At 37.4% G+C, this 126,556-nt stretch overlaps 1 protein-coding gene across 8 annotated transcripts; it reads left to right on the forward strand.

Annotated features, from left to right (window-relative positions):
- The first annotated feature begins 953 nt into the window (after positions 1–953).
- RAD54B (RAD54 homolog B) lies at positions 954–114,730 on the forward strand. Of its 8 annotated transcripts, XM_082363281.1 has the most exons (17): positions 955–3,205; positions 15,255–15,410; positions 15,744–15,894; positions 26,795–26,963; positions 67,138–67,332; positions 70,471–70,752; positions 74,133–74,295; positions 77,410–77,635; positions 77,902–78,109; positions 83,914–84,053; positions 87,973–88,263; positions 91,293–91,468; positions 99,015–99,276; positions 100,779–100,845; positions 101,034–101,231; positions 104,378–104,617; positions 107,720–114,730. In XM_082363281.1, coding segments are annotated over exons 2-16 (2,748 nt in total). In that variant the 5' UTR covers positions 955–3,205; positions 15,255–15,408; the 3' UTR covers positions 104,596–104,617; positions 107,720–114,730. The 8 variants fall into 8 exon arrangements, with proteins under 8 accessions (XP_082219410.1, XP_082219407.1, XP_082219406.1 ...); XM_082363284.1 differs by having other exon boundaries at positions 954–3,205; positions 99,186–99,276; positions 104,378–114,730; XM_082363280.1 differs by having other exon boundaries at positions 104,378–114,730.
- The last annotated feature ends 11,826 nt before the right edge of the window (positions 114,731–126,556 follow it).

The raw sequence follows: 126,556 nt of genomic DNA on the forward strand, positions 1-126,556 counted from the left end.
CCACGGCAGTGAAAGCGCCAAGTCCTAAACACTGGACCACCAGGGAATTCCCTAAGGGTTTTAAATGGAATAATGTTTTGTGGTATTAATTTGGAAAAATATAATGCTGAATTGCAAGGAGAAGACTAAAATAGCAAAGCAAAGACTAAAGCAAAGGAGAAGACTAAAATAGCCAAAGAAAATTCTTAAAATTTTTTCAAGTTAGTAAATCTTTTTTTTTTTAATATTTATTTATTTATTTTTTTGGCTGTGCTGGGTCTTAGTTGTGGCACATAGGATCTTCAGTTGTGGCATGGGAATTCTCAGTTGTGGCATGTGAACTTTTAGTTGCAGCATGTGGGATCTAGTTCCACCTGCATTGGGAGCGTGGAGTCTTAGGCACTGGACCACCAGGGAAGTCCTTCAAGTTAATAAATCTTAAAAAATGATTTGTGTTGACAAACTGTATATTATTCCTCAGTGAAGTTCTCTTTGTTTGCTAAAGAGAGGCTCTGGGAGTATTTTGGTAAAGGTTTGAACTAAAGCAGGCCTAATGGACCCCCTTAAGTCTGCAGCTGCTTTAAGTTGTTTAGGGATGAAGCTTTTCAATGTTCTGGTAAACCTGGAACAGTACAATTGCTACTTACTCTGACTAAACATTTCACCTGGCTCTGCTAGAACAATTTAGGGTCCTCTGGAATCATTGTTTTCTTTAAGTTAAATAAGGAATCAGAAAGAATTCACTTGTAAGCCAAAGTCATGTAAAACAAATATCCAAAGCTGCTCCATAAGCATGTGAAATTTTAAAAAGCTGTTCAATAACTGTATCTCCAAAACTCATTTTGATGAAAAAGCATAAAAATTAGGAATGAAAAAGGCTAGGCACTAGTCCTGACTTTCCTATTCATTAACTTGCTATGTGATATGAACAAATTAAATTATCAGTGGGCCTCTGTTTTCTCATATATTCTTAAGTATAAAATAGGATTCAGGTGATAAACCATAATGGAAAATAATATGAAAAAGAATGTATATATGTGATATAACTGGGTCACTTCGCTGTACAGCAGTAATTAACACATAGTTGTAATTCAACTATACTTCAGTAAAAAATAAATTTAAAAAATAGGATTCAGAATGTGTGTACTGTAGAGTATGAATCATAAGAGATGTTGTTACAGATATTTATTGAACAGTTGAAGTAAAAAGTAGCAGTCCAAAATTGATGAAATGTAGTGGCTAAGAGACAAGTGGAATAAACACAACTGAAAAAAGAAGGGTAATCTCACGAAAAGGAGGAATTCAAATTCTTTTTCTCCTCTCCATTCCCCCTAGGAGAAACATTCAGCTCTGATGTTGGTGTTGGTTAATCAATTAGCCAACATTATCAAAACCCAATTAACAAATGTTAATTCAAAATTTAAAGTTACAGAAACTTTTACTTTCAGTAGTTCTAAAGTTAACTGAACCTGAGGACACAGTATAATGTCCTTATAAAAAGTATTTAATTGTGATAACACTTTAGTATTTAATTAATGATTAAAGGAAAGGAACTAAAGTTTACCAAAATGTTTTTTTTCCAAAGATATCTGTATCCATAGAATTGCCTAGATGAAGATTTTTTATTTTTTATTTATTTTTGGCTGCGCCTCATGGCTTGAGGTATCTTAGTTTCCCGAACAGGGTTTGAACCCAGGACACTGCAGTGAACGCGCTGAGTCCTAACCACTGGACCGCTAGGGAATTCCCCAGGATGATTTTTTTTTTTTTTTTTAAACTATATTCACTATCTTGTTCTCATTCAGAGTCATGGCTTTATTTTATTTGTCTGTTTTTAAAATTTTTTGTTCTTGGGGTCATGGCTTTAAATAGCACCTCTACATGCTGATTCCTCTAAATTTCCAACCTAGACCTCTCCTGTGATGCCCCAGATTTGCATCTTGACATCTCCACCATTGCCTAGTAAGCACCTCAAATTTGATGTACCCACATTGAGCTCTAGATATTCCCTTCATGGTAACTACTCCTCTGCTATTTTCTTTTTCTCAATAAATGGCAACTCCATGGTTCTAGTTTCTCAGGCCAAAAACCTTAGTCATTCTTATCTGCTCTTTTTCTCTCACACTCTACCTCTGATCTGGCTTCTACCTTCAAAACATATCTTGACTCCAAATGTTACCGCCTCTGCTGCAGCCACCCGGGCTAAGCCACTATTGTTTCTCGTCTCAATTATGTAAACAGTCTCCTAACAGCTCAAAACCCTCCCATTTCAGAATAAAAGCCACAAGTTTCTACATGATTTTCCCCCTCCTTGTTATCTCTTTGACCTCATCTACTACTCTCTGAACTCACTCTGCTTCAGCTACCACTTCCTCACTGATTTTACCAAAATAAAGTCCAAAAAATTATAACAATTTATTATATAAAAAAGCTACTCTACTACAATTTGGTAAGATTTAATACTATAATTCTTCACGTATTTTTAGAGTTAATGGCTTTTGAAAATCATGCTAAATGATGAAAATTATTGTATTCACACGTTTTTAAGTGTTTTGTTCAAACCGGAATATTTTTCTACATATTAACAGACGGTGACCTGGTTTGGGGATACTTTTACATTAAAGGGCCCACGACCTATGTATTTCTAACTAGTCACCATATTAAAAGGTGTTGGACCAATTTTAAAACGTCAGTTCACTTATTTCGGCTGGGTACCTAAAAGGTACATATTAACAAAGTCGTTGAAATTACCTCATTCTTAAAATGCGGCATAATTTAGGAGCTATATGGTAAAAATCCATTATATTTTTATATTTTTACAATGCAGACGGACCATCAAACTGCACAAACATATCCATGTAGATGTTCTCAGATTTAAGAAATATGCCTCATCTGTCCTAGGATGTGGTCTGTAGCCTCAGCATGAACATCATGTCTGACCGTAGGCAGCAAATAAATATTTTTCGAATTGAACCATAATCCCGAAGCAAACTTGGAAGAGCTCAAAGAGAAACGCAAAAGCACTTGCGCAGTGATTCGATAAGGTCGTCCAATCAGAGTCGAGCTGGACGGGGATCTGCGGAAGGAAGGTAGTGCGCACGCGCGATGAGCTCGTCCGCAATTGGCAGCGCTGAGGCGGGAACCTTGAGTTTGTCTGGCGTTGAGGGAGCGCTGTCTCCCCCGGTTCCTCCTGGCTGGTGGCGCAGCTTCCTTCGGAACCTCTCTGGTGCGTCCCTGGAGGGGGAGGCTTGTGAGGCTGCGACAGCCTGTAGACTTGTGTGGGGCAAAGAGGGGAGAGGCGCGGGAGCAGGCCTCCGACGGAGGAAGGAAGGAAGGCGGCGGAGCTCCTGTGGCCGCCTCCTGCGGGTCTGGGAGCGCGGAGGGGTCTCAAGTGTGAGGGGCGCCTTCGCTGCTGGCCGTGGGGTGGCTGGTGGCGGAGGGCGCGCCGCGGGGGTGTGTTTGTGGTGGGGAGGCCGACGCGAGAGGCGACTCCGGGCGGTGGTGCTTCCGCGCCCGCACTGCGGTCAGCCCGCTCGGCTTCTGTGGCGCTTGGGTTTCTTTCCCCAGGACTAATCTCCACTCTCCTGCACGGTATTAATTAATAGTAAGTAACGGAAGATTTTTGTAGGCCGGTTTAGCGGGGCCACAAAATCAAAGGAGCGACCTAAGCCACGAAGCGAAATAACTACTTCCTAATGTAGTTGGAAGGCGAAAAGCAGAAACAGCAGGGGGAGGTGCGTAGCTGGTTCTTGACTGTTTTATTTGCATTCTTGCATCCTAGAGATTTTTTTTTTTTCATCCTAGAGGTTTGATGGTTGCACCCCATCCCCCCTTCAAAGCCAAAGCGAATCCACAGATTATGGTCATAATCCCCTTTGTCGAACTTCATCCTTTGCTATCCCCCCTCGCGGAAACTCTGCTCTCATAGGACCTTATGTATTAAACATCTAATAATGATTATCATAGATAGTAATATTACAGGTAACATTGAGTGCTTACTGTGTGTCAAATTTTGTTCTAAGTACTTTAAGTATTTCATTTAATCCTCCCAACAATCTTATGAGTAATTATTGTTGTACCGCCTGTCATAGATGAGGAAAGGGAGACACAAAGAGGTTATGTAAACTGTGCAAGATCACATGCTTGGAAGTGTCAGTCCAGATTTATATTCAGGCATTTGCCTCCAAAACTGTCTTCTTAATTATTACACAGTACAGTGTATTAAATTGCCAAGTGCTGTAGGCCTTCTGATGTGTCATCAGCCTGGATTTGCCATTTTACTTGGGAGAACAGAAGCAGTAGGTGTTAAGAGTGTAACAGATGTTGGAGCATCACAGTAGGGCTGCCAGATGGGCGTTATTTTTAGGGCCTGGGAAGAGGGCTCAAATAGCACTAATTTAAGAAGTAATAAGGATCCAGAAGCATTTAGGGGGAAATATACTGATGTCTGCAGTTTACTTTGAAATGCATCAACAAGTTAAATGGCTTGATGGATGCCTAAGGTCATACATAAATGGCAGAGCTAGAAATCGAGACAAGGCAGGCTGGCTCCAGAGTGCCCTGTGCTGCTTCTCACACGCCTGCATACTCAAGTTCATTATTATTTTCTTTAGTTTACAGGTTAAATAGAAGGGTCGAAAAATTAGACATTGTGTATTAGATGTAGAAAAGTTTAAGGGTTTAAGGTAGTGATTCTTAGAATTTAGTGTTGAAAGAAGTTTTAGCAGCTAGTCTGTTCTCTTTATTTTATAAATGAGGAAGTTGATATACAGAGCGTTTAAATAGCTTGCCCAAAGTTTCTAGTTACTGTATTTTTCTAGTGTTCCTTTTAAAAAGGTGTCAGTCTGCAGGTGGGTCTGACTAAATGTAGAGAATGGAACCTATTACATTTCATGATGTGGACATCATTTTTTTTTTTTAATTTTAATTAATATATTTTTATTTTTGGCTGTGTTGGGTCTTTGTTGCTGCGCGTGTTGCTAGGCACGCGGGCTTCAGTAGTTGTGGCACGCAGACTCAGTAGTTGTGGCTCGCGGGCTCTAGAGCACAGGCTCAGTAGTTGTGGTGCACGGGTATAGTTGCTCCGCAGCATGTGGGATCTTCCCGGACCAGGGCTTGAACCTGTGTACCCTGCATTGGCAGGCAGATTCTTAACCACTGCGCCACCAGGGAAATCCCTGGACATCATTTTTATTAATGATATCTAGAATTTATTACGTTAAGTGGACTCATCATTATTTTATTTCAGTTGAGCTGTGGTTGTCTAAAAGCCTTGAGTTTTTCATCTGAACTTCCCATTGTTCTGTTTCATTTGACTGAGTAACTGAGTCTAAATGCAAGGCCTAACATTTACCTGTTTTTAAGTCATCTTGTTGCAGTTAGCTTTTGTCAATTTCAAATTTATTTCAGTTACATTTCTAGAGACATGTAATATTCTGCTGACCTATTATAAAAAGGAAATGAGTTTGATGAGGTTATTCTGGCATGACTTGTTTGGAAAGAATCTGTGCTGACTATTGCTACTAGTAAATACTGCTTCTAAAGTAAACAAATAATCACGAACAATCTATATAATAATTTGATGTAAGATTGTGCTAATAGAGATCTGTTTTGCCCTTTGTTGACCTTAAACAAATAGACTGCAAGTTAATTCTCTAGCAAAAATGGGTTTATTCAGGATAAGCAAAGAACTGTAATTCAGAGTCTGCAACGACGGTGAGCCACATGCAAGTCCTGCACAACAGAGAGAGAAGACTTCTTTTATAGCGGGGAAAGGAAATTTATTTATTTATTTATTTATTTATTTTCTATTTATTTGTTTATTTATTGGCTGCTTTGGGTCTTTGTTGCTGCGCGCGGACTTTCTCTAGTTGCGGCGAGTGGGAGCTACACTTCGTTGCGGTGCGTGGGCTTCTCATTGTGGTGGCTTCTCTTGTTGCAGAGCACGAGCCCTAGAGCGTGCGGGCTTCAGTTGTTGCAGCACACGGGCTCAGTGGTTGTGGCTCACGGGCTCTACAGCACAGGCTCAGTAGTTGTGGCACACGGGCTTAGTTGCCCCATGGCATGTGGGATCTTCCCAGACCAGGGCTCGAACCCGTGTCCCTTGTATTGGCAGGCAGATTCTTAACCACTGTGCCACCAGGGAAGCCCAGGGAAAGGAAATTTAAAGGGCTATGGTAAACAAAGAGTTCAATGGAGGAATTGAGAATTTGAAGTATCATGGCTTTTTATTGGCTGAGCTCTTGCCAAGCAAGAAGAGGAGCTCTTTCTTCTTCCTGTTGGGCTCTGTTGTCTCATAGGGCATGAGAGCTCGCTCTTCTTGCCTCCTAACTCTGTTATAATTGAGGTTTCTGTTTATTAATTTTTACATTTTCCCCTTTTGATCAAGGTCTTTCTCTGAATGCATCACTGATCAAGAGTCAGGTTTTCCAGTTTCAGCAGCTTTCTGTCCCTTAATGCCAGGAAGGGCCTTTCCTGGGTGAAGTGTCCCTTGTTGGAGGGGAAAATGCACAGATTGGAAAACTATTGAGGTCACATTTGAGTAACAAGGAGGAGTAGGAGAAAGAACTCTCAGGCACTTTTTATCTAAAGTCCATATGTCATCAAGATTTTAGACATTGAAGATCATCTGAAGTGTTATGTCATCAACAAAGGTGTGGCAGACAAATTTCCAACACGCCTGGTTTGGATATCCTTGGAAAGCTGTCTCATCAGATGTCATCTGCTTCAGTTCTGGGAAATCTTTACTTTTGGGTCACCAGATGATGTGCTGTCCAGTCAGGGTTTGGTGCTTTCTTTGGATATGTCACGTGAATCCAAGTGTCCCCTGGAGTTTGGCGGCACATTGGTTGGGTAGTATTACCTGATAGGGGGCTTTCTATTGAGGTTGAAGAGAGTTCTTCTGGAGGCGTATTTTCTAATAGATGAAATCTCCAGGTCACAAAGTGTGATGGTTAAGGTCTTCACTTCCTGAGAGTGCACTGTGGAAAGATTGCTCTACCAAAACATTGTTATTTTTAATAGAAGCAATTTGGCCTTTGCATTATTGGACTATCTCTTCTTTTATTAGTTGTGTTCAGAAGAGCCAAGTGCCTTGAGAGTCCTGTGACTCTCAAAGGGTGAGAGTTTATGAGTTCCAAAAGGGGTAGATGTGAGATTTAGAAGGACCAATGGCAATGCTTTTGGCCAAGGTATTTGGAGGGCCTCTACAAATTTTGTCAATTGAGTCTTAATAATGCCGTTAGTGTGTTCGACTAAACGAGAGCATTGAGGGTGGTAAGTGCAATGAAAGTGCTGTAGAACTGGCCAGACAGTGCAGACTTGTTGAAGTGCCTGATGAGTAAAATGGGTTGCTCAAATATTTTGAAGTTTGAGGTTGGGGCAATCTTTTCCAAAAAGGCTTTAGCCACAGAAGAGGTGGTAACTTATCTGTAAGGGAAGACTTCAGTCTGGTGTGAAAATGTACAGACCATGACTAGAACATGTTCATATCCTTGAGATGAAGGAAGTTGTGTGAGATCCATTTGCCAGACCTCAAATGGTCCAGTGGCCAGTTTAAAATATCTGCGAGCAGTACCAACAGGTTCCCTGGGTTGTATTTTGGACAAGTGGGACAAGTGAGGTAGGCACTTTTTTGCAGCCTTGTTAATATTTCCCCACAAATATCGATTCATGAATGCCATCGTTTTGTCAGTAGACCAGTGGTTTAATGCATGTACAGTGGTTAGGAGTGGGAATTTTAGAGTCTCCAGTAGTCTGGGTTGTTATCTGGTCTAAACCAGAGCTTTCTCTTTTTATCAAGCCGTCAATTGTTGAATTTCCAATCTTGTTTTTCCTTTTCTGAGGCCCATTGTTGGGCTTGTCTAGCCAGTTTTTCTAAGTTGCCATTTGGGAGAATATCCGTTTGGACCATGAGAAACGTTTGGCTGCCATTGGTTCCTTTAAGGGCAGCATTCCTTGTGGAAATGTCAGCTGGGTGATTTCCCTTAGCTTCCAGAGAGTCAGGTTTAACAGAATCTTAATAATGGCTAATGTGGCAGGTAAAAATAATGCATCCAATAACTCCTGAACATAGGAGCCATTTAAAATTTTATTTCTGCTGGAAGTAAGGAAGCCACATTGCTTTCACAGCGTTCCAAAATCATGAGCTACTCTGAAAGCATATTGACTATCAGTATAAATATTTACAGTTTTCCCCTTGGCTAAAGTACAAGCCCATGTAAGAGTATATAATTCAGCTTGTTGGGCTGAAGTAGTAAAGGTGCTGCCCCAGCACTGTCAAAAGGAGTTGCAATATTGTCACTCTCTCAACCATCAGTGAACCGTAAGATGTCAGTGTTACCCAAAGGAATTTCCTGCAGATCATTCACAAGGATTCAGGAGATGATCCCTCATCCTTAAGCAGTCATGAGGGACTTTGCTGACAGAGGGGAGAAGGGTAACGTGTGTCAGGTTATTACACTGTAAAAGTGTTATGTAAGGAGTGGTTAACAAAAGGAGGTGAGGCAGCTGACTGAGAAATGTTGAATGTGATGAGACTTTAGGAGGATTTCTACTGCATGAGGTACAAAAATGGTTAAAGGGGATCCCACAACTTTTTTCTTTGTGGTCCTAATCAAAAGGGCAGTGGCAGTAATGGCTGTAATACCCTATGGGTTGATGGTGGTCCCTGTGTTTTTGGATGAGTACTGCAAGGGCATTTCCTTCCTTTTCATATACAGAAAGGAAAAGAGGAATCTGATAATTGGGATGCCCAAGGGCAGGTGGGTTCATCAAACCCTTGTTTAAGACCTTAAAGACTCTCTTGTCTGGTTCTTCCCATGACATTGGTTCCGGGTTGTTCTTTAGTAAAACATACAGAGGATTGGCCATAAGAGAGAAATTTAGAGTGTTATCAGAGTGATAACCAACTAGCTTGAGAAAACCTCACAGTTGACACTTAGTTTTGGGTTTTGGGAAACTTTGGATGCTGTGAAGGCTATCTGGATCTATGTGGAGCCCTTGTTCTGATATCAGATGCCCTAAATTTTGAACCTGGGTTTGGGCAAGCTGCGATTTTTCCTTGGTGATCTTATGTCCCTTTAAGGCTAAAAGCTTTAGCAAGTGGTTGCTTTCTTCCAGTGAGGTGGCTTGAGAAGGAGAGCAAAGAAGCAAATCATTCACATATTACAGCAAAGTAGAACCTGTAGGGAACTTTATATCATCCAGATCAGACCTTAGGATTTATGAGGAATAAGGAGGACTCTCAGTAAAACCCTGAGTTGTTGATTTCACCAGAAGCTAGCTATTTATTTATTTATTTATTTATTGCTGTGTTGGGTCTTCGTTGCTGCGCGCAGGCTTTCTCTACTTGCGGCGAGCGGGAGCTACTGTTCATTGCAGTGCACGGGCTTCTCATTGCTGTGGCTTCTCTTGTCGTGGAGCACAGGCTCTAGGCGCGTGAGCTTCAGTAGTTGTGGCATGCGGGCTCAGTAGTTGTGGCTCGTGGGCTCTAGAGCGCAGGCTCAGTAGTTGTGGCACACGGGCTTAGTTGCTCTGTAGCCTGTGGGATCTTCCCAGACCAGGGCTTGAACCAGTGTCCTCTGCATTGGCAGGGGGATTCTTAACCACTATGCCACCAGGGAAGTCCTTTATGATGTTGATGTTGTTGCTTTTATCAGTGGCTCAGCCATGCAGGAGCCAAGCCAAAGGCAGCTCAGCAAAGCTCTAGTGAAACAGCCTAGTTCTGCAGGAATGAGCCCGAAGGTTTAACAGTGCAGTTCCACCAGAACAGCCCATTTCAAAAGGAATCTGGCCAAAGGCTGAACCGGCACATTTCCAGTGAAACAGCCCCTGTTCCACAAGGAATCAGGCCGAAGGCTAGTGCAGTTATAGTTGAAACAGCCTGATTTTTAAAGGTGTCAGGCCAAGTGCCAAATGAGTACTCACAGACAGAACAAGGCCTTAAATAGAAAGAATGGGCCCTTAAAATAGATCCCGAATAAAACCTAGAGAGCTTCAAAACACAAAGAGGGTGGAAGCTCAGATCCAGGAGAAAGACTTACTCTTGAATCTCAGGGTTAGGAAGAAAAGCAGTGGGCATCAATGGACTCTGTGTGGGTACTGCATTTGTTTGCTCACCAGCCTTGAAGTCATCAGGGGTCTTCTCTGGATCCCAGTCTGGGCCACCAAAATGTTGACTTTAAGCAAATAGACTGCCAGTTATTTCTCCAGCAAAAATGGGTTTACTCGGGATGGGCAAAAAATTGCAATTTGCGGTCTGGAACCATGGTGAGCCAAGTGCAAATCCTGCACAACAAGGAGAGGAGAGCACTTTTATAGAGGGGGGAAAAGGAAGTTAAGAGGGCTATTGTAAACAGAGTCCATTGGAGGAATTGAGAGTTTGAGGTATAGTGACTTTTCTTTTTTGGGGGGAGGTGGGGTCACACCGTGCCCCCTGCAGTGGAAGTGGACCACCAGTGGACCACCGGGGAAGTCCCAGTAGTGGCTTTTCATTGGCTGAGTTGTGACAGTCTTATTGGCTGAGCTCTTGCAGGCAAGAAGAGGACTCTTTCTTCTTCCTGTTGGGTCTCTGCTATCATCATATAGCGTGAGAGCGTCCCTGTCTGGCCTCTGGTCTGTATTTTTTTTTTTAATTAATTAATTAATTTTATTTATTTTAATTTATTTTATTTTATTTTTTTTGGCTGTGTTGGGTCTTCATTTCTGTGTGAGGGCTTTCTCTAGTTGTGGCAAGCAGGGGCCACTGTTCATCACGATGCACGGGCCTCTCACTATTGTGGCCTCTCTTGTTGTGGAGCACAGGCTCCAGACGCGCAGGCTCAGTAGTTGTGGCTCACGGGCTCAGTTGCTCTGCGGCATGTGGGATCTTCCCAGACCAGGGCACGAACCCGTGTCCCCTGCATTGGCAGGCAGATTCTCAACCACTGCGCCACCAGGGAAGCCCTAATTATATTTATTTTTATTTTTGGCTGTGTTGGGTCTTTGTTGCTGAGTGCGGGCTTTCTCTAGTTGCGGCCAGCAAGGGCTACTTTTCATTGTGGTGTGTGGGGTTCTTATTATGGTGGCTTCTCTTGTTGCAGAGCGCAGGCTCTAGGCGCGTGGGCTTCAGTAGTTGTGGCACATGGGCTCAGTAGTTGTGGCACATGGGCTTAGTTGCTCCATGGCATGTGGGATCTTCCCTGACTAGGGCTTGGACCTGTGTCCTCTGCATTGGCAGGCGGATTCTTAACCACTGCGGCACCAGGGAAGCCCTCTGGTCTGTATTTTAAGTGAGGTTTCTGTTTATTAATTCTTACACCACTACTAATCCCTCAAACTATATAAAGCCTGGTTATTTATCGAATACTCATGTATGTCATCATTTTTAAGTTGCTGTAATTGGGAAATGTCTAACCATCAGTGATGGCGTGTCACAGCTTAATTGGCTGCAGTTCTTTTTTTTTTTTTGTAGAAAATTGGAAATACATAGGAAAGAACTCAGAAGAAATTTAAAAATTACTGGTAATTCTAACATCTAGACATAGTCAGTGTTAATGTTGTGGCATGTGTTTTTCTAGTCTTAAAAATCTTTATAGATGTGTAATTTACAGTTTATAATTCAATGCGTATACTTAGATGAGTTTTGACAAACTTGTAATCACACTACAATCTGATGCAGGTTATCTCAGTCACCCCGAAAAGTTCCTCATGCCCCCTTGCTTTCTAGACTTTTAAAAAGTACAAACACACATACTATTTTTTTGTTTTATAAAATTGGAATGATGCTGAACATGTTTGGTAGCCATTTGTGAAATTAAAACATTATTTTTAGAGCAGTTTTAGGTTTACAGCAGAGTTGAGGGGAAGGTGGAGATTTCCCATATACCCCTGCCTTCCCTCATTATCAGCATCCCTCACCAGAATGGTACATTCGTTACAGTTGACACACATAAGCACCCAAAGTCCATAGTTTACAATAGTATCCATTCTTGGCATTCTACATTCTGTGGATTTGGACAAATATATAATGACATGTATCCATCATTAGGGCATTATACAGAATATTTTCATTGCCTTAAAAAATTCTGTGCTCTGCCTTTGCATCCCTGCCCCTCCCCTAACCCTTGGCAACCACTGATCTTTTTACTGTCTCCATGGTTTTGCCTCCATAGTTTTTCAGGATGTCACATTGTTGGAATCATACAGTATGTAGCCTTTTCAGATTGCTTCTTTCATTTAGTAATATGCATTTTTGGTTCCTCCATGTCTTTTCATGGCTTGACAGCTTTTTTTTTTTTTGAAGTGTGGAATAACATTCCATGGTCTGGATATACCACAGTTTATTTATCCATTCACCTACTGAATGCTTGGTTGCTTTCAAGTTTGGCAATTATGAATAAAGTTGCTATAAACATTTGTATGCAAGTTTTTGTGTGGACATAAATTTTTAACTCTTTGTTGAAAGGAGTTATCCTATGTTAAAAGTATGTTCAGTTTTGCAAGAAAGTGCTAAAGTGTTTTCCAAAGTGGCTGTACCGTTTTGCATTCCCACCAGCAATGAACAAAAATTCCTACTGCTCCACATCCTCAACAGCATTTGGTGTTGTCAGTGTTCTGGATTTTCTTCATTCTTGGTGACATATGATGTGGAGCATCTTTCCATGTGCTTATTTGCTATCTGTATATCTTTTGTGATATGTCTTTTAAGGTCTTTGGCCCACTTTTTAACTGGGTTGTTTTCTTATTGTTGAGTTTTAAAATTTCTTTGTACGTTTTGGATAATAGTCCTTTATCAGATGCACCTTTTGCAGATATTTTTTCCCAGTCTGTGGCTTGTCTTTTCATTCCCTTGACATTGCCTTTTTTCAGAGCAGAAGTGTTTAATTTTAATGAAGTCCAGCTTATCAATTATCATCTTTCATGGATTGTGCCTTTGGTGTTGTAGTTAAAAAGTCATCACCATACCCAAGATCATCTGGATTTTCTTCTATATTATCTTCTAGGAGTTTTATAGCTTTGCGTTTTACATGTAAGCCTCTGATTCATTTTGAGTTAATTTTTGTGAAGGGTGTAAAGTCTGTTTCTAGATTCATTTTCTTTGATGTGAATGTCCAGTTGTCTCAGCACCATTTGTGGAAGACACTGTCTTTGCTCCATCGTATTGCCTTTGCTCCTTTGTCAGAGACTGTCTTTATGTGGGTCTGTTTCTGGCTCTCTGTTCTATTCTATTGATTCATTTGTCTATTTCACCAATACCACACTGTCTTGATTACTGTAGCTGTATGTTAAGTCTTAAAGTCAGGTAGTGTCAGTTCTCTTTGTTCTCTTCTTTCCATATTGTGTTGGCTATTCTGGGTCATTTGCCTCTCCATATAAACTTTAGAATCAGTGTGTTGATATCCACAAAATAACTTGCTGGGATTTTAGTTGGGATGGTATTGAATCTATAAAGTTGAGAAAAACTGACATCTTAACAATATTTAGTCTTTCTATCCATGAACATGGAATATCTCTCCATTTATTTAGTTCTTTGATTTTGCTCAGCGAAATCAGATTTCACAGCCAAAATCTTTTGATTTTTCCCCATATAGATCTTATACATGTTTTGTTAGATTACACTTAAGTGTTTCATTTTTATGAGGTGCTGATGTAAATGGTATTGTGTTTTTAATTTCAGATTCCACTTATTCATTGCTGGTATGTTGGAAGACAGTTGACTTTTGGATATTAACCTGGTATCTTGCAACCTTGCTAAAATAGCTTTTTGTAGCCATTTTTTATTTGATATATAAAAAACATTTCTCATTAAACATTCTTTTTTTTTTAATTTAAGGACTTATTTTTTATTATTAACTTGGAAGTATTTTTGATACCAGTTTTTAATTATTATTATTATTATTTTTTTAAATTAATAGCTACTTTATTTATTCATTTATTTTATTTATTTTTGGCTGTGTTGGGTCTTCGTTTCATGTGAGGGCTTTCTCTAGTTGTGGCAAGCAGGGGCCACTCTTCATCGCGGTGCGTGGGCCTTTCACTATCGCGGCCCCTCCCGTTGCTGGGCACAGGCTCCAGACGCGCAGGCTCAGCAGCTGTGGCTCACGGGCTCAGTTGCTCCGCGGCATGTGGGATCTTCCCAGACCAGGGCTCGAACCCGTGTCCCCTGCATTGGCAGGCAGATTCTCAACCACTGCGCCACCAGGGAAGCCCTAATTATTTTTTTAATGTTTATTTATTTATTTGGTTGCACTGGGTCTTAGTTGCAGCAGGTGGGCTCCTAAGTTGTGGCATGCAAACTCTTAGTTGCAGCATGCATTTGGGATCTAGTTACCTGACCATTGATCAAACCTGGGCCCCCTGCATTGGGAGCGCAGAGTCTTATCCACTGTGCCACCAGGGAAGTCCCTAAACATTCTTTTAAAATGTGATATTTTCCCCATTAATGGCTGTAGAATTATTTATATAACAAATACTGAATGCCTTCTTGTGTTGGTACTGGCAATATAGTGATGAATGGAATGTAAGACTTCATGCCTGATCCAGGAGTTTACAGCTTGGGGGAATTAATAGGTAGTTTCATTACAGTGTGAAAAGTGCTTGGGTAGTGCACACATAGGAAGGGTCTCTAATCCAGTCTTTGAGCAGAGATAAAGAGGGCTCATAGTTAAGAGTCCTAAAGGATAAATTGGAATTAATCAGGCAAAGGAAAATGCATAAAGGCATTCCCAGCACTGTAGAGGGGAAAGTTTGTTCAAAGGCCTAGAGGAAAAGAGAACATGGCTTGCTTGGGAAACTGCAGTACTACTCACCATTTTAGTGGTGTATGAAGAGAGTGTGTTCCATTTTGTGGATGTGACATAACTTATTTATCTAGTACCTTCTTATGGATATTCAAATTTCCTTTTTTTCTCTTACTATAAGTAATATTGGCATGATTACCTTTATACATAATTCTTTGAGTATATCTTTGGTAATTCCTTAGGGTAAATTCCCAGAAGTGGAATTTCTGGATTAAACAAATAATATTGGTAGCCATGTACATCGTTGTTGATGCCATATCTTGTGTAGTGTTTTGTGAGATTACTTTGAATAAGAGTGCTTACTGCCATCCATTGCAGAAGCATGATGTGTGCATGTAATGTTCTTGCCTTTTTTATCTGTCTCACCTGTTCCTGGTGGAAATAATATTGAGCAAAAGTTTGGAAACCTGGTTCTAGTCTCATGATTTATATATTTAAAATATCCCACTGTTTTAAAAGGAAACTGAACTGTAAATGTGTTCTTTTAATTGCCAGGATTTTATTCATTCATTCAAAAATATTCTTTAGTGATTATAATGTATCTGGCTTTGTGGTCGAAGCTGCTTACAGAGTGGTGAAGAAAACAAGAATGATTGCTACCCTCATGCTGTTTATGGATTAATGGAATAGAAAAAAAGCAACATGCTCGATGTATGTCTGTGAATAATTATGTTTCTTTTGATTTTGAAACTACTATCTAAATTGAGTTTAAGGCTTTATAATCATTATCTAATCTATAGTTTTATCAAAATTGATACAATATATGCTCAGGTTTACACCATGTAATTTAAATCTTAAATATTTTTCAGAAGCCTTTTGTGATGGAAAACAAAATGTTACCAGCTGTTGAATTTGTTTCCTAAGGCTTTTTACAGGCTTATTCTCTTATATTTTTAAAGATGTCGTGATTGTAGTGATGATATACTTGGAGGTGATTCTAATCTGACTTATGATTAAATCATTTTTGTTTTGGGTATTTTTCAGGTTAATACTGCTGAATATGAGACGATCGGCAGCACCAAGTCAGTTTCAAGGGAATCCCTTCAAAAAGCTAAAATTTATACCGCCAGCAAGAAGTAATCCAAGTCCTAATGAAGAGGTTACAAAGCTGAATTCAGATATAAAATTATTTGAGGTAAAAAAACAAAACAAAACAAAACAGTAAAGGAAGTATAATCTAGAGAAGCATGTATTTTTTTTAAAAAGTGCCATTTAAACAGGTAATAATACTTAATGCCTATAGGAATTTTCAGTATCTCTGATAAATTCTTCTAAAAACCTTAGAAATAATGACTAAATATATATATTTTAAAGGAACGACATAAAATAAACTTGGGTTAGGTCTGTAAAATAAACTTTTGGTAACAGTGAAAAATACCTCTGCAAGGGAAGGAGTGGAGATTCTTGTTAAAAAAAAAGTTGTTCTGATCAGTGTTCTTTTTAAAGGTACCACATAAATAAGTGAAAACTTTACATAAGGCAATTTAAAGGGAAAACATATAAATAATGCTATATATCACTGTTCTGGACACTTCCTTTCATTTATACTTGTAAAAAGTAAGTGCTTGAAACAGTCTTTTTTTTTTTTAACAAATCTACGTTATTTATTTGTTTGTTTATTTATTTGGCTGCGTCAGGTCCTAATTGCGGCACGTGGGATCTTCTTTGTGGCCCGTGGGGTCCTTTGCTGGGGCGAGCAGGCGTCTCTCTAGTTGTGGCGTGAGGGCTCCAGGGTGCGCAGGCCCAGTAGTTGCGGCACGTGGGCCCAGTTACCCCGCGGCATGTGGGATCCCAGTTCCGCAACCAGGGATCGAACCCACGCCCCCTGCATTGGAAGGCAGACTCCCAGCCACTGGACCACCAGGGAAGTCCCGAAGCAGTCTTTTTTTTTTTTTAATTTTATTATTTTTTATAAATTTGTTTATTTTTGACCGCGCTGGGTCTTCGTTGCTGCGTGCAGGCTTTCTCTAGTTGTGGCGAGCAGGGACTACTCTTCATTGTGGTGTGCAGTCTTCTCATTGTGGTGGCTTCTCTCGTTGTGGAGTGCGGACTGTAGGCACACAGGCTTCAGTAGTTGTGGCTCATGGGCTCTAGAGCGCAGGCTCAGTAGTTGTGGCGCATGGGCTTAGTTGCTCCACAGCATGTGGGATCTTCCCAGACCAGGGATCGAACCTGTGTCCTCTGCATTGGTAGGTGGATTCTTAACCACTCTGCCACCAGGGAAGCCCCCGAAGCAGTCTTAATATATATTCTTTACTACTAGGATGAAGGATTGTTTTAGTCTTAGGTATATGGAAGTTATATAAAGGTTATATAGAGCATATATAAAATGGGCAATCCACACTTCTGCTACTCTACAGTTCTCTGATTCATTTATGTTATGGAGATTAAAGTCTACTAATATTCTATTTTTTTTATTATTGTAAGATATATATATAACATAAAATTTGCCATTTTACCATTTTTAAGCATGCAGGTAAGTGGCATTAATTTCATTCACACTATTGTGCAAAAATCACCACTGTGTTCAAAACTTTTTCATTACTCTAAACAGAAACTTTGTAACCATTAGGCAATAATTCCCTATTCTCCCCTTCGGTCATCACTATTCTACTTTCTGTCTCCATGGATTTGATTACCCTAGGTACCTCATATAAATGGAATCATAAATATTTGCCCTGCTGTCTCTGGCTTATTTCATTTAGCCTGACGTTTTCAGGATCATTCATGTTGTAGCAGGTATCAGAACATCAGTGCTTTGTATGGTTAAGTAATATTCAGTTGTATGTATATACCATATTTTGTTTATTCACTCATTTATTGATAGATACTTGAGTTGTTTCCACTTTTTGGCTATTATGAATAATGCTCATGTGAACACTGGCATACAAGTTTCTGTTTGGGTACCTGTTTTCAGTGCTCTTGTGTATATACTTAGGAGTGGAATTGCTAGATCATATGGTGATTCTGTGTTTAGTTTTTGAGGAACTACCAAATTGTTTCCATAGCTACTGAACCATTTTACATTCCCACCAACAATATATGAGGGTTCCAGTTTCTCCACATCCTCAGCAACACTGGTTATTTTCTGTTTTCATTTCTGTTGTTTTGTTTTGTTTTTTTTTGATTATGGCCATTCTTGTTGGTGTGAAGTGGTATTTCATTGTGGTCTTGATTTGCATTTTCCTAACGACTAGTAATGCTGAGCATCTTTTCATGTGCTTATTGACCATTTGCTTATCTTCTTTGGAGAAATATCTGTTCACGTCCTTGGCTTTTAACTGGTGTTTTGTCTTTTTGTTGTTGAAAACGTCTATTGATTTTTGACTCTGTGTTTTTTGGCCTGCATCTGTTTATTTTATCCTACACTCCTTTAGAATTCTGGCCACAATGTAAGGAGAAAACTATGTAAGCATAGTTTTTAATTTTAAATAAGGTTTCTTTTTGTACAAGCAACTTTATTTAAATACAGTTCACATACCTGTAATCTACCTACTACAATTCAGTTGTCTTTATTATGTTCAGAGTTGTGCAGTGCTCACCAAAACCAATTTTAGAACATTTTTATCATTCCAGAAAGAGACCTCATACACATCAGCCCATCCAAATCCCCCAGCCCTTAGCAACCACTAATCTACTTTCTGTTTCTATATATTTACCTATTGTGAACATTCCATGTAAATGGAATCACACATGTGGCCTTCTGTGACTCACTTTTTTCAGTTAGCAGTGTTTTTCAAAAGGCTCATCCACATTGTAGCATGTATCAGTAATTCATTTCTTTTTATTGCTGAATGTATTAGTTTTCTATTGCTGCTGTAACAGATTACCAGAAATTTAGTGACTTAAAACAATGCAGGGCTTCCCTGGTGGCGCAGTGGTTGAGAATCTGCCTGCCAATGCAGGGGACACGGGTTCGAGCCCTGGTCTGGGAAGATCCCACATGCCGCGGAGCAACTGGGCCCGTGAGCCACAACTACTGAGCCTGCGCGTCTGGAGCCTGTGCTCCGCAACAAGAGAGGCCGCGACAGTGAGAGGCCCGTGCACCGCGAAGAAGAGTGGCCCCCACTTGCCGCAACTAGAGAAAGCCCTCGCACAGAAACGAAGACCCAACACAGCCATAAATAAATTAAAAAAAAAAAAAAAAAAAAAAAAAAAAAAAATTAAAAAAAAAAAAAAAACAATGCAAATGTGGGACTTCCCTGGTGGTTCAGTGGTTAAGAATCTGCCTTCCAATGCAAGAGATGTGGGTTCGACCCCTGGTCAGGGAACTGAGATCCCACATGCTGCGGGGCAACTAAGCTCACACACCACAACTACTGAGCCCGTGCTCTCTTGAACCCACGCACCACAACTAGAGAGAAGCCCACGTGCTGCAACGAAGAGCCTGTGCACCACAACGAAAGATTCCGTGTGCCGCAACTAAGAACCGATGCAGCCAAATAAATAAATATTAAAAAAAAGGAAAACAATGCAAATGTATTATCTTACAAATCTGTAGGTCAGAAGCCCAACGTGGGTCTCACTGGGCTAAGATCAAGGTGTTGGCAGGGTTGCATTTATTTCTGGAGGTTTTAAGAATGTTTCCTTTGCCTTTTCTAGGTTCTACAGACCACCTACATTCCTTTGCTCATGGTCACCTTCCTATGTTTTCAAAATTGGCAATGGCAGTTTGAGTTCTTATATTGCCATCTTTTTTTTTCTTTTTTTAATCAGTCATCAATTTTATACACATCACTGTATACGTGTCAATCCCAATCGCCCAATTCAGCACACCACCATCCCCACCCCACTGCAGTTTTCCCCCCTTGGTGTCCATACGTTTGTTCTCTACATCTGTGTCTCAACTTCTGCCCTGCAACCTGGTTCATCTGTACCATTTTTCTAGGTTCCACATACATGCGTTAATATACGATATTTGTTTTTCTCTTTCTGACTTACTTCACTCTGTATGACAGTCTCTAGATCCATCCACGTCTCAACAAATGACTCAATTTTGTTCCTTTTTATGACTGAGTAATATTCCATTGTATATATGTACCATATCTTCTTTATCCATTCGTCTGTCGATGGGCATTTAGGTTGCTTCCATGACCTGGCTATTGTAAATAGTGCTGCAATGAACATTGGGGTGCATGTGTCTTTTTGAATTACAGTTTTCTCTGGGTACATGCCCAGTAGTGGGATTGCTGGATCATGGTAATTCTATTTTTAGTTTTTTAAGGAACCTCCATACTGTTCTCCATAGTGGCTGTATCAATTTACATTCCCACCAACAGTGCAAGAGGGTTCCCTTTTCTCCACACCCTCTCCAGCATTTGTTGTTTGTAGATTTTCTGATGACGCCCATTCTAACTGGTGTGAGGTGATACCTCATTGTAGTTTTGATTTGCATTTCTCTAATAATTAGTGATGTTGAGCATCTTTTCATGTGCTTCTTGGCCATCTGTATGTCTTCTTTGGAGAAATGTCTATTTAGGTCTTCTGCCCATTTTTGGATTGGGTTGTTTGTTTCTTTAATATTTAGCTACATGAGCTGTTTATATGTTTTGGAGATTAATCCTTTGTCCATTGACTCGTTTGCAAATATTTTCTCCCATTCTGAGGGTAGTCTTTTCGTCTTGTTTATGGTTTCCTTTGCTGTGCAAAAGCTTTGAAGTTTCATTAGGTCCCATTGGTTTATTTTTGTTTTTATTTCCATTACTCTAGGAGGTGGATCAAAAAAGATCTTGCTGTGATTTATGTCAGAGTGTTCTTCCTATGTTTTCCTCTAAGAGTTTTATAGTGTCCAGTCTTACATTTAGGTCTCTAATCCATTTTGAGTTTATTTTTGTGTATGGTGTTAGGGAGTATTCTAATTTCATTCTTTTACATGTAGCTGTCCAGTTTTCCCAGCACCACTTATTGAAGAGGCTGTCTTTTCTCCATTGTATGTTCTTGCATCCTTCGTCATAAATTAGGTGCCCATATGTACCTGGGTTTATCTCTGGGCAGTCTATCCTGTACCATTGATCTATATTTCTGCTTTTTGCCACTACCATACTGACTTGATTACTGTAGCTTTGTGGTATAGTTTGAAGTTGGGGAGCCTGATTCCTCCAACTCCATTTTTCTTTCTCAAGATTGCTTTGGCTATTTGGGGTCTTTTGTGTTTCCATACAAATTGTAAGATTTTTTGTTCTAATTCTGTGAAGAATGCCGTTGGTAGTTTGATAGGGATTGCACTGAATCTGTAGCTTGCTTTGGGTAGGATAGTTATTTTCACAATATTGATTCTTCCAATCCAAGAACATGGTATATTTCTCCACCTGTTTATGTCATCTTTGAGTTCTTTCATCAATGTTTTATAGTTTTCTGAGTACAAGTCTTTCGCCTCCTTAGGCAGGTCTAGTCCTAGGTATTTTATTCTTTTTGTTGCAATGGTAAATGGGATTGTTTCCTTAATTTCTTTTTCTGATTTTTCGTTGTTGATGTATAGGAATGCAAGAGATTTCTGTGCATTAATTTGGTATCCTGCAACCTTACCAAATTCATTGATTAGTTCTAGTAGTTTTCTGGTCACATCTTTAGGATTTTCTATGTATAGTGTCATGTCATCTGCGAACAGTGACAGTTTTACTTTTTCCTTTCCAATTTGGATTCCTTTTATTTCTTTTTCTTTTTAGATTGCTGTGGCTAGGACTTCCAAGCTATGTTGAATAATAGTGGCGAGAGTGGACATACTGGTCTTCTTTCTGATCTGAGAGGAAATGCTTTCAGTTTTTTACCATTGAGAATGATGTTAGCTGTGGGTTTGTTGTATGTATATGGCCTTTATTATGTTGAGGTATGTTCCCTCTATGGCCACTCTCTGGAGAGTTTTTATAAATGGGTGTTGAATTTTGTCAAAAGCTTTTTCTGCATCTATTGAGATGATCATATGGTTTTTATTCTTCAGTTTGTTAATGTGGTGTATCACATTGATTGATTTGCGTATATTGAAGAATCCTTGCATCCCTGGGATAAATCCCACTTGATCATGGTGTATGATCCTTTTAATGTGCTGTTGGATTCTGTTTGCTAGTATTTTGTTGAGGATTTTTGCATCTATGTTCATCAGTGATATTGGCCTGTAGTTTTCTCTTTTTTGTGGCATCTTTGTCTGGTTTTGGTATCAGGGTGATGGTGGCTTCGTAGAATGAATTTGGGAGTTTCTCCCTCTGCAGTTTTTTGGAAGAGTTTAAGGAGGATGGGTGTTAGCTCTTCTCTAAATGTTTGATAGAATTTGCCTGTGAAGCCATCTGGTCCTGGACTTCTGTTTGTTGGAAGATTTTTAACACAGTTTAAATTTCATTACTTGTGATGGATCTGTTTATATTTTCTAATTTTTCTTGGTTCAGTCTTGGAAAATTGTACCTTTCCAAGAATTTGTCCATTTCTTCTTGATTGTCCATTTTACTGGCATATAGTTGTTTGTAGTAGTCTCTTATAATCCTTTGTATTTCTGCAGTGTCAGTTGTGATTTCTCCTTTTTCATTTCTAATTGTATTGATTTGCATTCTCTCCCTTTTTTTCTTGATGAGTCTGGCTAAAGGTTTATCAATTTTATCTTCTCAAAGAATCAACTTTTAGTTTTATTGATCTTTGCTATTGTTTTCTTCGTTTCTATTTCATTTATTTCTGTCTGATCTTTATGATTTCTTTCCTTCTACTGTCTTCAGGTGTTCTTTGTTCTTCCTTCTGTAGTTGCTTTAGGTGTAAGGTTACATTGTTTATTTGAGATATTTCTTGTTTCTTGAGGTGAGATTGAATTGCTATAATCTTCCCTCTTAGAACTGCTTTGGCTGCGTCCCATAGGTTTTGGGTCGTCGTGTTTTTGTTGTCATTTGTTTCTATGTATTTTTGATTTCCTCTTTGATTTCTTCAGTTATCTCTTGGTTATTTAGTAGCGCACTGTTTAGCCTCCATGTATTTGTGTTTTTTACAGTTTTTTCCCTGTAATTGATTTCTAACCTCATAGCATTGTGGTCAGAAAAGATGCTTAATACGATTTCAATTTTCTTAAATTTTCTGAGGCTTGATTTGTGACCCAAGATGTGATCTATCCTGGAGAATGTTCCATGTACACTTGAGAGGAAAGTGTATTCTGCCACTTTTGGGTGGAATGTTCTATAATTATCTATTAGATCTATCTGGTCTATTGTGTCATTTAAAGCTCTGTTTCCTTATTTATTTTCTGTTTGGATGATTTGTCCATTGGTGTATGTGGGGTGTTAATGTCCCCTACTATTATTGTGTTACTGTCAGTTTCTCCTTTCATGGTTGTTAGTATTTGCCTTATGTATTAAAGTGCTCCTACGTTGGGTGCATAAACATTTATAATTGTTATATCTTCTTCTTAGATTGATCCTTTGATCATTATGTAGGGTCCCTGCTTATCTCCTGTAACAGTCTTTATTTTAAGGTCTATTTTATCTGATATGAGTATTGCTACTCCAGCTTGCTTTTGATTCTATTTGCATGGAATATCATTTTCCATCCCTTCAGTTTCAGTCTGTATGTGTCCCTAGGTCTGAAGTGGGTCTCTTGTAGACAGCATATATATGGGTCTTGTTTTTGTATCCATTCAGCCAGTCTGTGTCTTTTGGTTGGGGCATTTAATCCATTTACCTTCAGGGTTATTATTGATATATATGTTGCTATTACCATTTTCTTAATTGTTTTGGATTTGTTTTTGTGGGTGTTTTTCTTCTTTTGTGTTTCCCACTTAGAAAAGTTTCTTTAGTGTTTGTTTTAAAGCTGGTTTGGTGGTGCTGAATTCTCTTTGCTTTTGTTTGTCTGAAAAACTTTTGACTTCTCCATCGAATCTGAATGAGATCTTTGCTGGGGAGAGTAATCTTGGTTGTAGATTTTTCTCTTTCATCACTTTAAGTATATCCTGCCATTCCCTTCTGGCCTGCAGAGTTTCCACTGAAAAATTAGCTGGTAACCTTTTGGGAATTCCTTTGTATGTTATTTTTTGGTTTTTTCCTTGCTACTTTTAATATTTTTTCTTTGAATTTAATTTTTGTTAGTTTGATTAATATGTCTCTTGGTGTGTTTTTAGTAAGGTTTATCCTGTATGGGACTCTTTGTGCTTCCTGGACTCAGGTGACTATTTCCTTTCCCACATTAGGGAAGTTTTCGACTATAATCTCTTCAAATATTTTCTCAGACCCTTTCTTTTTCTCTTCTTCTTCTGGGACCCCTATAATTTTAAATGTTGGTGCATTTAGTGTTGTCTGAGAGGTTTCTGAGATTGTCTTCAATTCTTTTCATTCTTTTTCTTTATTCTGCTCCTTGGCAGTTATTTCCACCAGTTTGTCTTCCCGCTCACTTATTTGTTCTTCTGCCTCCATTATTCTGTTATTGCTTCCTTCTAGTGTATTTTTTATTTCGGTTATTGTGTTGTTCATCTCTCTTTGTTTGTTCTTTCGTTCTTCTAGATCTTTGTTAAACATTTCTTGTATTTTCTCAATCCATGCTTCCGTTCTATTTCTGAGATTCTGGATCACCTTTACTATCATTACTCTGAATTCTTTTTCAGGTAGATGGCCTATTTCCTCTTCATTTATTTGGTCTTGTAGGTTTTTACCTTGCTCCTTCATCTGTGACATACTTTTTTGCCATCTCTTTTTTTTTTTTTTTAATGAGTGGGATTGTGTTCCTGTTTTACTCGTTGTTTGGCCTGAGGCTTCCAACACTGGAGTTTGTAGGCTGTTGGGTGGAGCTGGGTATTGGTGCTGAGATGAGGAACTCTGTGAGACCTCACTCCAATGAATATTCCCTGGGGTCAGAGGTTCTCTGTTAGTCCAGTGGTTCAGACTCAGAGCTCCCACCGCAGGAGCTTCCTGCAACCCCAGGCTCATGAATCAAGATCCCGCAATCCGTGTGTGGTGGCAAAAAAAAAAAAAAAAAGAGAAAAATAACAAAGTAGAAAATAAAATTAGACTAGGAGACTAACAGATATGTTAGAAACAATATAAAAATAAAAATATAGATGAATCAACAAGTAGAAGGTACATCAGTACCACAATAGTAAAAAAGAGGAGGAGGGAAAGGAAAAAAAAAGGGGGTGGGGGAGGCCTTGGCTGTGGAGAGCAGGGCCTAAGCAAGGGCGAAGTTTGGGTGGTGGGCCTGGCCAATGATCAGGACCGACAGGGCTGGAAAAGGCCCTGGGGGTGCGGATTAGGCTCAAGGAACAGAAGGGGCCCAGTTGTGCCCCCCACCCCGGTCTCAGAGGGCAGGGAACCTCACCTGGGAGCCCAGCAGGCTTCCTGGGGTTGAGTGGGTGGGGCAAACGCCCTCCTCTCCCCTCCTGCTCCTCTGGTCTGTGGTCTGGGAGGGCCCTTCCTGCCTGCCTCTCCTGATCTCCCTAGTCTTCCTCCTATGCCCCAGGACCAATGCGGCCAGTGGGGGGGGGGGGAGGAGGGGAGAGGGGGGGCCTTGGAGGGCAGGGGACCGGCCTGGGAGCTCAGCAGGCTCCCCTGCCCAAGAGGGCCAGACGATCGCCCTCTGCTCCTCACCCGCTCTTCCCGGAGAGTCCCTCCTACCTGCCTCTCCTGATCTCCCTGGCCTCAGAGGCGCTGATCTTGTCTGGCCTCCACTTCTCCCCCCTCGGTACCCCTCCGTCCTACCAGTTCACCTTGGGATTCCTCCCGTCTCCTTGGGAGTCAGAATTCCCCACCAGCGGCCGTCAGGCGCCCTAGTTGTGGGGAGACGCTAACTCCGCATCTTCCCACACCGCCATCTTGACTCCTCCCTCACCTGACTTACTTTAGAATCTTATCAGATAGGTTTTTGAATGTCTCTGAAATTTATTATAATGAATATTTGTAGAGGTATGACGACTGTGTCTGTTATTGTGAGTTGTTATTTAAAAAACATTTCAAACATACTGTGGTAGGCAGAAAAATGGCCTTCCAAAAATGTCCATGTCCTAATCCCTGGAACCTGTGAATATGTTACCTCACGTGGCAAAAGGGACTTTGACTAAGTGATTAATGTTAAGGACCTTGAGATGGGGTGGGGGGTGGTCATCCTGGCTTATCCAGATGTGCCCAATATAATCACAGAGGTCCTTAAAAGTAGAAGAGGGAGACAGATGAGAGGGTTAGAGAAAGAGATGTGATTAAGGAAGCAGGGGCAGAGAGATGCAGAGGAACTGTCTTTGAAGTAGAAGAATGGGGCCACAAGCCAAGGAATCTGGGTAGCTTTTAGAAGTTTGAAAAGTCAAGGAAATGTTTTCTCCCTTAGAACCTCCTGAAAGAAATGCTGCCCTGCTGATTACCTTGATTTTAGCCCGTTAAGAGCCAAGTGAGAGTTCAACTTACAAAATTATAAAATAAATTTGTGTTGTTTTAAGCCACTAAGTTTGTCGTAATTTGTTACAGCAGCAACAGAAAGCTAATATGTATACAAAAATAGAGAAAAGAGTATATGAAGAACCCCCGTGTACCCATCACCCAGCTTGAACAATTGTCAGTTTATGACCCATCTTGCTTCATTTTTACCTCTCCCGCTCCCTCCCCCCTTCTTCCCCTCTCATTATTTTGATTCAGATTCCAGGAATATCTTTTCATTTGTAAATATTTTAGTATTTGCCTTTAAAACATAAGGTACTGTTAAAACAACAACAGCAATACAGTGCAGGTATCATTATCACACTTAAATTAACAATATTTAAGTGTTTCTTTTAATATTGAGAAATTTAGCAAGAAAAAAAGCAGTTGACTGAGAATGGCATATTGTGACTTATTTAAAACCTCATTTGATATGTTGCTTAAAATACACTATAATTGTAAGCATAATTTTCATTCTGTGATGTCTTTCAGCTTTTATAATGTAATAAAACTAGCTTAAAAAACAAACAATAAAAATTATAATTTTTATTTTTAAATATTACCCATTTAGGTATGAGAAACTAGTAGCTCACATTTTAAATTAGGAATCTATTATGTAAAAATAGGGGAAATTATGTTTAATATCAGCATAAAATACATATTTTGTTCTTTTAGGTTGCTGCAAATAAGAATACTTTTCTGCAGTCACAAAATGATCCCAGAATATGCAGTTTTAATCTACCTACTGAAGAAAGTTCTAGAGGAATTAATCATGAGGATAATTACAGGGGAAAATATTGCTTGGAAGCATCTGCAAAGACAACATCAGACCCACATCATACAGGTAAGACTGTTCAGGTTTATACTTGACCAGTCTTATTACAGTATTATTTAAATTGATTATTTACAAGAATGAATATGTTATATTTGAAAATAGTTGATGTAATACCACTAGATCGCTGGCAATTCAGATTTTTTGTTGTCGTAATTTATCTTTAATGATGGAGTAATAACCACATCATTCAAATCTTGCATTTTGTAATAGGCATATGTCTAAGGTTATTCATTATAAACTTATTGGTCAAATAATGGTCTTTACCTCAAGTACCAAAATAAATTGTGTTTAAAGATTTTTTTTTAAATTTACTTACTTTGACTTATTTATTTTTGGCTGTGTTGGGTCTTCGTTGCTGCGTGCGGGCTTTCTCTAGTTGCGGTGAGTGGGGGCTACTGTTTGTTGCGGTGTACAGGCTTCTCATTGCGGGGGCTTCTCTTGTTGCGGAGCACGGGCTCTAGGCCTGTGGGCTTCAGTAGTTGTGGCACGTGGGCTCAGTAGTTGTGGCACATGGGCTTAATTGCTCCGTGGCATGTGAGATCTTCCTGGACCAGGGCTTGAACCCATGCCCCCTGTATTGGCAGGTGGATTCTTAACCACTGAGCCACAAGGGAAGTCCTAAGGATTTGATTTTTAAAAAAGTTTTAAAATGCATTAACAGCACTAAAAGGAGAGGTGAACTTTAAATGAGTAAAACTGTTGATTCATTTTAGTCCATTGGAGTAACTTCAAATCAGTTAGATTTGAATTATGAAAGTATATAATTGCAGGAAGACCAAGCATTTAACAAGTTGAATTGAGTTAAAATAATGACTGTGGTTCTTTTTGCATCTGTAAGAGATTAATATTTTTCAGGTAATTAAAAAAATTATCTAGGATGTTCATGGATGTTTATTTGGCCTGTGAAAGGCACCATTAAGACTACATTTTTCTAAATAACATTTTATTTTTTGGTTGAATAAAGAGTGTCAGGGAGAGAGCCTCATTTGCTGGTCTATAGAATATAGCTACTATTTTAAGATACCAGTGCAAATCAACAAAGTGCCTTAAGTGCTTAACCCTTTTGAAGGAAGTTTTTGAGCTTTGTGATAATTAATAAATTTTACATATAAATGGGTTCATTTCTTGTTGGGCAGAAGGGACTTCTGATTTTTCCCAACTGGCCAGTATCCTTAGTACCATTTACGTGCTCTCAAATTTGTAACAAATGTCAGGATGAAGTTGACAAGGACTTCTGGTGGTATCAATTTAGGGAGATCCCTAGAGACAGCTCTGGGTTTGGCAGTTTAGCTTCTGCCCTGTTTCACTGATTTGCTCTCTCTTTATTACTTTCCTCCTTACCTTCCTCCTTTTCTCTTTTCTTCCTTCCATCTTCGTTAGGTGAATATCCTATTTTCCCAGGCTTTCTTCTCTACTGTCAAGCCTGTGATGGATAATGATCCATGTATGCCTGTTTCTTTTCTATCTTGGTAGCTAATCTCTTCACCAGAGAATGATATTTAGACTCTAGAATATAATACATTTCATGTTACTGATTTGGGGCTTTTTTTGCATTCTACTATAGTTTCTCATTCTGTTCCCTGTTAAATATGAGAAGGGAGTTAAGAGTTAAAATAAATTGAAGAGGGAATTAATTTACTCAACCTTTAATCCCTTAATCCCTTCCCTTTTTTAGTACATTCACTGGACTGGGGAACGTGTGCCAACTTCCTGATACCCTCCTGCCTCTCATTTAGAGAGAGAGGTTAACTGGGGAAAAGAGCGTTGTGAGAAACATCTTGCTTTCTATGGTGATTGCTGGAGAGGAATGTTGTGTATAGAAAAGTATGGAGATGAAAGACCTGTATAGTATATATTCACCTTTTGACATTCTTTTAATTCCAGGTCTAATCCACCTTGAAGTCAGGTCCAAGCCTGCATGTCCCAGTTAAAATATGTCCTCATTTCCTGTTACCTTTTTATTTTGAAAAATTTCCTACATATAGAGAGGTTGAAAGAATAATCCAGTTATCATCATAAATTCAATAGTTGTTAACATTCTGCCTCATTTGTCCCTCCCCACCCAGCCCCGCCCTGTGTATGCAATTTTTTTTTCTGGACCATTTGAAACTAAGTTGCAGATATCATGCCACTTCACCTCTAAATACTTCAGCATGTATATCTTAAAATAAATGTTTTCTCCTATATAACCACATTATTACACCAAACAAGATTAACAGTAATTCATAATATTTAATATCTTGTTCATCAGGAAAACCATTTTTACTTAAGCTAGTTTAAGTTTGGTTTCTTAACAACCAAAAGAGCCCTAATAAGTACATTTTCACTCTATTGAACTTTACTGCGCACTTCAAGTCTCATCAAGTCTGTTGAGGTCATACTGGATTAGGGTGGACCCTAAATCTGCTGCAGGAAGGGGGACCCCTTCCAAGGGCCCGAGAGTGGGCTCTTGTCTAACACTCGGAAATGAAATGTCCGAGGAGACACACGTGCTGACAAAGCAAGAGACTTTAGTGGGAAGGGGCACGGGCATGGAGAGCAGGAGGGAAAGGGAACCCAGGAGGACTGCTGTGCCACCGTGGCTCACACTCCTGGGTTTTATGGTGATGAGATTAATTTCTGGGTTAGTCTCTGGCCAATCATTCTGACTCCGGGTCCTTCCTGGTGGTGCACGCATGGCTCAGCCAAGAAGGAGTCCAGCGAGGAGGATTCTGGGAGGTTGGTAGGCCATATGGTCTGGCATCTCCTTTTGACTTTTCCCGAATTCTTCCGGTTGGTGGTGGCTTGTTAGTTCCATGTTCCTTACCAGGACCTCCTTTTGTAAAACAGCTCATGCAGATGGTTACTGTGGTGCCTGGCCAGGGTGGGCAGTTTCGGTCAGTGGTTCCTCTAACAAATCCAGGGGCTGGTTATGAGGAGAGAGACATAGAAATACAGAGGGAAAAAGGCCTTGTGACAGTGGAGACAGAGATCAGAGTAATCCAGCTGCAAGCCTAGGAGCACCAAGGATTGCTGGCAACCACCAGAAGCTAGAAAGAGGCACGGAAGGATTCTCCCACAGATCCTTCAGAGAGAGCATGGCCCTGCTGACGTCTTGATTTTGAACTTCTGGTCTCCAGATTGTGAGACAATAAATTCTGTTGTTTTAAGTGTTTGCGGTACTTTGTTATAGCAGTCCTTGGAAATTAATAAAGGGAGCCCTAGACCTTCTGATACTCACGGCTATACTTACATTCTTTAGAGAAACAAAGAAATTTTTTCATTCTTTCTGATTCCTTTTCATTGTGATGAAGTGTAAGATGAGACCATTAATTCTCCCTCAGGCTGTTCAGCTATACTCTTTATATTTTATCTATTTACCTGAGTCTCCTTCACTAAACTGTGGCATACAAAGGCAGGAACTTTCTCTTGTTTGGGTTTTAAGTCAAACAGTATGAATTCAAAAACATTTTATGACTGATTGAAGGGATCTTGAAAAACTTGTAGTTGAGTCCCTTGGCTAAGCCCTTTGGCTCTGAAGTACTTCAGGTAAGTCAAGAAGTTAAGAAGGAGCTGCTGGAACATTATAGTGTGCAAGTATTGGTAATACTTAAAAGAGAATAGTTTCTGAAAGTGTTTGGAACAAAAGCCATATTGTAATGGATATGTGATGAGTGGAGAGAGGAAAATGGAGTCAGTGAATGTAAATAAATAATGTATGTAAATCAATAAAGAAATTTGGTTTTGAAGGGAAGGAGTAGTATCTTGAGGGATAGCAGGGAACCACAGAGGTTTTTTGGTTGTTGTTTTTAAAGCTAGTATGTTGTGGGTTGAGAAGAAAGAGGTATTGAAGAGGGGAAGATTAAAGGTATAAAAAGGGAGTGATAAAATCTCTGTTGGAGAGAGAAGTGTTTTTCTAATGATTTTTAGGTCCCTGGAGATGTTTGGACATATTTTCAGGGGTTTATAAATTCTCAGAGAAGCTTAGAATTCTGTGTTTTCTTTTAAATAATATGAATAAAAGTATATAAGCCTATGTTGGATCTTTCGGATGGCCACCATATAATTGAGTTTTTTTTTTTTAAGTGCTACTTGACTTTTTTTTTTTTTTAATAAATTTATTTATTTATTTTTGGCTGTGTTGGGTCTTCGTTGCTGCACACGGGCTTTCTTTAGTTGCGGTAAGCGGGGGCTACTCCACGTTGTGGTGTGCAGGCTTCTCATTGTGGTTTCTCTTGTTGCGGAGCAGGGGCTCTAGGCATGCGGGCTTCAGTAGTTGTGGCACATGGGCTCAGTAGTTGTGGCTTGTGGGCTCGAGAGCGCAGGCTCAGTAGTTGTGGCACAAGGGCTTAGCTGCTCTGCGGCACATGGGATCTTCGTGGACCAGGGCTTGAACCCGTGTCCCCTGCATTGGCAGGTGGATTCTTAACCACTGCACCACCAGGGAAGCCCTATAATTGAGTATTATTACAAGATTTCATGTCTGCACATGAGAACAGAGGTAGACAGAATGGGGTATACTCCTACCAAATGAAGGTTTCGTATATTCAGATTAAGGATGGTCAAAAAAGAATTGAGCCCTCATATGCCGTATTGGAGAAGAAGCTTGTTGGACACAAAAGGACTTGTATGTGCCAAATCTTTTGGTGCCATACTTATATTGTGATTAGCAGTTTAATTTCAGTAAAATAACACTGTCATTAAATTAATGTGATTTTTGAATTTTATTGGTTTATAATTAATTTATAGATGTTTGATTTATCTTTGAAATCTTTTTTCAGTACATTTAGAACTCCTGCATTCTTTTTTTTTTCTTTCTCTTTCTTTTTTTTTTTTGGCCCCGCCGCATGGCTTGCGGGATCTCATAGTTCCGTGACCAGGGATTGAACCTAGGCCATGGCAGTGAAAGCCCGAAATTCTAACCACTAGGCCACCAGGGAACTCCCCTACCTCATTCTTTTTAAAAGCTACATAATATTCCATTGTGTGGATTTGCCAAATGTACTTAACCAGTGCCATATTAATGGATATTTAGGTTGCTTGGTATCTTTTCTTATTACAAACAAAGCTACAATGAATATCTGTATATTATAATCATATGTGAGAATGTATTCATAGGACACCTTAGGGTATCAAAGGTCTCAGGGTATGTGCATTTACCTAAGTGTCCATCGACAGATGAATGGGTAAAGAAGATGTGGCACATATATACAATGGAATATTACTCAGCCATAAAAAGAAATGAAATTGAATTATTTGTATTGAGGTGGATGGACCTAGAGTCTGTCATACAGAGTGAAGTAAGTCAGAAAGAGAAAAACAAATACCATATGCTAACACATATATATGAAATCTAAAAAAAAAATGGTTCTGATGAACCTAGGGGCAGGACAGGAATAAAGACGCAGACGTAGAGAATGGACTTGAGGACATGGGAGAGGGAAGTGTAAGCTGGGATGAAGTGAGAGAGTAGCACTGACATATATACAGTACCAAATGTAAAATAGATAGCTAGTGAGAAGCAACTGCATAGCACAGGGAGATCAGCTCGGTGCTTTGTGACCACCTAGAGGCGTGGGATAGGGAGGGTGGGAGGGAGATGCAAGAGGGAGGGAATATGGGCATATATGTATACATACAGCGGATTCACTTTGTTATATAGCAGAAACTAACACAACATTGTAAAGCAATTATGCTCCAATAAAGATGTTAAAAAAAATAAAATAAAAACAAAATGTGCAGAAGTGGTGATTTAAGCAAGATAAAATGGGCAAACAGGATAAGCACAATGGAAAGAAAGGAAAAAAATTTTTTAATATCAGTTAATATGCTTTTGGTTCAAGTATTGTTAAAAATACTGGATTATAAAATTGAATTTTATTAGCATGTGTATCTGGAAATTGCAGGCTTTAGGATTGACTGATGTAGCAGTTTAAAGGATGTCATTATGATCCCAATTTCTGTCTACTTCTGTCATCCACAAGATTGGCTTCATTCTTAGACTGGTTCCCCTCATGTTAAATGATAGATACCAGCAACCATTGGGACCACATACTTCCTTTTTCTCGTCAATCTGATGATATGTAGATGGTAAGGTTTCTTAACTTTGTGCTGATATTGAGTTACTTTCCTGTGTCCAGAGGGATTCCTAACTTTAGACCTATTGTACCGCAGTGAAGAAGAAGCCTAAAGTGCCTCTGAGAATCATCAGATACACACTCTCCATCCCTTCCTTGGACGTGGGAGCTATCTCACCAAAATTTCCTTGCTGCTACATGCTGGGGGAACACCCATGTTAACTATACTGAAAAATGATTAAGTGAAAAAAATAGTTAAAATAAAGATGAGTAGCTTTAGCAACATTTTTAGTATACAAAATTTAACAAAAGGCTAGTTTCCTTTAGCTTACAATGTTTTTACCCCAAAGATAAGGCTTGGTTAAACTGAGTTCCTTAATAGGTGGCTGGGAGCTATTTAAAGAAAATGTATGTAAATTTAGATTGTATAGAGTAGGTCTGTGAGTCACATAGCATGGCTGGAGTAAGTTTTCATAATTTGACTCTGTGAGATAATAGAAAATGTCTGTATTGGTCTCTACCCCCAGTTCCTGGCACAGAGGGCCTAAAACCCTTGTAATTTCCTCAGTGATAAGAGCTTTAGGAGCATCTTTTTTTCTTCTAATATTTGGTCTTTGACCTTAGTTCCTTACACAGAGTTCCTAAATCCCTTGGAATTTCCTGGGTGATAGAAATGTCTTTTTTTCTAATGAGGTGAGTCTGGGTGGGCTCCTGGTTGAGGGCTGGTCACCAGAAAGACTAAGCCGTCATTAGAAGCTTGAAATTTTCAGCCCCATTCCCATTCTCCAGGGAGGGGAGATGAGCTGGAAATGGAGTTGATGGTTGATCATGCCAATGTGATGAAACCTCCATAAAAATCCCAAAAGTACGGGGTTTGGAGACCTCCGCGTTGGTGAACATATGGAGGTGCTGAGGGAGTGGTGGTGCCCAGAGAGGGCATAGACACTCCGAGCCTTTTACCTGTGCCTTGCCTATGCATCTCTTCCGTCTGAATGTTCATCTTTTATCATATACTTTTTTTTTTTTTTTGAATTTTATTTAATTTATTTTTTTATACAGCAGGTTCTTATTAGTTATCTATTTTATACATATTAGTGTATATATGTCAATTCCAATCTCCCAGTTTTATCATATACTTTTATAATTAACTCGTAAAAGTAAGTAAACTGTTTTCCTGAGTTTTGTGAGCTGCTCTAGCAAATTAATTGAACCTGAGGAGGGGGTCCTAGGAACCTCTGATTTATAGCCGATTGGTCAGAAGCACAGCTGACAACCTGGACTTGTGATTGGCATCTGAAGTGGGGTGGGAGCAGTCTTGTGGGACTGAGCCCTTAACCTGTGGGATGTGATGCTATCTCCAGATAGATAGTGTCAGAATTGAGTTGAATTGTAGAACACCCAGCTGGTGTCGGAGTGGTATGAAAGTAGAGGAGAAACATAGCAGGAGCACTGAGTTTTTCCTTCTTAGACTTCTTTCAGTTCTGTAAGGGTTTTCAAGATCCCTGTTAAAACCTAGGTTTTGATTGTCTTTTTTTTGGCTGCACCGCATGGCTTGCAGGATCTTAATTCCCTGACCAGGGATTGAACCCAGGCCCGTGGCAGTGGAAGTGCTGAGTTCTAACCACTGGACCGCCAGGGAATTCCTGGTTTTGGTTGTCTTGAGTGCTTAACATTACAGGGTATCATCACCAAAGCACAGTGCTGAAGTATGAGATATAAATGCTATAACTGAGAATGATTCTTAGGGTTTGGATTCACCCTGGCTTTTAACCCTGTTTTTATGTGGCAGATTTTTAAAGTGTCATCTTCCTCACATATTGCAGTGTGATATATGCCTTCTCAGATTCTCTTGCCACCGTGTGCTTCCTAGACTGACTGCTTCACTGTACCGCACTGTGCTGCCTCACTTGAGCCACCACCTCACGGTGGCCGCCACCCCACCGGGCCGATGAACCACACCCTGAGAGGGTCTGGTGGATGACACACCACACCACAGGGCTTGGGGGTGCCCCTGTGCCCGTGTGGAGGCTGGATGACACAGGCTGAAAGTGCGGTAGAGTTTATTCCTAGTGGGGTGAGCTTGGCCACTGGGAAATGGGAGACAGGAGGGAACCTGCCTGATAAATTCCACTTTTCCCTCCATGGACTACTCTGAGGAATGGTTTCTGTTTGTAGTCTGTCAGATGTTCCAAAGAGAGTGCCAAGTGGATGCATTTGCCAAGCGACCTACTCTGTGTTTTCATAGCTTGCTGTAAAGATGTAGCCAGCACTTTTAAAAATAGTATTTATTTATTTATTTACTTACATTTTAGCCTCGTGGCCTTCCCAACCAGAGATCGAACCCGTGCCCCCTGCAGTGGAAGCACGGAGTCTTAACCACTGGACCGCCAGAGAAGTCCCCCAGCCACCATTTTACATAGTTCCTTGCTTCAGTTTTTTTTCACTCTTGATGCCTTGTACATGCAACGCCCAAGTAAAGCCTCAGCATTCTAGTCATTGCTTCAGGCCCTGTTTGCCAGAGAACCTGGGCTAAGACAAAGATTAATAAGGCATAATATCCTTACCTTGGTGTTGTTTTTTTTTTATCTCCTAAAATATAGAAATAATCTCAGTAGTCATGGTGAGCTTTTTGCCTAGCAAGTAGTTCATAGAAAAAAAAAAATCACTCCTACCCACAGTTATTCCTTATTTATTAAGTTTAATAGATCTAATTATCTAAATTCTATTTTAGAAATTTAGCATTGTTCAGACTTCTCACATTTTTAATAGCTAAAGAGTTAAAATATATTAGCTGCTATTATTTTATTTTTAAGGATACTTTTTTGAACATATTAGAATTCTCCAACATTAAGAAAAGTTGATCATTTTACATTGACTACCCATATACCAACCACCTAGATTCCAGAATTAAAATTTTACTGTATTTGCTTTATTGCATATATATTCATCCATTCATCCATCAGTCTATCTTACTTTTATTATTTATTTATTTATTTATTTTAAAATATTTACTTATTATTTATTTTGGCCGCGCCAGGTCTTAGTTGCGGCATGCGGGATCTTTAGTTGTGGCACGCGGGCTTCTTAGTTGCAGCTTGCATGTGGGATCTAGTTCCCCGACCAGGGATTGAACCCGGCCCCCTTGCATTGGGAGTGTGGAGTCTTACCCACTGGACCACCAGGGAAGCCCCTATCTTATTTTTAAAAAATGAATTTTAAAGTTGCAGACATCAGTACATTTTCCTCAGAATACTTCATACATTCATTAAGATTAATGTACCTAAATACGTTTCTCCCCATAAAATTATCTAAAATACTACAGGTAAAGCTAGGCTCTTATATATTTTACCTGTAGAAATTGGTATTATTGATGTGAGTGGTGTGTTTCAAATAAATGATACCATACAGTATACATATATCTACCTACAACTTGAGTTTTTCATTCACTAGTGTCAAAGATAAACAAAGCCAGACATTAGTTAAAGCAGTGGAAACAGATTTTATTCAATAACTCCTGACAGTGGGGTAAAGACCTGAGCTCCATTCTGATTTGTGCAGCTTTTGAAGGGAGGATGAGGGAGTCAGAGAGGGAGCTCAAGTAGAGTCAGGGAAGTGAAAAATTACGAAGGGTAGGTCTGTGTAAATGAGATTAGGGCAGCTCTGTCTGCTAGCTAGCAGTTATCAAAATTAGGATTCTCCCTTCTCACTAAGACTGGGAGGCCTTGGCTCTGTTCTTCCTGATAATTACATTTCAAAGGAATGACTTTCAGGTCCTTGAGAAAGACTCCTGAGTTGTGGGAGATTTAGTAAGTGTGCTACCAAAGGGAGGTCAGGAACCTAGGGTCAGGTGTTAGCTAGAACAAACAGTAAATTCTTTTGATAGCTCTGAGCTTTTCCAGAATGGGACTCACAAGGAGGCTAGGTTGGGGCCTTTAGGCTGCTAGAGGCCATCCTAGTGTTGGTCAAGTCTCTTAATGCAGGGGTTTGGATGGAGTTGTTCTGTGCTGAGAGTACTTTGTAGTTCTCACTAGTATGCTTTGGAGTCTTTTGTTTTCATTTTAGAACATATAGATGTACCTATTCTTTTAATTGCTGCAGGGTATACCATGGTATGAATATAACATGATTTATTTAGGATTTTTATTAAAAACAATCCTGCAATGAACATCCTTGTGCATGTGGTCTTATGAACTTATGCAAATATTTCTCAGTTGTCAGATCATAATGTGTTTACGTTATATTTTAATATGGTTTGCTAATTGCCTTCTGAAATGGCTCTGCCATCATTACTGTATGAGAGGATTTATTTCCCCAAATTCCTTAACACATGCTATTAAACTTTTTAACTTTTGCCAGTTGAATGGGTAAAAACAACTATGGTCTTTTACTTTCCATCTCCCTGATTACTTGTTGAGCTCTTTATATATTGGACGTTTATATTTTATTCTTTAAATTCTGTTTGTATTCTATATTTGTTTTTCTGTTGCATTGTTTTTCTTAGTTTGTAAGAATTGTTTATAATTTAATTTTGATTAAGTAATATGAATATATTTTTATTTTTATTTTATTTTTTTTTTATAAATTTTTTTTAAATTAATTAATTAATTTATTTTTGGCTGTGTTGGGTCTTCTTTTCTGTGTGAGGGCTTTCTCTAGTTGTGGCAAGCGGAGGCCACTCTTCATCGCGGTGCGCAGGCCTCTTACCATCGCGGCCTCTCTTGTTACGGAGCACAGGCTCCAGACGCGCAGGCTCAGTAGTTGTGGCTCACGGGCCCAGTTGCTCCGCGGCATGTGGGATCCTCCCAGACCAGGGCTCGAACCTGTGTCCCCTGCATTGGCAGGCAGACTCTCAACCGCTGTGCCACCAGGGAAGCCCTGAATATATTTTTATAAATTCCATAATAATACAGTTAAGTTAAAGGTTCTTAACTGTTCCTGTCAATCTTAGTCTCCTTCCAGTAATAGCTGCTGTCATTAGTTTGGTGCCTATGCTTCTATACCAAAGCTGTCCAATAGAAATATAATATAAATCATATATAAATATTAAAAAATTTTCTAGTAACCATGTTAAAAAAGTAAAAAGAAGCAGGTGAAATTAATTTTAATTATACATTTTAATTAACTCAATATGTATATCATCTGAACATGTAATTAAAAGTTATTAATTATTTATTTATTTATTTATTTATTTATTTTTGGCTGTGTTGGGTCTTCGTTGCTGCACGCGGGCTTTCTTTAGTTGCGGCGAGCGGGGGCTACTCTTCCTTTCAGTGCACGGGCTTCTCATTGTGGTGGCTTCTCTTGTTGCAGAGCACGGGCTCTAGGCGCACGGGCTTCAGTAGTTGTGGCTCGTGGGCTCAGTAGTTGTGGTTCGTAGGCTCTAGAGTGCAGGCTCAGTAGTTGTGGCGCACGGACTTAGTTGCTCCGCAGCATGTGGGATCTTCCTGGACCAGGGCTCGAACCGTGTCCCCTGCATTGGCAGGCGGATTCTTAACCACTGTGCCACCAGGGAAGCCCTAAAAGTTATTAATTATTATTATTCATATTAAGTCTTTGAAAGCTGGTGTATATTTTACATTTACAGCATATCTCAATTTGGATGCTGTATTTTTATTTTGAATTCTTGATTAGTATTTAGATTTCATAATATTTATGAAATAAATAAGTTCTAAACATACATAAAAGTTGTCCATTAGCTGAATTGAGTTTTAAAAAATTTCTGTTTATATTTGTATCTACATCAACAAAACTAGTTCATCTTTTTTAGAAGAATTGATGTGACTTGGAAACAAAAGCATGTCAGTTTCAAAAAAAAAATATGTCTGTCCAAGTTAAGCAAATTTACTAATTCTTGTGTCAACTCAGTATTATTAACATTGAATTCAAAAGAGCAATGTATAAATTTAAAAGCAGCTCTAAATTGATCAATATCAACAAAGTGTTTTTCAAATTTTTCTTGTAGTTTTTTCATGCAATTTACATAAAACTTAATTATAATTAAAATTTTCTGTCGATTCATGTTAGAGGGATATATATGGTTAGTTAACTGATTTGTATTTTTATGGAAATTTTTACTTTAAACATATATTCTTTTACCTATCTAACCAGGTCACAAATATGCCTTTCTTTTCCTTGGATTTTCAAATTTAGCTCACTCATATACAGTGTGATATTGATGAGAAAACGTAAATCACATTGCCATTTTTTTGTCTTTGATTATTGAATGTTTAGCAAGTATTCTTTTTGTTTTTAAAAAAATCTTGAGTTGGAGTTAACAGTACAATAATTATAAACAATAGTAATTATAAATTTTATAGACAGTACGATAATTTATAAAACTCTCCATGACTCAACCAATGAGCACTGGCAAAGAACAAAAAATATCATTAAATAGTGTTCTATTTTTTTCTTTTTTAACCAGTTCCATAAACTGGTATTTGCATATGTATTCCAAATGGTTTTAACAACTATATTCTTGACATTTTTCATAGAGTCTGCTCTAGAAAGTTGAGCACAATATTTGCATAATGTGTGTGGAACAGAGTAATAAATGAAATATTAATTTCTTGTTTTAAAATTTCAATAAATCCAGATTTTTAAACTTAACCTAACAGAGCATCATCTATTATAGTAGAACTATTATTTTTCCATGTCTAGCTGAAATTCTTTGACAGATATAGATTAAAAAATATCTGTGTTATAAGTTCATATATCTATTTGGTCATGAATTGATAACATTTCTTTGTAAATTTTGAAGTCCTTTGAGATAAAATGTGACCCATGTGTTAATAGGGCAGTATCTCTTTTATTGTATAACTTTTATTGTATAACTTATTGTGTAACGCATTTAAATCTAAAGAGAAGTACTTGCAATTTTAAAAATATTGTATCAATTGATGTTTGATATGTTAGGTCTTGTATTCTACAGGCAATTATTGGTTGCTTAATTGAAGATCTTTCATTTTTAAAACATCGTTTAAAACCTTTTCCCCAATAATTTTCTGACAAAATTTCCATAACTGAAATAATATATATGTATTTTTACCATCTCTTTACTAAAAATGGTTTTCTTTTTTTGTGTGTGCAAGAAACCAAACTATTTTATAGCTGGCCAAAGTTACAAGGTCAGACCTTGTTACATATTATTTAAAAATATTTCTGGATATTTAATTCTGATTTGAGGTGACTAAACTTCATCAGTTCTTGTTTGTTGAGAGGAAACTGCTTGTCAGATTTACTGTGTGTCTGTTGACAATGTCTCTTAGCGTTATCTAGTTTATTTTCTTTAACTTTTTAAAATGCGTTAAACAGCTTATTCCTGTTGTTCTGCTTTAGCAAATTGCATTTGGTATTCAGTGTGAAATATGTAATATGCTTTAGTTTGGTCTCTCATTTTTTTCTTTATTATTCCAGAAAGAGTACTAGCTTCTGCATCTGCACTTGATTCTGCATCAGTAGTATACTTTTTTATATTAAAAAGTTTGCCCATTAATTTTTTAGCTAGAAAAATAATTTAGTTATAATTAAGACAGAATAAGTAATTCAGATTAATAATCAATTACAGTTTACAAAGGGTATCACTATAATTTGTGCTGTCTGCATAAAATATTCAGACAAATCCATTAAATGTTATATCAGTGCATAGAAAAAATTCATTCAAGCAGAATCAATTTAAGATTGACTACACTGCTGATGTGATTATGTGTAATGTCAAGAAAAATTCTACCAGACAAGTTAAACAGGCAAGAAGACTTTACTCAAGACTACTGCTGACTTCCCTGGTGGCACAGTGGTTAAGAATCTGCCTGCCAAAGCAGGGGACACGGGTTTGAGCCCTGGTCCGGAAAGATCCCACATGCTGTGGAACAGCTAAGCCCATGTGCCACAACTACTGAGCCTGCACTCTAGAGCCCGTGAGCCACAATTACTGAAGCCCGTGTGCTCTAGGGCCCGTGTGCTGCAACTACTGAGCCCGTGTGCTGCAACTACTGAGCCCGTGTGCTGCAACTACTGAAGCCCATGTGCCTAGAGCCTGTGCTCCGCAACAAGAGAAACCACCGCAATGAGATGCCCATGCACTGCAACGAAGACCCAATGTAGCCAAAATAAATAAATTAAATAAGTTAAAAGAATCCGCCTGCCAGTGCAGGGTACATGGGTTCGATCGCTGCTCCAGGAAGATCCCACATGTCGCGGAGCAACTAAGCTTGTGCCCCACAACTCCTGAGCCTGTGCTCTAGAGCCTGCGAGCCACAACTACTGAGCCTGCATGCCACAACTACTGAAGCCCGCGTGCCTAGAGCCCGTGCTCCGCAACAAGAGAAGCCACCGCAATGAGAAGCCCACGCACCACAACGAAGAGTAGCCCCTGCTCACTGCAACTAGAGAAAGCCCATGCGCAGCATCAAAGACCCAACGCAGCCAAAATAAATAAATAAATAATTTATTAAAAAAAAAAAAAAAGACTTGCAACAGGTGGGAGAGACTGGACTCAACTGCAATACAACAGGGATTTATAGCCAATGGGCAGGGTAAGGGAGTCAGTGGGTGGAAAATTACTGAGAGGAACTTGGTTAGGTATTAAGGGTGCGAGTATGAAGAATCTGGTTAGGTATCAAGGGTAGGGGGATTCTCTATAAACTGGTTTATTAGCAGGATTCTTGCTAAAGTTCTAGTTGAGAAGAAGGCTCAGAGGAGCCTGACTACGTTTGGTCAAGGAGGGAGCTCTTGTCCTTAATACTAGAAACAATAGTATCATTTGTGACAAAAGGGTTAAGTAAAATGTAATCCTACCCAAACAATGAAGTTGTGTTTAATGGAAAAATATGCTGCTTCAGGTAAAAAATTTTGTTTAAATTAATTAAAATTCAATAAAGTAAAAAATTCAGTCCCGTTAACCGCATTTAAAATGCTCAATAACTGGACTTCCCTGGTGGTCCAGTGGGGCCAAAAGAAGAAAAAAAAAATGCTCCATAGCTACCTGCAACTCATGGCTCCTGTAATTAGGCAGAAGAGTTCCAGACCTTCTTGGAGTACATTTTCATACCTATGTATGGACCTGCATTCTATACCTACACATATATTTTCTGTACCTACAGAAATATTTAGCTTTGGGTGTTTTGGGTAAGCATAATGGGATTATATTGTATGTGTTTTTGTTTTACTTGCTTTTTTCACTTACCATGTATTTTGGAGCTTGTTCTATGTCAATACACAGAAATGTACCTTTTGCATTTTAGTGCTGCCCAGAGTAGACCATAGTATGGGTATACTTTAGTGACTTTAACTTGTCCCCAACTGATGTGCTCTTAGATTGCTTCCAATACTATGCAGCTACTAAGAAGGCTCTGCTGCTCCTTGTGTGTTTGAGTATTTTTCAAGGTAGATTCTGAGACGTAAAATAACTGCAATTTTAGAAGTTTTTACACATGTAAACTATTAATACATACTCTGAGATTGCCATCACAAATGCCATTTTACACTCTCATGAACGGTACAGAAGAGTACTCTTTGCCCTGCACCCTCATCCACTCCTGACATTTTCAGTCTTTAAGAATTTTGCCAGTCTTATGGATGAAAATCATTTTTGGTATACATTTCCTTGATAGTGAGGTTGAACGTTTTTTCACATTTCCTTATGGATGTCTCATGGATGAAAATCGATTTTGGTATACATTTCCTTTATGGTGAGATTGAACGTTTTTTCACATCCTTATGGATGTCTTATGGATGAAAATCATTTTTGGTATACATTTCCTTGATAGTGAGATTGAACGTTTTTTCACATTTCCATTAGCACTTCATTTCTTAATACAATGCCTGTATTTCTTCCAAAAATAATAATATTGTTTAAAGACAGTATGTATCCTGTGTTCTTGCTTTCCTTTGAGTAACTGTGGTCAGGTTGTTGGAGCAGGTCAATTTTCAGTTTGCATCTCTAGGGGCAAGAATCATTTGCATTATTATTTTCTACAGTTTTACTCAGCAGTAAAACTGCTCAAAGACAGTGAAAGGCTAGGACTACTAAAGAATCAGATTACGCAGTAGAGTATGCCAGAAAACACCTAGCATCCTATAGTGCACCCAGCAATCTTTCACTTTTTTTCCTGACAAATAACACATTTCCTGACAAATAACACATTCTAGCACATTGTCTGGCTCAGAGTGAGAACTTAATAAATTTAATTTAATTCTCTTCTATTGAAAGAATGAAAAACAAAGTAATTGAAAATTGGTGACATTTCTGTAGAACTGTATTCTCTGGATAGGGGCTGTATCTAGATTTACCTTTGTTTTCTTTGGGCCTTTCTCAGTGCTTGAGAACATTGTTACAGGTGTTCAGTAATTGATTGAATGGAACTGTGTTCAAGTATGTTCTAATTCATTCTCCTATCTGGAGAAACATGTGTATCAGGAGAAAATAGGCTTATTTGTTTACATTGTTATTTATCATGTTTCAGACAGAGATTAGAAAATATATCCTAAACACACAAATTGGTGGCCTTGCAAATGACTAGACTAGCTGTTTCCTTTCATAGTCCAAATTGTGTGAATATGGCTAAATAAAGATCGTACTCTATAATAATAGCAAATGCGATTTTGTTGTGTGCAGTCTTAAGGTGTTATTATGCTGTTCTCACTGTGAATGGTGTTTTTTACACATGGTAAAGCAGGCTAGCATATTCACGTGCGTTACAGCTGGAATAATGCATTGCTTTAAAAACATAATTTTTATCTGCTTTTTAGATTTAGTGTTCAACAAAAATTTCTTCTTAAGTAACTGAAAAAAAAAAATACACGGTGGCTACTGTAGACTGTAAAATGAAGGAGAAGCTTAGCTTTACCGTGGAGTCTGAGCTGGGTGTAACCTAACTAGCTAGAGGATATGCAATTCCTGATTGACAGCAGGACCAGCATTATGCAGATTTTGTAAGGGAGAACAGCAGCTCAGAAACAGTGATTAGGGACTCTGTTAGGAATCACTACATTCACCACTCATATCTTTAGTTTTTCATTTTTCTGTCTACTGGATTTGTAAACAAATAGTACAAAACAGTTCTTCTTTTGTCTTTATTAAAGTGATACTGCAATGCAGTTTCAGTCTATCAGCTAGGCAAACGTGTCGGAATTCGATATTCTCCCTAAATTAGCTAATTTTTAGCTGTGTTCCATGCTTATCTCTAGACCTTTGTGTATTAAATCCTACCTCGAGCTGTTCTCTTTATACACAAGTGTGTTTTGCTTGTGCCTTCCTGTCTTCTTCAGTGAGAAGCTTTATGTAGGTCAGGCTTGGCTTAAGCAGATTTCCTGAACCTGCGTCAGCTTAAGCTGGAGGAATTTTAATAAACCCTCCCCTGTAGGCGTGGGCCTAAATGAGGCTAGCCTAGTTAAGCCTGATCTTTTTCTGTTTGTGAAAAGAGCTGAGCAGAGCTGAAGGCTGCATGGTGGTTTCAGAAACTGCCTACTTAATTTGAAAAGAACAATGGTAGGAAAAGCTAGATCTTCCAATTTTACCTTATCTGAAAAGCTTGATTTGTTAAAGCTTGTGAAGCCATATGTTAAAATTCTGGAAGAACACACTAACAAACATTCAGTAATAGTGGAAAAGAATAGATGTTGGGATATCATAGCAGTTAACTATAATGCAAGTGGAGTAGACCGCCCTCCTCGAACAGCGCAGGGCCTACGCACTCTTTACAAAAGGCTCAAAGAATATGCCAAACAGGAGCTATTGCAGCAAAAAGAGACCCAATCAGATTTTAAAAGCAATATTTCTGAGCCAACCAAGAAAGTTATGGAGATGATTCCCCAGATTTCCAGTTTTTGCCTGATAAGAGACAGGAACCACATACAAAGGTAAGCTTTATTTTATTTTGTTGTGAAAATTATGGCGCCTCCTATCTATTGGGCTCTGGCTTAGTTGTGATAAAGATATGCATAGTAAGCACCCCCACTACGGGAGCAGTGAATAGTGTCTTTGTTTTGCCTTCTTAAAAAAGAAAAGTGAGGCTATAGGGAATTTTTCTGCTGCACTGGATTCAAGCCACTTTTTATTGTCTTCCCCTCCCCCTTCCCTCCTTCTGTAGTTTCTAAAAAGTAAAGGTTAGGGAGGAATAAATGGGATGTAATTTGTGACATTACCTCATAAACTTTTTAAGCTTTAAAATTAAATTGTTTAATTAGCTTCTGAGAGATACCTTTTTCTTATTTCATTTAAGATTACATTTCATTAGAATTTTCAATTTTGTATAAAGTTAGCAGTTTCAGGAAAACTGGAACCCTTGCTTTTTTTAATGAATTATCAGTGTCTACACTTACTGAATATTAATTGAGCTAAAAACCTAAAATGAACAATTAAGTAAACTTGTTAATGGCATCATTGTATATATTAAAGTTTAAAGTATTTTTAAATGTACAGTTTAAAGTATTTTTCTAACTTACATTCAAAATAAAAAAGACAAGGAAACACAAGAAAAGGAGTTAATGCCTAATTAGGGATTCAGATTACTTAATAAAACTAAAAATTTTTGTTGTTTTTACACATTAATGGTCTAGTTTCACTTTGATTTGGGCTTATACAGGAAAGGGTAAGCTCTCCCATACTATTCTGCAAGGGTTTCAAACTATGAATTTTAATATATCAATAAGAGCAACTGGATTAGAAACAGTTTTTTTGGTTGAATTTGTGCTCTACATGACTACTTGCCTGGAAATCTTCAAAAACTATTATCCTGCTGCTGATTCAAATTTTAACCTCTGGCAAAAGATAAAAATGGCAGCTACAGGCTTCTTCTGAATCATTTAGGGTAATGTAAGCAAACGGTAAACTCCTTGTTAGTTGAGGAACCTTTCAAACAGAACTTTACAAGTCACTTTCCTATTGGTGGAAGAGTCATTATATAAGCAAAATTATTAATTACCTATGAAATCCCTTTGAAGTTAGGGAAGAAATGGAAAAACCTTTTTAGCCAAACATATTTGTTATTTTGATAATCTACTAGGATAATATTTTTGAGCCCAGCTTCTTACCATATACTTCTTATTTCTAGTTGATAGCATAGTAAAAAAATAGCACCAGTGGGAATCCAAGACGTTGATACACAGTATATTAATTCATGGGGTCACTTCCTAAACTGTTCACTGTGATGACAAATGATTAAATCCTCCTAGTATGCTGAATGTCCAAAAAAAAAAAAACTCCACAGTAAGACTGTTTTATACTCATTAAAATTTTTCCCCTCTTTGAATCATAAAGAACAGTGGCTTTGCATTATAGGTATAAAACTGCCTTTTGGGTATAGGTTTTTATAATTTGAAAACTACACATAGAAACTGTAGTTTTATCAAGTTGTGTATTTTAAAAATACACTGATACAGAAGAGAAATAATATATAAGTTACAAAGATATATTTACATTTTGACCGCTTGTGTGTGTGTGTGTGTACGTATGTATGGTATATATACACGTACATACATAGAATATATATACCTACACAGTCAATCTTTGGGACACCAACATTTCTCTGATAAAATGAGTTGATTTACACATTTCCATACCTACTGTTTAAACAATCAGTTTTTCAGATTTTAAAGGTAAGACTATCAGAAATATGCCAATTAAATGCTTATTTTTGTTAGCATGTCTGCTCTGCCACTTTCTCTATACTAGCATTTTAATTTATAATATATTTATGTATTTAATATACCTGTTTGACATCATCTCAAATCTTAATTATCTCAGAAGTTTATAATTACACTAAATTATGCTTCTATATAAATATGACTGTTAATCTCATCAAACTCTCTATACTTAATAAGGAAAGTATTACTGCTTATATAATTTAACATATTTAAGTATATACAACTATTTTGTAAGGCTATTTATTTCTACAACTGACATTGATTTATGTCTTTATATTTACCTCTCTTTAACATCAGATTATATTTTGTGTTTTTATAACCAATTTGATACTCAGAGTTCATATTCATAAATTTTAGAAGTCCTTTTCTGTTTTATCATTTTTTTTGTGACCTTCTCTAAATCATTTTTAGACTTTGTTATGCCTTATTTGTAATGTTTTAACTAAAGTGGAATGGAATATTCCAGATATAAGGCATATTTTTAATTTACATGGGAGTATATTGTCTATGTTTAATTGTGAATCTTATAGTCTATTATACATACTAATTTGGAGAAGTAATTTTGTGGATTTAAAAAATTTAATTTATATCTGTTGTTTTAACTTTTTGCCAATCCAGGATTTAGAGATGTTAATAAAAGCAAATCTTACTAATTTGAATTACATTTATATTCCATTGTTTTGCTTTTGAAAATCATAAAATGACAAAAAAAGACAAAAATGAAAATGAAGGAATTTATATAATCTACAAATAGATTTTTCGTAACATACTAGATATCTTATTATTTCATTTGTACTTCTTAGACAAATATCTGATATTTCTGGCAATTTAATGTTATTAGTAAGTGACATATGGGGAGTTTAAATTCTTTTCCTTATGTTCTACTTAAACTTGTTCCAGCATTTTAATCATCCATGTAGAATGTATTCTAACCTATATTACTTATTTATAATTTATAAAATGTTATTTAAATAATGTGAAGTGTAGCGTTTCCATTAATGTTCCAATAATCTCTTTCACCTCGATAACTTTTATTTTTAAGTTAGGCAGAAACATAAATTTAAGAAAAAAACCCTCAAGAAACATTATGTATTCTTAATTCACAACTTCATGTTATACATGAAATTATTTAAAAAACCAACAGAATTTTAAGGAACATTGTGTTTATGTCATAACAAATATTATAATGTCAAAGTTTAAATTATGCTAAAACTGTAGTTGCCTCTAATAGGAATGCATATTTTATGGAAATTTCATGTAAATTTAATAAACTTTCAATATATCATATATAGGCCATTAAAAAAGCATTGCATTAAAAAAACCATTTCATTTATTCAATCATTCAACATATGATGAGTACCTGTGAGGTTCCAAGTAGAGTATTATACTGGGTACTGATGATCTGGTGGTAGATCTAAACCCTTGCCCTTGTACACTTCACCTGACCACTGGTTAAAAGACTTAAAGATCACCTGAGTCATGTGGTTTAGGATAGGTAAAGGGGAAACACCATTGCATCTGAAATTGGATAGTTAGGAGAACCCCCTGATAGTTGGGCATACCCAAAATCATACACAATCTTGTTTTTCCTGTGTGTGTGTGTGTGTGTGTGTGTGTGTGTGTGACAAATACAGAAATCAGTACGTCTCAGAGATTGCCTTCCACTGTCCTCTTGGAAGTCATAGACCCTGGTGATTTTTAGATCAGGACAGGAGAGGAGAAGCAGGAGGTCTAGGACTAAGGTGTCGGGATAGCAAGGCCCAGAATGAATTAAATGACACTACACCATTTAAGAACCTCAGGCTTATAGGGACAATTGGTATCTCTTTGAGAGTATCAAAAATGCCTTTTCTTTAGTAATTTACCTCAGTAGCCTTGTGTAGTATTTGTAAGTTCCTGTTCTTTTAAGAGCCCAATTTTAAAGTTAAGGATGGAGAGAGCCATTTTATATATATATATATATATATATATATATATATATATATATATATATATATATAAAATTAAAATCCCAACCATAGTCACTTTAATTTATTATTCCAAGGGTTAAAAATATTTTTTGTTTCATAATTTTCTTTATAGCTTGATAATTTAATGTATATTAAATATGAAATTATGCTTTAAAATGCTCTTGTATTCATTTGATTTACATTTTATAATGCTTTTTTGTGTGCTGTAGTGCAAACTTGGATGAGGAAGCACAGGCTGGTACAAGTTCACTACAGGTAATGTTGGACCACCATCCAGTTGCTATTACAGTGGAGGTGAAGCAAGAAGAAGACATTAAGCCCCCTCCTCCACTGGTTTTAAATTCTCAACAGAGTGATACTTTAGAGCAAAGAGAAGAACATGAATTAGTACATGTTATGGAAAGATCTTTGTCACCGTCACTTTCCTCTGTTGATATGAGAATGACATCGTCTCCATCTTCTATCCCAAGGAGAGATGATATTTTTCGGCATGAAAGTGGAGAAAATTTTAGGTCACTGTTAGGGTATGATCCTCAGATTCTGCAAATGCTGAAAGAGGAGCATCAGATAATTTTAGAAAATCAAAAAAATTTTGGATTATATGTTCAGGAGAAGAGGGATGGATTGAAAAGAAGGCAGCAGCTAGAGGAAGAGCTGCTAAGAGCAAAAATTGAAGTGGAGAAGCTGAAAGCAGTTCGCTTACGGCATGATCTATCTGAATATAATAGTCTCTAAGATTTTTTTTTGCAGTCTTGCAATTTGATAATTTTAATTTTGGCCAAATTACTTTCATTTGGGAATATCCTGAAGCAGAGTATATATTCTTTTTTTTTTTTTTGGCCACGCCGCATGGCATGTATGATCTTAGTTCCCTGACCAGGGATCGAACCCACGCCCCCTGCAGTGGAAGCACAGACTCTTAACCACTGGACCACCAGGGAAGTCCCAGAGTATATATTCTTAAAAAATATTGTTAATCTCTATTATGAAAAAGGCTTTTTGACATGATTTTCTAATTATTTAATTTTCCTTTGATACATATTAAAACGCTGATTGGTATGGTTATAAATTTTTTTGTCTTCCTCTGATTTTTTTCCTAAGATGTTTTAATTGTTGGCCTTACAAAAGATGTTTTATTTTGATTAGTAACATATACATAAATAACATATATAAATACATCAGTATTCTTTCAAAGTTCTGAATCTTCAACATTTTTAATTAGCACTTTGAAAGCTGTATGTAGTTCAAAGTTTTTAAGTCAATCTAATTTAGAAGCAATACTAGCCTAATAGAAGCTTGTCTGTATGACATTGATTTTTATGCTTTCATTCTTTGACGGAGTAAGTCCTAGGATTTTAGGGATGGAAGGTATTTGGAGAACACTTTTTCCCACCTCAGTTTTGAGGTAATGAAACCGAGGTCCAGGGAGAACTCAATGATTTATTTGATGTAACAAAGCTCTTTATGGCAGAGCAATGACCAGCACTCAGTTTTTGTTTCTCTGTAATTTTTTTCCCCCTGCTATTCCACAGAAGTAAAAATCCACAAAAATATCCTACATGTTAAAAAATTAGAAATATTTATTTCATTAAAATTGCTTTTAAAAATTGGTGGGTTATGAAATCAGGGGAATTGTGTCAATTACCCCCTTCCTCCTCCTCCTTTTTTTGTCCAGCAAAATAAGATATTCTATTGGAGATGTTATATATTTTGACTACAAGATTTAATACGTCAATTCATTTGGAATGTCTTAGTCTGAAAAAGATTTCTTTCACAGTAAAATCACAGTAAAAACTTTAATGAACAAAATTAAAATTTTATTTAGAATAAAAATAGCAAAAATTATGTTTATAATTTATGATATCTATAGTCTTATGTTTTTGTAAATATTGCTATTTTAGTATTTGTGGAAATAAATAAAACCTTGATTCTTAAAGCACACATAGACGTTTATGTTAAATCTTTAATATGTTTATTACTTAAGGATTTCTATTTTTGCTGGGGCTGTGTTGAGGAAGGATATTTAAGCCAAGCTTTAGAATGGGGTAGGTAGGATTTCAGCTGTATTGGGGAGAAAGGATGTTTATGTCAGAGTGAGCAGCATGAAAAAGGCATAGAGAATGGGAAAAAGTGGGTCAGAGTGTATAAGCACAAATACAGTGCTAAGCCAGGTGATTTTTAAGTGATTTTAAGTGAGCATAGAGAGGGCCACTTAGGGCTGTGATAATCTGGACAAGGACATATACCTTGACTAACTGGGGTAGCTACCCTTGAGCTCCAGCAGAATTTTTACATGCAGAAATGAGCCAGAAATCTGCATTTTTATGAGAAATGTTTATTTTTAAAACATTTGCAAATAATTAAAAATATTTAAAATAATAAATAGACGAAACATGTGAGTGGGCCTCATTCAGCCAGTGGGCTTTCGGCTCATGGCCTGTGGTGTAGAGCAGTGGTTCACCAAGAGTAGATCCTGACCAGCAGCATCAGCACCTCGAGAACTTGTGAGATATGTAAATCCATTCCTTTCGGATCAGCAACTTGAGGGGTAGAGTACAGCAATCTGTTTTAATAACTTCTCTAGAGATTCTGATGCAAGCTAAAAAACCACTCAGAGAGCCACTGGAATAGAGTATTTTGAAAGCTAACATGGTGCCTAAATCATGTTAGATTTTCAAAAATTTTTGTTGAAGAGTGGGTGAAGGTAAATTGAGGGATATCAATTTGGAAGTTGGAAGCTGGTTGGTGCCACATTATGGATTACATTAAATGCTGTTTTCAAGGAATCGAATGTGAATATATAATGGCAAGCCATGGAAGGCTTTTGACTAGGGACATATGACTAGAGCTCTGACTTAATGTCATAATAGCAGCATTTCAGGGTGGGCAATGTAGTGAGGGGAAATTAAATCTGAAATTTAGGTTGTGACTCTAGGAATAGAAAGAATAAAAATAAAATGGACTCCTATGGTACCGTTTTAGCTTGTTGACTGCTTAATTTCATTGGCATTTTGTATCTGCTATTAGAGTTAAATATTTTATTATAAAAATGCCTTGAATGTATGATACATCCTTTTGACAATTTCATCTTCTTTAATCTGTGCTGTGACTTTTCTTTCAGTCTAATGAATCTTATAATTCTTATTTGAGGTAATGTTTTTACAATATTATTCCAGTAAATCTTTACAGTAGTAAGCTCTAACTTTTTGAAATGATTGAAAACAAATTACCATACAAAATGTAATTTATGTTATAACCTTAGCATGGTACTACTCAGAATTGTTAATGAATGTTCAGTTTGAATGCTGACTTTGTACAGCTAAATCAGTTTTCCAGGTGTTTTCTGTGGAACATTAATTCTGTGAAATGTTTTTAGCCAAGTTATGTGTTCAAAAAAGTGCAATATACATCTTTTTTGGTGGTTAGATTCTAGCATAAGTGTGGAAGGTAAAAATGTATACTATATAAAATTGCCCTTGAAAATTTTTTTGCTACCCAGAAAGTAGTGTAAACATAGTCTGCTACAGTCGTATTTTTCTCCAGCAGTGTTCAAGATTGTTGTTTCGTTGCTTATGTCATGTGACAAATTTGTTAGCATGTAGGGACTGAGTAGAATAAAAACCTTATTTTACATATTTTTAAACAACAGAATTACACTCATTGCAGTGAGTTTACTGCAGCAGTTTTTCTGAGTCAATCTTGTTTAATTTTAATCTGCAAAAATTAAAGTGAATGTGGTTCTGCTCCATTTTCATTGCTCCATCTCCCCACCTATGCAATTATAATTAGCATAGTACAGTTTATGGGAATTTCTGTGTAAAGAAGACTTGCTTGATGACTGAACTCTTTTTAGAGGCTGTTTATTATTATCTTGCAGAGTATCTTAGGGAAATTCTGAGCTAAAGCTTTTTTCTTTTTCTTTCTATATTGAGACTTTTTTGAGTTTTTGACTACTTACCAACTTACATTAGCAGTTTTTGCTGAGGACAAGTTTCACTAAGGGGAATATATAATGGCAAATTCTGTTAGTACCAATGGAATACAACTGAAGCCACCAGACATCCTACTATAGAGAACTATTTGGGGCTGTCAGTTTACTTATGAAATGTAATGCTGGAAAAACATGGGAAAGAGTGTTTTTATTTTTAAAATGTAGACTTGGTTCTGTAGAAATACTGTTTCATCCAATATATTAGTAATTTAGATCGTGCCTAGTTATTCTTGCCACCTTCTTGTCTTTTCTTATCCATTTGAACTTAAATGGATATGTTTGTTTTTTTACAAGTTATGTTATAAACCTAGGTATGATTTATAATGGCATTCTGAAAAAGTTAATGAAGCTCTTTCATTTCTAACAAATGCCAGATTTCTAAAAATATTCAAATTAAATATTTTCCTTTTTTGTATAATGCGACATCAACTTGGTGTTATTTTATTTTTGAAAGATTCACTCTACCCTATTGCCTCTTTACTTACATGAAAATGTTTGAAATATGAATTATTTTCCATGTGCCTTCTTTTAGAGTAATGTCAAGTTTTAAATAGATATGTTTAAATAATTAAGTGTGGTAAATTGTAATTAATATACGCTGTAGATGATAGTGGTTAAATGCGTTGTTAATACATGTTCTTTTAAATACATGGTAATACATTGTACTGATTTGTGTACTCTTTGTGTGCCATAAAACAAAGAATTCAGTACTATAGAGGTAAATTTTTTTGTTGAGGCATAATTGAAATACATTTCTTTAGGTGATATAATAGATGCCAAATGTACCATGTCTAAATTTCATAATATATTTATTTTTTTCAAATGTTAAGATTCACAAATTCTCAAAATCAATTAAATATTTGATGGTGACTTTGATTGTAAATAGTTAAAAATAGATGAAATGTGGTTGCAATACTGAACAAATACAAAAGAGTAAATTCTTAAAATATGCAACCTAATTAAACATTAGCAGTCATGCTAGATCTTGTATATAATTTTGAGAAATTGGTTCCGTATTTTTTAATGTATCTTCTTAAAGTTTCATTAAAAGTAGCAGCTATAATGTGAATTTATATAATTTATTTTTAGTTTTCCATTCCTTTGTAAATAGTAGAAAGCAAAGTAAATAAATAAATAAAAATAAAAATACCACCCAAGTTAGCCCAAACAATTTAAACTAAAATGGATGTATCATTAGACTTACACTTTGTTAGTAGATCTTTCATGAGTGTGAATTCACCTCTGTTATGAAGATTAAGAAATCCTTCAAATGTATAGAAACGAAAGAATTTTATAGTAAACATTCATATGCCTACCACCTACATTCTACAATTAATGTTTTGCTATATTTGCTTTATCACATATTTATCTGTCTATCCATCCATAAATTTTTTTTGTTTTTAAGAAAACTTATTTTAAAATAAGTTGCAGAATTAGTTAGAATACTTTACCCATAAACACTTCAGCATGAGTATTATGAACTGGAGTTCAATATTTATTTGTGTGTGTATGATTTTTTAGGTAAGATTTGCAAACAGTGAAATGCACAAATCTTAAATGCACCATTTGATGAGTTTTGACAAATGACTGCACCTGTGTAGCTTAAACCCCCATCAAGATTTAAAAAGTTATCACCCCAGAAAGTTCTCTCCTGCCCTTCCTAACCAATACCCTGGTACCTCAGGCAACCACGGTTTTTAAAAAACCACTAATTTTTAATAAAACATAGATAAGTTTTGCTTGTTCTATGACACAATATAATTGAGATCATATAGTACAGACCCTTTGTTTCTGTTTTTTTCACCCGTCTTAATGTTTTTAATATTCATCCATCCTCTAATCAGTAGTTCATTGTTTTCTGTGGCTGAGTAGTATCCATTTTATAAATATACCACAGTTTGTTTATCCATTATCTTTTGACGGACTTCTGGGCTATTTCCGGATTTTGGCTGTTATGTATATTATTGTATAAATGTGTCATGGACTTAATGCTGGATTAAGGAAGATATATGTTTAACTGTTTAAGAAACTGCCAGACCTTTTCTCAAAGTGATTGTACCATTTTACACTTCCCTCCATAGTGTATGGATTACTATTTTTTTAAATAAAGCTTTGCATGTTCATTGACTGGAATGTCAGAATCGAAATTGATGAATAACGTTTTTTGATATTTAAATGAGTTTAAAATGCTGGGCAGATAGTTTAGATATCTGGGAATATTATAGTTTTACTGATTTTTTTTCTATTTTAGCACTTATTGCCACTTATTGCATATATGCTTTGACATGAAGTACTGAGAAATATGATAAACTGTATATATAGTCCCTGCCATGCTCATGAAGTATCATTCTGAAAATGATCTTTAATGCAAAGAAATACCTTCTAGGTTTATTTTGTATGTAATGATACTTGTACTTAGTTGACCTTCATTCTGTTTTAAAGAAAACTATGGATGATTACTAGTTTGAAGTAATTTGTATATTAATGTTTGTATATTCTTTAGTGTAATAAAAACTATATGTTTCAAATCTTATATTTATATTGCAGTTATATGTTAATGCATATTCAAAGTTCTGGTAGCTTTTGGTAATTTTGAAACTCAAAAAATACAGTCTGCAAGAGTATTTACATTTTTTATTGAATTTGATGATATATGAGACATTTAAAATTTTTTTTGCTCCGTTGAAAACAGTGTGTGTATTTAGAATTGTTAAAAAAAAAAAAGAATATTAAAGGCTTGGGTTTATGGAATGTATAATTAAACCATGCAACCCTAAAGTTATTATGCTTAGGACTCATTCATTAAGATGATAATGTCTACTATTAATATTAAAATGACAGTGTCTCCCCCTTGCTCTTTTATCAAAGCATGGTTTTAAGCACTTCTTACCTTGTGAATCTTGCTGTAGGCATTCAAGCCTCTTGTTTATGAAGACCGTTTTTGGTGTTTATTTGGGAAGTAAATTACAGGGTCAAGGGGGAAATAGATCAGAACCAAGTTCAGAAACAAAAATTACAGGTAGAGTGGAATTGTTAGTGGTGGTTAGTCTGGGATGTAGCAAATTAGTCATTATTTTATATATTGCAAGTAGTCTAGATGAAGGCAGTTATGTTCCATATATGTTTAATTCCCAGTTATCTTCATTCTACTTTTTTGCAGTCATTCACCCTCTCCCTTCCCTGCCCTATAGCCTACATTTAAAATGGGGCTAAATGGGAAGGGACTAGTGCAAGATGATGATGACAGTAGTTAACATTTAGAGAGCACTTACTTCATGGCAAGTACTGTTCTAAGCATCTTATATATATTAGCTAATTAGATGAAATATGGTTGCAACAAGTCTGTGAGGTAGGTATTAGTATTATATTCATTTGGCAATTCATAAACTGGCAGAGGGGTAAGTAACTTGTCCAGGGTCACATAGCTAGTAAGGGGCAGACTCAAGATTCAAACTCAACCAGTCTTGGCTTCCGAGTTCATGCTTTTATCTTTCTTCTGTTCTGCAAAAGAAAGGATATATCTAATTCTGAGAATAATATGGTATTTCAAAGTGATTATAAGAAATTCTGGATTCTTAGAATTTAACTACTGTCTTTTGTTCTAGTCAGCTTTTTTTTTTTTTTTTTTTTTTTTTGTGGGGGAAGGTTTGGACATAACAGCATAACAGTCAGCTCCTGAGAATATAACAGGATATTTGACTCTAGGAATGTTTTTCCCAGCCATTTTTGATGAAGACACACTTTTTATCCCCTCTTTAACAGCAATCCTGAGGAATTGCACTTTTCTCTTAGATAACCAAGTAAAAAACGGGAACAAATTTGAAAAATGCAGAAGGATATTGTCAGTCTTTTATTTGGTGCACAGAGACTGCTACTGGTAGAAATAGTGTAAAAAGAAAACTAATTGAAATTGTCCAAAATTGCACATCACAAATTTTTTTAGAATTAAAAAACTGATCAAAGCATCCCGTCTTTTTCGTTAATGCTAAAACCCTCAAAACTTTATCTGGAAAAATCAAGGTTTGTAAAACAACAAAAATAACACATGACAACTAACTTACCTAAAAACTGGTAACTTTTTTTTGACTAAAAACTAATGGAGTAATACAATCTTCATAATATTTAGGCAAAATCTGATTTAGCAAAACTATATTTGGTAGAAATTATAGTTATAAAAGAAAATTCATGTTGGCAAAAGTTATAATCAGGAAAATACTATATATAAAGAAGTGACCGATGAATCAAATCTTTGTAATAACATTTACTTGGAAAATAATCCTGAATGTACAGTATGTACAATGATGCAGCTGGGTTCAAAGTTAATTTCTAAGGCTACTTTCTCAATGAAAATTAATTTTAAGGTAGTTCTTTTTTTTTTTAACATCTTTATTGGAGTATAATTGCTTTACAGTGTTGTGTTAGTTTCTGCTGTATAACAAAGTGAATCAGCTATACATATACATATAGCCCCATATCCCCTCCCTCTTGCGTCTCCCTCCCACCCTCACTATCTCACCCCTCTAGTGGTCACAAAGCACTGAGCTGATCTCCCTGTGCTATGCAGCTGCTTCCCACTAGCTAGCTATTTTACATTTGGTAGTGTGTGTGTCAATGCTACTCTCTCACTTCGTCCCAGCTTACCCTTCCCCCTCCCCGTGTCCTCAAGTCCATTTTCTACGTCTGCATCTTTATTCCTGTCCTGCCCCTAGGTTCATCAGAACCATTTTTTTTTTTAGATTCCATATATATGTGTTAGCATGTAGTATTTGTTTTTCTCTTTCTGACTTAACTTCACTCTGTATGACAGACTCTCGGTCCATCCACCTCACTATAGATAACTCAATTTCATTTCTTTTTATGGCTGAGTAATATTCCATTATATATATGTGCCACATCTTCTTTATCCATTCATCTGTCGATGGACACTTAGGTTGCTTCCATGTCCTGGCTATTGTAAATAGAGCTGCAATGAACATTCTGATACATGACTCTTTTTGAATTATGGTTTTCTCAGGGTATATGCCCAGTAGTGGGATTGCTGGGTCGTATGGTAGTTCTATTTTTAGTTTTTTAAGGAACCTCCATACTGTTCTCCATAGTGGCTGTATCAATTTACATTCCCACCAACAGTGCAAGAGAGTTCCCTTTTCTCCACACCCTCTCCAGCATTTATTGTTTGTAGATTTTTTGATGCTGGCCATTCTGACCGGTGTGAGGTGATACCTCATTGTAGTTTTGATTTGCATTTCTCTAATGAGGTAATTCTCCTTTAATTTAATATTTTTATAATCATGAAGGAAAAATGTACCTAGAATCAAAATGGCAGTTTTGAAAACTACCTGTTGTTATGGGAATATGGTGATGACCAAGATCAAAAGAGACCTTCCTCTCAACACTTTATAGTTTAGTGGGGAAGGCTTACATTAAATCATTTGTCACATAATTAATTGCTGAGTTAATGCTGAGATAATAATGCAACTTGACGTAGTTTGGCAGTCAGGGAAATTTAAACTGTATGGAAAACTGAGTAGAAGTTAATTTAGATCAGTGTGTTGGAGGAACAGAGGTAGAAGGCCCTTTGGCTGGAAGTAGTGTTTTCTTCAATACCTTTAAGACAAATGGATGATCAGATTTACATTTAAAAATAGATATAGTAAATATGGAAAATGGCTTTAGGGAGTAGAGGTGGCAAGAGAACACTTCAACAGAACTGTTTATAATAATGGTACAGTAGTCCAGACCAGAGATGATGACTTGGAAAGAGTAGAGACAATGCAGAAGGCAAACAGTACACAGCTTTGTGAACCATGAAGGGGATAGAATCATCTGGATTTTGTGGTTGATTGGCTCTGGAACTGAGAAAATGAAGAATGTCGTGGATGATTTCCAATTTTTGGCTTGAATAAGGGTGGTAGTACTTTCACTGAGAAATGGGAAAACTGAAGGAGGAGCAGTTTTTGGAGAGAAGGGAAGTGGACCTGGTGAGTTTGAGATGTTTATGAGACATTCATGTGGATCCAACTGGATATACTGGTATACTTACAGATCTAGAATCATGATCTGGGCTAGAGAAAAAAAATTTAAGTTAGTACAGGGAAGGTATTGAAGCCATGGGAGTAGATGAGCTAATTTAAGGAGAAGTGGTGCACAGTGAGGGGAGGAGGGCCTAGAACTCAGGTCTGAAGAACTCCAATAAACAAAGGTTAGACAAAAAAGTAAGAACTGGCAAAGATGTTTAAGACACAGCAACCAAAGAAGGAGGAGGAAAATTTGAAGTGTGTTAGCAGGTATAAAAATGGAGTTCAATATGTCAAGATAGAAGTGGTCAACATTGTCCAATGCTTTTTGAGAATTTTGGTCAGGACTAAAAAGTAACCTGTGGATTTATTGACAAAGAGCTCCTTAGTGGTCTTTAACAAGGCAGCTTTGGGGGAGGATCAGACTGGAAGCCAGATTGGAGAAGTTGAGGAGTGACTGGGAATTTGAAGAAACGGAGGGAGTTAAGTGGGTGTTTGGATGCTTGAAGTGGAAACATGGGGGCAGGCAGCTTTTTCAGGCAGTATAAGTTCCCTTTTTATGCATGTGTTCTAGTTTATCCCTGAACATAATGCATCACAGAATAACTTTAACTTTATTTTTCCATGCTGTGGCCTTCTTCTGTGATTTATTGTGGGGAAAGGAGTTTAGCAAGTGGGAAGTCAAGAGTGATCTTTCTAAGAGCTCTTTATTACCCCTAAAATAATGCACTAATTATCCCTCCTCATTGTTTCTCTCATTAAGTTTATCTTAATGAGAAACTAATTCTCATTAAGAAATAAAAAGAATCAACCTTTGGACCTGTTGCTAAAACATAATCATTTATTGAGTTACAGAATGTTGTTTAATAATTTCTAGTGAGTGGGCTTATTTCCACCTGGCACATTTTAATCTGTTAAATGCTACATGTTGCCAAAACATAATAGTTTTTTTTTTTTTAGGGGGGAGGGATAGGGAGGAGTGTTTAAATGACATGGACTTATTTAAAATTTCACAAGTTATTTAAAATTTTATTACAATAGAAGGTATAGTGAATTCCTTATATTAAAGAAGATGTAGATGGATTCTTGATTCTTCTAGCACAGTCAACACTTTTTAAGTATTAGCCTTTAACATACTAAAATTTAATAGTGTTTTATATTTTACTTTAATTTTGACATAATTTCTTATAATTCAGGTTCTCTTTAATGCCTGTTTTCTACTCATAGACTTCACTGAAATTTTGTAATAAGATAAGAGTTTGGGTTTAGACTACATTTTGGGCAATCTAAGTTGTTGGACGAATGAATGTTGAGGGTTTTCAGATCAGATTGAAAATGCAGTTTAAAGAAATGAAACTTATTTTAGGTGCATCCTTTATAATGTGAAATTAGAGGAGTCAAGCAAAGAGGAGAGGTAAATATATATAAAAAACTCTCACCACTAATAATGAAATTCAAATTATAATGTTAAGTAAATGCCATTTCTGTCTATTAAATTGGTAAAGATGAATGTTTACACAAAAATCTGTACATAAATATTCATAGCAGCTTTATTTGTGATAGGTAAGAGCTAGAAACACCTCAACTGTCTTTCAGTATTCCATACAATAATAAGGAACAAACTTGATACAGGCAGCAACTTGGGATGAATCTCAAACACATTATGCTGAGTGGGAGAAACCAGCTTGAAAGGTTGTATACTGTATGATTTCCATTTATTCGACATTCTCAAAAAGACAAAACTATATTGGTAGAAAATAGATCAGTAACTGAATAGGGTTAGGGTGTGACTAAAAAGGAATAGCATGAGAGAGTCTTTTGGAGTGATAGAACATCTATATCCTGATTGTGGTAGTGTGTAAGTAAATTTATACCTGTGTTAAAATTTGTAAAACTGTACAGCAAGAGAAAAAGTCAGTTTTACTGTATGATAATTGTAACAAAAAATAAATACAGTTAGAGAAAAATTGGTAAGGTAATATATTATGCTGATATATAGTAGTGAAGTGGATCCTCTCGGTTGGTGGGAATATCATTGGTAATGTCATTATGCAGCTATTAAACACCATTTTACCTTTTTTTTTTTTTTTAAATTACACTATACTAGGTGTGCTTTATTTATTTATTTATGGCTGTGTTGGATCTTCGTTTCTGTGCGAGGGCTTTCTCTAGTTGTGGCAAGCGGGGGCCACTCTTCATCGCGGTGCGCGGACCTCTCACTATCGCGGCCTCTCTTGTTGCAGAGCACAGGCTCCAGACGCGCAGGCTCAGTAATTGTGGCTCACGGGCCCATTTGCTCCGTGGCATGTGGGATCTTCCCAGACCAGGGCTCGAACCCGCGTCTCCTGCATTGGCAGGCAGATTCTCAACCACTGTGCCACCAGGGAAGCCCCATTTTACTTTTTAATTTAATGATATGGGAAATGTATTCACAATAATATATCAAAAGAGGAGGCTAAAAAACTCTACATCATAATTCCTGGTATATTAGAAACATGTTTTCCCCCAAAGAAGTATATAAAATTACCCTTTGTTCAAACACCCTCATTATGAGAGGAAAGCCGGAAACTGGAGCCACTGCACTTAAGTCCTTTGCCTGCTTGACTGTTCTGTTCAGGATTACAGCAGCCAGAGTCCTTTCTGGGGCTGATAAGAGGTCACTGGGCCAAACAGTTCTGAACACAGCTGTCTCAGCTGTATATCAATCATTTGTTTTCTCAGAAAAAAACTTTGATGGTTCTGAGGATAATTTATTGTTTGGAGATAGTCAAGATTCACTTTCTAAATCCATGAATACCAATGATGAACATATGCATTATCTGAATTCTAGTAGTGACAGTGGTTTTTCAGGCTTTCAGGAGATTGGTTTACCTGGCTTGAAGTTGTACAAGTTTTTTTTTTTTTGTCATACGTTTTCTCTTTGGTAAATACCTTCCAGTGGAATGACTGGTTATAGGAGGCGTATGTTTAACTTTCTAGGAGTCTGCCAAACTGTTTTCCAAAGTGATTGTACTACTTTACATTCCTTCCAGTAGTGTGTGATATTTCTAGGTGCTCTACATCTTTTTTTTTTTTAAGTTATAATTGACTCTACATCTTTGTTAACACTTAATATAGTCAGTTTAAAAAATTTTAGTCAATTTAGTGAGTGTGTGGTGTTATCTCATGTTTTGAACAACTTTATTGATTTATAATTCACATACCATATAATTCACCCATATAAAATATGTAATTAATAATTTTTAGTAGTATATTCACAGTTACGTGCAACTATCACCACCATTGTAAGATGTTTTCAACACTTCAAAAATAAATCTTGGGGACTTTCCTGGTGGTGCAGTGGTTAAGAATCCGCCTGCCAATGCAGGGGACATGGGTTCGAGCCCTGGTCCAGGAGTATCCCACGTGCCGCGGAGCAGCTAAGCCCGTGTGCCACAATTACTGAGCCTGCGCTTTAGAGCCCGTGAGCCACAACTGCTGAGCCCACGAGCCACAACTACTGAAGACCTTGCGCCTAGAGCCCGTGCTCCGCAACAAGAGAAGCCACTGCAATGAGAAGCCTGCGCACCATAACGAAGAGTAGCCCCCACTCGCCGCAACTAGAAAAAGCCTGCACACAACAACAAGACCCAACACAGCCATAAATAAACAAACAAATAAATAAATAAATTTATTAAAAAAAAAAAAAGAAATCCTGTACTCTTTAGCTTTCAACCCACCCCACCATGTCCCCGCCCCCTGCCCCCCCGCCCCAACTCACCCTCACCTCCCAGCCCTAAGTAACCACTAAACTACCTTCTGTCTCTATAGATTTCCCTGTTCTGGACATTTCATATAAATGGAATCATGTAATGTGTAGTCCTTTGGTGACTGGCTTCTCTCACTTAGCATAATGTTTTCAAGGTTTATACATGTTGTAGCATGTATCGGTATTTTAATCCTTTTAATGGCTGAATAATATTACATCGTAGTGATGTACCACAATTTGTTTATTCATTTGTCAGTTGAATGGATATTTGGGATGTTTCTACCTTTGGGCTATTATGAATAGTCCTGCTATAAACATTCATGTACAAGTTTTTTGTGTGGATGTGTTTTTCTGTCTCTTGAGCATATACCTAGGAGTGGAATTGCTGGGTCATATGGTAACTCTAATCTTTTGAAGAATTGCAAATCTGTTTTCTAAAGTGGCTGTACTATTTTACATTCCACCAGCAGTGTGTGAAGATTCCAATTTCTCCACGTCTGCACCACAATTTTTATTATCTTTTTGATACTTATCATCCTAGTGGATGTGAAATGTATCTTGTAAATTTATTTATTTATTTATTTTTGGCTGCATTGGGTCTTTGCTGCACGCAGGCTTTCTGTAGTTGCGGTGAGCGAGGGCTCCTCTTTGTTGTGGTGCGCGTGCTTCTCATTGCGGTGGCTTCTCTTGTTGCGGAGCACAGGCCCTAGGCGTGTGGGCTTCAGTAGTTGTGGCATGCAGGCTCAGTAGTTGTGGCGTGTGGGCTCCAGAGCACAGGTTCAGTAGTTGTGGTGCACGGGCTTAGTTGCTCCACGGCATGTGAGATCTTCCCGGACCAGTGCTCGAACCCATGTCCCCTGCACTGGAAGGAGGATTCTTAACCACTGTGCCACCAGGGATGTCCATATCTTGTGTTTTTAATTTGCATTTCCCGGATGACTAATGATGTTAAACATCTTTTTTTAAAAATATTTATTTATTATTTATTAATTTACTTTTTGGCTGTGTCGGGTCTTAGTTGCGGTGTGTGGGCCTCTCTCTAGTTGTGGTGTGCGGGTTTTTCTCTTCTCTAGTTGTGATGCACAGGCTCCAGGGCAGGTGGGCTCTGTAATTGTGGCGCGTGGGTTCCAGAGCATGTGGGCTTTGTAGTTTGTGGCATGCCGCCTCTAGTTGAGGTGTACGAGCTCAGTAGTTGTGGCACGTGGGCTTAGTTGCCCTGTGGCATGTGAGATCTTAGTTCCCTGAACAGGGATTGAACGTGCGTCCCTTGCATTGTAAGGTGGATTCTTTACCACTGGACCACTAGGGAAGTCCCTAAACATCTTTTTATGTACTTATTGACTATTTGTATATATTCTTTTCTGAATTAGCTGTTCATGTTTTTTGTCCATTTTCTATTGATTTGTTTGCCTTATTTTTGAGCCATAAGAATTCTTTATCTAGTTTAGTGACGAGTCCTGTGTCTTATGTATGTATTGTGATTATTTTTATCCTCCTGTGGCTTACTTTTTTTGTCTTCCTAATAGCATCTTTTAAAAAGCAAAATTTTTAAATTCTGATAAAATTCAACATATACTTTTTATTTTTTATGTTTTGTGCAGTTGTATTCTAAGAAACCTTTGCCTACTTCAAGATTATGAGTATCTTCTACATTTTCTTGTACAAATTTGTAGTTTTAAATTTTACATTTAGGTCTGTGATCCATTTTGTGTTAAATTTTGTGTACAGGGTGAGTTAATGGTTGATGTTCATCTTTTCCATGTGGATATCCAGTTGATTCAATAACATTTGTTTGAAAAGACTTTTCCCATTGAATTTGTTTGCCAGCTTTGTTGAAAATCAATTGGTCATCCACGAGGCCACTATTTTGTTGCATTGATCTTTTTTTTTTTCCCCCAGTACCAAAGTATCTTCATTCTTGTTACGTGACAGTAAACCTTGAAATTAGATGAGATAAGTCCTTTCACTTTGTTCTTTCAAAAAATTAGTTTGATTATTTCAGGTTCTTTGTGTTTTCTTATAAATTTTAGAATCAACTTGTTAATTTCTACCAAAAGCATCCTGGGATTGATTGGCATTGTGTTGTATATAGAAATCATTTTGGAGAGAATTGCTGTCTTAAAATTGAAATTTCCAATCCATGAAATAGAGGCTTTGTTTATTTAGATCTTTGTTAATTTCTTTAGTACATATTTAATTTTCAGTATAGAGGTCTTAGGTGCCGTTTGTTACATATTTTCCCAAGTATTTCATGAATTTTTTTTTTTTTTTGGGTGCTACTGTGAACGTAGTTTAAAAAATTTTATTTTCCAATTATTTCTTGCTAGTCTATTATGAAAACAATTTATTTTTACATATGAACCTGGCATCCTGTGACTCTGCTAAATTTGTTTCATTAGTTCTAAGTCATTTGTTTTTAGGTTCCCTGTGGATTTCTATGTAAACAATTTTATCATCTGCATATAGGTACAGTTTTACTTCTTCCTTTCTGATCTTTATGCTTTTTGTTTTTATTGCCTTATTGCATTGGCTAGGACTTTCCAGGACAACATTGATTAGAATTGGTGAAAATGGGCATTCTTTTTTTTTATTCCTAATCTCAGGGTTTTTTCTTTTTCCTTTCCTGTTTAAGTAGATGCTGTAGTTTTTAAATTTATTTTTATTTATTTATTTTTTACATTATTTATTTCTTTCTTTATTTTTGGCTGCATTGAGTCTTCATTGCTGTGTACAGGCTTTCTCTAGTTGTGGCGAGTGGGGGCTACTCTTTGTTGTGGTGCGTGGGCTTCTCATTGTGGTGGCTTCTCTTGTTGCAGAGCATTGGCTCTAGGCACGTGAGCTTCAGTAGTTGTGGCACGCAGGCTCAGTAGTTGTGGCTCGTGGGCTCTAGAGTGCACGCTCAGTAGTTGTGGCACACTGGCTTAGTTGCTCCGTGGCATGTGAGATCTTCCTGGACCAGGGATCAAACCCATGCCCCCTGCATTGGCAGGTGGATTTTTTAACCACTGTGCCACCAGGGAAGTCCCATTAAGTAGGTGGTGTATTTTAAAAGATAAAGTAATCATTTGGTTTTTGTTTTGTAAATTCTATTGTTTTGATAGCTTCCCGGGGTCAAGTTTGTATTTGGTAAAAGACATAGTGAATAGCTCTTCAGTAATGGGGGAATGAGATTTTCCTCTCTTCAGCCTGAATAACTTTTATCTAGCCATTGAAAATATAGTGTACAAGTTAGGTGAGAAATAAGAGCTAGGGCTCAGTATGAGGGTGGTCTGTATTCCTCATGGAAGTGCTCATGTTTTAACTGTAACGGCCAAGGGGAAAAGAGAAAATAAGACAGAAATAAGGGGAGATTTTGTCTTTAGTGTCAAGTGTACTTTGAATTAATAGATAACTTTTAGTGTTTTTGCTTCAAAACACTAAAAGATACCATTATATAGAATATTATATACATGCCTTTCAACCTATACTGCTGTTATTCTTTGTCTTATTTTATTATGTTTTATCTTTTTTAAGTTGAACTATAATTTACATGCAATAAAATATATAGCTCTTAAATATCAGTGATGATTTTTGCTAAATGTATATATGCATGTACCTGTCACTCAGAACAAGTTCTTTTATTTATTTTTTAAAAATTTGTATTGGAGTATAGTTGATTTACAATGTTGTGTTAGTTTCAGGTGTACAGCAAAGTGAATCAGTTATACATATACATATATCCACTCTTTTTTAGATTCTTTTCCCATATAGGCCATTACAGAGTACTGAGTAGAGTTCCCTGTGCTATACAGTAAGTGCTTATTAGTTATCTGTCTTATATATAGTAGTGTGTATGTGTCAATCCAATCTCCCAATTTATCCCTCCCCTCCCCTCCACCCCCGCCTTACCCCTGGTAAGGGTAAGTTTGTTTTCTACATCTGTAACTCTATTTCTGTTTTGTAGATAAGTTCATTTGTACCCCTTTTTTGGATTCCACATATAAGTGATATCATATAATATTTGTCTTTCTCTATCTGACTGACTTCACTCAGTATGACAATAGAGCAAGTTCTTCTCTCCTGCCTCTTTCCAGTCAATTTCCCAACTGTAGAGGCAGCAACCACTTTCTGGTTTCTATCACCATAAATTAGTTTCCCCATTGCTGGAGAATTTTCTGTGTTAGATTGTTTGGATATGTTTTTGTAAGGTGATATTGGAAATATTTTCAAGAGAAGTATAGACTTTTGTAAGAAACTTTTGATTTCCTGATTATATACTACTGAATTCTCAGAATCAGTGGTCCAACCTGATTGCTCCCTCACTAGGAGACAAGAGAATTTTAATGAAATTTAGTCTGATTGCTACTTTACTGTTAGGTTTTTCTCTGAGAGAACTCTGTGATCTTATATTACTTTTCCTTGATTTCGTCATGTCACTGTTAATTAAATCAGTTATTTATTCAAAATGTGATTATAGATCTTTTTCCATGGATGCTGAAATTTTATCTTTAATTAGTAGAGTTTAAAATGTTGCCAGTGATTTTTATGTTATTTTACTTCAACATAGTTTGTATGATGATAAGAAATTTACATTCATCGTACTCATGGTAATGTTAGCCCGTGACATTTGCAATTTCCCAGCTTATAAAATGCTAACATGTGTATGAAACAATACTTAATATAATCTAATTTACCTGTGCTTTTATTTGTTGAATGATCTTACTATTTAAATATTAAAGTCATCTTTAATAATGTGGTTTTTATTTTATTTTTTATTCTAGTTCATTTAGCCCCTAAAGAAATAACAGTGTCTAAGGGACAAGAAGAGGAACCTGATAGCCTAGTTAAATATTTCAGTGTTGTTTGGTGTAAGCCTTCAAAGAAAAAACACAAAAAGTGGGAAGGTGACGCTGTTCTTATTGTAAAAGGAAAGTCATTTACATTAAAGGATTTGGAAGGCAAAGACATTGGAAGAGGTATTGTGATATTACCTGATGTTTATGATTTGGTCTAAAATTAATATATATCTCTGGCTACAAAATTGAAATGTAATTGGGTTTTATAAAGTTGTTCCTTAGTTGACTTTCATGTCTAAATTATCTCATAAACATAAAATTATCTCTTAATCGTGAGTCTGACAGTCTTATGTATACTCAGTGAGATGAATCTCATCCCATGGTTTCATTTTCTCCAAAAATAAAATGGCCAGCCAGGTATATACAGTTACATTGGCATTTTTGTGAGATTAAGCAGTTTGTCTTGGTGTGTTTTACATCTTTTTTTTTTTTTTTTCCAGAATGCTGAGTGATTAAAAGTTAAAAAGATTTTGGTATTAGGAGTGGAATGGTATTTAACATCAATGATACCTAAAAAAAAATTTGAAGATAGCACGGAGATAATGACTAGACATGACCTAGATTAATACATCCAAATTGGAGGTTACCATTATTTCCATTATAAAATGTTGCCAGCATGATTTGTACAAGTTAGCCCACAAATTCAGAGTACCTAAAACCATTATGGTTTTTTTGCATTGTCTCTTACTGTTCAGTTCTGAGTGTGGCCCATAATTATACAATCTGTTCTACAAGTTCACTCATTCATTTGAAAACACCATAGTTTATAGCTTTCAGTAACTGTTATGTGCTAAGCACTATGCTAGGAGTAAGCATTCAAAGATGGATATAGCTTATAGTTTAGTGGGGACAGGGCAATGTAGTTGATAATCAGGAAGCACTAAGGTAATTGTTTCAATGAGAATTTTTACTAAGCACAACACGAGCATATATAGAAGGACCATTTAAGTTGACCTTCGAGGCTAACGGAAAGCTTCATAGGAGTTATTGTTTAAGGTAATATTTGAAGGATGGATAATTTTGTAGGGGATGAGAAAGGGGCAAGGCATATGTACAGGTTCAAAGGCAAAACTACTTCAGTGTTTCAGGAATGTAGTATATGAAGGGCAGTGACAAAGAGGCAAGAGTTGAGGCTGAATGGAATTATCTGCAATAGAATTTTTTATTATAAAAATATTGAACAAATGCTATATATTCACTATTATGCTTAGTGTTTAGAGAAATTTAAAAAGAAAAATTACAGCACACATTCCATGTTGTTGGTTAGGGTAGATTGAGGCAAAATTTTTGGAGAACTTGTTTATACCTATTTAGTGAAATTATATTCTAAAGCCACCTAGAGAGGTAAAAATTATCAAAATTACCCTGGAACATCTGTTACCCATAAGGTATAGTATATATGGTTTTGAGTATGTATAGTTTGTAATAAAATGATCTTTCAGTTGCAAGTAGTGATAAATGCAAATTAGGTTATAAACAGTGGGTTTTTGCTCTGACTACCCAAGTACAGTCACCTACGATGATTTTAAAAAATGCCAGTGCTTAGGCCTTGACCTCTGAGGCTCTGATTATTTGGTCTGGTTGGTGGGAAGAGGGGCTGGACATCCATATATTTTAGGTTTCCAGATGATTCTCATATCCAGCAGGAGTTGAATCCACTGGTTTAAACATTAATGGAGGTTTTAATTGGCTTTCAAAGTAAAAACATCCAAACATAAGACTTGGTTGCTTAATTATAACATTAATAAATATATCAACCTGGAGTTAATCTTGCAAGTTATTGCCTATAATGCAAGCGGTTTTTCTTTTAAATAAATTGGATATACAGCATTTAAATATTGTTAATGTAGGAATAAACACTCTAAGAAAACTGAAGGCTGTAATGCTGAAATTGCTAATAGCTTGTGATAATGTAGTCAGATTCAATTGACTGTCATTACACAATACCCAGAAAAGAACAAGTGTGGGAAACAGAGTTCAAGAGTTTAAAGAAAGTCTTCTGGAGACTTAGAGATGTTTGAGACAGTCATCACTATGGATCAAAGTGAAATGAGAGATCTTGGAATTAGAGACTTTTGAAGATGCCTCAAAATTATGTTTATTCTTATCTCCCATTTTCATGTGATTAATAGGAATTGGATTAGTAGTGTTGGATTCTATATGAAGATAAAACTATTCTCTTCCTTAGTGTGGAGAGACTGTTGTTGAATTGAGATAGTTTGGGAAATGGAGGGATGGGTCTTTAGCATTGAGGAACTCCAGCCAAATAACTTCTTCCTATATCAGACCTCTATCATAAATAATTGAAGAATGTATATTATGTAGTTACCAATTGGCATGGATTGTAACTATTAGCCCAATCTTAATAGGGAATTGTAGCAATTTCCAGCTAGTTTAAAAGGGTCATGTCATGTTTTCTAAAATGTGATGATCTTTTATTTTTTGTTTTTAGAGACTTTAAAAAGTTTTTGTTGTACACAGTTTTTGCCCCTCCTAGTGGCACAAAAACCACGCATTTAATGTAGACAAACATAGGAGTCTAAAATTCCCTCACTCTATCTGGTTAATGAGTTCATTTTAAACAGACTCTGACTAACTTACTCATATTTATATTGCATCAGCACCTTACACATGGCAGCACTTAATAAATGTCTGTTGAATTAATAATAACTAAAACAAGTTTGATATTATAAAATATCCCACTTTTTATTCAGGAGCTAGAACTTGGACTGTCAGTGACCTCTATGACAAATGTATTTTTACTGTGCTATCTCAGGTGGAACAATACAGTACTAGTTGTGGTAGAAATTATTTTTATTGCTAGTTCTGCACATTTCCAGCTGTTTCTAAGTGGAAATAGAGCTGCCCTGGTATTTCTCTTGTTTGTTCACAAGAAAGGAGGGTCCATATAGTATATCAAACTCTTTTCTTGGCTTGATTTTCTACAGACAGCAGATGGCAAAACTGAATACAATAGGCTGTATTTTCAGTAATTAAGAAAAGCCTTGCCTCTCTAAAACTTGCCTAATTTTTATAACTATATAATTATTTATGTCTTCTTATTTTTGCATGTATGTGTGTGTGTTTTTACTAAAATGATAAATTATATTTTTGTTCTGGCTAATGGTTATATGAGGCTATTTGAATTCCAAGTAGTTTTTATTCTGTACAGTTACAGGAAGAAGACTCTGGTTACACTAATTAAGTCATTTTAGAGTATCAATAAATTAAATTAATTTTTTTCTTCTCAATTTAAAGGCATTGGATATAAATTCAAAGAGCTTGAAAAGATTGAAGAGGGCCAAACAATGATGATTGGTGGAAAAGAAATAGAAGTCATGGGTATAATCTCTCCAGATGATTTCAACAGTGGCAGATGTTTTCAGCTTGGAGGAGGAAGTTCTGCTGCCTTATGTTCTTCTCAAGCTGTCAAGAAGTGTTTCTCTAACCCTTTCAAAAGTGTCTGTAAACTAAGTTCAAAGGAAAAGAGACAGAACAGTTTCCAAAATTGCAAACCACGCCATGACCCATATGCACCAAGTAAGATTTCAAAACTAATTTGAGTATTATGTTTTTACTGTCTAAAGATGTTTTGGTATGTGAATTTAAAGTTTAAATTTTGTTTTAAAGCTTTCAGGTAAAAGTATATATTATTGTTCAGACATACAGTCTGACATAAGGGATAATGTTGAAGTTGAGTAACAATATAGTGTGAGAATTATTTCATAAGTAAATGTACAATTGAAAGACTACAGTAATCAAAATACTATACATGTGTTAAAGGAAAATTGTGTAAATTGTAGATGTATACACACATACATACATGTATATGATTTTGAGTAAAAGCTGATATCTTTAGGAGGGAGAAAAATTAGTAAATTCATGAGTTAGGAATATTTTTGAGCTTCCGTTTTGAAGACCATATGCTTTGATCACGTATATTAGTGATTAGTGATTTAATTCAGTATTAAAATATTGAAAGGTCAGTTGTCATGTAAAGAATTCAAATTTTATTCATGAGAATTCAGTTCATCAAGTTAATTTTCACATTAATGAATTTAATTAAAGAATTACATAAAAAATAAAACCATGTCTGTATATGACTTTTTAAAATTTGATTGTTCAGTCAACAAGTATTTTTTGTGTGCCTTTTATACATTGGGCCCAGAGGTGAAACTGTCATGACAGAGCTTCTCATTTGGTGAGGAGACAGACAAGAAATTTGAATTATAGTGTAGTAGATGTAGAAGTTGGAGAATAGGCTTTTTTCGTTAGCAGTAGTAAAATAAAAGTATTAAAATAACTATAAAAATAACTATTAAAATAATCATAAATAAAAGTATTAAAATAACTATTTTCCCCTCTTGCAAGTATTATGGAAACATAGAATTTTTTAAATAAAGGGACCTTTTAGGTAATTTAGACCAATCCCTTCACTTTGCATTTGAGGAAACTGAGTCCCAGAAGGATGAACTGACTTGCTTGAATTAAAATAACTATTGGCATAATTGAGATTAAAACCCCCAAATTAAAAATTCCTAGCTCTATTCTAGCTTGTTTGAGACTTAATTGAAATTTAGAGAGTGGAAGCTTATGCTTCTGATTTTTCTCTTTATCTAAATATTTTGTCTGTCCTGCTAGCTCTTTTAACAAGCCACCTTCTCTCCTTTATTCTCATTTCTCTTTGCCTTCCTGTCATGTAATAATAGAGGGCTGTGGGGAACTGAAAAGAATACTGTACTTAGTCAAAGACCTGAGTTAGGGTCCTGGTTTTACCACTGAACTAACTGGTTCTTCAACCTGTTGGGGGAGTCACTTCATTAATGTTTTTGCCTCCTCATGTGTGAAATGTGGGTTCTAATAACTACCATAGAGACTTAGAGTGCCTGGTATATGTCGTGTATGATAAATATTTGTTGACTGAGTGAATGAAAAATTTTATTGTGATAATTTATATATATGTGTATATGAGCATGTGTGTGTGTGTGTAAGCAAGCCCTTTTTGTAAATGGTAAATAGTTGATTATTCTCTCTTTTTTTTATCTTTTTAAGGTTAGGACTAAGTTGTACACTTAAAACTAAAGCATGGCAGATTTTGTTAGCATTGAATGATGCCTAATCATTGTGAAGGTAGAGGAGCATCTTAAGATTTGAATTGGTGTCCTATTGCTGTGGTGCTTTAGGTTTTATTTTTCTTGAAGCTGGGTACTTTGTTAGATGACTTATGATTCTATGGTCCTTCTTGCTTGAGCTGTGTATCATCTTTACCTCTATCTTCTTTTTTTCCCTTTGTCCTTTTTAAAAGATAGAAAAAAATGGGCCATTTCTTGGTTGGAAATCGACAAGGCATACACTCTTGCTTCGTTACTGGGATATAGAGGAAACCCAAGGGCCAAGTTTTCCATTTTTAAAAAATAATTAATTAATTAATTAATTTTTTATTTTTGGCTGTGTTGGGTCTTCATTTCTGTGTGAAGGCTTTCTCTAGTTGGGGCAAGCGGGGGCCACTCTTCATCGTGGTGTGCGGGCCTCTCACTATCGCGGCTTCTCTTGTTGCGGAGCACAGGCTCCAGACGCACAGGCTCAGTAATTGTGGCTCACGGGCCCAGTTGCTCCGCGGCATGTGAGATCTTCCCAGACCAGGGCTCGAACCCATGTCCTCTGCATTAGCAGGCAGATTCTCAACCACTGCGCCACCAGGGAAGCCCCAAGTTTTCCATTTTTCACTCCCTAGTCCCCTACCTGCCAGGAATTAAACTCAAAAATGAGAGGTGAATTCCTGGTTGCTCAGAAACGTGGGAAGATCACAGAAAATTTTCCTCTGGGTAATTGCTATCAGTAAACACAACCAGACTCTCATTCCTGTGACTATGTATTTCCACATTGATAGTTATTTATTTAATCTCCTTTTTTCTTTCGGCCATGCCATGCGGCTTGTGGGATTTTAGTTCCCCGACCAGGGATTGAACCCGCGTCCTCGGCAGTGAAAGCGCAGAGTCTCGAGCACTGGACCGCCAGGGAATTCCCGTATTTGATCTCCTGGAACCCATGTTTTAAAAATCTCCTTTTCTCATCTTTGTTCTTCTCTTTTTATCTTTTTGTTTATTTTTTAAAATTCATTTTGTTTAACCATGATGTAGACATACAAATATATCCAAAAAATTATTTTGATGAGTTTATTTTCTGATTTCAGATTTATCAGTTGAGACTGGCTTTCTAGTTATGTTTGATTTTGTTTTTTTGGGTGACTTTTAATAAATCTTTTAAATTGTATTAGCATATTTCTAAAGAATTATATTGTTATTTGATGGTTACTTCATGCTGCTTTGCAAAGATTCATGAATTTTACATTTATGAATGAAGTAATTAACTTTAAGCAAATAATGGTGATGAAGTCAATGGAAAATTTGTCATTCTTTCTCAGTTCTTCTGAATAATAGGAGTAATGGTCATTGTTAGTGGGTACAAGAATGAAAAAAGGGAGCCTTTATATTAAATTTGGAAAGCCTTTCCAGAATAAGAAGCTGTGAGCATTAGCAAGAGCATCTTGGCAAAATTCCAACCTGTGCTTTCAGTTGGAAATAGTTCTCTTTGCTCTGAATACTGAACTATTAAGTGTTGTGGCTGAATTGTTTATTAGACAACAGTGAATTTCAGTGGTTTCAAAGCACTTTTGGGCATGAAGTTTGGAAAGCTCTTCACAATTCTTTGCATGAAATCTTACATCGATAAGGCAAGAGATTTTATTTTTTTAATTTTGTACCTTTGCTTAGCATTGATGTTACTGAATTTCAAAGTTTTTTTTGCCACAAATGATGGCAAATAGTTCTATCTTCTGAGTAATTAGAGCAAGATAGTGTAGTTACTGACAGAGTGAAATTGGAATACATTTATAATTATACTTTTCTCTTTTTCTTAAGATTCCCTTGTTATGCTACGACCAGATAATAATCACCAGTGGATGTTCAATAAGAACTGTTTCCCTGTTGTGGATGTAGTGATAGATCCTCACCTTGTATTTCACCTTCGACCACATCAGAAAGAAGGGATCATATTCCTTTATGAATGTGTGATGGGAATGAGGTAGGAAAATAATTTGTTTAATCTGAGCTTTGATTTAACCTGTAACATAATGGTTTTCTAGGACAAGCCAGATATATAATGCGTCTCAGTGGGTACAGCGTATATTTTAGTTGGTAGGAATGGCAAATGGTACTTAATGTGTATGTTTATTCTGCAGGTAGTTCTTGATGGATGCTGTGTGCCAGACATCTTTCTAGGAACTGGGCATACAGCTTATGAGGATTTTGCAAAAAGGTTTTCTTCTTATCTCACCTCTACTTACACACACAAAGAAAGAGTCCCTCCTTCCCCCCCACTTATTTTAAGCAGATTTTTTTTAAAATTTATTTTTAAAATTTATTTTTGGCTGCATTGGGTCTTCGTTGCAGTGCACGGGCTTTCTCTATTTGCGGCGAGTGGGGGCTACTCTTCATTACGGTGCACAGGCTTCTCATTGCAGTGGCCTCTCTTGTTGCGGAGCACGGGCTCTAGGCGTGTGGGCTTCAGTAGTTGTGGCATGTGGGCTCAGTAGTTGTGGCTTGCATGCTCGAGAGTGCAGGCTCAGTAGTTGTGGCTCACTGACTTAGTTGTTCCACAGCATGTGGGATCTTCCCGGGCCAGGGATCAAACCCGTGTCCCCTGCATTGGCAGGCGGATTCCTAAGCACTGCACCACCAGGGAAGTCCCCCTCCTCCCCTTTTAAAATTGAGTTTTCTTAAAGAATTGTAGTCGAAGTACAGTTGAAGTATCAATAGAAGACACACACATACATACAAACCAGACAAAGGGGGTAAAAAAAAATCAAAGGTCTCTGCTAACATGTTAGTTAACATGTTTCCTTCCAGTCCTTTTTTGTTTTGTTTTTAATGCATAGGACCTTGATTTTTACATTGGTTATTTACGAGGGAGTTGGGAATGTAAATTCCCCCAAACTCCAAGAACCCCTTGAATGATGACAAGTTAAGGGAAAACTGTTTCCTAGAAACTTTCTAGATTCATGTTCTTTCTCAAATCTGTTCTTCCTTTTGGAGATCTTATCTCACTTGGCCTGAGAATCATCTTTGATTTCTTCTCTCTCACCTTCTCTATCTAATCAAACCTAAACTTTTGATTATTTTGACTTCCCAAATATCATTTGGGTCCTAATTGTTTCTGGCACCTCACTGTAGCAGCTCTAGTAACTGGTGTCATAAAATTATATTTTATCTGGACTATTGCAATGTTTTCTAACTTGTGTATCTGCTTCTGATACTTCTCAGATTCATTCTCCTTATCACCACCAGCTTGATTTTTCTGAAAACAATTCTGAACATGGCATTTCCTTGCTTAAAATTATTATAATTCTCAGAACTTAGAGCAGTGTTTCCTAATCTGTGATATGCACTTTACTGGGTTGTGTATGGAATCATTTTAGGTATACATGGACAAACTTTATTTTTTACTTTTAATAGTAGCATATTGAGTTAATGAATAATTAGAAAGAAATAGCACATTAAACTTTTTGTTTCACAGATAAATTATGCTTAGAAAGAGTTTTCGAATAAATCTAAGTAAAAAAGTGAGTTGGTTTAGAGAAAAATAATAAATAATAACATATAGTAGCACATGTATGGCAAAAATTTGTAATGGTAGTCATGAAAGACTGATGTTTGGGAGATGCTGACCTACAAGGTACAGTCTGAGCTTTCAAGGATAAGTATCCTCATCTTCTGTCTTCTTCCTGTCTTGCCAGCTTCCTAGCTTATATTTTCTTGCTTGGAATTCATTCAGTTCAAGTTCCAGCTATCCTGATCTACCTGATTAATGTAGTGAATTCCTATTTACCTTTAAAACTCTGCTCAAGTTTTGTCTTCTTCAAGGGAAGTCTTCCTGTTCTCTTCCCTAAACCATGATGATGGATGATGGATGGTGGATGATGGATCACTGTTTTCTCTCTGCCACTCACTATGTCTCAGTTAGCTGGCATCTTGCAGTGGCAAATTGTTGATCTAAAATAATAATAGTGGCTATGATTCATGTTTGTAATTTTTTCTATACACGTTGGAATGGAGAACATATATAAAATTGTGTGTTGTTTTTTTTTTTGGCTGCGTCGGGTCTTAGTTGAGGCATGCGGGATCTTTCATTGCGGCGTGCGGGCTCTTCGTTGCAGTGCGCAGGCTTCTCTCTAGTTGTGGTGTGCAGGCTCCAGAGCTCGTGGGCTCAGTAGTTGCGGCATGCGGGCTTAGGTGCCCCGTGGCATGTGGGATCTTAGTTCCCCGACCAGGGATCGAACCCGCGTCCCCTGCATTGGAAGGCAGATTCTTAACCACAGGACCACCAGGGAAGTCCCCTATAAAATTGTTTTTGGGTATTATTTCTACTAGTAAGAAATATAATGGATTAACAAACTACACTTATATTTTTGGTAATATCCTTAATTCCTTTGGATTTTGTAACTTTTAAAATGTATATCTAATACCTTCAAAGAGCTTTAAAAACTATGAAGTGGTATAAAATACCACTTACTTATATTATTATATTCCTTAGAATATTTAATTTTAAATTGCATTAACCAAGTAGGTTTGTTGGATGAGAGTTTTACTAAATTACATGTATTAGATCAAATAGTTAGTGTTTAATTTTTCTTACAGCTCAAGGAGCTATTTTGGTTGAGGACTTCATTTACTGCCAGAGAATCATAAATACAGACCAATAGATCTTTCTGGTTTACATTTCAATATATTTTAAACTGTTTTGATATCTAATACTGAAACTGATAAAAACTGCTCAACTGTTGGTGATGAGAAGCATGGTTATAGTTAAATTATTCAAAGGTAGATATAAAATTGGGATTCATTTCTAATCTCTAAATATAGATACATGATAGTAACAGATGATTTAGATTCAACTCTAATTTCAAGTTGTTTTAGTAATTTAGTTGACAAATATGTAATGAATATAATTAGCAAAGATGCAAAAGAGAGATATGTCATAAATCAGCTGATTGAAGAGCTAGAAAAAGTGTTTAGTGGGGGCTAGAATTCATCCTACGTACAAAATATCAGCTTCTGGTTCTTGACTAATAGGTGATGATGTTAGGGACATAAAATATTTTCCTTTTGTAATTGAAGGAAGTATAATTGTTTCTAACAGGGTGAATGGCAGATGTGGAGCTATTCTTGCTGATGAAATGGGTTTAGGGAAAACACTGCAATGTATTTCGCTCATCTGGACTCTACAGTGTCAGGGACCCTACGGTGGCAAGCCAGTAATAAAGAAGACACTTATTGTCTCACCTGGAAGCTTGGTGAATAATTGGAGGAAAGAATTTCAAAAATGGCTAGGAAGTGAAAGGATCAAGATATTTACTGTTGATCAGGTAAGAGACTTTTAAAAGTTTAGCCCTGGTCATTTACTAAATCTCTAGCTTTTCAAATCAATACTGCAGTTTTCACTCTCTATGTAGCAGTTTTTCAAGTGTAAGTAACTCTGACCCTTTGCAGATAAATGGATTCTTGCCCTACAATTTGGTCATGGGTTAACATATTCTAATACCTAGTTAATGGTTGTCAGGAATACGCTGCTTAAATTTGATTTCACACAGGTTTTGCCTGTGATTTGTTAAATATTATCTTTTTTTTTTAGGACCACAAAGTAGAAGAATTCACCAAATCTCCATTTTATTCTGTTCTTATCATCAGTTATGAAATGTTACTTCGTTCCCTGGATCAAATTAAGAATATAAAATTTGATCTTCTAATTTGTGATGAAGGGCATCGTTTGAAGAACAGTACCATTAAGACAGCTACAGCCCTCATTAGCCTCCCCTGTGAGAAAAGGATAATTCTAACCGGTCTGTATTTACTTTTGGGGAGATATGATGGTATTTTTGCCTAGTGAATATGCAAAACTTGTAATATGATGTTTGGCATCCAAAGAATTGATGGTATTGAGTGGAATTCATACTAATAAACCTATGTTAGTTGAGTCTTGGTAGGATTCTGAATTATTTAAATCCTATGTAATGTTCTGCAATCCAGATTTTGGATTCTTCGAGGAATAAACACAATGGTATCATGGTAAAGAAGGTAGGAGATGGGACTAGACTGCTTGTGCTTGGTTTCCAAGTCTGATATTTACAGCTGTGCAACTTTGGGCAAGTTACACTTCCCTGTACCTCAATTTCCTTACGTGTGAAATAGGGATAGTAAGACAATCTACTTCATAGAGTTGTTGTGAGGGTCAAATGAGTTAATCCATGTAAAGGTCTTGGAAGACTACCTTATACATGGTAAGGGTTTAATATAAATATCCTTTATTTTTCTATGTTTGTGCTGTATGCATATGGTTTTTTGCTGGCCAAAGCTTCTGGCCCAGATTGTCTGGAAAGATGAGATAGACTGTGTGTAAATACAAGAATCCTTTTCTACCCAGTCCTTTTTAGCTTAAGGCCTAGACTAGAATTATGCCTGAATAACTCAGTGTAGCTTTTCTCCCACACCTCACTTTGGTCTTATGTGGTAGCAGAGGAAAGAAGAGAGTTGTATTCATTACTAAGGTTTACAACCCTTCCATTTTCTACTTAAGGCTCTATTTCCCTATCATCTTTAATCCTTTTGGAAGGGATGGGCAGGGCATGATTATCCTTATTACATCATATCTCATTGTGTCCTTCATGTGTCCTATATGCATGTCAGAGCTCTCCTCTGAAGTTTAAATGAGGAGGGAGAAAGGATGTGACCAACAGCTTATTCCTCCATTCCACATCTTTAGGGTAGAAGTGTGCCCTGGAGCAACAGACAAAACTCCCCCTGTTGTGCTCTCATTGAGTTGGGGTGTGGAGGGTACCCATCTTTAAGTAATTTATGATCATTTGACTTCCAATTTGTGAAGAAGGATTGTATTAACCATTACCAAATGTGATTTTTAAAACTATATGTGCTTTTTAGAAATGATTTTGGGAACTGTTAAATGACCTTTACATTCTTCACATTTAGTCACTTAAAGATAATAAAGATAAAAAGGACAGGGATCAAATCTTACAGTTATATCTACCCCAAAATGTAGTAGATGGTCAACAAACGTTTGTCAGTAATACTGGTGATAGGGAAACCAGAGAATAGAAAAACGGACTTTGAACATTTAGTAGAGGCTGTTTTTTAAAGAAAAAAATGAGTTGGGGAAATGGAAAACTTAATCTAGGTAATTTCTGTATCTTTGGCTATTTGAGAAACTAAGTGGATTCCTTATACTTTTTGACTAGCTTTTGATTTTGAGATCCTTGGGGCCAGAAAAGCAATGGAAAGAAAGATTTAGCTGAATTTAGTTACACTGTGTTGGGAGAAAAAAGCAGAGACTGTTTTTTTTACTGCTCAATGTGGGGTCAATATTGCTTATTTAAAGAGTAGTAACAGCTATGGAGTTAAAAAGATTGGCATTCGAAGGGGAAAGAAAAAGAAATAAAAAGGGAGAGTGAGAAACTAAGATTACTTTTAGGTAATAATAATAGAATAATAAAAAAATAATAGAGTGTCCTCTATTTGAAAAACAGATAATGTCCTTTAGCAAAAACGGACTTACTAATATTCTCAATTATAAGCAAATACCAATTCAACTAGCATTACAAATTAAATTTAATATTTTCAGTAGAAAATGATTCTGGGACTTCATTCAGAAGGACTGTCCTGATGATAACCAGTGAGATTGTTTCCTTTGAGGAATTAGCATTGCCCCCTTTATTCGTACTTTGTCTTCTTTATCTTGTTTCTGCTTTCCTGTCCTTGTCTCTGTTGCTCCTGAGCTGTGAATGTAGGTGAAAACTAGCACTAACTAACCTCTTACATTTAGAAATACTTATAGTTGGTTTTATCTCCTTAGAATTGCCTGAATAAATTCTTCTTTTTTATAGTGGCAGGATATCTTACTCCCAAGGTGATTTGTGTCTTATTAGGAAGTAACATTTGTATATGAGTATGTACAGTGCTACATACATAATAGGTGCTCAGAAGCTATCTAAGAATCAAATGAAAGTAATTTTGATTTTGTTTCCTGCTGCTATCTAGCCCAGTGCTGTGAAGAATATTTAGTTAATATTTACTGGAAATTTTAATATTAAAATTAAATTAAATTAAAATTTAATAGAGGTGTATTAGACTTCTAGGGCTGCCATAACAAAATACCGCAGACTAGGTGGTGGTAAATTTCTTCAATGACAGAAATGTATTTTCTCACAGTTCTGGAAGCTGGAAGTCCAGTGTCAAGATGTCAGCAGGTTTGGTTTCTCCTGAGGCCTCTCTCCTCGCCTTGCAGATGACCATCTGCTCGCTGGGTCCTCTCATCGCCTGTTCTCTGAGTGTGTGCATCCCTATGTCTTTCTCTCTTCTTGAAAGGATACAAGTCATATTGGATTAGGGCTCCACCCTTATGAACTTCTTTAACCTTAATTACCACCTAAAAGGCCCTGTTTCCAAATATAGTCACATTGGGAATTAGGGCTTCAACATATGAATTTTGAGGGGACACAGTTCAATCCACAATATCTTATTATGTTAGATATCCTTCATTAGATGTTAGATATCCTTTCTTTATATCATAAAAAAGAAAAATCTGAGATTTGAAGCAAAATTCTCATTAAAAAGTGAGAGTTAAAAATATATACCAGACACAGACACACGCAGATACATACACATATTGCTGTATTATAGCATGCTTAGAAACTAGAGAATGGAAATCATCCTTCAATCTCAATTTCTTAATGAGCCATTAGCATTTTGTCATTTTTCGTTATTCACACACACACGCATGCACACATGCACACAGAGAACATACATACATATTTCTTTTATATATACATACAAAATCCGTCTTTATTCATAGACACACATGCACATCAAAATACACTTAATGTAAACATTTTCCTATGATACTGCATAATTTTGAAATGTGGTGATGGATATCTACAAGCACATACTTTTCTGTATAGATTCTTAGAAGTGGAATTACAGGACCTGAAGGAAAGATACATGTATGAATATGTATAAAGAGCTCTTAGAGCTTTTTATGGAGATAATAGATGCGGATATAGCTGTAGGTTATTAGCAATGTTCCAGTACTTAGGTTGGGTGGTAGATTTATGTCTCCTTAAAAAGTAAACAATAAAACAAAGAAAAAACTTTTATTGCTGGGATAGAGGTAGGGAAAGAAAAAGAGTTCTCTCAATTTCCCCAGAAGTTTCACTTCCATAGCCCTGAAAATAGTGTTAGTAAACATACAAACTTTACTTGAAAATCTTTAGTGTTTCCTTTTTTCTTGTCACAAGACTTTGCTGCTTGACTTTTATTAATGTTATATTATTTAGCTTCTTCTACAGGTTCTGCATAGTCTAGAATTAGAAAAGAATACTAAAAGCAGCGAACTGGGGACTAAACTACTTCTAGACAACATTTGTGGCAACTCAGAATGATACTATACTAGTGTGTTGGCTATCTTGTAGGCCCTTCTTTTCTTTTCTTTTCCTTCTTTACTCTTTTTCCTTATTATTTTCTGCCCTAAATCCTTTTTCTGAGCCCCTTCTTATGTTCTGCCTTTCCTTTTTCCAGTTTTGCTTTTGCCTCTTTCCCTTGTGTATCAGTTGGTGTGATTTCAGGTGTAAGTAACAGATATGTGAATCAAATGTGCTTATTCTCCCACATAACTGCAGGTCTAGAGCTAGGGCATGTTCCAGAGATGGGGATACATCAGTTCAACAATGTTGTTAAGGATTCTGATTCCTTTTGTTCTCTGCTGTGCCATGTTTGGTGTTGACTTCATATTCATGCTTGTAACAAGTGGCCAGAGCAGTTGCAGACATCACATCTAGATGTGGTGATATTTAAAGGAGAACAGGGGCTGGCTCTGCCTTTATCTCCATCTTTAAGGGTGAGGAGACTATCCCAGGCTCCTTCCTGACTCCTTTTATATCTCATTGGACAGGATGGGTCACATACTGTTGGTGGAAACTGTCGGTGCCCCACGAGCTCCCCTTTTCTGGGCTGTTGGACCCACCCCATAGCTGCTGGGACTGTTGATTAAACAACCCATGTCTCCTGCCTTTTCTGGAGAATTATCATTGGTTGAGTGAGAGGTCCTTCTCTCCCCTGCAGCTTGGTCAATGATTGACTCGTATAGAGGAGCAAGTAAAATGCCAGCTCCTTTGCCTCAGGATAATTTCAGGAGCAACTTCATAATGCAGTTTATGCTCTAAGGCTCCCTGTAATTTTGCTCAAGCTAAATTGTTAGTTTCTTCCCCTGCATTTTCTGATTCTATTATTCCCTTTCTCCTGAGAATAATTTCTCCATAAATCATGTGTAGCCTAATCCTTATCTCAGGCTCTGCTTCTGAGAACCCAGTCTAAGACAAACCCTTTCTTACATCAGTCATTGATGAAGGGGTAGAACTACCATGATTAGCTTGGATTCATCATTTGGATGACTGTCTGGAAGCCAACCACAATGATCCTTGTACCTTTCGTTCCCTTCTTTCCTTCTTGCTTTTCCCATTCCCCCTATTTTTATTAATCATTGTCATGGATAGTCTTTTAAAGGTTTAACAAAATGTATACCAATATAAATATATTTTCTCTAATTCTGTGATGTGTCTAAAAAAATTTAGAACTAACTAGGTGTATTAAAAAAAATTAGTAAGCATTGGTCCAACCTCGAGTCTATGTATTTACTTTCAAAGGAAGTGATCATGAAACTCCTTAACATTGTAAAAATTCGTGTTGTCTGTTACTGAAATAAGTGCATTTTTATTTACTTCTATTATTTATATCTTTGGACAACTTTTTGTAGTCTGTTATTTGAAACTCATCTGAAATTATGCTGTTTTACTATGCTGATATATGTTCACTTGATATAATTATTGAAACATGCTAGTGTCTCTTTGAAAATTAGTTAGCCAAATATTATTGAGTATGTAGTATGTGCAGGGTATATCAATCTGTTACAGTCTGCGTCAGTCTTTAGGATCAATGAAGATCCCAATTTTATCCAATAACTTTGTAAGGTATTAATAATAGGTACCATTCACTGTGTCTACTAAATGTCAGGCACTTCACATCCATTGTCTTTACTTTTCATTGTAATACCACTGGGAAATTATTATCTTCCCACTTTTATAAGTGAAAAAAATCCCGAGTTTAACTTAAAAGAGCTTAAGCAACTTTGTCCAGAGTCACACAATTATAATAATAACAACTAACAGTTATGGAACGTTTATTGTGCTGCAGGCACAATAGTATATGAATTAACTCATTTGATCCTCACAACCCTGGGAGCTGCTATTATTATCCTAATTTTACAGCAAATAAAATTGGGGTAAGTAACTTTTCAGGGTTACTCAGAGAATAAGTGATGCAGGTAGGATTTGAACCCAAGCAGTCAGACTCTAGAGCCTATACTCAGCCAAAATGCTGTACTAAATAGACTTCAGTTCACAGTTAAAACCAGAGTTAAAATTTTGTACGATTATTAATTTTTGAAACATGATTTAGCTGGTCTTTCTTAGTTTGAGACTTTGCTTGTATTTAGTGTTCTTAGTGAAGAGAGTACAAATTTCTATAAAGACCTGATACTGTAAAACACAAACTTGACCTCTCATCACTTTTATCTCTTTAGGTACCCCAGTTCAGAATGATCTCCAAGAATTTTTTGCATTAATTGATTTTGTAAATCCAGGAATATTAGGCTCTTTGCCATCTTACAGAAAAATATATGAAGAACCAATTATTAAATCGAGACAACCTTCTGCTTCTGAGGTATAATTTACTTCAATAAGTAGTTTAAAAATGAGCAGTTTGGGAAAATCATTCATAACTTGGGTATTATTTTAATTTAGGAAAAAGTAAATTAGTAGAGTGATTTTTAAAATTTTACCCACAATTGTTCAACTCCTTTTGCATTTCTTACTTTAGAAAATGACCCTATCACTTTAAAAAGATTCATAAATAGTCACTTCACAGAAAATTATAAATGACAGTAAAACACATAAAAGCGTTCATCTTTACTGGTATTGAAAAAGGTAAACCAAATAACCATGAAGTAACTTTTGTACTTTTCTACTGATGTTTTAGTTGGTTAGATTTACATTGTAATAGCAAGTGTGCATAGGAGTACTATTCTCTACTGACTGGAATATAAATTGGTACTACTGGAGGATAGTTTGGCAATATGTATTAAAAGCCTTAAAATTGGGTATAAAAACTTACTGAGCATTTTCCATGAACTAGGAACTATATAAAAAATAATGATTGGGCTTTCCTGGTGGCACAGTGGTTAAGAATCCACCTGCCAATGCAGGGGACATGGGTTCGAGTCCTGGTCCAGGAAGATCCCACATGCCGCAGAGCAACTAAGCCTGTGCACCACAACTACTGAGCCTGCGCTCTAGAGCCTGTGAGCCACAACTACGGACACCCACGCGCCTAGAGCCCGTGCTCTGCAACAAGAGAAGCCACTGCAGTGAGAAGCCTGCGCACCTTGCGCACCACAATGAAGAGTAGTCCCTGCTCGCCACAAATAGAGAAAGCCCGCGTGCAGCAACGAAAACCCAACACAGCCAAAAATAAATAAATAAAATTAAAATTATATATATATATAAAAGAAAAAATAGTGATTTATGCATATATTTAATAGGATGGGAAATGTTTATGATACATTATTTAAAAATAAAATCACATTCGTTTATTTACCCAACACTTACATATTAAATACCTAAAGTGGGCCTTTAATTGCTAACTGCCAGACACTGGGGAATATGGTGATAAGCCAAACTGGTTGGTTGTTCCCATGAAGCTTTGTAGTTTGAGATCCTGTTTTTGTTACAAATAAAAATAAAACATCTAATATATTTACATATTTATACAAACAAAATGGTTTTGAAGATATACATAAAAACTCTCGGCAGCATTGGCTGTTTCTGGTTGATGAAAGTTGGCTTTAATTTTCTTATTTTTGCATAACTATATTTTCTGACCTTTCTCCAGTGAACCAATTATTTTGTAATAAAAATTGAGAATAGTTTTAAAATATAAGGGAAATTTTCTGTGATTTATGTAGAAACAAATATGTACATATGGGATTTATTTTAAGCTTCCCTGTGAAGTTCTATACGCTCAAAAGATTCTATGTAGAGAATTTATTTATTTATTTATTTATTTATTTATTTATTTATATTTTTTGGCTGTGTTGGGTCTTCACTGCTGCGTGTGGGCTTTCTCTAGTTGCGGCGAGTGGGGGCTACTCTTCGTTGTGGTGTGCAGGCTTTTCATTGCGGTGGCTTCTCTTGTTGCGGAGCATGGGCTCTAGGTGCGTGGGCTTCAGTAGTTGTGGCATGTTGCCTCAATAGTTGTGGCTCGTGGGCTCTAGAGCTCAGTCTCAGTAGTTGTGGCGCACGGGCTTAGTTGCTCTGCGGCATGTCGGATCTTACCGGACCAGGGATCGAACCCATGTCCCCTGTATTGAAAGGCAGATTCTTAACCACTGCACTACCAAGGAAGTCCCCTATGTAGAGAACTTAAACATAAATTTCATTCATACTGTATTTTGACTTTAAAAATGTACTATTGGGCTTCCCTGGTGGCGCAGTGGTTGAGAATCTGCCTGCCAATGCAGGGGACATGGGTTCGAGCCCTGGTCTGGGAAGATCCCACATGCCACGGAGCAACTAGGCCCATGAGCCACAACTACTGAGCCTGCGCATCTGGAGCTTGTGCTCCGCAACAAGAGAGGCCGTGATAGTGAGAGGCCCGCGCACCGTGATGAAGAGTGGCCCCCGCTTGCCGCAACTAGAGAAAGCCCTTGCACAGAAATGAAGACCCAACACAGCCAAAAAAATAATAAATAAATAAATAATAAAAATAAAGGAATTCCGTTTAAAAAAAAATATATACTATTATTTAACGAACAATGTGTAATGATTTTGAAAGAGTCAGCAGTGCCTTGTGCCATTAATTTCTTGTAAGCTTGGTTTTAGGATCACTTACTTGTCAAAATATTTTCTTCCAAGAATTTGCTCTGTTAGTGCTTTGATAATGATTTTAAGACTACGTACTGTTACAGTCTTCTCATAAAAGCTTAGTTTCAGACAATTCGGTTTGTGGATTATTGATTTCCAGTGGTTCTCAATGGTGGCAATAGCCAAATAAACAAGGATTCGGAGACTGTGGCTTCACTTAATTAAATGATTATGCTAAACATTTAAAGAGATGATTGTTGATTTTTCTATTCTAAACTGTATTTCATTTATTTAAAAAAAATCTGAAGGGGAGCAATTAGTAAATGGTTAATCATTAAAAGATGTTTAATGTTCATTTAACTGCATGTTCTGGGTTGGCCGAAAGGTTCGTTTGATTTTTTCTGTAAGACTTGGCTCTAGTAGCGCTTAGTTGTCTTTAACTTCATTTGAAAGAATTTTGTTAGATTGTATTGTGACAGCTGTCATATCAGTGTGCATTAAAAAAAAAACTTACCAGAATTGGTGATTTTTTGTGTAGCCATTTTAATATTGAAGATGAAAGAGAACAGCAACATTTTTGGCATATTATTCTTTCTTATTTCAAGAAAGGTAAAAACACAACTGAAATACAAAAAAAGATTTGTGCAGTGTATGGAGAAGGTGCTGTGACTAATCAAACGTGTCAAAAGTGGTTTGCAAAGTTTTGTGCTGGAGATTTCTTGCTGGACGATGCTCCATGGTCGGGTAGACCAGTTGAAGTTGACAGCGATCAAATCAAGACATTAATTGAGAACAATTAATCAACATTAAACCACATGGGAGATAGCCGACATACTCAAAATACCCAAATTAAGCATTGAAAATCATTTGCACCGGCTTGGTTTTCTTAATCGCTTTGATGTTTGTGTTCCACATAAGTTAAGCAAAAAAAAAAAAAAAAAACCTTCTTGACCGTATTTCCACGTGCAATTATCTACTTAAATGTAATGAAAACATTCCAGTTTTAAAACAAATCGTGACAGGCGATGAAAAGTGGATACTGTACAATAATGTGGAACGGAAGAGATCACGGGGCAAGTGAAATGAACCACCACCAACCACACCAAAGGCCAGTCTTCATCCAAAGAAGGTGATGTTGTGTATACGGTGGGATTGGGAGTCCTCTATTATGAGCTCCTTCTGGAAAACCAAACGATTAATTCCAACAAGTACTGCCACCAATTAGACCAACCGAAAGCAGCACTCGACGAAAAGCATACGGAATTAGTCAACAGAAAACGCATAATCTCCATCAGGATAACTCAAGAACATATGTTTCTTTGATAACCAGGCAAAAACTGTTACAGCTTGGCTGGGAAGTTCTGATTCATCTGCCGTGTTCACCAGACATTGCACCTTAGGATTTCCATTTATTTCAGTCTTACAAAATTCTCTTAGTGGAAAAAAATTTCACTTCCCTAGAAGACTGTAAAAGGCACCTTGAACAGTTCTTTGCTCAAAAAGACAGAAAGTTTTGGGAAGATGGAATTATGAAGTTGCCTGAAAAATGGCAGAAGGTAGTGGAACAAAATGGTGAATATGTTGTTCAATAAAGATCTTGGTGAGAATGAAAAATGTGTCTTTTATTTTTACTTAAAAACTGAAGGAACTTTTTGGCCAGCCCAGTGGGTTTTTTGTTTTGTTTTGTTTAAAACACTTTTAAGTCTGCTGTTTTTCCATAGGAAGAAAAGGAGTTAGGAGAGAGAAGAGCATCTGAACTTACTTGCCTCACTGGGCTCTTTGTCCTTAGAAGAACCCAAGAAGTCATAAATAAGTATCTCCCACCTAAGATAGAGAATGTAGTCTTTTGCCGACCAGGAGCCCTACAGATTGAACTTTATCGAAAACTGTTGAATTCTCAGGCTGTCAGATTCTGTCTTCAAGGATTGTTGGAAAATAGTTCTCATCTAATATGTATTGGAGCTCTTAAAAAACTGTGCAATCACCCCTGCCTTTTGTTCAGCTCAGTAAAGGTAAGTAGTGTATGAACCTGTGTCAGGAATATGAGCTGAGAATTCTATGTCATGTGAACCTAAGAGGGCAGATGGGACTAATCCCTGGGGTTGCATCTGTGGGTTTTCCAAAAGCTATGCAGCCTCTCCAGTGTGTTTCTTCTTTAGAGTTTATCTAGCCTTCTACTTGTTCTTCAGAGCATGCCCATATTCATAGAGCTGAACGAGGGATGAAATGGGCTTGAGGCTCTGCCTTCTAGAGTTGGTGCCCCCTGCCCTTTGGCGCCTCATCTAATGCTCGGTCCTGGTTTCCCTTCCTGTTTTATATTAATATAGCCAGTCAGTTTGTTTGGAGCTAACAAATACAAAATTTACCATTAAGAAATAATTTATTTTTTCCTCATTATAAAAGTAATACATGGTTGTTGTATGAAATCTATAAAATTCAAAAAATCACAAAGAAGAAAATAAAGATCATCTACTGGTTACAATGTAAATTGGTACAACTGGGAGACAGTTTGGCAATATGTATCAAAAACCTTAAAATTTTATGTATCTTGTGACCTGGCAATACCACTTTGAATAATTTGTTATAAAGAGATAAAGCTCTCCAGCCACAGAAAACCACATTTGGTATTAATAATCTTAGTTAATACTTATTAAACACCATGTACCAAACACTAAGTACTTTTCCAGTATTATTTTATTTATTCTTTACAAAATTCTATGGAGTAAGTACTATTATTACCATCCCCATTTTTTGGTGAGGAAACAGACTCAAAGATATGCATAAGTAGTCCTTTCTAGAGGAACTTAATTCTAATGATGCTATGCTTATTATTTAAAAATCTATTATTATTATTATTACTACTAAATAAATTGTGGACATTTCCCCAAATTAGATGCCTTCTACAAGTATGATTTTTAATGGCTACATAGTTGAGCTGACCATTTGGATATTAATGAAAATAAGGCAGTTTGGGGTATAGTGAGAGTTTTCTGTTTTGGTGTTAGAACTAGGTATCAGTCCCTACTCTACTACTTGTTTAACTAAAGGCAAGTTTAACCATGGCCAGGTTGTGTCTGTGAGGCTTAGTTTGTCTTAACTGAAAGACAGAGACAATAATAACTTCCTGATAATGTTATTGTGGCAATTTGATGAATTTTTATTACAACTATAACTGAATATTACAACTCATAACTGAAGAGTATTAGGTTGCAGAGAGTCAGAGAAGAGATTGCCCTGTCTAGTTGATGTGAGAAATCTAACTGGTAAATCTCTGTGATGCACCTCCATGCATCAGGCTGTCTTAGCATAAAGATATTATCTGTTAGTTGATTCTTAATTAGGATTATACATTACAGTCTTCAGGGAAGCTTTTAAGACTACATTTGTCCAGCCTAGGCACATATGAGCCGATTCAGATTCTCTGAGAGTAGGACCCAGTCATGAAGATTTTAAAAAAGCTCTCCCAAGTGATTCTGATTATGTGTTCCTGGCTAAGAACTTGTGCATTAAGATCATTCATCTCCCTTGTATTTTGATTTAATATTCACCAGACAACTTTCTGCTAATGATTTGGCTTCCCCATGAACCTTTCATAGGACAGAATGCATAGACCAGTTGGTTTAAACAGGCAGGTCTCATTTATAGGTCAATAAATTTATATTCTGATTTATTCAGTCTCTTAATTTGGTTAGATGGCTAACCAAATGGCTCTTAAATGGCTCATTTCCCTAGAGCTTAAGCATATGCAAGTTTCTGAACATGAAAAGCTGTGGATTAGACCCTGGGTCTATGGTCCTTTGATAACCTCGCCAAGGTGTAGGCATTTTAGGAAACCTAACCCAAAGCAGCCAGCAACCATCTCTCCTCTCATGTATATCCCAGTTATGTAAATATCTTAGGGTTCCAAGTATTTTTAATCAAGTGACTTTACCCAAACATTGCTATGTTTTGGGAATAAGCCAGATTAAAAATAGTGCTTTGTGCCCAGCATTTTATACTACTTGATTCACTGCCCTTAAGATGTTTCTAGTATTATTAAAGAAGGATTACAACACACATTAAAACATTAGGGAATTATTAAAAAAATATATAGTTAATTGAACAATTAAATAAATTCAAAGTTGAAATGTACTGTGTAACCATAAAATTTAAAAGTCAATGCCCCCCAAAAGGGGGCATGTGAGTAATCAGGTGGAATTTGCATTGGGTCCTCAAGTATTTATAGGATTGGGATAATTGGGCAAAAAAAAGATGGCGCATTCCAGGCAGGGGTAGTAGGTTGAACAAAGTTTCAAGAACAATGATAAATCTGGTAAATGTGGGAGAGAGTGAGGAGAACGGCCAATCCCAGAAATTTTATCTAAAAAAGTGATGCAGTCATTAACAAATGTATTCTCCAGTATGTGTTCACATGTCAGCTAGGCAGTTTGAGGGGGAATTTCAGAGGTGGTGATAATCTCTTTGGAATAAAATTATATAAAAACTATTGGTAAAATAAACAAAATATTATAAATAACAATAGATTTCTCTGTTAACTTCTTGGCAGAATTGTTCCTTCTTTTAGAAGAAATTGATAAGATTGAGCGGACTGTTGTGCTTGATTTTGAGTATCACCTGGGAGGTGCTGTGTGAGCCTGCAAACTGGGAGAGAAAAGTAATAGCAGGGAGGGAAGGAGGGAAGAAGAGAGAAAAAGAGGTAGCAATGATGAGAAGTCTCAGGGTTTTGGAGAGGATAGATTTCCTAGAACTGTTTGCCCTCTATTTTCCTCCTGTTTATTTCTCTGCTACCCACCTCCCCATCAGTCACACATCGGCAATGATACTGTGCTTGTGGGGTTCAGGGAGCAGGCATTTGGAGACAGCATTAGAACTGCTCTGTAATCAAAAATGACCAAATTGTGACCTATGGAGATTTACATAACAATTAGATTGGGCTTTTCAGGTAGCTGTTAATCTTCAGCTTTTTCCCCATAATTTTAGCATTTTTTCCCTCCTGATTAAAAAAACATGAACCGGTGTTGACAGTCATCCTTTTGAACAGGAAAAAGAATGCAGCTCAACTTGGGATGAGAATGAAGAAAGGAATCTATATGAAGGCTTGATAAATGTGTTTCCCGCTGATTACAACCCGCTCATGTTTACTGAGGAAGAGTCAGGAAAACTACAGGTGCTGTCAAAGCTCTTAGCTGTTATCCACGAACTTCGTCCTGGTGAAAAGTAAGAAGTCAATTTAATAAACCACTTGTAAGTGCTTATGGAATTCGAGCTTAGACTCTGTCCTTATTCCCTCCCCTCACTGCCTCTTTTTGAAAAGAAGAAAACATTAAAAATAAGTTGTTTTCTTCTTTGGTGGCATGGTTAGCTCCCAGTCTTTTGTAAACTTATCATTAACAGTGTGTCTGTAAGTTTTTATTTAAGAAAAACTAAATGTAAATACATATATTTTAAAAACCCTAGAGATGTCTTTTGATATTGTAACACCTAACTCGTTTGTTTATCACTTTCAGAATCCTTTGTTCTTTTTCTGTCCTGAAATGTTGATACTCCTGAGGGCTTTCTCTTCAGCCTCCTTCTCACTCTAAACACCCTTCCTGGTTTAGCTCTACTCCTCAGTTTCAGCTATCATCCACATAGTGTTGATTCAAAATCTGTATCTCTAGTCCAAGCCTCTCTTCTAGTTTCCACATCCTTCTTTCTATTTAATGGACATCTAAATCTGTCTGGACCTCAACTTCTCATGTACCAAACCAGCTTTATCATTTTGCCATTGCAAGACTGATCCTTTTTCATTATTCCTTGGCTTGATGAATGGTACCATAATGTAAGCAAAAAACACTCGTCATTCTAGACTTACTTTTCTCCTTCATTTTCCCAATGTCATCAGTCACTACATTCTATTCTATTGATTTTATTTCTTTTTTTTTTTTAACATCTTTATTGGAGTATAATTGCTTTACAATGGTGTGTTAGTTTCTGCTTTATAACAAAGTGAATCAGTTATACATATACATATGTTCCCATATCTCTTCCCTCTTGCATCTCCCTCCCTCCCACCCTCCCTATCCCACCCCTCTAGGTGGTCACAAACCACCTAGCTGATCTCCCTGTGCTATGCGGCTGCTTCTCACTAGCTATCTATTTTACGTTTGGTAGTGTATATATGTCCATGCCACTCTCTCACTTTGTCACAGTTTACCCTTCCCCCTCCCCATATCCTCAAGTCCATTCTCTAGTAGGTCTGTGTCTTTATTCCTGTCTTACCCCTAGGTTCTTCATGACCTTTTTTTTTTTTTTTTTTTTTTTATTCTTAGATTCCATATATATGTGTTAGCATACGGTATTTGTTTTTCTCTTTCTGACTTACTTCACTCTGTATGACAGACTCTAGGTCCATCCACCTCACTACAAATAACTCAATTTCGTTTCTTTTTATGGCTGAGTAATATTCCATTGTATATATGTGCCACATCTTCTTTATCCATTCATCCGATGATGGACACTTAGGTTGCTTCCATGTCCTGGCTATTGTAAATAGTGCTGCAATGAATATTGTGGTACATGTCTCTTTTTGAATTATGATTTTCTCAGGGTATATGCCCAGTAGTGGGATTGCTGGGTTGTATGGTAGTTCTATTTTTAGTTTTTTAAGGAACCTCCATACTGTTCTCCATAGTGGCTGTATCAATTTACATTCCCACCAACAGTGCAAGAAGGTTCCCTTTTCACAACACCCTCTCCAGCATTTATTGTTTGTAGATTTTTTGATGATAGCCATTCTGACTGGTGTGAGATGATATCTCATTGTAGTTTTGATTTGCGTTTCTCTAATGATTAATGATGTTGAGCATTCTTTCAACACTCCCTAACACCATACACCATTCCTTAATCTCAGGAATCCATTTCCTTTCAGGTACCAAGATTTTTTTTTAATAACTTTTAAATTTTATTTAAAAAATTTAATTTTAAAAATTTTTTATTGACGTAGAGTTGAATTATAATTTTGTGTTAATTACCACTGTACAGCACCAAGATTTTTGTTTTGATTCTTGTAATTACTGATTGGGTTGTGGTGGTCTCTTATAAACTATGTCCCTCTTACTTTCAATCCCATTGCATATCAATATTGCCCTAAATTATATTAAATACAAATGTGAACATGTTACTCCTTTTCTTAAAAATCATTCAAAGATTCCTAGTTGCCTTCCAGAAATTTCTAAACTATAGCACATTGAGCAAGACTCTTCATGACCTGGGTGGTGCCTCCTTTTCCAACCTCATACCTCTTGACTCCTTGACACTTACCATATGGTCCAATCATACCATACTATTTGCAAAACCTGTAATTTGCTCTACTTCTCACTCTCTGTTCTTACCTGTTTCAGGTTCCTATGCCTGGTGTACCTCCACTTCTCATTCTTCTGGCCAACTTTCTCTTCTTTAAGACTCAGCTTGGATGCTTTCTCCTCTTAGAAGCCCCTGGCCTCATATTGAGTTAGATGCCCCTCTTCTGTACTCCCTTAGCATCCTGTACCTCCCTCTAATGGAGCTCTTCTCACGTTATATTGTAATCATTAGTTCTCTTCTGTGTCAGCACCTATAGTGCAGGGACTATGTCTTAATTATTCTTGTAGGAAGTATTCAAACTGTTTTTGAATGAAGGCAAAAATACAGAGAAAAGATTGCAAAATAATATTTATATTTAATTGTCAAGGAAGCTACTTAACCTCTTTGGAGCATTAATGGTATCATTTGACTTGTGAAAATTTTTAGATTTATTTTTCATAATAATGAAGTGACTAAAATAAGGAAACTTTCTATGAACTCTTTAATACAGTTGATTAAAATGTTTTATTAGATAATATTTTATATATACAAGAGTGTGTAATGTATGTATATATATGCAGATTGTGACCCAGTTTGAACTTAGAGTATGAACTTTTAGTTAGACTTTTATTTGCATCTTGTCTTCACTGGATTCTGTTTTTCCTTTTTTTCTGAACATGGGATAGGTGGTTATTGTTGGACAAGGAATATGAGTGAACAGAATTTCAGAGGAAATGAGAAGAGATCAAGTGTGACTGTAGGTGTGAGAATTTATCCTTGAAGATGTTCTAGAGGAAAGTTCCCCTCTTGTGGTGGGAAGGAAGGAATGAGGAAGAAAAATATAATTTGGGGGTAGGGGTTGGGTTGGAGTCATTTTGACTGCTTGTGGATCCTAAGAAAACTGAATCCTGCCTTGTCCGATGAAAGAAGAAGTAGCACTTCCATCAGTGGCACAGACTGTTCTGTTGCTTCACATTATCTGAAGAGATGGACCTTTCTTTTTAAATTGTGATAAAATACACATAACATGAATTTACTATCTTAATTATTTCTAAGTGTATTGTTCATTAGTGTTAGGTATACTCACACTGTTGTGCAACCAATCTCCAGTACTCTTTTCATCTTGCAAAACTGAGCTGTACCCATTAAATAACAACTCCCCATTCCTGCTTTTTCCCAGCCCTTGGCAACCACCCGTCTACTTTCTGTCTCCATGAATCTGACTACTGTAGGTACCTTATATAAGTGAAATCATATGATGTTTTGTCTTTTTATGACTAGCTTATTCTACTTAGCATAGTGTCCTCAAAGTTCATCCATGTTGTAGCATGTCAGAATTTCTTTGCTTTTTAAGGCTGAGTAATGTTCCACTGCATGTATATAACATTTTGTTTACCCATTCATCTGTCGATGGATAGTTGGGTTGCTTCTGCCTTTTGACTATTATGAATAATGTTGCTGTGAACATGGATGTACCAACACCTTTTTGAGACCCTGTTTTCAATTCCTTTGGATATATGTCCAGAAGTAGGATTGTTGGATCATATGATAATTCCCTTTTTATTTTTTTGAGGAACCCCCACAATCTTTTTCGTAGCAGCCACACCATTTTACATTCTCACCAACAGTGGACAAAGGTTCCAATTTCTCAACAGCCTCGCCAGCATTGCTATTTTCTGTTCTGTTTTGTTTTGTTTTTGACAGTAGCCATCCTAACGGGTGTGAGATGATATCTCATTGTGGTTTTGATTTGCATTTCCCTAGTAATTAGTAATGTTGGGCATCTTTTGATGTACTTGTTGACTATTTGTATATTTTCTTTCAAAGATGTCTATTCAAGTCCTTTGCCCATTTTTTTTAATTGGGTTGTTTTTTGTTGTTGTTGTTGTTAAATTGTAGCCCCCCTTTTTTTTTTATGGCCAGTTGGGTATAGAGGCCAGGTTTTCCACATCTGAGCTGCCTATGCACAAACATCTCCTAACCCTTTAAAATATGTAGCTAGAAGTTGCTCACAGTGTTTTACTTCAGGGATAGTATTACTGTCTACACCTGACCTACTGTGTTATTGTTAACTAGAACTGGATAGTTCTATTTTAGGTCTATAGGCAGAACTCTTCTACAGTGCTTTTGTGCATATTGAGATGAATTAGAATTGGGTGGAGGTGTATCTGAGAACTCCTGGCTTGTCTGGCTGGTGGCCCTTTTATGGAATTTTTAAAAAGAATACTTCAAAATTTAAAAAGTTCCTCTTCCCTCCTGGCTGTTGCATTCATGCACTAGGCTTCATGGCTTGGAGAGTAGAGTTCATGCCAAATTCCACCCCCCGTGCATCTCTTGGTTGGACACTCTTTTGCTGGGTGCAGCTTGCACTCTACCTGACATGGCAGCCTTGCCTACAGATTTCAACTCTTTTCAGGGACAGTATTGTGACCATAAAAATAATAGCCTTGTTTGAAAGTGGTATGTATGTGTTGGGGGGCTCTAGACCTCTGGAAGGGGATTGTCCAAGACTCTTTACCAAGATAGTCACCTATCCCATCAATCTACATCTAGCCTTGTAAGAACTTGTTGGGGGAAAATATTCTAAAGCCAGATTTCCTCCAGTCCAGTAAAGTTGTATCAGAAAAACTATGTTTAGATAATGTTATTCATCCCTGTAATAGTATAGAAAAGGAAGGAAAAAATGACTGAATTATTAGTATAGGAATTTTGGCAGATTGCATAAATGGTCTTAAGTTCTCCCTCCCTATATCCATGTTCCTTTGCTGGGTAACTTTGGGTGATTTACCATTCTGACTCTGAGCTCAGCCACGTGACTTGAATTGGTCCATGAGGTGCTGGCAAACATGGCACAAGAAGAGGCTTGAAAAGATCTTGTGCAGTGGGGCTTGTCCTCCTTTGTGCTTCCTGGAAACTTTCTGTCACCATGTGAATAAGCCTGGGCTAGCCTGCTAGAGGGTAAGAGACCTGAGAAACTCAGATGAGGCTTCCCAGCCGAGGCCCCTCACCAGTCAGCCAGTTCCCAGTCCACTTGGCAGCTGACTGCAGATGCTTGAGTCAGCACAGCCACGACCAGCAGAGGGACCTCTTAGCTGAGCCCAGCCCAAGTTGGCAACCTACGGAATTGTGAGCTAAATATAAAATAAATGGTTGTTGTTTTAAGCCACTGAGTTTTGGTTTGGTTTGTTATGTAGCCAAAGGTAACTGATACAGGAATACAAATATACATTATCTTTACCTTGTTAGCATAGATAATTAAGAGAATTCTAACTGTTAAACATTTGCCTTATTTTTAAAATTTCTAGTGCTAATAATTATCCCACTAGTTATAAAACTTGGAGGAAATATTCCTGATCTGTTTTTTATTTTTTGCTTCATTATCAAACTTTAGCTATTAGATAAATTCTGGTTTTACTTTTTACCATATTTTATTGTTTAAAATTTTTATTTTATCAAAATGTTAAAGGGCTTATCATTAAAAAAAACAGGAGTTCATAGTTCCATCTCTCCCCCTTTGCATCCTGTTTCTCAGAGGCAATCACCAGCTCCCATAGTATGTTGCCAGACCATGTACTTATACGGCTATCTCTTGTCTTTTCCATATTTTCTTCATGAAAACTCTAGCAATTTTTCTTCATTCTTTATACATTGAGTTATAATCTTTTTTTAAATATGATAATGCTTTTTAATAGCTTCCCATGGCTTTTATTTTATTTTATTTATTTATTTTTTGGTGGCACGCGGAACTTCCCTGACCAGGGATTGAACCCTTGCCCCTTGCAGTGGAAGCGCAGAGTCTTAAACACTAGACCACTAGGGAAGTCCTGAGTTATAATCTTGATGTGCCTTAATATGGATCATATTTTCATTTATTGAGCTGAAAACTCTATAGTAAGTCGTTTTAATCTGAAGACTCCGTGTCTGGGAAGCAGTCTCTTTCTCAAAACAATTTTCTTTTGTTTTATCTGGAATTTCTGTCAGTCATATATTGAACCTCGTGGATTGATTCTATAATTCCTTTATCTTTCCTCTCCTATTGGTCATAACTTTTCCTTTTTAATCTATTTCCTGGAAGATTCTCTTTTTTTCTTCTAAATCTCCTATTAAATTTTTATTTTGGCTGTCATTTTAAATTTCCAAGATAATTTTCTTATTCTTGATTGTTCTTTTTTATTGCCACCTCTTCTTGTGAATGCTATCTCTTATATGAGAGTATTAATTATTTCCTTAAAATTGTCTTCTGTTTTCTCCGTTGCTCTGTTTTATTCATGTTTCTTTTTTTCTGTTTATTTGTTTTGGTTTCTATTTTTCGTGTTGGAGGCTGGCTTCAAGTAGCTGGTGGCCCTTGGTGTCCATTTATATTTAAGAGTAAGGCAGTAAAACACTAACTGAATGCTCTTTGTGCATGGGCAGGGCTTGTGGACTGCTGACCTGCATTAGGTAACAGGTAGGGAGCTGGCTTTTTTATTTGGGAATTCCCTATCTGTGGACCTTTTCTCTGGGGTCATTCAAATAAGTCATTCCAGAGATGAATCTTCCAATAATATCTTTCTTGGGGTGTGGAATGTGAGAGGAATGCTTGGCTGCTGGTGTTCTGGGAGTTGGCAGAAAAAGCGGACTGGGATCTTACCATCCATTAGGCAGACTTTCATTTTGGTTTGTCACTATATCCCTGCCTTCTAGAGTTCCCTGGTCTAAGTTTCTTTGGTTTACTTTCTCCAGAGAATAAACATTCTAGTTGAGAAAGAAAAGCCAACTAGTTACATGGGATGAGGGCCTGGGTTCTACTTACCAGTGCTCTTGTAATAGCTCCAGTCTAAACTCCTTTCTTCTGAGCTGCCTTTACGAGATTCTATGGTGTGAATGAACTTGGACCTGTTTCTTATTGGAATCCCTCTCTTTGAGCACTTAAGTTTCACTTTCTCTGTACTCCTAAGCAGGTCACCATTCCACTATTTTCTGTTTTCATATATAAATGTCTCCTGTTTCATTAAAGATAGAGTTTGTATTTCTGTTTCTTATTCTCCTGCTGTTCTTAGGGTGACTTAAGAGAGGTAAAGAAAGCAGAAAGGTCTTTACTCCACTATCTTGATGCTGGAAGTCTCTTAGATATTGACTTTTATTTTTTGGCCACGTGGCTTGTGGGAATCCCAGCTCCCCAACCAGGGATTGAACCTGTGCCCTTGGCAGTGAAAGTGCAGAGTCCTAACCACTGGATGGCCAGGGAATTCCCTCTTAGATACTGATTTTAAAATTGAATTTGAAGGAGAATCTGTGTTTTAATTGTACAAGGTCATTGTTGGATGTTCTATAAATATCAGTGATAGTATTATCATGGTATTTTCCTTCAATTAAAAAAATCTAATATTGCTTTTAAATTGTGTATAAAGATTCTTTCTTTTTTTTTTTTTTTTAAAGATTCTTTCTTTTTGATTGACAGGGTGGTGTTGGTATCCAACTATACACAAACCTTGAATATTTTACAAGAAGTATGCAAACGTCATGGATATGCTTATACAAGACTTGATGGACAAACACAAGTCTCTCAAAGGCAACAAATTGTTGATGGCTTTAATAGTAAATACTCTTCTGATTTTATTTTTTTGTTAAGTTCAAAAGCTGGTGGTGTGGGACTTAACCTTATTGGAGGATCTCACTTAATTCTCTATGACATTGATTGGAATCCAGCCACTGATATCCAGGTAGGACTGTTTATGCATTAAACAAACATTATTGAATGCCTATGGGGGATACGAGGATGATGATGATGTATAATAACTGCTGCATATTGAACCCTTATTTTATATCAGGCACTCTGCTAAGTGCTTTACATCTGTTTAATCTTCACAATAATCCTACAAGTGTGGATATTCTAAGCCCTGTTTTACAGATGAAGATATGGAAGCTTGTTCTCAGTCACATAGCTTACAAGAGGCAGAGCCAGGATTCACACCCAAACCTGTATGTCTCCAGGCTCTTATATACTGTGTAGTTGGGCCTTCAGGATCCTCATGACCATCAGGGGAAGATAATAAAGTGTTACAGGTGCTATGATCAGTGTTTGTGCAGAGTATGGTAAAGACATAAAATTAGCTTATTTAGGGAAATATTTCAGAAGCAGCCTTTGGTTTTCTTCAGAATACAGTCCATTTTATGTATTTTGAGATTTCTACCAATGGATTTGCACCTCATATGGTATCTGTGTTAGGATACCTGGAGACAACCCTCGGGTTCAGTGATTCACTAGAAGGACTCACAGAATCAAGAAAAACAGCTATATTCATAGTTAAGTTTTATTACAGTGAAAGGATACAGACTAAAATCAACACAGTTAGAAGGTGCATAGGGTAGAGTCCAGGAGAGACCAGGCACAAGCTTCCAGTTGTCCTTTCCCACTAGATTTGTATGGAACAACACTTAATTTTCCCAACATTAATGAGTGACAACACATATGGAATATTGTCAACCAGAGAAGTTCACTTGAGCCTTGGTGTCCAGAATTTTTGTTGGAGGTCAGTCATGTAGGCATGGATACCTGTGTGACTGACCTTAGTTGCTCAGTCTCCAATCCCTGCAGAGGTCAACTGGCCCAAGTCCCCACCTAAATCACACTGTTAGCATAAACTACTTGGTGTGGCCCAAGGCTCCAGGTAAACTAAGATGCTCTTATCAGGCAGGATATTCCAGGGCTTCCAGGAGCTGGTTGAAGGCCAGACTTTTCTTTGGAATGTGCAAGGTTTCAACATCAACCTTTTACTGTACAGTATCACTGATAAATCCTAAAACCACAGAGATCTATCTAGAGCCTGAGCTGATTGCAGGTATCCTAGGGATTCCTTAGGGGTGAATCATTAGCCTCTTGGACTGAGAATAAACCCTCCATGCTATGCTATACTTGATTCTTTGCATTCTTACTGCCCAAACTCGCTGTCCCATTTTTTGATGCAGATAGACCCTCTCACTGTTGCATGGCACCCTGTAATTATTTTACAGTACCACAATGAGTGTTCATTCATCCCTTTCTTTATCCCAGCAAAAAAATTTGAAGTGGAGAATGCTTAGGTATGCCTGGGCTTTGCTTTTTGAAGCTGTAAGTGAAATCTAGAATTCCTAATCTTAAATGTATTAATGCAAGTTGCTTATGTGGGAAGGGTTATTATTAGTTTCTACTTGTACTCTCAGAATTCTCATTAATTTTCTATAGGCAATGTCTAGAGTGTGGAGAGATGGTCAGAAACATCCTGTACATATTTACAGACTCCTAACCACAGGTAATAACCCTTCAGTATGACAAAAATGTATTCCCTTTGAATAATTAAAGATTTTTTTTTGTTAATCTGTGCTTCAGTATCAGGAGTACTGTTATTTTGTTAGCTAGTGTACTAATAAACATGCTTTACCCTACAAAAATAACAGATGTAAAGATCTGAAGGAAATCTAATGAATGTTTTCTCTTCAGGTACAATAGAAGAAAAGATCTATCAAAGGCAGATCAGTAAGCAAGGTCTTTCTGGGGCAGTTGTAGACCTAACCAAGACATGTGATCATATTCAGTTTTCAGTAGAAGAACTTAAAAATTTGTTCACATTACATGAAAGTTCACGTTGTGTTACTCATGACCTGCTTGACTGTGAATGTACAGGAGAAAATCATACAGGTTAGTTGTATTTTAATTGTTATGATGGTAAAGTTAATTAGTCTCTCTTTAGTAGTTGAAAATATTTAAATACAGAATAACTAAAATATTTACCCCTTGCATATGTTAGTTTTCTTTTTTCCTCATGTCACAGGGCAGCTGCCACATGGGTATTTGAGAAAATTTTAGTTAGAACCTTATTAGTTCTCTCAATTTAGCTTCTTATTTCCGAATCAGTTGTGAAAAATTTGGCCTATTGGTAAAATCTTTCAAATCCTGATAATAATGACTTCAGAATTAGGGAAATGTTTTTAATCCTTATTTCTATTTCACAAAAAACATAACACTTGACAGAATAATCCTCCTGTTTATTTTGTGTAGAACTTATTCCTAATGAGGTCATATTTTCTGGAGCAGTAAGCATGGGCTGCCATACTTCTTGCTTCATGCACTGCTTGTGCTGCTTAAATGAGGCTGAAAGCGTCAACCCTCCAGAATTAATACCATTCAGATAGGTACTGGATCAGGAGTAGGACTTGAGCAAGCAATGTCCAGTAGTTGGAAGTCACTTGATTGTGTTGAGATGGGTTTAAGAAGTAAAACTGTATAAGACTAACATGGAAGAATTTACATTTTATATAATCCACACTCATCTTCTCTATAGTATGTTTTTTCCATTTTAGTAATTTCTTCTCTTATTATTTCTCTTTTCCCCTGTATTTATCTAATTTTTTTTTTCCTTATTTTCTAAAGTTGAATCCTTAGCTTAATGGTTCTCAGTCCTCTTTTCTGAAATGGGAATTTAAGGCTGTAAATTTTCCTCTAAGCTGAATCTCATAATTTTGATATGCAGTCTTTTTATTATTCAGTTCTAAATATTTTTTTCCATTATAATTTATTCTTTGGCTCATGAGGTATTTAAAAGTATGTTTTAAAATGTATTTTAGTTTTTGTTATTGAATTTTGGCTACTGCACTGTAGTCACAAATATGGTCTGCATATTGATTCTTTGGAAACTATAGAGACTTGGTGTGTGGCCTGGTGTGTTTACTTTGTAAATGTTTTTGTACATGAAAAGCATGTGTATTCTCTTAATTACTTAGTTTAGAGTTCGCCATATTAGTCAAATTTTCTGTTACTGAATTAGTTTTTTCTTATTTTACAGATTTAAAAATTTACTAATTTAACTGAAAAATTGGTAATATATTCACCTATCTCAACTATTTAAAAATATAAAATGTATATGGTGAGAACTCTTCCTCCCATAATGCCGTCATCTGCCTAGTTTCTAGTCCTGCTACCCTTTGCGAAACCAGTATTATTAGTTTTTTGTGTATCCTTCTAGATACATTTTTATGCATATGCAAGGAACTCTTGCCCAGTTTTCCCCCCAATAAAGGGTAGTGTAATATGTGTATAGTTCTGTACCTGTTTCATTGAATAGTATCTTGAGATCTTCCCATATCATTAAAGAGTTTCCTCCTTCTTTTTTTCTCTCAGCTATATAATCCTCCCTTGTATGAAGAGACCATAATTTATTCATCTGACCTTACAGCTGTATAATTAGGTTCTTTCCAGGCAGTATATATCTTCGTACATCTTTTTCCATATATTCAAATATCTCTATAAGGTAAATTATCAGTGTTGCTGTGTCAGAGAATATGTGCATTTGTAATTTTGATAGATCTTGCTAAGGTGCCCTCCACTGGGGGTTGTATCATTTATACCCCACCAACAATATACTATTTCCCCACAGCTTTACCAGTTTAGGATTATCAATTGTTTGGATTTTTGCCAATCTGATAGTAAAAAAATGGTATATTGGTCTAGTTTTAATTTAATTTAACTTTATTATGAGTGAAGTTGAGTGTATTTTCCTATGGTTAAGAGCTGTATTTCCTTTATGTGAACCCCTACTCATATCATTTGCCCATTTTTCTATTGATGACCTAATTCTTTGTTAGACATATCTGTTATTGAAAGAGATATGTTAAAATCTGACAGTATGACAGTGGATTTGTCAGCTTCTTGTTATTCTGTCAATTTTTGCTTTATATATTTTGTATCTTCTTTGTAAAAATTTTTTCATTATTATTTATTTATTTTATTATTATGTAGTGATTGCTTTATCCCTGATGTCTTTTGCTTTCATTTTGTCTTTAGTTAATATATTACACTGACTTTTTAAAATTTTTATTGAAGTATAGTTGATTTACTATGTGTTAGTTTCAGGTGTACAGCAAATACACTGACTTTCTTATTGTTAGTATTTGTCTGGTATATCTTTTTCTATTCTTTTACCTTGAATCTTTCTGTGTCCTTATGTTTTAGGTATCTTTCATGTAAATAGCATGAGGCTGGATTTTCTTTTTTATCTAGTCTGATGTTCTCTTTTTTAAAGATTTAATTTTATTTATTTTTGACTGTGTTGGGTCTTCATTGATGCACGCGGGCTTTCTCTAGTTGCGGCGAGCGGGGGCTACTCTGTGTTGCAGTGCGTGGGCTTCTCATTGCGGTGGCTTCTCTTGTTGCGGAGCACAGGCTCTAGGCACGCGGGCTTCAGTAGTTGTGGCACGAGGGCTCAGTAGTTGTGGCTCACGGGCTCTATAGTGCAGCCTCAGTAGTTGTGGCGCAGGGGCTTAGTTGCTCCGCGGCATGTGGGATCTTCCTGGACCAGGGCTCGAACCCGTGTCCCCTGCATTGGCAGACGGATTCTTAACCACTGCGCCACCAGGAAAGCCCTTGCTGCAGAATATTAATGAGTTTGATTATGGAGTGTTAAACCCACATTGTTACAGTTATATTCTGAATTTGGAAACGTATCTGGCCCCACAGGCCTTTAGATAGGAATTGCGGACCTGTAATACATCTCTTTGGATGATTATTTGTTTAATGTGTATTCCTCCTGCTAGACCATAAAGTCCTTGAAAACAGAGACCATGTCTATTTTTGTTCACCATTTTGGCCCCCATTGCTCAAATCAGCACATTGTAAACAGTTTGTAAATATTTGTAGAAGGACTGAATTAATTGAATTTGCTTATTTTAGTATAAACCATGGTGATCAAATGTAACAAGTCATATAAACTCATTATATATTAAAAAAGTATTGTATGTAATAGGATATTGATTGACCTAAGGATTTTCTCATTGTTTTACTTACTTCAGGTGATTCATTGGAAAAATTCCCTGTCTTTAGAAATTGTCAGCTTGGTACACATCAACAGAAGTCTGACTCCCTGAAACCTGTCTCCATGTCACAGCTGAAGCAATGGAAACATTTTTCTGGAGATCATTTAAATCTTACAGATCCTTTTCTTGAAAGAATAAGAGAAAATGTGTCATTCTTTTTTCAGAATATAACCAATCAAACTACTGCTATATAACCCCCTTTAAAAAATTAATCTAGTAAGTAAACGTAATTTTGGAAAACAAATAGAATTATTTTAATTATAATAATATATTTTATTGCAAAGTATATTATAGTTTTGATATAATAATCAAAACTGAGTTTAATTTTTGTATATATTCTTAAATATTGAAACATTAAAGACATACTTCTATCATCCTATAATTGTTTATTAATAATTCCATAATTCATGAAGTTTCATTAAGTAATTTCTAAGGAATTTTCATAAGGAATATTAAAAGGTAAAACGCCCAGTTTCTATCTTTGGGAAGTCTAAACTGATTAGGAATATTAGACATAGATGTGGGAGACAACTGAAAAATTTGATAAATTTAAGCTATAGCTCAAAGGAGAAAGAGAATCAGAAACTAGGATTGCTAATGCTGAAGATTCAGTTGGATATAATAGTTGCTGCTGGGCAGTTTGGGTGAGAATGGTCTGTGGGTTGTGGCAGGACGGGGAGGAGTATTGGACACTTCAAAGCACCGGTTTCTAATCTGGGACTTCAGACTGTAAAGCCATGTCCACCAAGCATTGTTTGTACACTGGATAATGGTACAGCTACCATCATCTCAAGGGGTTTCTGTAGTAATTTTTGACATTAAATAGAAAGTTTTAATGTACAAAGCAAGCTTTAGACGACTGAAGTCTGCAAGAAGAAAGGAGTTACTCATTTAATCTTCAATTGGGGTTTCTGTAATCAGCTTTTGCTTCCTTTTAGGGAAATTTCTTTTAGACTGAATATTGTCTTGAGGTGTTGAATAAAGACTCAATTGTGTATCACCAGATCTGAGTTCTTTAGATCTGTAGTGCCGTGCCTGGGCATTTGTACATCTAGGACTCATGAACTGGCAGTTTGGGGATCAAGTTTGTCGGTAAGGAAGTAGTCAACTAATAAAAAGCAAAAATGATGTTTCTTGGCCCTATGTATATGCCTCTTATATGAGGCTTTGCATATAAAACGTCTTTCAATATGTATCTTGCATCACATATTCTCAGGTGTAAAATCTTAAAAAAAAATGATAAGAGACTAGCAACTTTATTGTCTATCTTAACTGTAGTGGATACTAGGGTGTATTGCCCAGATTGCCCCCTTCAGGACCAATGTGCTCATTTACCCAGCTATTGGGAGTGCTGCCTCTGACCACTCATAGCCAAATCTCTGCCTAAGAATATCCCACAGCTGAAAGGAGCTGCCTCGCTCAAGGTTACCCTCCCTCCCCTGGGTGGCTGGCATTTGTTGATGCAGGGTAGAAAGGCCCAGCCTCCTTGCCTCAATTTGGGACAACCCTTCAGGATCATTCCAGCTCCAGAGCTCAGTTGAGGCCGGTGTTGCAGCTTCATTGCAGTTCAGCTTGTCTGTCTTTCCAGGCCTCCTTCCTTCAGTGCCTTACAGATATCGTGTGTTTATAAGTTTTGCTTTATACCACATTTGAAAAATAGACCACGACAAAATGAATTACTATTTGTACATTCACAGTGTTGTACAATCATCACTACTATCCATTTCCAGAAGAGAGTTCTCTTCTTAATGTGTCCCTTCCCAACACTCAAGGCCTCTATCCCAGCAACTCCCTAGTTGACAAATGCAGTGAACTCTTTGCAGTCTTTATCTTGACTTCTGTTCACATTAGGTATTGGTAAACTTCTTGAAATTCCTGCCTTTCTTAATTTTGATTAAATGATTAAACTCATTTGTCATTCCACAGATATTTATTGAGTACCTAGTACATGCTGGACATTGTCTTAGGGGTTATGCATGTAACAATTAAATAGGCAAAGTCTCTGCCTTCATTGTGCTTTCATTCTAGCACTGTGAGAATAATACACATATATAATATTGCACATGGTGGTAAGTGCTATGAAAAGAAATAAGCAGAATAAGGGAGATACTAAACAAGGTGGGGATGGGGATTGCTATTTATATAGGGTGGATTTATGCAGAGACCTGAAAAAAGTGAGGGATTGAGAACCATGACATTCTCTGGAAAAAAGTGTTCCAGACAGAAGGAACCACAAGTGCAGAGGTCCTGAGACAGGTGAAGGAATGTTCGACATATCTGAGAAACAGCCAGAGGCCGTGTGGAGAAAGTAAGAAGCAAGTAAGAGCTGAGGTGAAAGAGGTAATTGCAATGGGGGATCAAATGTTACAGGGCATTGAAGACCACTTTGAGGGCTTTAGTTTTACTCTCAGGGAGATGGAAAACCTCTGGAGATTGAGCCAAGGAAAGTCATGATCTGAGTTGCTCTGTGATGAGAACAGACTGTGGTGGAAACAATGAGATGAGTTAGGAGGCTCTTGCCATAATCCAGTCAAGAGGTGCTGATGATCTAGACCAAGTGGTAGCAGGGCAGTGTTGAATTCTGGATATTTTAGAAGGCAAGGCCAACAAGATACCTGAATGGATTGAATGAAAAGTATAAGAAAAAGAGAAAAATCACGAGTGATCTTGGAATCATTTGGAATGATCCAAGGTTTCTGGTCTGAGCCAAAGGAGAAATGGAGTTGCCAGTTACTGAGATAAGACTGGGAGAGGAGAGGTTTGTGGGGGAAAAGTACAAGTTCACATTTGATTATGTCAAGTTTGATAGGCCTATTAGATATCCAGTGGAGATGTCAGATAAGCAGTTTGGTACATGAGTTGAATTCAGAAGCATTGGTCAAGGCTGGAGATAAATTTAGGATTTGTCAGCATGTAGATGGTATTTAATAAAGTCATGAGATTGGAGGATATTACCTAGGTAGTAAGTGTAGCTACAAAAGAGATGGAACGAATATTATAGTGATAAAAATTATAATGGCTAATATTTATTAAGTGTTTATTACTGTGTTCTAAATGCTAAGTGCTTTCCATGCATTAGCAACCTATGACATAGGGTTAGTATTGTCTTAGATGAATTGAGTTTTCCTATCTGTTCAATGATATGTCCAAGGGTAGTTGTGAAGCTTAAATGAAATAATATATGGCCAGCCAGGGAGAGAAATATTATCTTTTTATTTTTTATTTTTTTATTGAAGTATAGTTGGTTTACAATGTTATGTTAATTTCAGGTGTACAACAGAGTGATTCAGTTATACATATATATCTATTCTTTTTCAGATTCTTTACCATTATAGACTATTACAAGATACTGAATATAGTTCCCTGTGCTATACAGTAGGTCTTTGTTGTTTATCTATTTTATATATAGTCATGTGTATCTGTTGATCCCAAACTCCTAATTTATCCCTCCCCACTCCCTTTCCCCTTTGGTAACCATAAAGGTGTTTTCTGTGTCTGTGGAGAAATATTATCTTGACTGCATTTGGAAAAACACGTGTTAATATTTGGGTGAGCCTTTCCAGACCGTGGGTGTTGGTTGCTGTCAAAGTGTAATGGAGGAAGAAAAATGTGGAATTTTGGAGACCATCTGCGAGGGAAGGGTGAGGGGAGAATACGGAGGGACTCTGGGACTGGGTTAGATAAGGGAAACTCTCTGTGATGAGAACCAGGGAGGATATTTGAATTACAGTTGTTCTCCAGTTGGTTGTTTGCTAAGTAGTGTGGAAACTAACGTTCCCTTCTTCTCTGCCCCATCCTGAAATCTTGCCAGAATTTCAGAAGAGAGGCTGAGTTTGGTGACGGAATCCACGTGACATGGGACAAAGGCAGCGTGCATGACACAGGAGCCCAGAGCCTGAGAAGCACAGTGCCCAGCCCTTGGGAATCGAGGAAGCCTTTGGGACTCTGGCAGGCCGGAGGTTTGCGGGGGTTCAAACTCATTGAACGCAGGTGGTAAAGAGTACGTGCTAACATCTGGGTTACACATACGAAGCACCTCTTCTGTGGTAGATACTCAATTTATAAAAAATTCTCTTCTTTTGTCCATCATCTACTCCTAGTCCGTTCCTCTGCTATGTAGCATTTAACATAGTTTGTAACTGTTTATTTACCTTTCTCCCTCTCATGCTAAGCTGAATTCTTTGAGGACAGGGATTTTATCTTATTCATCCTAGTATCTCAGTACCTTGTATAGTCCCTGGTACAAGACAGCTACTTTTAAGTAAGAAATGAATGAATGAATGAATGAATACTTCATTGTTTTTCCCCCTTAGCCACCATGATCGGGTTCCTTGCTCAGAGATCTCAGTTCCAGGGTATTTTTTAAGCCAATCTCTGAGCATGGAGCTATGCTTGACACTGAAGAAGGCAGAGCCAGCGATTTTTTTTTTCCCTTCTGGCAGCATAGAGATGTCCCTTTTTGATTCCATGATTTCCATCAATCTGCTGCACGAGCTGACAAAAGCTGTCAGCACAATGGGTATTATTTGAGTCACATACGTGATTCATTTCTAATTATACAAATACACATTTGATACATATTCATGTGAAAATCTTCTTGCTCTAAATGACAACATAAATACATTTTAATCACGTTCTCATTAGGACTGAATCACTAATGATGAATTAAAACGTGAGCAGCTCTGATCTGTAGAATTCAACTTCCCAACAGCCTATCCATCCATTGAACAGGGTGTATGATAAAGGAACAGGTCAAAAAATCCTGCTGTCATTTTGTTTCTGAGTATTGCAATCAAGGCGTGCATCACATTGCCTGGCAACTTTATTTATTTATTTATTTATGTTTAAAAAAATATTACCCGCTAATAATACAGTATAATTCTATTTCCAGTATCGCTGTTCATTTTATTTATTTATTTATTTATTTACTTACTTACTTACTTACTTAGGCTGCGCCGGGTCTTAGTTGTGGCATGCGGGATCTTCGTTGTGGCATGCAGAATCTTTAGTTGCTGTATGCGGGCTTCTGAGCTGTGGCACGCGTGCAGGATCTAGTTCCCAATGCAGGGGTCCCGGGATTGAACCCAGGACCCCTGCGTTGGGAGTGCGGAGTCTTCCCCACTGGACCCCCAGGGAAGTCCCTTGCCTGGCAACTTTAGTGTTTGTCATATTAATGTTGGCAAGATTGAAATTCTGTGACTTGCAGCAAACAGCATGTATAATCAGCAGATGGCACTGTTTCTCTGAGTTGGTTCCGAATTAGTATATTGGGCCTTAGAGGGGTTTGTAGACATGCTACTTTTGTTACTGAAGGAAGGACGCAACAAAGGGATATTATTTTCTCTTACCTTGTGTGGCACAAGGGTTGTTTTTGTTTTTGGTTTAGAATAGCTTCCTGTGGCCCTCTTCTATAGCCGGCCTGTGTTCTTTGCTTCAGGCCATTACAGACTTTCATCCCCTGAGAGCCCTTGTTGTCCACAAAATCAAAACCAGTTCAGCATACAGCTTTTATGGTTAAAAAAAACTGTGGGAAAAAATCTTTATTGACGCAGACAGAATGGTTTGTTGGAGTTTGTTACACTTACTTGAAAACCTAAAGTGTTAAATGTAATTTAATCTTTATTAAAAAAATTATAAATCTCTTTGAGTAAGAGATAATGAAAATCCAACAAAGCAGACCAAACAATTCCTTTATTTTTATTTTTTGAGGAAATATCAGCAAATACTTAAGACATTTTTGAGTAGTTTTAAATATGTTTAATGTCATAGGTAGGGATGTAGCATGGGGTGGGAGGGAAGCTCACTTCAACATCTTATCCCTCATCCTTGCTGTTATCTTTATTTTTATCTTGATGGAAATATTTGGTCCACATAGATGTTCATACTGTCACAGAACAGTATAGAAATGATATTTTACCATCGATGCAGTTGATTTGATTGTACTACCTATTCTGCTCAGGTCGTTCAGATTGACAAACTCACAAGACACAGTAGGCTGCATCCAGCTTTAGGGTTACTTATATTCAGGATGGGGAAAAAGAAAGCACGTATTGTAAAAGCAGAGCAGAAGTTTCCTGACTCCAGGTAAGGCTTCCAAATGTCCCAGCCACTCTGTACTTGGGGTACACGTGGTCATGGGAGATAAGACTGAGTTGGTGTGGACAACCTCAGTTACTGGGAGCCATCAGCCCTGGCATCCTTCAGCCTTTATGCCTTGTTAAGGTTGGGGAATAAAGAGTCAATATGGAGGCCAAGATATCCCTTTCATTATCGACAACAGCTTAGTTGGTGGACTTGGCTTGAGGTCTGTTACCAAGTGAGTGTGATACTGAACTCTATCCTGCCTATGAGGAAATGCTTCCCTGGGAAAGCTATGACATGGAGGCACTAGGAGAGCTTGGGCTTTCTATGTCTTGTCAAGGAGGAAGGAGGTGGAAATTTTTTTATTGAGGTAAAATTCGCATCACATAAAATTCATCATTGAAAATTTATTGGGGATGTCCCTGGTGGTCCAGTGGTTAAGACTCTGTGCTTCCACTGCAGGGGGCACGGGTTTGATCCCTGGTCAGGGAACTAAGATCCCTCATGCTGCAAGGCACAGCCAAAAAAAAAAAGAAAAGAATTTATTGAAGTGAGGTTCACATAACATAAAATCAATCATTTTGAAGTGAATAATTCACTTCCATTTATTATATTCGAAATGTTGCTTAGCCATCACCACTCCCTTATTCTAGAACATTTTCATCACCCCAAAAAGAAACACTGTGCCTATAAAGCTTTACTCCCAGTGCTGAGGTAGACTGTTACCATTATGGGCCTTCTCATCTTCTGCTCTAAATCAGTGGCAAGGAAAGGAAGGTAACTGAACATTTGGGGTCCTGGAGAGGTTATTCCTCGGGGCGGCTGTGAGAGGAGAGGAGGTATGGGGAATGATGGATGGTGTGTTGAACAAGGCTTCCAGTCTGACTACTCTGGTCCCTCAACCCACCTCCCAGCTGTCAACAAATTCCAGTGGCTTCTAGTACAGGTTTATGTTAACTTTCCATTTGTATTAGCATTCTCTAGAGAAACATAATCAGTACAGGGTCAGTCTACTTTACTTATAGTCATCTGATTGTAATCTTTAATCATACCTAAAATATACCTTCACCACAGACTCTAGACCAGTGCTTTACTAAACAACTGGGCACCATAGCCTAGCCAGCTTGACACAAAATTAACCACCACACCATTCATTCTTATTTATTTATTTTTAGTTAGTAGCACCTTTGTAATATTTACTGTGTGCTAGGAACTTTTCTAAGTGCTTTATAAATATTAACTCATTTAGTGTATTTATGCTTATTAATGAGAATCCATTATATGTGCACGTGAATACAAATCTTGTGTATGAATATAGATCATGACTTGTTAGATTGTCCCCCCAATATGTTTCCCCCCCCCCCCACCACCATTCATCTACTTTCTGTTCACCCTTAATCACTTTACTCTTTCATTTGGACTTATTGACTGAGTTTCCTTTTCCTGGGCTGCATCTCCCCCTGCCCCTGCATTCCTAGACTGTCTGCTGCAATTCTGTGGCTGTAATTGTCAGAGAATCCAAAATAACAGGAGCTAAAATGAGGCAGAAGTTTATTTCTTAACTTAAAAGTCTGGGTTGGTAGTCCAGGCTGGTGTGGTAATTTCAGTCATCAGGGACCCAGGCGCCCAGCTTGCTGCTACCCCTCTGTTCTTATTATGCAGCTTCTGCCTTGTGGTCCAGACTGGCTCTAGCAATCATCTCTGTATTACAGCAAACAGGAAGGAGAAGGACAAGCTCTTCACTTGAGGGCCCATTCTTGAAATTGCATGCCCCACTTTCACTTATATTGGCCAGAACTCGTCACATGCCAAGGTGGAATTATTCTTGACAAATGTGCCAGATAAGTCAGTCCTTCTCCCAGGGGTTATGGAATAAAGGAGCAAAGAGAGGCAGGAGTTATATTAATCGAGCTCTCTTTACTGGAATGTTGGGAAAGAAGCACATCCCCCTAATAATGCTCAGTCTGCACAATCTTAATGAACATCAGCATATGGAGGACCATTCACTAGACAACTGGGGATGATGGGGAGTGTGGTATCCAATAAGATTTGAAAAAGTAGCTTGTAAGAAGGCTTTGTAAAGAAGACTGATGTACATATAGGCTACTAGTTTTTTAGGCATTGTTGAATTTATTTTCAAGTTTTGGACAGAGTGTGATTATTTATGTGATTGCTATTTAATCTGTCATAATGAGAACGCAGTAATGCTAATAGCCTGTGGCTTATATCAGCACTTGGAAATGTTAACACAGTAATGACTATTTTCTACTGTTAGCAATAAACATCACAATAGGGTGTCACATTAACCTTTATTCTCTGAATCCTGTTTATATTTTAAAATTCAGTCACTGCAATAGCAGACACTGCCAGCTTTATTATAGGAAACCAGTTGCTGTTATCTGTCTCCCTTTATTCATTCACACCTTCTCAACCATAGGAGGAAACCATCAAGGAGAAACTTCTTGTTTTCTTCATGAGGCCTCATTAAACATGGTCAGGATGGAAATGTAGCCGTAATTTCCCCCAGGGTTGGCTTTGAAAATCAGTTTCTAATTAGGGGCCAGCAAAAAATGTAGCACTAAGGCCATTGTGGGTGACACGTTTTTCTTTCTTCTTGACCTTTATGCTCTCTTCTGCTCAGGGACAAAGCTAAGTTAAGACAGCTCACGGTACACCAGAGTCCATAAGCTGTGAGGAGGGGCCCACGGCTCTGTCATCTCAGCTAGAACAAGGTACTTTGCTCATCCCACAGAACAGCCGCTAATGTGCTCACTCTTATAGTTGATGAGGAGTTCCTGGAGAGGAGATTAGGGAAAGTAGGAAGGGTAGGCAAGTGTCAGAGAGCAAGAGGGAGGTGACTGATGGAGCCAAAGCCCCTGTTCAGGTCCCAGTCCATGGGCTACTTTGTAAGACCGAGCAATAGTCCACTCTGAACATTTGGTTCAATCCTGCAGTGCCTGGGGGTGTCTGTGGAAGCCCCTGTGACAATGCCCAGGGTGATGGGGACATGGTACCTAATACTGGGGCATCCATTTTTAATAATTTGGTAATTTTGCTCTTACCAACAAAGGAAGAAAATTTCTACTTTTCCCCCCCAAACCTCATTCTTCTCACAGTGAGAGTCTAAGTCCTAGCAATGGCCTCAGGCAGACGTGATCTGCCTGCATTACCTTTATGACCTCATCTTCCCTCAGCAACTCCACTCCATGCCCACCATCCTCCTCGCTGTTCCTTGAATGTCAAGCAGGCTCCCGTCCAGGTGCCCTGGGGCCTGGCCCATAGTGAGTAGATTCTCAGCAACTGATTGGGAACTTGAAGGAAGGAGTGTCCAATGGTATCTAACGTTTTCTATGGAAACAGGAAGGAATGGGAGACAGGAAAAAGCCGTCAGATGAGTACCAAGACTTTCCTTGTAGTGAAGGCACTTTAAAAAATGGGTTTTATGGTCTGTTACACATATTGACATATTGTTGCCGGAGACAAAATTCTTAGGTGTCGCTGTACCCTTGAAAGGTAATTAAGAAAGAACTGCATGATTGAGAAGGTTGAGCGGATGCCGGAGAACATTGATGTTTACTTTTCTTATACACTAAGACCCACTATCAGTCGTGGAGAGCTAGAGCCTTAAGAAAACACAGTAAGTGGCGGGGGTGTGAGTAGGTGGGGAGTCAGGATGGTGGAATAGGAGGCTGCAGAATTCGTTGCTCCCCACAAGTACAGCAAGAATTCATCTACAGATGGAACAGTTCCCACAGAGCATCTACTGAACGTTAGTGGAAGACTTCGGACACCTAAAAGAATGAAAGAAAAAAAAAGAAAAGAGGAATCAAAAAAGGGACCAGCTAGGAGATGAAAACATCAAAGAGATTTGTAGATATATTCATGCTTTGTGTAGGTACTTTAAAAAACATTTTTAATAGTAAAAAATGAGTTATGTGCTTTAAAAAAAGTTACAAACTTCTAGTTGTAAGATAAATAAGCACCAGGGATGTACTGCACAAAATGATAAGTATAATTACCGCTGCTGCATGTTACGTATAAAAGTTGTTAAGAGAGCAAATCCCAAGAGCTCTCATCACAGGAAAAATATTTTTTTCTATTTCTTTAATGTTGTATCTATATGAGATGATGAATGTTCACTAAATTTATTGTGATAATCATTTCATGATGTATGTAAGTCAAATCATTGTGCTGTACACCTTAAACTTATACAGCACTGCATGTCAATTATATCTCAATAAAACTAGACAACAAAAATTAAAAAAGGAAAGGAACCAGCAACCCTGGCGGGAAGCTGAAGGTGAGCAGAAGTCCCCACACTCAGGAAAACTCCCTCACGGTGGGGAAGTCAGCTGGGACAGAAAAGGACCTTCAGGGGATCAAAGGAGAATGCAGCAGATGTTCTGTGGAAGGCAGGACAAAGTAAGAACTGCATGCAAGGTCTACACCACAGCTCTGCACATTCCAGCCTGAATCATGAGTTGCCTGTTGCAAAAGGGGGCTGGGTGCTGGAAAGTGGGGTTTTCAGCACAGACCCAGGGAGGGGACAGCTGTTGGCTGTGAAAAGACAGCCTGAAGGTACAGGAGTAAGGAGCTCCACAACCAGGAAAGTCTGCAGAAAAGCCTGAGATACCATAAAAGTAAGGTGTCATTGTTGCATGGTGCACAAGGGGCGGAGCTGCCATATAACCCCTCTCCCCAGCTGCCAGCTTCTTTGGCCACCACGGGTGCTGGGAGGGGCTCCCACCTGAGTGGGCCCACTCCCCCCTCGGGCCGGGATCTCCTCCATCTGTGTGGGCTTCAGGGCCCCGAGCGCTGCCAATCCCAAAGCCTCCTTGGGAATCAGCCCTGGGTGCCCCTGCCTGGGATGAGAGTCTGTCAGTGCTGGTGGAGGCTGGGTGCTAAAGCATAGGGTTGGGAGGATGGATCCGGGGAGAGGAACGCTGTTGGCTGTGTGGATACAGCAGAGGGGATGGGAGTGAGGGGACGTGTGGCCAGGAATGCCCCCAGGGGAAGCGTGGTCTGCCTGGAAAGTGAGGCGCCATGGTTGACAAGTGCGGTGGGGGCAGGGCCATCGCCACTGCCCTCATTCTCCAGTTCCTGCCTCCGTGGGCACTGGGAGGGACACCTACCAGAGCGAGCACGCCACAGTCTGTTCCAGCTGCCTGTCAGTCCCACTGCCGCCGGCAACTTGTAGGCACTTCAACTGTGGCCGCAGTACCCCTGCCCCGGCTTGAGTGAGTAAACGTGCCCCAAGCAGCCGCTGCTTTCACTCCCTCTTGCCTGGGCAAGGAGCAGACACCTGAGGGCGGCACACACGCAGAGGTGGGGTCAAAATCAAAGCTGAGCCCTAGGGGCGGTGCGACTAAGGAAGAGAAACGGAAATCTTTCTGTGCAGCTACACAAGCTGTGGATTAAATCCCCAATATCTGCTGGGTAAGTCCTGCCTCTGTGGAAACCTGAATAGACAATGAGTGTTTCAACAATTGAGACCGGTCTAGCCTTCACAGCAGTGGACTCTAGGGACAAGTACATGTGATACTTGGGCCAGGTCAGAGTCTGGGCTGGCTCCACAGTGCCCACAGTAGGTGCAGACACCTACCTAGAGGTATTGGAAGGCCTCCTGGGGAGGCGAGGATAGGCTCAGGCTCACTGTGGGAGCAAGGACACTGACAGAGGAGGCCCCAGGAAAATATTCTTGGTACTATTCTTCTTTTGTTTGTTTCATTTTGCTCAGTTGGTGGTGGTGTAGCTTTTATTATCTTTTATTTTTAATTTTTACGTTTATTTTTAAATCTTTTTTCAATATATACAATTTTTTATTTTTCTATTTTCAATTTTTTGTTGCTTTGTGGGTTTTTTCTTGTTTTTTGTTCTTTGTTTTTTATTTTCTTTTTTCTAACATCTTTATTGGAGTATAATTGCTGTTTTTTACTTTCATTTTCTTTTTTTTCATTGTTTTTATGTGTATATTTTATATTTTCTTTGCTTTTTTTGTTGTTTGTTTGCTTTCTGTTATTGTGTTATTTTTCATTCTTTGTTTTTGTTAGTTTAGTCCTCATTGACTGTTCTAATATTAGAATTCTTTTCCTTGCTTGTCTGTTCCCTTGTTTTCTTTGTTTTTTGTTTTTTGTTTTTGTCTGTTTGCTTTTTTTTTCTTTTTTCTGTGTGTGTATTGTTGCTGCTGTTTGTTTGCTGTTGTTTTTGCTATTTGTCTTGAGTTTTGTTTGTTTTCTTTTCATTTTTTTCTTTCCTTTTCTTTCTTTTGTCTGGCTGCACTGTGAGACTTGTGGGCTCTTGGTTCCCTGGGTCTCTGGGGTGGGAGCATAGTGTCCAGGATGGTGGACCACCAGAGAATTCCCGGGTCCAGGGAATATTAATTGGCGTGTGCACTCCCAGGGGTATCCATATCAACACCAAGACCCACCCCACACAATTGCCTGCAGGCTCCAGTGCTGGACCCCTCATGACAAACAACCAGCAAGACAGGAACACAGACCCACCCATCAGGAGACAGGCTGCCTAAAGTTGTACTAAGCTCACAGACACCCCAAAACACACCACCTGACAAGGTCCTCCCCTTCAGAGGGAAAAGACTACTCCACCCATCAGAGTGCAGGCACCAGTCCCTCCGACCAGGAAACCTACACAAGCCCCTGGACCAACCTCACTCACCAGGGGCCAGACAACAGAAGCAAGAGGAACTACGACCCTGCCACCTGCAGAACGAAGACCATAAACACAGTAGGTTAGACAAAATGAAATGACAGAGTAATATGTTGCAGACAGAGGACCAGGGTAAAATCCCACAAGACCAAATAAATGAAGAGTAAATAGGCAATCTACCTGAAAAAGAATAAAGAGTAATGATAGTAAAGATGATCCAAGATCTTGGAAATAGAATGGAGGCAGAGATTGAGATGATTCAAGAAATGTTTAACAAGGACCTAGAAGAACTAAAGAACAAACAATCAGTGATGGACAACACAATAACTGAAATGAAAAATACACTAGAAGGAGTCAACAGCAGAATAACTGAGGCAGAAGAACGAATAAGCGAGCTGGAAGATAGAATGGTGGAAATAACTGCCGAAGAGCAGAATAAAGAAAAAAGAATGAGAAGAATTGAGGACAGTCTCAGCGACCTCTGGAACAACATTAAATGCACCAACATTCAAATTAAAGGGGTCCCAGAAGAAGAAGAGAAAGAGAAAGGACCTGAGAAAATATTTGAAGAGATTATAGTCGAAAACTTCCCTAATATGGGAAAGGAAATAGTCAATCAAGTCTAGGAAGCACATGGAGTTCCACACAGGTTAAACCCAAGGAGAAACATACCTAGACACATATTAATGAAACTAACAAAAATTAAATAGAAAGAAAAAATATTAAAAGCAGCAAAGGAAAAGCAAAAAATAACCTACAAGGGAATTCCCATGAAGTTATCAGCTGATTTTTCAGCAGAAACTCTGCAGGCCAGAAGGGAGTGGCAGAACATATTTAAAGTGATGAAAGGGAAAAACCTACAACCAAGATTACTCTACCCAGTGAGGATCTCATTCAGATTCGACAGAGAAAGCAAAAGCTTTACAGACAAGCAAAAGCTAAGAGAATTCAGCACCCCAAACCAGCTTTACAACAAATGCTAAAGGAACTTCTCTAGGTGGGAGACACAAGAAAAGAAAGAGACCTACAAGAACAAACCCAGAACAATTGAGGAAATTGTAATAGGAACATACATATCGATAATTACTTTAAATGTAAATGGATTAAATGCTCCAACCAAAAGATACCGACTAGCTGAATGTATACAAAAACAAAATCCGTACATATGCTGTCTATAAGAGACCCACTTCAGACCTAGGGGCACATACAGACTGAAAGTAAGGGGATGGAAAAAGATATTCCATGCAAATGGGAATCAAAAGAAAGCTGGAGGGGCTTCCCTGGTGGCGCAGTGGTTGAGAATCTGCCTGCTAATGTAGGGGACACAGGTTCGAGCCCTGGTCTGGGAAGATCCCACGTGCCGCGGAGCAACTGGGCCTGTGAGCCACAACTACTGAGCCTGCGCGTCTGGAGCCTGTGCTCCGCAACAAGAGAGGCTGCGATAGTGAAGAGGCCCACGCACTGCGATGAAGAGTGGCCCCCGCTTGCCGCAACTAGAGGAAGCCCTCACACAGAAACGAAGACCCAACACAGCCAAATAAATAAATAAATAAATAAATAAAAGAAAGCTGGAGTAGCGATACTCATATCAGACAAGATAGACATTAAAATAAAGACTATTGCAAGAGACAAGGAAGGACACTACATACTGATCAAGGGATCAATCCAAGAAGAAGGTATAACAATTGTAAATATCTATGCATCCAATATAGGAGCACCTCAACACCTAAGGCAAATGCTAACAGCCATAAAAGAAGAAATCAGCAGTAACACAATAATAGTGGGGGATTTTAACACACCACTTACACCAATGGACATGTCATCCAGACAGAAAATAAATAAGGAAACACAAGCATTAAATGACACAATAGACAAAGTAGACTTACTTGATATTTATAGGACGTTCCATCCAAAAGCAGCAGAATACACTTTCTTCTAAAGTGGTCGTGTAATATTCCTCAGGATAGACCACATCTTGGGTCACAAATCAAGCCTCAGTAAATTTAAGAAAATTGAGATCGTATCAAACATCTATTCCGACCACAATGCTATGAGATTAGAAATCAATTACAGGAAAAGAAAACTGTAAAAAATACAAACACATGGAGGCTAAAAAACACGCTACTAAATAACCAAGAACTCACTGCAGAAATCAAAGAGGAAATCAAAAAATACCTAGAGACAAATGACAACAAAAACACGATGACCCAAAAGCTATGGCATGCAGCAAAAACTGTTCTAAGAGGGAAGTTTATAGCAATACAATCCTACCTCAAGAAACAAGAAACATCTCAAATAAACAACCTAACCTTACACCTAAAGCAACTAGAGGAAGAAGAACAAACAAAACCCAAAGTTAGTAGAAGGAAAGAAATCATAAAGATCAGAGCAGAAATAAATGAAATAGAAACAAAGAAAACAATAGCAGGGACTTCCCCGGTGGTCCAGTGGTGAAGAATCTGCCTTCCAATGCAGGGGACTTGGGTTTCATCCCTGGTCAGGGAGCTAAGATCCCACATGCTGCAGGGCAACTAAGCCTGCACACTGCAACTATGGAGCCCGTGCACTCTAGAGCCCGTGTGCCACAACTAGAGAGCCCACATGCTACAACTACTGAGCCTGCGCACTCTGGGGCCCATGCATCACAACTAGAGAGCCTGCACACTGCAACTGCTGAGCCCGCAGGCTCTGGAACCCATGTGCCACAACTAGATAGAAGCCCGCACACCACAACAAAAGATCCTGCATGCCGAAACTAAGATCCGGTGTGCTGCAACTAAGATCCGACGCAGCCGAAATAAATAAAATAAATTAAAAAGAAAAGAAAGCAACCAGTAAAGTTTAAAAAAAAAGAAGAAAGCAATACTAAAGATCAATAAAACTAAAAGCTTGTTCTTTGAGAAGATAAACAAAACTGATAAACCTTTGGCCAGACTCATCAAGAGAAAGGGGAGAGGACGATTTTGAAATCAATAAAATTAGAAATGAAAAAGGAGAGGTTACAACTGACACCACAGAAATACAAAGGATCATAAGAGAGTACTATAAGCAACTATATGCCAATAAAATGGACACCCTGGAAGAAATGGAAAAATTCTTAGAAAAGTACCACCTTCCAAGACTGAACCAGGAAGAAACAGAAAATGTGAACAGACCGATCACAAGTAATGAAATTGAAACTGTGATTAAGAATCTTCCAACAAACCAAAGTCCAGGACCAGGTGGCTTCACAGGTGAATTCTATCAAACATTTAGAGAAGAGCTAACACCTGTCCTCAAACTCTTCCAAAAAACTGCAGAGAGAAGAACACTCTCAAATTCGTTTTACAAGGCCACCATCACCCCGATATCAAAACCAGACAAAGATATCACACAAAAAAGAAAATTACAGACCAATATCACTGATGAACATAGACGCAAAAATCCTCAACAAAATACTGGCAAACCAAATCCAACAGCACATTAAAAGGATCATACACCACGATCAAGTGGGACTTATCCCAGGGATGCAAGGATTTTTCAATATATGCAAATCAATCAGTGTGATACATCACATTAAGAAATTGAAGAACAAAAACCATATGATCATCTCAATAGATGCAGAAAAAGCTTTTGACAAAATTCAACACCCACTTATGATAAAAACTCTCCAGAAAGTGGGCATAGAGGGAACCTACCTTAGCATAATAAAGGCCATATACCACAGACCCACAGCAAACATCATTCTCAAGGGTGAAAAACTGAATTTCCTCTAAGATCAGGAACAAGACAAGGGTGTCCAGTCTCGCCACTATTATTAAACATAGTTTGGAAGTCCTAGCCATGGCAATCAGAGAAGAAAAAGAAATAAAAGGAATCCAAATTGGAAAAGAAGAAGTAAAACTGTCACTGTTTACAGATGACATGATAATATACATAGAAAATCCTAAAGATGCTGTCAGAAAACTACTAGAGCTCATCAATGATTTTAGTAAAGTTGCAGGATATAAAATTAATGCACAGAAATCTCTTGCATTCCTATACACTAACAATGAAAGATCAGAAAGAGAAATTAAGGAAACAATCCCATTTACCACTGCAACAAAAAGAAAAAAATACCTAGGAATAAACCCACCTAAGGAGGCAAAAGACCCGTACACAGAAAACTATAAGATACTGATGAAAGAAATCAAAGACCACAAAAACAGATGGAGAGATATACCATGTTCCTGGATTGGAAGAATCAATACTGTTAAAATGACTATACTACCCAGAACAATCTACAGATTCAATGCAACCCCTATCAAATTACCAATGGCATTTTTCACATAACTAGAACAAAAAATTTTACAATTTGTATGGAAACACAAAAGACCCCGAATAGCCAAAGCAATCTTGAGAAAGAAAAATGGAGCTGGAGGAATCAGGCTCCCTGACTTCAGACTATACAACAAAGCTACAGTAGTCAAGACAATATGGTACTGGCACAAAAACAGATATATAGATCAATGGAACAGGATAGAAAGCCCAGAGATAAACCCATGCACCTATGGTCACCTAATTTTTGACAAAGGAGGCAAAAATATACAATGGAGAGAAGACAGCCTCTTCAATAAGTGTTGCTGGGAAAACTGGACAGCTACATGTAGAAGAATGAAATTAGAACACTTCCTAACACCATACACAAAAATAAACTCAAAATGGATTAAAGACCTAAATGTAAGGCTAGACACAATAAAACTCTTAGAGGAAAACATAGGCAGAACACTCTGTGACATAAATTGCAGCAAGATCTTTTTTGACCCACCTTCTAGAGTAATGAAAATAAAAACAAAAATAAACAAATGGGGCCTGATTAAACTTAAAAGCTTTTGCACAGCAAAAGAAACCATCAACAAGACGAAAGACAACCCTCAGAATGGGAGAAAATATTTGCAAACGAAGCAACAGACAAAGGATTAATCTCCAAAATATACAAGCAGCTTATGCAGCTCAACATCAAAAAAACAAACAACCCAATCCAAAAATGGGTGGAAGACCTGAATAGACATTTCTCCAAAGAAGACATACAGATGGCCAACAAACATATGAAAAGATGCTCAACATCACTAATTATTAGAGAAATGCAAATCAACACTACAATGAAGTATCACCTCACTCCCATCAGGATGGCCACCATCAAAAAATCTACAAACAATAAATGCTGGAGAGGGTGTGGAGAAAAGGGAACCCTCTTACCTTGTTGGTGGGAATGTAAATTGATAACAGCCACTATAGAAAACAGTTTGGAGATTCCTTATAAGACTAAAAATAGAGCTACCATATGACCCAGCAATCCCACTACTGGGCATATACCCAGAGAAAAGCATAATTCAAAAAAACACATGTACCCCAATGTTCATTGCAACACTGTTCACAATAGCTAAGACATGGAAGCAACCTAAATGTCCATCAGCAGATGAATGGATAAAGAAGATGTGGTACATATATACAATCGAATATTACTCAGCCATAAAAAGGAACAAAATTGGGTCATTTGTAGAGACGTGGAGGGACCTAGAGAGTGTCATACAGAGTCTGTCATACAGACTGAAGTAAGTCAGAAAGAGAAAAACAAATATCATGTATTAACGCATGTATGTGGAATCTAGAAAAATTGTATAGATGACCTTAATTGCCAAGCAGAAATAGAGACACAGACGTAGAGAAGAAATGTATGGTTGCCAGGGGGGAAAGGGGTAGGGTGGGAGGGATTGGGAGGTTGGGATTGACACATATACACTATTGATACTATATATAGAATAGACAACAGATGTGAACATACTGTATAACACAGGGAACTCTACTTAATGCACTGTAGTGTCCTAAATGGAGGGGATATGTGCATGTGTATGGCTGATTCATTTTGCTGTGCAGTAGAAGCTAGCATGGCATTGTGAAGCAACTATACTCCAATAAAAATTAATAAAAAAAAATAAAGGTTAGTTCTGATCCAGAAACCTGTCAATTTGAACATCAATTGGATCCTGTTGATAACAAAAAATACAATTATTAAGATTGATAATAACTTCCATTTATTAAGCACTTATTATACTCCACACTTACCATTCTTATCTCACTAAAACTTCACAACAGTGTTGTAAAATAGGTACTATTACTGTGTTTGAGATGAGGACCCTGAAGTTAACAACATGGTCAAAACAGACGGGTGGTAAACAAAACCTCCTTTCAGATGGCTCTTTTTTCTTTTTTCCTCTTGGCATTTCTTTTTTGTTTGTTTTTTAACACCTTTATTGGAGTATAATTGCTTTACAATGGTGTGTTAGTTTCTGCTTTATAACAAAGTGAATCAGCTATACATATACATATATCCCCATATCCCCTCCCTCTTGTGTCTCCCTCCCACCCTCCCTATCCCACCCCTCTAGGTGGTCACAAAGCACCGAGCTGATCTCCCTGTGCTATGCGGCTGCTTCCCACTAGCTATTTATTTTACATTTGGTAGTGTATATATAAGTCCATGCCACTCTCTCACTTCGTCCCAGCTTACCTTTCCCCCTCCCCGTGTCCTGAAGTCCATTCTCTATGTCTGCGTCTTTATTCCTGTCCTGCCCCTAGGTTCTTCATGACCATTTTTTTTTTAGATCTCATATATATGTGTTAGCATACAGTATTTGTTCTTCTCTTTCTAACTTACTTCACTCTGTATGACAGACTCTAGGTCCATCCATCAGATGGCTCTTTTGATGGATCTTCCTGTGATCTAACAGTCATCTAAATTCAACAGCAACATTCACAAAACAGAATAAGCAATAAAGAAGGCTCTGATGCCTGTGCACGGAGATGAGATTAATAGCCAGAGTTTTCTATCACTTGCTAATGATCCATGACCCTTTATAAACTCTAGTCTAATAGAGTTAGTTTAAGAAGCAAACCCTGTAAATTCTCTCCCTCGTCCTGGAATTCACTCACCTCCAGCATTTAGTTTCTATGCAGCAAGTTAATCTCCAGAGTGTGGAAAAGCCTTTGGAAATCCTTGGTTAGAATGCATTTGCAGATAGGAATAATTAACATATAATTTAACATTTGATGAGACAGCAAATCCAGAATAGCTACTGTTCAAGTAGGAAGGGAGGTATAATGAGAATCTAGTTGCAGGATAATATTTTAAGACCTTCTCTGACATCTCTGGTCTTTCCCAGCTCCTGACTCCATGATATTTTAGAACAAGGCTAGATGGGAATTCATGTTGTCCTGTCTTGTACTGCACGGAAGCTCCTCAGCGAGACATCCAAGGAATCGGCCTCAACCAGTGTCAGGCAAGGAAGCTCTGTGGCGTTGGTTACTGTCTTGGCCTAGACTAGAAATCATTTCCACTAATTGCACTGGGGAGCAACCCTCTTAGTTACACCCCACCATGCATATATTTAATGGTGTCGCTTGACAGAAACAAATAATGGATAGGTGCTTTATTTCTCTGAAACTCCTCAAAAGAAGGAAATTTCGGGGCTTCCCTGGTGGCGCAGTGGTTGAGAATCTGCCTGCCAATGCAGGGGACACGGGTTCGAGCACTGGTCTGGGAGGATCCCACATACCGCGGAGCAACTGGGCCCATGAGCCACAACTACTGAGCCTGTGCGTCTGGAGCCTGTGCTCCGCAACAAGAGAGGCCGCGACAGTGAGAGGCCCGTGCACCGCGATGAAGAGTGGCCCCCACTTGCCACAACTAGAGAAAGCCCTCTCACAAAAACAAAGACCCAACACAGCCATAAATAAAATAAATAAATAAAATTAAAAAGAAAAAAAAGAAAAGAAGGAAATTTCAAAGCTTAGAGAGAAATCACGTGTATTTTATAAGAAATATTACCATGGAAACACCACTTCTGTCATCCACTGGAAGGAAAGCTGTTATCAGGTGTTAGTGGGACGTCCAGTGAACCTAATGGTTTATATGATTCTGGGCCTATCAAAGACTTCATTTTTTAAAAATGATGCTTGCAGCACTTTTATGCCTATCTCAAGGGAACCAGAGCCTTAAAATTAAAGGGACAAATATAAAGTCAGCATCAGAGCAGTGTGATGGTCAGAGCTCTGGCTTGGGAGTCTGCCATCTGGAGGTCTAGGCAGAACTGTCTCATCTGGCTTCTGATCATATAGAAGTCACTTAATTTTTGCCCTTTCAGGTAATAATAATTATAAATCATTTATTGATTGCTTACTATGTGCTAGACATTTTGCTAAATGCTTTATAGTCATTATTTCATTTATTCATCTTGACAGTCCTGAGATGTACATATTATTATCTTCATTTTAAAGAGGAAGAAACTTAGACCTAGAAAAGTTAAATACTTCCCTGGAGCACAATGCTAGTTAGTGGTATTAGCTGGATATAATCCCAGGATGACGTGGCTTTGGAACTCACTTGTATTCTCCAGCCTTAAACTTGCAAGCTAAATGAAAATTTAAGGAATGTCTTGTAGCAGTCAAATCACTTGTTCTCAAATTAAGATACATTTACCAGAAAGATGATCTCAAAAAAGCAAGAACTTGGGAGCTTGTGAAGAAAAATGAAAGTAGGAATAGAAGACAAGGGAAAAGATTAGACCTATTTCTAAAAGAAAAAAAATGTTATATACAGTAGATTTTAAAAATTTGTTACTGAGGGTACCCATGAAAGAGATTCGTTATTAGGTAATAATTATCCTGATTAAAAAGAATCTGGTATTCAAGAAATATCTGTAGATGAGCTGGAAACAAAGCCAAGAATAAAGGGGAAAATATCGTTTTGTGAGAATGACCTGCTGGTGGCAGCAATAGATCACAATTTTCCCTCGTCGCATTAGGAATTCCAGGCACATCTTAAAGCACGAGCTTCCTGTTTTTTATAAGATTTCAAATCACAGGCTGCTGTTGTGATAGCTATAAAAATTGGCAAATCATTCTAGCTATCAATATGACTGACAGGATTATTTTCAAGAACATTTTCTATTACCAGAGTTTACATTCACTTCTTTCGTGGTAGGCTGTGGGGGTAGAAGAGGGTAGGTAGTAAATTATTAAGTGAAAAGTGTGCAGACATTTAAAAAACTGATGGACTAGACCATTGAAATCAGTAGCACCTTAGTTATTAACCTCCGATTTTGCTGTAAGATGAATAAAGGTTTAATAAACTGACCTCTGCACAGAATGAAAGATTTGTTGTTTTACTGAGAATGTTTTGAGAGAGCTCCAGTAATGGATTTCCAGTTCTCCTTCATAAAAATTATTAAGGAATTCTTTGACTGTCAGATGGCTTTGAAAACTTGGAAACATTAATGTTTATTCCATAAATAGTAGAAGATAAATATGTGTTTTGGGTGTTGTATTTATGCCTGAGGAATTGCTCATAAAGAGAAATTGAAAATGTCTGCAGTTTCTGAGCTTTGATGA

Source organism: Balaenoptera borealis, assembly GCF_965194805.1.
Source record: "Balaenoptera borealis genome assembly, chromosome: 17".
Lineage (NCBI taxonomy): Eukaryota > Metazoa > Chordata > Mammalia > Artiodactyla > Balaenopteridae > Balaenoptera > Balaenoptera borealis.

What these genes read in the sequence shown, in the direction of transcription:
- RAD54B (XM_082363287.1), top strand. Translation starts at nt 44,493, where the DNA reads ATGGTAGGAAAAGCTAGATCTTCCAATTTTACCTTATCTGAAAAGCTT. An exon ending in ATCCAGCCACTGATATCCAG is followed by an intron (nt 99,277 to 100,778) that starts GTAGGACTGTTT and finishes AATTTTCTATAG; the next exon opens with GCAATGTCTAGAGTGTGGAG. An exon ending in TTACAGACTCCTAACCACAG is followed by an intron (nt 100,846 to 101,033) that starts GTAATAACCCTT and finishes TTTTCTCTTCAG; the next exon opens with GTACAATAGAAGAAAAGATC.